At 53.1% G+C, this 140,956-nt stretch overlaps 4 protein-coding genes, 1 long non-coding RNA gene and 1 pseudogene across 14 annotated transcripts in view; 3 read left to right on the forward strand and 3 right to left on the reverse strand.

The window, feature by feature from the left end:
• Positions 1-52,198: 52,198 nt before the first annotated feature.
• Positions 52,199-72,519, forward strand: Rbfox3 (RNA binding fox-1 homolog 3). 4 transcript variants are annotated; one of them, XM_038326730.1, is made up of 11 exons: positions 52,199-52,420; positions 59,147-59,284; positions 61,140-61,193; positions 61,962-62,054; positions 63,322-63,382; positions 67,860-67,913; positions 68,021-68,153; positions 68,580-68,760; positions 69,832-69,896; positions 70,885-70,963; positions 72,475-72,519. In XM_038326730.1, the coding sequence occupies exons 1-11, from the start codon at positions 52,199-52,201 to the stop codon at positions 72,517-72,519; spliced, it is 1,125 nt and encodes a 374-aa protein (XP_038182658.1). The 4 variants fall into 4 exon arrangements, with proteins under 4 accessions (XP_038182658.1, XP_038182660.1, XP_038182659.1 ...); XM_038326732.1 differs by having other exon boundaries at positions 68,721-68,760; XM_038326731.1 differs by having other exon boundaries at positions 59,150-59,284.
• Positions 72,520-75,869: 3,350 nt separating this feature from the next.
• Engase (endo-beta-N-acetylglucosaminidase) lies at positions 75,870-87,528 on the reverse strand. The gene is given in 18 exon segments (XM_042055013.1): positions 75,870-77,879; positions 78,023-78,137; positions 78,421-78,529; positions 78,819-78,966; positions 79,362-79,553; positions 79,852-79,960; positions 80,266-80,369; positions 81,757-81,807; positions 81,809-81,835; positions 81,837-81,875; positions 81,877-81,925; positions 82,170-82,318; positions 82,851-83,008; positions 83,424-83,477; positions 83,480-83,572; positions 84,798-85,004; positions 85,128-85,198; positions 87,279-87,528. Coding segments are annotated over 18 exon segments (2,205 nt in total). The 5' UTR covers positions 87,401-87,528; the 3' UTR covers positions 75,870-77,471.
• Positions 87,529-89,209: 1,681 nt separating this feature from the next.
• On the forward strand, positions 89,210-92,011 carry LOC119811030 (annotated as a pseudogene).
• Positions 92,012-103,849: 11,838 nt separating this feature from the next.
• Positions 103,850-106,692, reverse strand: LOC119812554. The gene is made up of 2 exons (XR_005285095.2): positions 104,901-106,692; positions 103,850-104,400 (listed from the first exon to the last, which is right to left on the reverse strand). It is a non-coding gene; the product is annotated as an uncharacterized LOC119812554 (long non-coding RNA).
• Positions 106,693-107,122: 430 nt separating this feature from the next.
• Positions 107,123-115,573, reverse strand: C1qtnf1 (C1q and TNF related 1). The gene is given in 12 exon segments (XM_038326350.1): positions 107,123-110,397; positions 110,400-110,456; positions 110,458-110,490; positions 110,492-110,558; positions 110,560-110,599; positions 110,602-110,773; positions 111,928-111,969; positions 111,971-111,997; positions 111,999-112,031; positions 112,033-112,078; positions 115,418-115,530; positions 115,532-115,573. Coding segments are annotated over 12 exon segments (840 nt in total). The 3' UTR covers positions 107,123-110,229.
• A 19,427-nt stretch (positions 115,574-135,000) lies between these two features.
• The window catches only part of Cant1 (calcium activated nucleotidase 1), a 17,707-nt gene continuing 11,751 nt past the window's right edge, over positions 135,001-140,956 (forward strand). For 2 of the 7 annotated variants that reach the window (XM_038327212.1, XM_038327219.1), the window contains exon 1: positions 140,799-140,947. The gene's annotated coding sequence lies outside the window, so the exon portion shown is untranslated. Of the gene's footprint in view, positions 135,081-140,771; positions 140,948-140,956 lie in introns of those variants that run through there. The other 5 variants (XM_038327216.1, XM_038327214.1, XM_038327220.1 and 2 more) reach the window with 4 other exon arrangements.

Below are 140,956 nucleotides of genomic sequence, written 5' to 3' on the forward strand. Positions count from 1 at the left end.
GGGGGAGCATCTTGGATACACAGCGTCATTGCAGCAGGTGGATAATTGAGTCTTGTTCCGATATACACGTTTGTGTACTCTAATATTGCCTGTACCTTAAGCCAAGTCCTGTGCTAACAAGGGTGTGTGTGTGTATGTGTGTGTACATACGAGTGTGTGGTTATATATTATGCGTGTAGATGAGCCCTTCTGCGTTTCCTTTATGCTCTGGTGCAGATGAGCTTGTGGGACTTCTCAGCTGTCATCCTAAGGAACCCAAAAGGAAATAAGCAACAGAAACACAGACGTGAGGAGTAGGTGGTTGCTGCCAGTGACACTTTGGAGCTGAAGGCAACCGAGGTGCCATTGTGTGGCTTCCTTCATCTTAGTGGGGACACTGTGCATTAGCACATGGTGTGCACCAAGCTCTGTGCCCAGTGTTGGGAGGGGCTTCAAGGGCGGCCCTCAGAAACGGTCACCTAAAAAGGGCATGGTCGGGGGCTCATCCCATCTCCAGCAGGAAGATGAAGCATAGTGGGAAAGGCCCATATTACAGAACAGGAAAGGCAAACACGCCCTTTTCCTTGGGTGTCCCAGGCCTCCTCGACTTGTACCTAAATAAAATGTGTGGGTCAGTGCTGCCTACCTGGGTCCATCAGGTCAGTAGAGAGAGCCTAGCTCCTCCCCAGCTATGCTGTGTTGTTTCTGCCTAGCCACAGCGTGTGGAACGTGACTAAGAAGGCCAACCGGAAGTCTGGGGGGAGGTAACGGAGGTCTCAGTGTGAGGGTTGGGAAGATGGCTCCCTGGGTAAAAAGTGTTTGCCATACCTGCAAAGCCAGACAACTTGAGTTCAGATCCCGAATGGAAGCTCCTGGGACAGGCTACCCGGCTAACACAGGGGAGAAGAGGCACTCGCAAAGATAATAAAAAGGAAAAGACCAACACCTGATGGTTGTCTTCTGACCTCCACACACACGCCATGCCATATGCACACTCAAACAATGCACAGAAACATGCACACACACACACACACACACACACACGTATGCCAAAGGAAATAGGCCCTCCTACCTAGCCACACCTACTGTGGACAGTTTGCAGTGACACTCTGTGACCCGGTTTCCTGTGAAGAATGAGGAACCCAGCAGAGGCTGGCCCACAGAAAAATAGTGGCAAGCAATAGGGAAGTTCAAAATACCTAGCACTCAGGTGAAATGACCCCCAATGACATGTTTTATGTAACCCCGCATGCCCCAGCTTTTAGCCTCAGCAGGTACTAGCCCTTCCCGACTTGGCTTCCCACGATGGCTTCCACTCCTGTGTTTGCAGCCAGTCTTTGGACCCTGGTGTCAGTTTCACACAGAGAACATTTCCGTCCGAACGGGCTCTGTTTTGAGTTTGCAGTCATTACACGGATCTCATGGTTAACCCACTAGGCAAATCTAGAACCTTTTGGGTTGTAAAACTCTTTGAGCCGCAGTAGAGTGTGGTCTGCAGACCAGGAAGGTCTTTAAGGTCTCCAGACCTGTGATGGAGTCACCATCCAGTTGGGACCTGGTGAGCCATGACACTGAAGAGCCTCGGTGCTCTGAGATTCCCTCTGTGGCGGCTGATCTTAGACGGGTCTAGGCTAATTTTGTTGACAGCCCCCTGCGACAGCCTGTGGCTCTGTTTCCACTCTCCCCTATGGGAAAATAAGGACATAGGGGAAGTCCTTTTTTCCCCAAAAGGCATTGCATGGTGGTTTGTGAGGCAGTACCCATTTAATTAAGTGGCAGATAGTTGGTGTGCATTTCCCTAATGTCTGTATTTGGTAACCAAAAGGTTGGCTGCTCTGGTTGGCCTCTCATCCCACTCCTTTTAAAAAATACAATTTTGGGGCTGGCAAGATGGCTCAGCGGTTAAGAGCATTGCCTGCTCTTCCAAAGGTCCTGAGTTCAATTCCCAGCAACCACATGGTGGCTCACAACCATCTGTAATGGGATATGGTGCCCTCTTCTGGCCTGCAGGCATATATACAGGCAGAATATTGTATACTTAATAAATAAATAAAAAAGATCATCTTTCAAAAAAATACAATTTTGCTAGTTAATACACTTCAAGGTCTAACATGAGGTTCGAGGGTCAACTCCATCCCCACCTAAGATCTAGCTGGGAAACACCCTGTGTTGACTCACACGCTGTCTGCAGAGCCTCCTAGAGCTGTCCCAGAACCACAGCAAAGATCATGAGTAGCCAAGCCCTTCATGAAAAAATAAAAATTCCCGCTGGGCATAATGCCTCACACCTGCAGTCTCAGCACTTGAGAAGCTGAGGCAGGAGGATCACTATGAGTTTGAGACCAGCCCCTGACTACAGAGTAAAACCAAATAAATAAATAAATAAAAATAATAAAATAAAGAATAAAAAAGAGTCTGCCGATCATGATTTGGGCCAGCAGTGATGACAGGTTTCCTAGTAGCCACATCCACAAAAGCAGAGAGAGACCAGTGAGGGACATTCTAATGTTATATTTCCTCCAGGCGGGTCCTGTTGCTACAGCAGAGTCAATGTAAACACGGTTGAGATGTCTAGCGTCCATCCGCGCTCAGATTCTCAAATCCACTTCTTCACTCAGCGCGTCTCAAACCCCACCAACCACCACGCTGCCCAATGCTCAGCAGCCATGTGAGCCTGGTGGCCCCCACCAAGGATGGCTCAGACCAGCAGAATGAGGCTTACCAACAATCCAAGGAGAAGTCTGAGGCTATGCAGTACCAGGCTGGTGCAGGGGCCCAGCGTCTGTGGCTGCACTGTCCTAGATAAAGGAAGCAATTTCTATGGAAAAAACACTGAGTTCAGTGGGTGGATCCAGAGTGCTTGGCACCCTGGGGTGTGAGGAAGGAATAGCTGCTGACGAGGGTGTTTTGGGAGTCTAGACTGAGAAAGTTGGGCAGTAGGGAGGCACAGAAAGCCTTCGAGCAGGGATGTCCGGGTCAGAACTGCAGGTGGGGGAAATTATATTGGAGAAGGGCTGGAAAGCTGAACCAGGGATCAGCAGGACAAGGTCGTAAGGCTTGGCTCAGGAGACACCGGGCAGGAAGGGACAGAACGGGTTGTGCTTGCAATGTGTAGTGGGTGGCCTGTGTGGAGGAGAATGTCGAATGGGTGGTCCCATCATGATGGTGCTGGTACCTGCTGTGTAGATGCTCCAACATGGTGCCAGGCTGGGCTGTGCATCCCTAATGGGGCACTCGCAGGTCATGACCTTTTCTTCAGCCACTTCCTGTTTGGCCAGGACAGAGCAAGGACCTGGCCAGCTATTTACATGAGTGTGTTTTTCTGGGAGAAGCTTCAAGTCTCTCTCTACTATTCTCTATAGATATCAGTCCTGGACCTGTGTGACCCTCCTGGGCCACCGTCTTGGATCTCCATCCCAGCATACTCCGAAGCGCGTGTGTGAGAAAGCTAGGCAAAGAAAGTCAGTCCTTGGCTCCTTGGCTCTTGGGGAACCCATACCCAGTCCTGGTACTCCGGGTCACTCTCACTGGCTCCTGGCTGGGAGGTCCACGGGCAGGAGCTGGAGCCAGGTGACAGGCAGCCTCCCTGTAATGCCTCGTGGGTACAGAGAAGCCACAGGAAGAGCCGTGGAGACAGGGGACTGGTGAGGAATGCTGGTGTAGGGCTGGCTGGGGTAGAGCAGGAGGCATGACCTGCTGTGCCTGTCCCCCCACACTTGTTCAAGTCCTGCCAGGCTTTGCTCCATCACCTTGCTTAAGCTTCGTGGTTCATCATTGCATTGATGGATATCTAACATGGTACAGTTAACTTAGTTACTTGCCCAGCCCTCTGTTGAAAGGGAAGGACTTGTCTGTTTTGCTCACTGCCATTTTCCCAGGGCCTCAGATGGTGCATGGCTGTGGGGAAGCAGTGACTGTGTAGTCGGGTCCCATCTTCCAGCTATGTGTGTGTAGAGAGAGAGAGAGAGAGAGAGAGAGAGAGAGAGAGAGAGAGAGAGAGAGAGAGAGAGAGAGAGAGAGAGAGAGATATCTTTTCTAGTTCCCCTGGTGCGGCACCCCCTCCACATACACAGGAGAATCTGAGTTCTGAGTTCTTTTTACACACCCTGGAAGCAGGACAGAAATCTCAGAGCTGGGCAAGAATCTATGCAGCCATACTTGGGTGTCTGGCAGCTGTCGGGCGAGGTGTGTGGGGTGCACATGTGTGTGATGGCTGTGCACCTGGAGCCACAACTTCATGCTAAGGATGTGGGGAGCCCCTGAGTGGCAGAGGTGGAAAAGGTTGGGACAGGTTCTTTCACAGTCCCCCTGGGACTCCAGGCTCAATGGATGAAGTGCTCTATGGGGAAAACAGCAAGCTTATTTCTCTCCCTACCCTCCTGTCTTCCCCTCTGGATAATTTATATCTGTGGGGTTTTTATTGGGATATAACTCACATATTATAAAACGCACCCACATGAAGCATGCCATTCCGTAGCATTCATCTGTGCAGCCATCCCTACTGTCTGATTCCTGAACATCTTCAACACTGTGTTTGTCGGCGACATTGTCCCAACCCTGTATGCCCTACCCATCCCTTTGCCCCGTGGCTGTGCCTATTCTGCACGGTTCTAATAGGTGGAGTCATCTGTTGGGGCCTCCTTTCCTGTACCGGTTTGAAATGCTGCGGCGGGTAACCCCTCCCTCAGGGAGAGACTGCAGATAAGAGAGCAGGCAGGGCTTCTCTGTGGTGGCCTGGGTGTGCTGTCTTCACTTTGGTGGTCCTCAGGTGAGCCTTGAGGAGAGATTTACTGGCCTGTCTTGCACACAATGGCTGAGTGAGGCTGGAGAGGCCAAGAGCCCGGCCCCGTGAAGGATGGGCCTACCTGTGCCCAACCTGGGATCTTCATTGCTAGGCCTAGAGTGTGTGAAAGGAAAAGCCACGGTGGCAGACGGATTGTGGCTCACCACGAAGCATGCATCCTGGGTCCTAGCAGAAGAGGGTACTTACCCCTCACATCTGCAGCCCAGGCCAGTGACTGCTCCCTCTGCCCCTTGGCAGAGCCCAGTTGCTCCCCCACAGACCCAGACCTATAAACACAACTGTGCTCCAGGTGCAAGGCCGGGCCTGTGTGGCCTTTAGCACAGTGTCCTGGCCCTGTGGACTGATGTGTGTGTGTGTGTGTGTGTGTGTGTGTGTGTGTGTGTGTGTGTGTGTGTGTGGTAGCTGCATCTGAACCATTGCTGCAAGACTGTCTGGGATTAGAGTCCCAAGGCAAGCCTTGAGCTGCCCTGGTTGCCACCCAGAAGTGTGTGCTGACTCTGTCCGCAGAGCCCAGCTAGGCTCTGAGCCTCTGGACTTGAAAACCTCACAGGAGGACAGAGCAAGCTGGGAGGGAAACTGGCAAGTGGGATATACTCTACAGAAGTCAGTGGGTTGAGGAGATCATGGGCTTAGAGTCTGCCAGGCTACCTTTCTTGTCCCTGTCCTAGGGCCACAGGGCAGAGCCTCCCTACATAACGTGACCAGAGCCCTCCGTTGTCTGTAACAGGACCCTAGTGTCTGTCGTTACTGTGGCAGGAGGGCAGGTAGGAAGATCAAGGCACAGCACGAGGGTCCTGCAGGCCCTGTACCTGCTTAGCTCCCCGGCATCTTGGTTTCTTTCTGGTCACTGGGAACAAGGCCGCCTCCTTGTTGGTAGTATGGGGATAAAGGACAAAGCTGTGGTCCCCAAGCCAGAACAGGTCAAGCTGGACAGACCCTGGCCTCTCCTCGTCTTTGTTAAAAGAACAGAAATCTGGTCACAGGATGCGGAAATCGTCTTTGACTATTTCCATTTGGCAAATTAGCGACTTGAACGGATACTCAGGCAGAAGCAATGGAACGTTGCTGTTTCCAGGTTGGTGACGAGGATTTCCTTTGAGAGTAGACGTATGCCCTGGGAGCCCTGGCCAACATACCCACTCACTACCTTGGACAGCATCTCTCCCCCAGCCCACCCCCATATCCACAGGGGTCTACCCTCCCCATTTTTCCCCATGGGAACCAGACAGGTCCCCTCCTCTTGCAGGTGAAGTGGAAGGAAGAGCTTCAGCTTGGCAAGGGAGTCCCATCTCTTACGTCTGCCCCTGTGAAGGCCTTGGAGCTTTTGGTGAGGGATGGATGTCCTTTCAGAAGACCGTGACTGCCCTGAGCAGCTTCTCATGGTCCCTCAGCCATCTAGGTTTCCAGGATGGACCCTAAGTCCCCAGAGGGACTCCAGAGCTAATGAAGAGGGAGGGTTAGGCTTAGCAACCGAAAGAGAAGTTAGTGAAGCTATAGGATCCCCTCCCTCTCTAGCAGACCCTGATCTGGCTATGACCCGCGTGGGGGAAGCGGTAAAGATGAGGACGTCTTCCTTCCTTGTCCGTAAGTTGGGCTCACACTCTGTCCTCTGCACAAGCTGGCCACACAGAGTGCATGGCCCGCAGGCCTGAGGGATCAGAGAGCAGGACCACAGAGCTAGATGCAGACTCCCAAGAAAGGGGGCGACCTCTCTAAAGCCACCTCTCTAAGATTTTGTATCATGTTCTTCCCAATGCCCACCCCACTCGAATCTACCCTCTGCCACTACCCATTCTCATGTGGCCGGTTCCCAAGGACAGCTCGAAGCTTGAGGAGGACCTGGGCTCGACCTCTCCCCCTTTATGTTAGCGGCTGTGTTGAGATGTAATCCCCATGTCATAGAATTTACCCACTGCACGGGGTACAATTACCAACTTAAGAAGTTAGTCAAGTCGAACCTCTGATCCTGCAAACCTGTTTTTAGAACATTTTCCACCTCCAAAAGTTTTGGTTCTCTCAAGTACACTATAACATGTATTTACCAGCTTGGCGGGGGGGGGGCGTACTATGGGGGAGCCTAGGCTCCCCTTAAGCAGGCAGACTGTGAGGGATGAGCCCCTGCTTCCTGCCCCTTGCACACATGAATGTGGCATGCTTCTCCCGAAATCTGTGCTGAGGTGCTTAGCCTTGGGCCAAGCCTCTGCCCTCCCTGGGGACCCCTGACTCCCTCATTGTTCTTTTACCCAGCTGACTCCTCTGGGTGGCCGCCCTTCATCCCAGGCTCGGAGCTAAGCCTACTTAATTCTTTTGATCTTGGTTTAGAAGCCGGCCCTCCAGCCATTCCAATCGCTACTCTGCCTGTCTCTGCCTGCCTGACTCAGAACTCCGGACTGCTCTGGCAGCTGTGACAGGCTCCCTTGGCACATGCCCTGACCTTCTTTCCTGAGTGTTGACCCTTCTGTAGGCCTGACTGGGTACTCCCAGGAGAGGCCTGGCTGGGGCAAGAACCCCAAGAACTCGGAAGAGAGACCCTTCCTCAACATCTGCTTGGAGCTGTCTTCTGTGTCTTGCTCTGGGTCAAGGTTTGCTGTGCCCCTGCCTTATAAGAAGCTCAAAGCCCGGGAGAGGGCAAACCTTCAGTTTATACATCTGGCACACCTGGGTTAAGTTCACTCCATGTCCATGAGCCTCATTTTCCTTGTCCGCAATCCTCCACCGTGAGAGAACATCCGGCAGGGAGTCTAACCCGAGGTGGTCCTCTGCAGGCCTGACCCTCCCCACTGCCAGCCCTGCTGTAGGTGAGAGCCCACCTCTCCTGGGGCAGCAGCCCTTGGGGTGTCTGCCCTGTGAGGGCCTCCCCTGACCTCAGCCCAATCTTACATGGCAGGTTAGCTGATAACCGAGCTGCCCTGACAGAGCCCATTCCTCTGGCTTTGCCGGAGGGAAAGCAGAAGGAACCCATGGGGCCACCTGGGCCTCCAACAGTCAGGAATCTGGACACATGCACTCATTTATGCATGCATACACGCATGCACCAACATTATGTCCCATACAAGTTGCCCCCAATGCAGGCAGCTTCCCTGGAGGTATTCCAGATAAGTACTGAAACTCCAGAGTGGAACTTAGTCCCCAGTGACCTGCCCTCACCTAACTCTGGAAGCCTTCAGGACCTGGAGAACAGGACCCTGAACACGAACCTCCTGTCCCTTGAACGGAGTTCAGCAGCTTCCAACATCTGTGCCCCTGTGCCCAAGGAGCCATGACCCCACTCTGGAAGCCAGAACCCCTTTAGAGGGACAGTAGGCAGGAAGGCAGAAAGTGGGGGCAGTTTAAAAATGGATACGGAAGGGCTTCCTCGTGCATCCTGGCAAAGGGGCTTGGAGGACTCTGGAGCCTGCTCCGGTGGGGCCCCCGCCATCTCCCCCATGAGGGAGGACAACCCACTGCCCACCCACCTTCTCTGGCTCCTTCCCATCCTTTCCTGGATCTCCTAAATAACAAGAACCGAAGGAGACGGGAGACAGGCGGTTCGTTCCTGAGTTGCTTTGTGTGGGGGCTCTTAATTAGACCTAATTAGACTAATTAACTTTCAAATGAGAAACTCGGAGTTTTCCTCCTCTTCCCCTCTCTTTCCAGAGCTCTCACTCTGCTCCCCTTTGGAAACTGAAGCGGGGATAAATGTTTGAATGGCTCGCATGAGCCCGGGTGGTGGAACTGGTGGGAGAGAGCTGCCTGGTCCCCTCCGCTCTGGCCCTCCTCTCTCATCTGCTCCACCTCTGCTGGCTAGCTCTGGGCACTCCTCTCCTCTTGGCTCCAGAGTGAGGGTGTGGTCCTGTCTCCATTCTGCAGACGCTCTTCGGAGGTTCGTTTTGTTCCTGGCACTAAGGGTAGAGAGATGTTCGTGATGCCGAGTCCCTTGGGTGATTCTGATGCAGCAAGAAGTGGGCTAAGAGAAGTTCTGGGTGAACCTCCTCATTTCGCCTCCCCAGTCTCTGTGCCCTGGGCCTCTGAAGCTAGACCTTGGAGGCTCTCCTGCTAATCGTCCCAAGAACACTAACTAGAAAAACAGAAGAGATCTTATTGATAAGGCCCAGAGGAGGTCCTGCCAAGGATTAACTGAGGTTCTGCGCCTTCCCCTGTAATGCCTCATGTTACACACACACACACACACACACACACACACACCCCTTGCTCCTATGCCCGGCCTCCCACACAAAGGGCCTGTAGTTCTGTTTTGTTGACCGAGTTCGCCCTTCCCAGAGTCACTCGAGGCCCCCCATTCTGCAGCTGCTCCCACTAAGGCTGAGGAAATCGATGCTGTTGATGGAAGAGCCTCCCAGGGCCGGATGTACCGGCCCAACAGCCTCCATCTTGATCCTCAACAGCTGTCCAAGGGTGCTTGAACGCCAGATAGAAGGCCTCCCAAGGTTCAGCCGCGTCCCTTCTCACTCCCTGCTCTGAAGTTCTTAGAGCTTCCAGAATCGCCCTGGCCTGTTCTGCCCACTTCTCCATCCCGGTCTCAAGCCCCTGTCTCACTCTTTCCAGAACCTTGACACAGAACGAGTCCTGATGCCAACACCTGCAGCTTCCGTATTGATTTCCCCGCTGTCTCAGTTGGAACTGCCGAGTGGAGGCAGCCCTATAGCTGAGGGGAGCAGGAAGTTGCTTCTGCTGACTTTCTAGAATGCACCTTATGCTTAGGCCTCAGGACAGGGGGCCCCCGTGTGTTCGCCTTGAAGCCAGCCCTTTCTGTTTGCGTGGCTCAGCAGAAGGGCCAGGGAAGACCCAGCAGGGGTAGATTCCAGCAGGCTAGTCTGGACACCATCTGGCCAGAGATGCCCAGAGCTCCAGGCAGAGAAGGGCTCAGCAAGGGTCCTGTTCTGCATCTGGTCATCTTGACCGAGGCAGGTACTCTGTACTGGGCAGGGACCTGGCCGTCAGGGACCTAGACAGTGTGGACATTGAGTAGCTGGGCCTTGGTGGCTTCCTTTTTGTCTGTTCAAAGCCACACTCTGGAATTCAAACTCAAAATGGTGGCATTTCTGTAAGGCAAATGATCTGACTAGGGGTTAGAGAAGTTGGCAAGGGGCCCAGCAGCTCCATTCCCCACCCTGGGGTCCTCTTGGCCTAGAAAGCTTCCCTTGAGCGTTAACAATCTCCTAACTTGACCTCCCCCAGCCCCTCCACCCTGACACGGAGGCCAGAGTTATCCAGCCTCGATGGCTTCCCACTCTCTCAGAGCAAAAACCCAAAAAACACTGTCCTAGGAAAGGGCAGGGCAGGGTCTCCCAGTGGGATTCCAAGTTTAGCAGCTATCCCAGGTAAGGTGGGAAAGGGGCCATGCTGCCCACGCAGCCCAGGCAGGCCAGGAAAGACCTGCCTCGCTCTCCTTGCATTGAAGCCTCTGTTGTTTGGGAATCCCTGCAACTCAGGCAGTGTCAGGGAACTCTCAAGGTGATGTCCCTCTCAAGGTGGCACCCCAGGGATGCTGTGGAGAATGACTCCATTGGAAAGGAAAGTAGGCAACGGTTGGCTTTTTCCACACAGCCACCTGCCTTTTCCCAACTGGCCTGGGTTCTGCTTTCCTTCCAGGCCGCCAGCCTGTCCCCTCCTCCTCCACCTGCTGCCTGCAGGCCCCAGCCCCGCCCCCAGCCCTATTCGCCCTCCCACCCCCACCACCCTGCAACACCCGAGGGCTTTGTTAGCACAACTCGGTTCAAATGTCTGATTAGTCCTTAGGAGATCGCGGGGTCAATTTTCTACAGCTCCTTCCTCTCCATTTAACTAATTTAACTGCACGATTGTTACAAATTTCATTTTATTATAGCCCCGCTTCTCAGTCCAATTGAATTACTAAAATCTCATTTTCTCAGAAGTGCTGAATATGTAATTAGAGGAAAAATTATGCTCCTGCCTGCCTATTAGGCCGGTTCATGCATGTGTGCGCATGTGACACGTGAGAGTCTCTGTGAGGTGGGCTTGGCCAGAGGCGGGGCTGGAACCCAGCACTTCCCCATCAGGGACAGCCACGTGGAGGTCAGCGCCTTGCAGGGTGGGGTGCCCGGCTGTGTGGAAGGGATCATGCGTGCACAGGCAGCCCTGTGATTGCAGGAGGAGAAAACCCCATTAGCTCCGGATTACAAATTAAACAATATCTGTGGGCCATTGTAATTAAGGGGAAATTCAATTCCCTTCTAATGCCCCATTATGCCTGGCTCGGCAAGGTACACTGGGGCTGTGCAGCCCCTTCGGTGGGAGCAGAGGTCACAGGGAACTTTAGCCCCAGATCTGCTCACTGCATGGTTCCTGGGTCGCAGCGGGGCAGCAGGAGAGGAGGGCATACTGAGGCTCCCAGTGGCTCCTACCATTCTGATTCGCAGATTCTAAGGCTTCTTACCCACTTCCAGGAGGATCCTTCTGTGGACCCACAGACTCCTTCCATCCCTGCAGGGCTTGGTGCTGCAGGCAGCCCTGGATCTCCTCAGAGTGTTGGTGTGGCTTAGAGAGGGCTGGCCATGGTCAGCTGCAGGAAAGGGGCCTCCAGGCACCCCCGGGTGTACTGCATTGTGGAACACTGTGAGAGGTCACTTCAAGTGGTGGTGCAGTTCTCTGGGAGGTCCTGAGGGGCCATGTGTCATACTGAAGCCATGAGGTCTCTCCAGGCCTTGCTCAAGGTTCCATGAACAGGGTAGGGTACTCCCAGCAAAGTGTAGGCGATCCCCCTCTGTGACCCGCGTCTCACTCACCCTGTTCTGTGGGCTCTGGGAACATCTGGGTTTCTTGCCTCTCTGATCTGACTTTTTCTGGCCACTGTCCTCCTCATTCCTTGGACCTGGACACCCAGCAGGGTGACCTCATTATAGCTAGACTGTGTCCTCTGTCCCACCACAGAGGGACTCGCGCCTCTAACCTGTAGATTCCAGCAAGACAGACAGCTTACTGGCTTAGTGTGCCCTGTCCATGAGATACTGCAAAAAGGGTAGCAGGGTGGGGGTGGGGGGGCTGGAGAGATAGCTCAGAGGTTAAGAGCATTGCCTGGTCTTCCAAAGGTCCTGAGTTCAATTCCCAGCAACCACATGGTGGCTCACAACCATCTATAATGGGGTCTGGTGCCCTCTTCTGGCCTGCAGGCATACACACAGACAGAATATTGTATACATAATAAATAAATATTTAAAAAAAGGAAAAAAAAAGGGTAGCAGGGGTGACCTCTACCTGTTCTGGAATCTACTTTCTTCCAGAGAGTTTCTGACCCAAGCATCTGCTAGAGAAGAGGCAGGTGGACCGTATGAGATCAGGGTCCCTGGTTGCCCTAGCCTGGCTTTAGAGTCAGCGTGGGAGGTGGGTGCAAAACAGGCAGGACAGCTAGCTGCAGGCTCTCTGTCTGTCCTGCCCTTTACTCCTGACAGTTGGGAGAGCCCTCCCCCAAACCACAGCTGCTTCCTGGCTGTGGGTCTCAGGAGGATTCCTGGGGTTTTAAGCAAAGACAGTCATAACTCAAGTACAATGGCCTCTAGGGACACTGTCCCAGTCAGGGGTAGGGAATATGAGTAGGCAAAAGTCTGTTCTGTTTCACCTTCTCCATTTTCTCAGCCTCGCTGGTGGGGCTCCCCAGAATGCACACAGTAATGCACACACATTCTCTGCCATGCCTTTAGATGTAATAGCAGCTCCTCTTTAGGTGTGAGGGGATGTGGTCATGAGTATGAATGACAGAGAGCTCTGTGTCTAGTGAATGTGAATAGCCAATCCGATATAAGATACATGCGTGAACATGTGTGTGCCCTGTAATGGTACCTGGTGGTCTGGGCACAGCTCCCTGTCTCTGTGTGTGTGTGTGTGTGTGTGTGTGTGTGTGTGTGTGTGTGTGTGTGTGTGTGTAGAACCCCATCCAAGTTTCAAGTGTTTGGTGGCAGCAAGGGTCCCATCCTAGCCACTTCTTCACCTGTTTCCTTATTACATGTGATGTCTCAGTATGCCATGAACACATGAGCAGTCTCTTGGGACCATGTAGAAATGTCCTGAGATAGAGTTATGAACCCGTGGATAGGGTTGGGGGTCTGTGACAATGGCCAACCCCTGTGCAGACTGTCCCCATCTCTCCTCTGTCATTCCTGACCACCATGTCTGCCCTTTCCAATCATTCTGGGCAGTCAGGAGGAAGGCCTGCCTGATCCTGCTTCATCCTACCTGCCTCTTCTGCCCCTTGATCAGCAGAAATCCAGCCGTCTGGCTCAGCACACCCAGTCCTATGCTGTGTGTATCCTGTCAGGCTGTCAATCAAAGCCATCTGCTTCCTAATCCCCTAAATCCCACCCAGACTGCACCTCCAATAGAGATACCCTCTTGCTCCCACATGACCTCAGTGTGTCACCTTGCTGCGCCTTGAACTCCAAGTGGCCTCTAGCTCGGTCTCGAGTGTATAGTGAGTACCTTAACGCACGTGCATACACACACACACACACACACACACACACACACACACACACACATGAAGCCCTAACTGTGTACCGTACATCGCCCCTCCTTCCTTCTCCCATCCCCTAGAATCTCTCTTATCCTCTGGTCATAAATCAGCCTGGCACATAGTTGCCCACAGTCTCCTGGCCTCCTGGCCAGATGCCATTGCTCAGTGCCCTGGGGGAGGCCAGCCTTCCAGCATCCCAGAGGTAACAGGGAGCGGATGTATGAGCCTTTGGAAGCTGAACTTGTGGGATGGAATTGCTGTCAGCCTAAATGTTGCAGAAGTGAAGGCCCAGGGACTATGCCCGAGCCAGCTCAGCATGGGTTCCATTTGCCGGAAGCACGCTCACCCATGCCATGTGGAGATTGCCCCTACTCTCTGGGAAATGCTGGCTCTCCCATTGGTCTGCATCATCGTGTGGGACCCAGGACCCCTGGCTGCTGCTGGCCAAGGCCTTACCTCTCTTGCCTGTCTCCCAGCCAGGCTCCTACTGGGCTACTCCTTGCTTTCGTGAACTCAGGCCCACACTCTCCCTAAGTGCCTTCGCCCTGGGGTGTTATCTCTCTACAAAGGTTCCGTGTAAACTCAGCAGGCCCGGAAGCCCCACACAGCTTCTGTATGTTGGAAGATGGAGAGAGACCCTTCCGTTGTCAGAACTGTTTACACAGAGTGTTTGCCTCAGATGCCCCACTGCCCACCCCAGGGATCCAATGGGACTTGCAGTGGCTGCCTAGGTCCCCAGCAATTCTTAAGCAATTCCACGAACAGTACCTTCTGCCATTGACGTTTCTCCCCCTGCCCAGCCTAAGGGCTTTTTATTCATTTATAGCTATTTTTTCCTGCCAGAAAATAGTGGCCCTGAGCTTGGCTGCCAGCCTCTGCTGACCTCACAAAGACGTCCAAACCAGGTTTTCCTCTCATCTCCCCGTACTCTTTACTGGGGGCTCTGATTGGGTGTGCCTGTGTACACGTTAGTTAGGGCAGGGTCTCCAGGCTTCTGCAGTGTGAGGAAAGGTAAGGAGAGGAGGCCCAGCATGCCCACATTCTCCATGCTGTCTACTTCGCTGGTCCTCACTGCAGACTGAAAGTGGACACAGAGACATCCCCATTTCACAGTGGAGGGAACGGAGGTGCAGGATGCGGGTCTGCCTAGGTGAGGAAACAGAGGAGTGTGTTGCTGTCCTGGACAGCCACGGGCTGGAGCTTTAGACCTCAGCCCCGTGTCCTTGGTGTGGGAAGACACGTGATGGTGCAGGCAGCACACCTCCGGAGGCTTCTCCTCCCTGTGCCCTGGAAGGTTGTCCGTGGATGTAGGTTCCTTCTCCTGCTTTGTCCTGTATGTGATGCACGGTCAGCACACGTGTATACAGGTGCACACACCATGCACATGCATGTGGAAGCTGGAGGAAGGCTTTGGGTGTCCTCCCTGCTACTCTTTGCCTCGTCCCCATGGCACAGGGTGTCTCTCTGGACTGGAAGTTCACCATTTCAGCCAGCCTAGCTGGATCTGTCTGACTCCCTGCTGGGGTCACAAGCATGCACAAGGGCGCTAAGCTTCTTACACAGGTGCTAAGGATTCACACTCGGGTCATCTGCTTGCAGAACAAGCGCTATTGCCCACTGAGCTGTCTTCCCAGCCTCTTCCTTTCATCTTCTCATGGGACAGATGATTACTGGATGAGGGTTCCCATAGCAGCCTCAGTTTAACCTGGTAACCTATGAAAAGACTGTGTCTCCAAATGCCCTAATCCTGAGGTTTGGGGTTGGAGCCTCAGCTTGCAGCTTTGTGGGGCGCAGCTCAACCAACACGGCTCTCCCCACTTCCAACCCATCTGGACGAAACCACCCCCAGCTCCAGCATCTCCATTTCTCACAGACTAAATATCAAAACTGTCTGCGTGCTTCATGTCATCATACACCGTGCGTTGTGCCAAGCATGTCACGCCCATATGCCTCTGGCTTTCAGGGACAGTAGTGAACACACTATAAGCCTAGGAGGGTCCACATACATGGTTTCTGTTCCCTGGGTAGTGGTCTCATGTGCTGGGAGATGGGCCAGCTCAGGCTCAAAGGGCTCAACTCAAAGGTGCTTAGGAGTCCTGGCCCCATACAGCCTCACTCCAGGCCTTCCTATGCCAAGCCCCTGTGTGCTGCCAAGTCTCGCTGTCTGGGCCAGATTCTGAATCCTCTATCCACAGAGCACTGGGACATCCTACTTGGCCCCATGAGAGGACCATTACAGTTAGTGTTTGTGGAAAGGGGGAGTGGAGAGCAGTAAACACTGGTGGCCTCTCTGCCTAGGGACGTAGGGTTGGCAACCGGGGAGATGGACATCAGTTGGGCAAGCGTAAGCAGGAAGGCCATCAGCCAGGAGCTGCTTGGTGTTTGTGCTGCAGGGGACAGCTGCAGACTGGACAGTGCCCAGGTGCTGATGATGCTGGGCTCAAAGGCCAGGAAGGAACAAAGTATGGGGACAGACAGACTAAGCTGAGAGAGACAGCAAGAACAGAAAGCCAGGCTGGGGGTGAAGTGAAAGAGGACAGGCATTTGCCCAAGGCTTTTGAGGACCCTTCAAGATGCACCTGCCCTGCAGCCCCTGCTTTCCCCTCCCTGACCCACATGGGCAGAAGAGAAAGGGACCTCTACCCTTGCCAGAGAGACTGCACACCAGACAGTGTGGCTCTGTGGTATGCCAGGGGCGAAATTCAGTCTCACCCAGTGACCACAGTGGAACAGATGCAGCCAGCCAGGCATGGATTCCCTGCTCCCTCCAAAGTGTCCTGTATTCTCAGGACTCCACAGAAAGCCCATTCCATCTGCAGAAGCCACAAGAATCTCAGCAAGCCCTGTGAGCCCCTGGTGCCTAGCTCTGGGGTGGCAAGCCAGTTCCCACTGACTCCACAGTGCAGAATATAGCTTCAAGGCCACCATCGGCTCTCTGACCCGCCAGCTTGGCGAGGCTGCTGCTGCAGGATACTGTCTAGACCATACATGAGGATGTGCACTTAGCTCTGTTTCCATAAAACTTTATTTACCCGAATACCATCTGGCCTCAGCTGAGATGGCCGCTGCTGGTGGAGCTGACCATGGTGCTTAAGCCTGCCCAACTGTAGAGTGAAGGACCCTGGGTTGCCATGGGAACCTGGTCACCAGCCCAGCAGCCTAGGGGAAAGCTCTCCTGTTCTTGGTGGCTTGTGGTGCTGGCAGACTTCTAGGGACAATGCTTCTGGCGATAAGGAGACCCAGGCAGGATCTAGGGAGGTCACTGTGGAAAGGTGGGATCATCATCTTGGCAAATTAAGTGATTAATGGTTAGGGTAACTTCAGTGGAGTCCCCAAACTGGACTGAAACCTAGTGTCAATGGCTAAGACAAAATTTATTTCACCCATAACCTCTTTGTACCTCAGATGACTGTGCCCCAGACACCTGGGACATATCCCAGAGTCCAACAAAGCCTAATGTTCTCCCTCCTCTGAAACTTCCCCTTATCCCCCATATTCTCAGACATCAGGACAGAGGCTAAGGGACTCTGAGTCCTGAGTGGCAGACTCGCCGTCTGAGTGATCCAAGCCCAGGAAGTCCAGGGGGCTCTAGACAGCCCCTGCTGGAAATCCCCGAGGAGATGGGCTGCTCTGTGCCTGCAGCTGCTGAATCGGCACCAAAACCTTGGCCTGAAACCCGAGCACTGTGGCTGGCTATGAAGAGAAGGCAGGAGGCAGAAACAGCTCTGTCCCTCTACCATGGGGATGTGGGACATCCAGAGATCCTGTGTCCAGGAACAGAGGAGCGGGAAGTTGCCCAGCTCTGGAGCCTTCAGGGCTCCTATGGCCCACCTTCCACTTATGAGTCCCCTGAAGCTTGCCGTGTCTCCTCATGTTGTACCCGCGCTCTTCAGACTGTTGGTAGTTCCCTGTTCTTGCTCCTAAGGATCATGGTCCTTTCCACCTGCCTCATCTTCACCCTGAGTGTTCCCTGCCCTGAGCTCCGGCCCTCCCGGTCTCTCTGCTTCTGTGGTATGACATTATCATTCCATAATATTCTGAAATATACGTGGAGTTGGCTGAATGCAGACAAAATTGCACCATTTACTGCATGAATATTTCATGCTGGCTGCGCTCCGAGGTATCCGTCTGATGGAGTGGAGACTGCTGCCCTGGCCCTCCCTGCCCACTGGCTTCCTGCCCAACAGCCAGCAGTGCCTAGCCCTTTTGCTGGCTAAGGCTGTCCAAGGAGAGGGGGGAAGGAAACACGTGTTGAGAAGTTAAAGGGCCCTTTGAGGTTGGGGGCAGGTTGTGGTGGGCTCTGGGCTGCTCCCTAGCAACAGCAACCCCACTTGGCGGCTTGGGTAATCAGAAAATTGTCTCTCTAAGGCAGAGAACAGGAAAGGTAGGGACCACTAGCCCTAATCAGCTGCTTCCCATAAGTCCCAAGCAGGATCTGCTCCTGTGTAGAGAGTCTCCAAGCAGAGATACCCATGGCCACCTGCCTTGCAAGTCCCTCAGATGCCTGACCCAGCAGCAGCATCCTTCCCTAGACTCTAAGGCAGGTTTCTGCATCAGGACTTCCAAGAGTGGAGGAATCCCAGGGTCAGAAGGACACTGGGAGTCAATAGGAGACCTGGGAAAGATGTAGAGACAGTGGCCCGTCTGCACACATGTGCCTGTGTGTGTGCACCAGCATAGAGCTTATGCTGCTCAGGAGAAGATCTGGTACAACCCTGAGCCCTCTGAGAGATTCTTCCTTGTAGAACCCCTCTGACCACTGTCCAGGAGGCTGTAGCAGCAAGGACAGGTGGGTAGATCCGTGCCAGTGGCGGTGAGCACTGAGGACCCTGGTGTAGCCTGCCAATGCCACTGCAGTCTTCTAACCATGCGGGGACAGGCAAGGCGAGCTCACTCTGAGGGAGGCCCAGGATCAGTCCTGGCTGGACACCCACACGCTCAGAGTGCTGCAGCAAGCCAGCATCCTCTCACTGTGCCCGAGGCCAGCTCCTCAGCCGAGTCTTGAGCCCTCCAATACAGGTCTTTGGTTTTCCCTGCCCACCTGTCTCACTACCTTCCCATTTATTGAATATCTGCTACATCCCAGGCACCGTGATGTGGCAGGGAAGGAGAGAAACATGGTCCCCGCCCTCATGTCTGTCACCTCCTGGGACACGGGGATGAACAAACTAAGAAAATGTTTGCCGGTTAGCCTCAGTGATGAAGATACAGCGCTAAAGACAATGCTAGCTTCAGACATGGGTCTTGGAGAACAGCTCTGAGGTGACAGTGCACATGTGTGTGTTTCTGTGTATATGTGTGTGTGTTGTATGCACATGTGTGTATGCACACAGGTGTGTGCACATGTGTATATTGTAGGCATATAGGTGACGTGTGTGTGTTGTGTGCACATGGGTGTGTGGGGAGTTTATGTGCACAGGTATATGTGTGTGTATGTTGTAGACACACAGGTGCATGTGTGTGTGCATGTGGGGGGTATATGCACACAGGTCTGTGTGTGTGTGTTGTATGCACATGTGGGGGTGTGCATACAGGTATATGTGTATTGTGTGTGCCATGTGTATGTGTTGTGTGCATACAGGTGCCTATGTGTGTTGTGTGCACATGGGTGTGGGGTGTATGTACACAGGTGTGTGTGTGCATGTGTGTGTTGCATGCACACAGATGCATGTATGTGGGGTGTGTATGTATGTGTATGGTGGATGCACACAGGTGTGTGTATGTGTGCATGTTGGGGTGTGTGCACACAGTGCAGGGGTAGATGCCCACGGGTGTGTGCACCTCTGTATCGGTCCCTGTCACTCTCCATCTTATTCCCTCAGGTAGGTTTCTCACTGGACCTACAACTAAGCAAACAGCCAGCACACCCTGGCATTCTTGCGGCCTCTGCCCACCCCCACGCCCACCCAGCACCGGTATTACCGCCCTATGTAGCCTTTCATGTGATTTCCAGGTGATCACACTTGCTCAGTAGGCATTCTTACCAACTGGTCACAGGGAACTCTTGGGCAAGGCCGAGGAGACCAGCACAGTAGACACAGGGAAGAGCATATCCAGAGGGTTTGGGGCAGATGGAACTGAGGCCAGGTGAGTTCTGCAGTCTGCGGGCGTGATGGTGACTTTTCTTCAAAGTGAGGAAAATCATGAGCGGGTTAGTGAGAGGAGATCCCGTCTAGATATACTTCCCGTCTTCCTGGCTGCTGAGGAGCCTTGGCCAAACTGGACTTCCCAAGACAGCTGAGGTCAGCTGTTGTCACTAAAACAGGAAATGACTGTGTTGTGTGCAGACAAGCAGCCTGAGATCAGGCCTGGGCAAGGGTGCAGCTCAAGGGGCACGGGCAGCACTAACTGGTGACCCCTCTCCTCCACCCCAGACAGGTAGAAATTTCTGATTCAAGGTGCGAAGGTGGAGAGCCGGTGCTGAAGTCTTGGCTGTGGGGTCGCACTGGCTTCGTTTTCTTTTCTAGTCACTTCTGTGTGTGTACTGTCCGTGTGTGTGTGTGTGTGTGTGTGTGTGTGTGTGTATGCTGTCTGTGTAGTCAGTCAGGACTGAGAGGAAGGAGAAAGTAAGGAGCCAGAGCGCCAAGCCTGTCATCTTAGCTCCTAGGGAGACTGAGGCAGAAGGATCACAAATTCAAGGCCAGGATGGGCCTGCCTCAGAATAAAAAGTTAAAAGTGGCAGGGAGGAGCAGGTGTGGAGCTACAATTCAGCAGTACAGTGCTTGCAAGTACAAGGCTGTGAGTTCAATTCCCCAGACAGACAGTTGGCAGGAAAGAAGGCAGGAGTGTGGAAGGACAAGCGTTTGGGTGGAGAAGCACCAACATTGGGTAGAAATTGTGGGAGCCAGACATTCTGGCTGCTGGGTATCCTGGAGCAACTCTTGGCGTCTCTGGACTCTTATGCAAAGTCAGTTCTCAAGGACCTGTGTGCTTTAACCTCAGCCACTGTTCTGAAAACCCCAACCCCAATTTAAAGGCTCATCTCTCTGGCTCTACTTCCCCTATTCCCCCACAATCTAAGATTTAGATCTACAGGTCCGCATAATGGAAGAACTGTGAGACAGAGTCAGGCAAGGCCAAAGCTAGCCTTATAAAAGGCGAGGCAAGATGGCAGCAGTGGGAGAAGCTGCTCCCTGCTCTGCAGAAGGAAAGCCAGTGTGTAGAAGCCCAGACACCTGCAGGCCTTCCCTGTCCCAGCTCTGGGGAAACACTGCAGTAGAACCAGCCCACTTACAGTGAGGAAGGGAAGAGGGGACCCAGAGCTACCCCCTGCTACTTTTGCCAGCCAGCCTGCTTCTGCAGCTCTCACGGTCCTGTGTCTCCTCAGTAGCTGCCTGGTGCGGCAGGGTGATTTATCTGGAAGGCGGCGCCATGTTTGCTGAGCCGAATCAGTGGTTTCTCTCGGTGTCACACTGTAGCAAGCTGGACATGGCTGCCAGCCCTGCAGAGATGGTGGCCTCCAGAGTTCGCCCCACCCCCACCTCTGACCCTTCTACTCTGGACTCTTGCCCATCAGACTGTCTGAGCTGGCTGCTCTGAATTTGGGTCAGGGTCCTCTGGTCCCCACTGCTGTGTCACCTGACTCCCCATCTCTCTCTCTCTCCCTGTGAAATGGAGGGGAAGGCTATGAGAACCCACTGAACCCCTTCCTTTTCATCTCCCTTTCCAGGGCCCCTCCCAGCCCAGTGCCTGTGTGTCTTGGCCCAGCTTCTTCCCCAGAGCTTTGCTGGCCCCCGCCCTGGGGTGGCAGCTAGGACTGACTGCCTGAGGCTATAAGATTTGAGCAAGTCCTGGTTTCCCTGCCTCATAGGCAGAGGTATTAAGACTCTACTAGAAATGATTCATTCTTACGGGTACCCTCCGAGACCACTGGTGCCACCCTTTCTGGTGCCCTCGTCTTTCTCAGAGGTGCCAGGCCCTGCCTGCCTCCACTCTTAGAGTTTGATTGAGAGTGCAGGACAGGCGTGGATTGCCGGGTAGACGGGAATGGGGAAAGATGAGTCTGGCTACCTCGCGCCTCCAGAAATGACTAAGCCGTTGCCAACCCTCTTATTGCTCTTCCTGGTCGTCAGAGCTGGCCTGGCCACCCGAAAGGGGCAGTCACTTGACTACCTCTAGTCCTGAGAGTGGGAACACAGCTATCAGGGTGCTGTGGGAGCATGGATAGTCATTTGGGCTGGAGAAACCAGCCAGGAGAAGGAGTGCAGGCACACATCATCTGGGGCTTGGCTGCCCTGGGAGCCCAGGGCCACAGAGTGGAGTCATGCTTTTTTCAACCACCTGGGTCACGCCAGCTTCTCCCTTCCCCCACTCACCCACTCGAACCCTCTATCTGACCACCCTGGCCTGGGAGGAACTCAGCCATCGGCCTCCTTCTCTTGAATCTCCTTCCCAAGCTTCCTCACAACCTGCCCTAGGCCTTGCCCCAAGACTGGTACCTCAGGGACACAACCATCCCCTCTTCCCCTTGATAGAGGAAGCCCCACCCTGACAGACCCACCTCAGACACCAGCTAGAGCCTCATGCCCAGGGAGCAAGTGAGCTGTGGTGACTGCCTTCCACTGTGACCAATGACCAGCCACCACTATCAGACATCTGCCTCTGTTGGGACCAGAAGTTCCATCCTGGCTGTCCCTCTGCCAAGGACTCCTGTTCCAAGAGCCTCCTCCAGATTCCTCCAACTAAATCTACCCCACCTACCCTAGCATTTAACCTGTGCCCTAGGTAGGCACAGAAAGTCTGCCATACCTTTCCCCAGTCCACAGAGAGGAAGCTACGCCCACCTCTGTCCTCGTCCCCCTGATAATGCACCATATCTGAGGTGCAGCTACCACCCTGCCCCAATCTCCAGGGGCTATAGAACTCCTTTGTCCCGCTCCAGAGTCAGAGATCAGGGTCTGATGGGGGAGAAGGCTTGATGAAGATCAGATGACTACACAGGTCACCCCTAGTCTTCCGGAGCCACCGCTCCTCAGGCTGTCTGCTCTGAAGATGACCTGAGGGAGGAATTTTCCACAGATGCCCCAAGCCATGCTTCCCAGTGTCATGCCTCACTGCCCAAGGCGCTTCCATGTGGCTAGCCCAAGTCTCTCCTGCTGTAAACTAAGTTCCTGCCCTGGCCTCTAGCGTCCCTTCTTCCCTCAGGACAAGGAAACCACTATGAGCTGTCAGGCTGGAGCGGAGGGGGATGGGGGGGCTTCCTCTCCCGCCATCCTGCAGGGGCATGCTTCCCAGATCCCTGCAGCTGCATCGTGCCAGAGAAGGGTCATGAGACACTGCCTCCCATGCTCTACTAATCCCCAGATGAATGCCCAGCACCTTCCAGGGAGCTGGCTAATTTGGAAACACCGTCTCCAATGTAACCCGGCAATAAGGCAGCCCACACATTTTCCCCAGCAGCTGGCTGGTATGGCTTCCTGGGAGGTCCCCGCCATCTTGAGCTTCAGGGTGCCCTGTCATTGTTTGGTGACAGCCCCAGAGCCAGGGTTTGGAGTCCACCCAATTGAAACCCCACAGGGCAAGGTTTTGTTGTTAGGGGTTTCTGAATGGATTTCGTTTCCAGCCCTTTGAAGTTGCTATGGAAAGCCCCAGACTTTCCCCTGTTGCTCTCAGGAACCCACTGAGCCTAGAAGGCTGGTCTCAGCCTTTCCATCCTCAGGACTCAGCCTTCTTGGATCCCTGGAGGCTGCAGGAGCCTGGTGAAGAAAGCTGTCTCCACCTCTGCAATCCCTGAAGTCTGAACTGGGGACAGAGCCTTCTGACCAGGTCAGGAGGTGTAATGAACCCCTCCCCAAGATGGACCTGAAGTTGAGTCTCATTTTACGTCATACTCAGCCACATATGGAGAGGCTCCATTATCAGCCTTGGTTTAGGATCAGAAGGTTGAAGTCAGAGAGAGCCGTTGGCCTGTGGGCTCTTGGGGACTGTAGGGATGCCAGGGCAGATGCAGGATCTGAGCCCTGCTCTTGGCTGTGGGGTCAGTGGAGTTCACACGCACCCTCCCTTGCCTGTCACTTCTGCCATAGCGGCAGGAATCAGCATGAGCTCCTAGATGATCTGGATGTGGACCCGCCTGCGAACACGAAGAGCTGAGTCTCTGAGAGCCTGGAGTTGTAGGTAGATGGGGCTTGGCGAGAATCACTGGTAGCTCAGGACATGGCACTTCCAAGCATTTCATGGCAGGGTGTGTTAGCCAGCACCGTCTCAAGACCCTGGAGTCTCACCTAATGCATGAGACACCTGCTAGGCACCTGTCTCTTGGCTCTCCGGGGCTCCCATGGATGAGCAGGTAAGCCTGGGTACAGCCTGCAGGCGTGAGAACCAGTGGAACACAAACCAGACTGGCTCCCTGTGCTCTGGTTGGGCTCGCTGATCATTGTCATGTCTGGGTCACCCCAGAGCCCCGGCCGTCCAGGCCACACCTGCCCCACACCTGCTCTCCCACCGTGTCCGTGCTCCACCCCGACCTCAGACGGTGCTCGCGGGGCTGTACCACAGTAGCGGCTGCTTTGTATGGATGGTGCGGCATTTTGGGTAATGAAATATTCACAGGTCAGTGATTCCTTGAGAAATGATGGGGATCAGTCAATTCCTTTTCAGGGAGTAATTTTCTTCCCCTTCACAGCCTCTGTTTCATGTTGACAGCCATTAGCATTGAGAGAGAGGCTGGATCGAAGGCGCTTGTCAGAGTCGGGGACCAGCTGCCGTCATGTCGCAGCCAGTGGGGTTGGGGTGTGGGACACAGACACACATGTGTGAGGGTGGCAGGCTCAGTGCGGACAGCTGGTGCCCTCCTGGGCTTGCTCTGTTCTGGACGGTGCTGAGGGGCCCCACAAAGTTTTCACATGAAAAGTGGGGCTCTACCTCCTTAGGGACACTCTTCCATATGCCCCCACGATGACAGAGACCTACCCAGGCACCCCTGGTCTACAACCTAGAAGAGTCCCCAAAAGGTCAGAATGCCAGGTGAAGGGTTGACCAACCACTTGCAGGCTTTGAGGGTGACAGTTGTCTCTTCTGTGAGTCTCAGTTTCTCCTTCTGTAAATGGGATACTTTGGTCTGCTGTGAGTCATGAATTCACCCAAGACCCTGCAGAGGGAGACAAGTAATTTGCTTCCTTCCTGGAAGACCATATACCACCCTGTAGCCCAGAGCCAATATGTCCTCATTTCTTCTCAACCCATGGAACAAGACAGGCCATCTGGGGCCACGGGCTTAGACCATCTTGCTTCTGAGATGAATGAAGAAGACAGTAAATGAAATGAGCATCCTTGCGGTTGCACGGTGCCAGCATCAGTATCAGTGTCCCAGTGCCGTGCAGTGGGCCCTGAACCTAGGCTAGACTTGAGCCTAGCACAGCCAGAAGCCTGTCTTGTGTTAAACATCAGGAGTGAAGGATGCAGATTTGCAACGCCTGGGAGCCAGCAGGAGGCCCAGGCTGACTGTTTTATCAAAGCCAGAGGGGACACTATGCCCACTGCCAGGCGGCAGCCTCTCCTACTCTACTGTGGCATTTGCCCACCCACTCCCTTTCAGTGATTGAGCCTGAAGCTGAGGGCCACTGTCTTCCCGTCAAAACCTCTATGAATGGCAGGATCTCAGCTTGCAGCCAGATGAGATGCAAGCCACAGGGACAGGCCTGCTGTGGATGGGCTTTGGGTCTGCTACGGAGGCTACAGATCTGCTCAAGTGAGACCAAGACTTGAGGGTCACTGCAGCATGTGGCCTTGTCCTTGTGCCGCAGTACCCATCACTGTGTGGCCCACGTCTCACACAAATCAGCCCCTCAGCTGCCCTGCCGCTGGACATAAGGGACGTCAGATGCCCTAGGAAGCAAATGGCTTTTTCTTGGAAGCAGGGTGCCATACAAGGTCTAGGCCCATGCCGTTAACCATAAAAAGAGGATACAAATCTATCCCAGCCTGGATATCAAGCTTCCAACCACTTACCCTCTCTGAAAAGGGGGCTGGCCTTCACTGAGCTCACCTTGCTGTGGTTGGCAGGGGACCAACCCAGCATAGACCGGATGGCCAGGAACTAAGGAAATGAGTTCTCAGCCTCGCAGCAGGCAGTTTCCCCCAGAGGACGTTTGGAGATTTAAACACAGGATACCCCTGGTGTCTATCTCAGGGAGCTGGCATGCTACCCGTCTTCCTGCAGGAGCCCATGCTGGTACTACTGCAGGCATCAATCCACCTCCCCTGTCATTTGTTCACCGAGCAAAGTGTCAGCTGACCCGGGATGACTGCTCTTAGCTATAGGGCCCTAAACAGGCATCTGGTAGCCAGAACTAGCCCAAGCGACTGGTGAGGACACCAACAGACTACCCTGAGTCTAGGAGACCCTCCCCTGTTCTATGGCATCCAGGACCAATGTGAAGCAGGAATCAGGCTGGGGCTAGCAGCAGCAGGCTTTCCTCACCAGGAGCCCCCTGTCTCCGCTTTTAAGCAGCGTCTAAGAGTCCCTGTTCTGCTGGTGTGGTGGCACACACCCTTAATTCCAGCACTCAGGAGACAGAGGCAGGTGGATCTCTGTGAGTTTGAGGCCAGCCTGGTCTAAATGGTGAGTTCTAGGACAGCCAGGGCTACATAGTGAGACCCTGTATAAAAAGAAAAATGGGCAAGGGGGGGTTCTGAAGTTCTTCCACACAAAACCCTCTCTCACCAATGACAGCAGACCTTCTGAGATGAGAGTCAACATTGTTTTAATCTTCAGAGGTGATTTCAATATATGGCCACATTTGAGACCCTCCATAGATGAATAAGTATGAGGTCCCCAGCCCGTGTGAAGGGCAGATGGTTAGCTGGCCCCGTACCACTAAATCAGAACTCCCATTAGCCCTCAAGGGAGGTGTGGACACATGGGTGTGAGTCACATAGGCTTCTATACCATGGCCCTAGGGAGCTCAATGACTCCAGGACAGAATTTGCCCAGCAGATTCAGCCTTGGGCCTCCTTGAGCCCTGTTCTTGGCATCAGTTGATTCTGTGACTCAGGACATGTGGCACTGAGGCCCAGCTGTCGCTCAGTGATGGTCCCTACCAAGAACACCTCCTCTCCAGAGCATCATTGGGGAGTCTTATCACCTAGCTCAGACGGGAGCCAACTGTATGTCTGCAAGTTCAGGTAGACATGTCTCCTTAGACTCGGGGCCTGGTGACAGAGGACAGTGGCTTGTCTTCTGAGTCAGCCCTTGGGACCGGGGCTTTTCCTTCTACCTCCCAAGGGAAAGATATTTGGGGGCTTGCTGGACTTTGCGATGGGTACCTCACTCACTCTCACCTCCAGGGCTTCCCTGCAGTAGCTACCATTTTTAATGAGATGGTTGGGACAGGTCGGTCTGGTCTTCAGATGTTCCTGGACTTCACTGACAGCAGGTCCCTCTGCCCATTGATCTCTGAGTGACTGAGAGAGCCAGACTGAAGATGGAAGAGGCCAGGCTACGGGCTGCCACAGCCTATCCCTCACTGATACATAAGGGCTGCCTCCAGGGAGACCCCTGGGTCTCTTGTGTCCAGTACCTAATCTGCTCTTAAATCACTCACCCCTACAGGGACACCATGGGCAGAGCTGGCCATGGGGCACCTACTGATCTCCCAGGCATCCCCTCATGGGCCATCTTCAAGTGGAAGAATGTAGTGTGAAGCGGCGGGGCTGCTTTCCGCCACCCGGCCGCCGGCTAGCTTTACACCCGAAATAATTACACGGAAACTGTATTCTTTTAAATACTGCCTGACCCATAGTTTCAGCCTCTTATTGGCTAATTCTCACAACTTCCTTTAACCCATATTTAGTAATCTGGGTAGCACCACGAGGTGTGGCTTACCAGGAGAGATCTTAACCTGCGTCCATCTCGGAGAGGAGCAGCATGGAGACTCCTATCGCGACTGCCTGAAGCATCTCCCCCACTCTACTTCCTTGTTCCCACAATTCTGTTCTGTCTACTCCACCTACCTAATTTTCTGTGTCTTAAAGGGCCAAGGCAGTTTTCTTTATTAATTAACCAATGAAAGAAACATAGACAGATAACTCTCCTCCATCAGAAGAATAGGAGTCTACGCAGATGTCATGCAGTTAATAGGATCGGGGTGCTCAGGAGGAGCTCACCCTTCATAGGGTGTCCTAGCACGAGCAAGGCAATAATGTTGGGGTCCACAAAGGCTGAAATGAGAACTGGCATTTGGTGAGCGAGTGCCTTTTGCCAGAGGAATCTGTGAGTGCCACCCTCCTTTCCACAGGAGTCTGCTTGGCCCTCAGGTGCAGAGCAGTGTCCTGGCAGGCTTGGGTGGGACAAGGACATCCCCTAAGTCCACACCTCCGAGGAGGCTCTCTGCATGGTGTCACATCAGTTTAGAATCAAGTGGCTCATTGTGGCCATAGCAGAGGTACCCCTACTTGGAGGGAGCCCCATCTCTGGTGTCTGAAATCCAACCGGCATCAGGCACTGAAGTTGACATTGCATCTGTAGAGACCTTGTGCTATAGGTAAGCCCACCCAGGAGCTGGAAGCAGGGTGGGTAGAACTCAAAGAATCCAGGGTATGTGTCTGAGGGAAATAAAAGACCCTCCTGAGACTAAAGACCAAAGTTCGACCTGTGCAGCCTCCCCCAAGCCAGCAAGCTGATGTTACCCAACAGGCTGGATCATGACCGACTCAGGATGGGGTTCTTTGTGCAGGCAGCAGACGCTGGTGGTAAGGACCATGGGGGGGCTGCCCGTCCCCAATGGTAAAACTGTCTCCAGTGTAGGCGTACCCACATTCTGATGGGGCACTACACTTTTCTTGACAACTGTTCCCATTAGAAGGCAAGGAGTTGGTCTTAGTAGTAGAGTGTTTGCCTACATGGGCGTTCCTGGGTTCAAGTCCGTGTACCATAAAAATGAGAGTCGGAGATCAAGAATCTTGTTCCTCCTTTGTGGATCCAGTCCTGGGAAGTGAGCATAGGTGTAGGCGTAGGCGGAGCAGAAAGGTCATGCCAGCTGTTCGTCCTCCAGTGTCCCCACACTGCCTGAGGCACCCCTCATTAGTGGTCTGTCCAAAATCCAGACAGTTTGGGACAGAGGAGGGAACATGTGCAGAGGTGTGGGAACTGGGCTGGCAGAGTGGAGGGACCCCCAATCCCCCTCTAAGTCAAGCCATCCACTGGCCAGTCCTTCACACACACACACACACACACACACACACACACACACACACACACACCCCGAGGCTGGTCTCCAGCGGCACCATTGCTTGCGGTTTCAGTACGGCCCAAGAGGTGGCACTCTACTGGTTGAGCCAGTCCTGCTGGGGTCAGCAGGAGGGGGAGGGGTTGGTCATGCAAGGCAGGGCAGCTCAGAGTAGAAACTTCCATTAGTGTGCAGCGATGGGCAGCGGGGCCTGTTCAAAGAATACATTCAATTAAAAATTGATTTTTTTTTTCAGCTTGATCTCAATCATAATGAGCCACATTCAAGTCCCTTCCGCCCCTCTGGACTGAGCTGCCCTCCCCATACAGCTGGCCCCTGTGCACTCCTGGGCCGACTGCCCACCTGGGGCTGGATGATATAGTGAGGGTCCTGAAGCTGGCTGAGGCAGGGAGGGGTGTAATTACAAATGAGGCACACGGGGGGAGGGAGTTAAATGAAAGTGTCAAGGCAGAGAATCGTATTTTTATTTACGGCGAAAGGTGTGTTTTTAGCATGGCCCTGGTTAAAAATGGCAGTGTTTAATTTCCCTTGATATAGACTGTATTTCAAAAAGCATTGTAGGGTGAGATCAGCTCAACGTTCCTTCCTTAACCTATAAACTCAAAGGCACTGCAAATGCCCTAGGTGGTCCGCAGCCTCAATTCTCCCTCAAACTCTCCACTCCTCCTTCTCTGTTGAGATCTGGGAGCTCCCCGGAGCGTCCAGATACAGAACAGTTATCAAAACATCCTTTCCAGGTATCTGCCATCCGGTCATCTACAGCAACACACCCAGTCTGCATACTGCTGTGTGTGTGTGTGTGTTGGGGGTTGGTATAATGCCTGCTTTACCTGTTCAGAAACTGCCTCAGAGGAAACTGTCTGGCCAGGGAATTCCCAGCACTGAGGACTCAGACCCGCCTGACTCTGGCTGTGACTTCTGGACACCTGCATGACCATCCCTGTCCCAGACACCTGCCTCTCACCGGATGATTTGCTACTTGATCTCAAGCCCCCTGCTCACCTTTACCTCGCCAATGGAAAGACAAATTGGGCCCTTGTTTCTTGTGATGAAGTTAGTCTCTGAGTTAGTTACCTAGGAGAGACCCCTGAATACCCCCAGGCAGGTTCTCTGCCTCAGACCCTTCTGTGGCCACTTCTCCAGGTAACTCCCGGAATTGACGAAGCTCCCCATCTGGTTGCCAGCTGAGTTCCCTTCACTTCAGCTTCCAGGCCCAGTTACTAAAGGAATAAAATGGCCCATTCTCCTGCCATATTCTAGTAAGACCGAGTCTTGTCCCATTATCCCTAGAACGCCCCACTTTGGGACACTCAGGTGCACCTCCATCACCACCTTCCGGAAGTCATGACCTCACTTTAGCCTGCAGCTGAGAGCCACAGTGTATCCCTCATCACCTGCCTGCATCTATGGCTGCTGAGAGCCACAGTGTGTCCCTCATGGCCCTGGGCCCCTCTCTAGTATGAAGCTTTGTCCACTTTGGTCTTCAGGAAATGGCCATTGCATTTGGCCAGAATGTCCCCAGAAGATGGCCACACAATCCAGAGTTTCTTGGTGCCTCTGTCCCTAGCTGTGTCCTGTGGCCCTCAATTCTTGGTAGGAATCACTGCCAGGCAGGGTCTGGGTCTTTTTTGTCACCCACCAAGGGCCTTCAGCATAATCTGATAGGGACCATTTGTCAGCCACAGCCAGGTGCCCTTTAAGGGACACGCATGGCATCCAGCTCCCTTGCCTCAAGGTGGTGCCTGTTGTGCCTTTGGCAAAAGGAAAAGTAATGCTGGGTAATGGAGAGAGAGCATCATGGTGACGGTGGATCTGCACTGCCAAACACTTCTTTACAGATGACATCTTAGGACATTTACAGGGACATCACAGTGCAATTCCATAAGAATTTTGACTGTTAACGTGTGTGTGTGTGGTGTGTGTGTGTGTGCGTGCGTGCACGCATGCGTGTGTGACTGTGTGTATGCGCAGGCATGTGCGTGAACGTGTGTGTGACTCTGTGTATGTGTGAATGTGACCGTGTACGTGTGTGTTCTGCATTGCATGCATGCGTGCATCTGCATGCAGATGTGCTCACTCATGCAGGCACATGTGTGTGCCAGCTGTCGCTACTCTGTCACTAAATCTGAAGCTCCTTTTTTGGCTAGAGAGGTGAGGTAGCAAGACCCCAGCATCCTCCTGTGTGCCCTGCTCTTCACGGCTGCAGTTACAGGCAGGTACTGTTGTGTCCAGCTTTTATGTGGGTTTGGGGATCAAAACCCAAGTTCTTGTGCTGCTGCCGTCTGCACCATCTTCCCAGCCAGGCCATGGATACTTTTCTAGAATTTCCCAGAAACCTGGAGTTCTGTATTACAAGCTTTTAAGAAGTGCTTGCCCAGAGGGAAAGGGCTGTAGAATAAAGTTTGTCATGCATCCTGCGGGCTGTGGGAACTTAGTACTGCCCGTATCTTTGAGCCTCAGTTTCCCTGTCTGCAGAAGCAAAGACTACAGTGTCACCTGAACTACTGTGTACTCTGCAACCAATATTGACGAAAGGGCCACATGCCGTAGGTGCTCACCTTATGCGCTAGGTACTCCGCTCCCACTGTGTCTGGTCCCCAGGCAGCATCTGGAGACGTAACTGGGTGGCTGGCCCCTTTAGGTGATGTATTTTGAATGCTCCCTGAGGGGACACCATGTGTCTTCTCTGGGTTCTCCAAAGCTCGGTCTTGTCTTCTGCTGACCCTGGGCCCCCATGGGGGGAATAGAGGAAGGGAGTGGCCATAGACACAGAGATGAGCTCCTGACTGCCCTGTGTGAGAGGCATGGCTGTGGCTGAGTCCCATGACCCTCACGGACTGGGTTTCTGTGCCTGTGACGTGAGGGCAGCAGCCACATGTTCCTCTCAGGAGTGGAGAGCAGTCTGGGGTGTGCTAGGCAGGGAGATTCTGGTAAGAGGGTATATTGACACTCACAGCTGGCAGCTACCAGGATCCTCGGGTAAGACTCCTATTAGGGTCCATCCAAAATGGGTATGGATTGAGGGGTGGGGCCTGGGAAGCAGACCAAGCGGAGCTCAAAGCCACCCCACCACTTGGTTGAGGGGGAAGACTTTGAGACCTGGCTGTCTGTTCTTGGTCTCAGTGCCCCAGTGGCCTTGGGGACACTGAGACCTATCTTGCATGGTTGAAGTCAGTGATATTTGTGTGGCCACGAGCTGGCTGCCCCTCTCATGTCACTACTGCAGAGAGGCCCTGTGACTGCTTCGTCTTCTCACGGTTGACTTCGGTGTTGGCTCCTGTTTCAGCCTTGTTTGAGGAAGCTGATTCCCATTGTTTCTATTGAACCCATTCCCGTCCTAAAGAGTTAGCCTCTCTGGTTCGTAGCCCAGTCTTGCTGTGTGCCTGCTTGCAAGAGAGCTGGGCAGGAGCTTGCCCTCCTCCCTGGCCTTACAGCTGTGACTCCTAATGCCCACCTGGTCACCAGGAGATGCATGCTTTCAACTGAGAGCTCTTTGTCACTAGCCAAAGAGACTCCATCATCCTTCCAGGTCCTGGAGCTCAGAGTGGGCTCCTAGTCACAGCAGGGTGGCACCCCACTGGGGCTAAAGAGCCACCAAGCAGGGCCATTTGGGTCTCAATCACCTAAGTGTTGGAGTTTTACAGCAGGCTTTGTTCCCGCTGGGATGATGTTACCTGCTAATGTCACTAACTTGTGGTTCCCTGGCTTGAGGCAACGCTGTGTATCTGGGTCAGGGACATGGCAGAGTGTGAGCACCCCAGAGTGTGAGCACCCCAACTGCCCCGGGAATTGAATATGGACCTGAGTGTGGGTGCTGGTTGGAGCACACCTATATAAGACTGTTAATGTTTATTGTTGGGGGGAGTGGGTGTGAGCTGTCTGTGGGGCCTCAGGGGTGGGCACACACGCTGTATACATGTGTGGCTTCAATGGGGCATACAAGTTGGGGTGAGAAGATGAGGATGTACATGAGTTCAAGAATAAGGCTGACCAGTAAGAGAGTACACATTGCGTGTGCACGTGTGTGCCATAGTGCACAGACACCTGTGCTCAGGAGTCAGTATACATGTGTGTAGTTGCATACACCCTGTGAGAGTGAACCATTACCACGGTGTGTAAACATCGTGCTAACACTTGTTGTTACTGCAGAGGGGCCTGTGCATGCCCCGAAGCACACAGAGGGGCCTGTGCACTGTGTGTGCCCTGCTCACTGTGAGAAGAGGCTCTCAGCACGGGCCTCTCATGCCACAGCTAAACAGACCTTCCCTTGGGCACGAGCACGCGTGTGCCTGGCATGTGACTGAGGCAGGGCATGTGGGAGGGTGTCTAGGATGTGCCCCGTTGGTGTGCTCCAGCATGCATGTGCGCATGGCTTCTGGAGAGAAAATGTTTAAAAATGGAGTTGTCAGCCCCGAGTTGACAGGCGCAGTCAGCAAAGTGCAGCGTCGGCAGGAACGGCCGCCGCTCCCTCAATTACCCGGGAGGAAATGGCCACGCTTTGTGCTGAGGAGGCAGTGTGGCTGGGATAAAGCAAGTGGAGCAGGCCCCAAAACTTCATTAATTAAAGAAACTCATTAATGAGGGACATTTAATCAGCTGCAGATTAGATTCACACTCGCCTCTTCATGAGCCAGGAGCCTACGGGAAAAGAACCGTTACCTTCTTCCGTGCCTCTTACGCCGGGGGCCCAGGCACCTGTCTGTGAAGAAAAAAGGTGCCTGGGCCTCCTGTGACCTAGAAGTAGCTGGGGTAGTGGGCAGGTAAAGGGCAGGTACGCTTGGTGGGAAGGGGGATGTGTGGCACAAGGACTGTGTTCGGGAACACTGAAGTGTGTTCAGACAAGGAGGCGAGAATGCGTCCAAATGATGCAATTGTATGTGTGTGAATGTGTGTACGTACATGCACATGTGCATGCATGTGTGTATACGTGCATGTGTGAAGGGTAACACAAGGACTACCAGGGTCAGCAGTTCTGAGGGGTTTGTCTTAACCTCCACCTACCGACTTCAGGGACATTCAGGGAATGTTCATTGTGAGCCCATGTGTGCGTCTAACACGGAGCCTCGTGTGGGCCCTCACTGGGGTTCCGAGCAGAGCACAGCTACCACTGGTGAACAGAGTGAGGCGCTGGGCCCCTGTTACACCAGGGAAGTCTGAAGGTGCAGAGCTTGGAAGTGCACGGCTGAAGGGCCGACCCGAGTCTCCGGGGAAGGATCTTGTTTGTCAGTGTGTGTGTTGGCCCGCCTTCTGTCACTGTGACAGGAATGCCCAAGACAAACAGCTTCAGTGGATAAATTTGTTTCGGCTCATGGCTTCTGAGGTAGTTTTGGAGCCTAGAATGAGGCAGACAGCATGATGGGAAGCGGGTGTCTGGTGAAGCTGCTCACCCTGTGGCATCTGGGGAGAAAGGAGAGAGGGAAGAAGCCCCCTGCTGCCCCCTGCCCCGAGCCTTGCCCCCAGTGCCCTAACTTCCTTTCACTAGGCCCCACCTTCCACCACCTTAGCTCCCACCTTAGCTTGGGTGTTGAGCTGACACCCAAGCCCTCAACACATGGACGCAAAGCAACATTGCAGACTCGGACTGCGTCCATGTAGAGGCTCATCCACTTGGCTCCAGACGGTGACGGCACAGGCCTTCCCTATGGCAGCTGTCTCCTGCCTCCTGGGAATCACTGTTCACAGGGACAGAGCTGCTCTGGAGGAGAGCAGATATAGCTGATCCCAGCCCCCCAGGGTCTCTGCCCTGCCTGCCTGCCTGCCTGGGGACTCTTTGAGGTTGCAGACATGGGATGCTACCCTCGCATCTTCTGTGGATTATAGCAGTTTCCCCCCGCCCCGGGAGGCGTGACAGGGTCCCAATGCTTTTCTGGTTTCTTCTCATCCCCTTTTACCTGGCGAGGCTGCCCATGTGAGCAGAGCTTATATAAGATGGGCTGGGTCTTGAGGACCCGGGACGTTCAATTCGTAGAATAGCACCATGTCCTCAGCTCAGGTGGTCCCACCCCGACCTAGTGGGGACTGTGCCTTCTCAGCTTCTCCCTGACTTCACCAGACCCTGTCCTCTGCCCACTCCTGTACCAGCCACTGCTCGTGCTAACCCAAGTTGTCATGACTGGTTTCCAATCTCATCCCACCATCGAGGTTCCTGTCAGCTCGCAGCCTGGGATGGGCTGACCCCTGTGAGGCTCCAACTGTCCCTAGATGGCTCTCAGTGGCAGAAGTCCACATGGAGCCAGCGGAGGGTGGCGGTTCTCACTGTCCATATGCCGCAGGGACCACCAGGCCCACGCGGAGGAGAGCAAGATAAGCTCAGACTCAATCTTGGTTGTAGGGCAACAGAAACCCACAGCAGGAGGATCCCGGGAAGCAGGCTGCTTATTGTAATCCATCTGGGTTTGCAGGGGGCAGACGGAGCCTCCACCTCGGCTGGTAGCCATTCATAGCAGGGGCAATGGGACCCAAACTGCAGAGGGACTGTGTTTGATACCAGGAACAGAAGCCTGTCCCTGTCCCAAAGCTACCAGCTCTGAGCAGGTTATGACACCACCTGCCTTGAGGTGGGGGGCAGATGGCTCCAACCCTGCACGCCTCCAGCCCCAGTATCTTCAACTGTATATCCTGGGCTTCTGCCACGGTCATGGGAGAGGAGCAGGGCTGCTGGGTACGAGAGAGGTATGCAGAGGTAGGTGTGGGAGGGTAACTTCCCAAATGCTAAGGAAATTAGCAGGAAGGAGCCCTGCAGGGCACATAACATGGAGTTGGGAAGGGGCTATGACCCTAGCATTCCCTTCAGTTCTTAGCGCATTGGAGATACCTAGAGAAAGCCTTTGCCCAGACACCTACTGGAATCTCCTCAAGCCCACTAGGTCCCCTGACTCCGAAAGTGAACCCTGGGCCTCAGGAGCCAGCTCAAAGGAGGACATCCCCACTCAAGACAGGCAGCAGCTGGGGAGCACCTAGAATGCCCTGGCTTCCTCTCTCCAGGCCACACCCCCACCCTTAGCTCACTCCGCCCCAAGATGAACACTGCTGTGACCACATGCTGCCTCAGTCTCCCCAGATGTGAGCTGAACGTGAGCTGTGTGTGGTACAGACTGGCGGGGAGGAGTCAGTTCTGCTCCAGGAATCCAAGTGCTGGACAAGGCCACTCACCTGTGACTCATTTTCCCATCCAAACCCTCATTGTCCGCAGGATTAGTCAGGCTCAACTTCCTGTCAGGCAGCCACAAGCCCTGCCTGATTGTGGGGGTGCCTGGAACTGCCCAGTGGACTCCAAAGCAGGCCCTGCATTTCTCTGAGCCTCGGTGGAAGCTACCCCCTGTTCTGGAAACGGCCACTCTGGTCTGTGCAGAAGTGCTCCCTCAGGCTGAGGCCAGAATGCCTCCCTTGCCCATTTCAGCCCCTCGTGGAAGTTCCTCCCTGCCACACGGCTGTCATCTCAGCACCAGGGGGGCCTCAGCTGGGTCAGGGACCCTGAGTCCTGTCCCTACCTCGGGCACGTGTGGCTTGTGAGCCGAGTAGTAGGTCTGCAGTCGCGGGTCAGTCCCAGTGGGTAGGTCAGGCTCAGCACATCTGCATTTCTGGGAGCCCTTGTCAAGGGGGTGCCACTGATCTTCAGGCTACATTTTAGGGAGCAGGATCTGAACTGGTCATATAAGGGGGAACTTTCTCTGCCCCAGCCGTGTCCCGGTTGGGTTAAAAGGCATAGACATATCTAAGTGCATGAGTACCCTCTCCCCCTCCCAGACACTACCCCAATCTCCAACTCCTGCACATCCCAGGAAAAAAAAAAGAGCCCAACAGGGGAGTTATCAGATAGACCCTAACTTCTCAAACCAAAATGCAGCGGGTGGGTGTTTGGCTGTGGGATGTGTTACATAATTTTCGTTGCTAGGAAATTTCTCTCCCTAATTACATTTCGCAAATTGTTGTTTCGGTATCAGGCAGGGCTCACTGTAGCTAGCAGGGAGATGCTGGAGCCCAGGGGTGTTGTGGGAGGGACCTGGGGTTTCTATACAGACTGTGGGCTACTTCCTAGGTAGGTCCTGCTTGCCCAGCCTCCCGCCATTACCCCATACACACACACACACACACACACACACACACACTGCCTCCACCCCCACTGGCCAGCGTCACGTCCTGGGCACCATGCTTAATATCCTGTTCCATTTGCTAAATGAAGACCATGGGTAATTAATAATGCTAATATTCCCTAATGGGTGTGCAGGCAACAACTGTAAGCTGCCTCTGTGCTCGGAAGAGGGCTCATCCGGGGGTGTAGCGCACGCTGCCAGGGGACCTCGGGAGAACATCATCCAGGGACTGGGTGGCTCTCTGTGCCCTTCCCCCCCCAGCCCTCCCCACTCTGTCCTCTAATTTGCCTCTCCAGGGAGGGAGCTTTGGCTCTTGTCACCAGCAACCTGAGTTAAGCTTGGCCTTCCCTGGTCAGTCTGCCAGCCAGCTCGCTCGTTTGCACCTTCCGAGGGAAACAAGCAGAGTGGAGATGACGGGCGGTGGGGGGAGAGCTTAGAGGGCTTCCTGGAGGAGGTGCTGGGCGCCCTCCGGAATGCTGAGTGGGATCGGAGGAGTCCTGGGGTTTCAGCAGAGACTCTCTGTGCAGGCTGTCTAGGACAGGACCCTGGGCGGCTCTCTTCACTGTGACCGGGGTGGACACGATCCTGGAAGGGAAGGCACTCCTTGCTGCCATGGGGTGGGCGTCAGCAAACCATTCGTGGTTGAGTGAGCTGCAGTTGGGGAAACAGGATAAACTGTGGGTATTGCCGCGACGCATACAGGGAACTGCTGGTCCAGGCCGGGTCCTCCTTGAGGATTCTCCGTTCTGATTTCTCATCTTTCCACCTCGAACATGTCTGCTCTTTCCTGTGGCTCCCTTCACCAGCCCCAGGCCGTGACAATCCACAGGCATCTCCGAACCTTGACTCTCCTCCGCTCTTGGAATGTGCAGGGAGGGACTAGGCTTCCCTAGGCTTCTGTCATGCCCTAACCCATGGGTAGGTCAGCCAGCCTCTCTGTGGGTATGGCACAGCCTTTGAGTCCCTGGCACTAGCCATGCCCACTTCACCATGTGGCCATGTGAATCAGGCCAGGTGTGGGAACTGCTCCCCCCTGAACCTCTTTGTGAATGGGGCAAAGCCCCATCTTGAGGGGTGTTGGGGAAGTTAGTGGGATCAGGGCACAGAGCCTCTGTGGGACCGGCACCCTGGCACACCATGGTGAAGAGGGCCCAAACCTGGGAAAGGAGTCTTCTCTCCAGGACCTCCCTTACCTCTTGGAGTCAGAAGCGCTCTGTGACCAACGCTATGACCTTCCTTGTATGCCTCGTACCTCCTGTGCCACCCCTCTTGAGAGTCTTTTAACTACCAGAGGGAAAGCCTGTGGGCTGTGATGAAATCTGGTACCTCCTGGAGATGAGTGGGCAGCCACCCGCTCCCAGTGTTGTCTCGGGGGACAGGAAGAGAGGCCTTAGACCTAATCCCCATTCTTGATTCTGTGTCCAGCACTCTGGCATTGCTGGCAGTGTTGTCCAACCACAGACACCGTTACCTGCCGACCATGGCCTCGCCTGTCCCCGGGGAGAAGCTGCCCACTGTGTGGCACCCAGTTCTTGCAGCAGTACCTTAGGCATGCACACAGAGAGCGCTGTAGGTCAGACGGTAGTACGGCTGAGACTCGCAGGAAAGGGGGATGGGAATCTACCTTGCAGGGTAGGGACTGGCCCAGTTCGCTGGTTTCCCTTGCTGACCCCAAGCATGGGACTCACTCACCCAGCATCTGCCTCACTGAGATCCCACCCAGGCTCAATGCTCAACCCAGCCCAGCGTCCTCACACTCTACAGGGCGACAGAGGAAGGGCACAGACCATCCCCATCGACTTGGCAGTCAAGGGTAAAGCCTGTCTTTATGTGCCCTAGCCACTGCCTTCCCAGAGCCATCAGCGAGATGACTCTGGCTCCTGGCTCATTTCCCCAGGCAAGACAGTGAGGCTGGGGTGGGGGGAGATTTATGGCGCTTCGTTCCATGTGATTGGTATGCCATGGGTTTGGAAGGAATTACCGCCTAATCGTGCGAAAATCCTTCCCTTGGCCTGGGGCTTTTCAGCTGAGATCTCTGCCAGCCCTAAGCAGAAAGGGGCTGGGCTGAGAGGCTGTTGGTATTGCGGTAGGATTCTCCTGGGGCTAGCCTCCACCCTGGGCATCTGTCAGTAGCTGGGCAAAGGGCTCTGACAGATCCAGGAGTTCCTACTGTGTCTTGTTCCTGGAACTCCCTTGGCACCTGATAAGGCACACCAACCCTCACTGAAAGCAGCCTTAAATCACAGACTAAAATCCATGAGATTACGAAGAGAAACAATTAGATTGAAATACAGTAGAAGAGAGTAAGCAGGACTGTGGTGTGCCAGGCTGGTCGGGAGTACTCTGGATTTATAGCCCAGTGAATGGTGACTGTGAAGGACAGTAGGTGCTGGTGACATGGTGCGGAGGCCCCGAGGTCCCTGCTAAAGATGAGTCTCAGGTCACACTCCCCCTCCAGTGCCTGCGGTCATACACATGAGTGGAGATGCAGCCGGTAACAATGGAAACAGGGCATTTCCCAGAGTGCAGGCCTCCCGAGTTCTGTGCTGGAGAGTACACAGCTCTCATGGAACATGCAGGGTACATGCAGCCCACGAGACAGGCAGTACATACTTAGCCCAGGAAGCACACAGGACACATTTATCCCAAAGAAAATGAGGTATACCTAAAACCAGTACACACTGAGCCTATGGAACATATTAAGTTTGAAGAACACCTCGCCTCAGAACATGCAGTGCACACACAGCCCATGGGACTCATAGCCACGTGGAGCCCACACACCATACAGTGCACCTAGGCCCATGGAGCATACACACGGGACACACTGTGTACACAGGACCATGAAGCAGGTGGCACACATAGCATATGCTGCCTCTCAGGTGCTCTGCTCATTCGGATACATCCTACCCTGATGGGACATGTCTGTGTCACAGTGAAGACAAGGAAACTAGCCAAGGCACAGTTGCTCACAACGGGTCCCACCGCAGCAAGGAGGCCAGAGCTAGAGGGGCCATCCAAGCCATGCCAAGCCTGGGCTGAGGCAGGGTGCTCAGCATGCTGCAGGGCACTGTGTCAGGAGACAAGTGTGAGCAGGCCCTGTGGGAAGCCAGACATCCTGGGACCTGTTGAACAGGCTCCACACGCAGCCTTGGGTTTGCAGAAGAACCACCGCCCACCCAGGGAGGAACTCAGCCCATCATCTACCCAATGAGGAACTCAGCCCATCGTCCACCCAGGGAGGAACTCGGCCATAATCCACCCAGGGAGGAACTCGGCCATCGTCCACCCAGTGGGGAATTCAGCCATCGCCCACCCAGTGGGGAACTCAGCCCATCGTCCACCCAGGGAGGAACTCGGCCATCGTCCACCCAGTGAGGAACTCAGCCATCGTCCACCCAGGGAGGAACTCAGCCCATCATCTACCCAGGGAGGAACTCAGCCCATCATCCACCCAGGGAGGAACTCAGCCCATCGTCCACCCAGTGGGGAACTCAGCCATCGTCCACCCAGTGAGGAACTCAGCCCATCATCTACCCAGTGAGAAACTCAGCCATCGTCCACCCAGTGGCCTCCACAACACTGTGAGAGCCCTGCGGCCTCCTACAAAAATCACAAGTTGTGAAGCAGAAAGAAAGGACAAGAGTCAGAATTAGAGTCTAACAGAGTGAAGGCAGCAGGGACCCCCAGTTCTCCTTGCTGACAGCAAGTGGGAAGCTAATCTGCTGAGTGACTCTAGGCTTTGGTGCCTGGCCACTGCCTGAGACCCTGCCTAGGTCAGCCCCAAAGTCCCTCTAGGCTCCAGGGAGAAAGAAAGGAAGATCTTCATTGTACTGGGGTACAATGAATCCTCTGGGAATCAGGTCAGCGTGGACTCTGAAGCCTTCATGGAGAAGATGAGACATGAGCAAGAAGGCCTCATGGGGCCTTGATGGAGTAATATGTGGTGTGGCAGTGAATCCAACATCCCTAATTAATGACACTAGGTGGGCTGTTGAGACAGGGTAGGCTGGAGATGGAGGGAGAGAAAGTGCCTTGGGAAGACCCCTACCCCAGCCTTGGAGCCTTCCCTGCACCGAGCCCTCCACATGACTGTACCTAGGCCTCCTATCATGTTACCCCCTTGATCCCTGGCTTTCCGGCACTCCTGCTAAGCAAAGAGACGCACCAAAGCCCAAGGCCGGCCCTCCTCGACTCCTAGGGTGCTGGAGTCCCAGAACGAGCTCCTATTGGGCATCTGACCCCAGCTACATCTTGAGTGACTTCAGACTGACTACATGAAGTAGACTTACCAAAGCATTTACACCAAGGAAATGGGCAGACACTATGGCAGAGCTATGTCCCCCGAGCTCATATTAAATATTCCCCAGGACACCACTGCCTTCCTGGTATAACCCTAGGGATTCTGGGTCAGGACATTCACACAGCAGAAACCCTGAGGACACAGAAGCAGTGGGTAATACACCCCTTATTCTCATCTGAACAGTAAGTAGTCCATACCTACCAAGTAGAGTCAGGTGGCAGAATCAAGCAGGCCTGTTTAAAATCCTAGGTTGACCATGGTTTGGCTGTGTCACCTGCCTACTCTGAGTTTTTTCAATAATATGGAAAATGCCAGTTGAAGGAACTATTCTGTGACCAAAGGATCATGTGGTTATAGACTGACTCAGTGCTGAGGCCCCCTGAGTTCTCATACCACCAGTGGCTGCCACCAGTCAGCTGTCACCTTCCTGAGCACCTGCTATGTGTTGTGTCTGAGTGGGTGGAGGCGCCAGCCCTTGAGCTCAGAGTCTCATGGTCCAGAGATCCATCCTTTTTTTTACTTTATTGATTTTTGTTTAGCTCTACATTTTCCTCTGCTCTCCTCCCTGCCTCTCCCCTCCCCTCTTCAATCCTCCCCCAAGGTCACCATGCTCCTAATTTACCCAGGAGATCTTGTCTTTTTCTACTTACCATGTAGATTAGATCTATGTAAGTCTCTCTTAGTGTCCTCATTGTTGTCTATGTTCTCTGAGATTGTGATTTTTAGGCTGGCTTTCTTTGCTTTATGTTTAAAAACCACCTGTGTGTGAGTGCATGTGTTAATTGTCTTTCTGTGTCTGGGTTACCTCACTCAAAATGATGTTTTCTAGTTCCATCCATTTGCCTGCAAAATTCAAGATGTCATTTTTTTCTGCTGTGTAGTACTCCATTGTGTAAATGTACCACATTTTCCTTATCCATTCTTCGGTAGAGGGGCATCTAAGTTTTTTCCAGGTTCTGGCTATGACAAACAAAGCTGCTATGAACATAGTTGAGCACATGTCCTTGTGGCACGATTGAGCATCACCCAGAAGTGGTATTGCTGGGTCTTGAGGAAGGTTGTTTCCTCATTTTCTGAGAAATCGTCACACTGACATCCAAAGGGGTTGTACCAGCTTGCACTCCCACCAGCAATGCAGAAGTATTTCCTTTTCCCCACAACCTCTCCAGCATAAGTTGTCATCAGTGTTTTTGATCTTGGCCATTCTTACAGGTGTAAGATGGAATCTCAGAGTTGTTTTGATTTGCATTTCTCTGTTAACTAAGGATGTTGAACATTTCCTTAAGTGTCTTTCAGCCATTTTAGATTCCTCTGTTGGAAGTTCTCTGTTTAGATCTGTACTCCATTTTTTTATTGGATTATTTGTTCTTTTGATGACCAGTTTCTTGAGTTCTTTGTATATTTTGGAGATCAGACCTCTGTCTGATGTGGGGTTAATGAAGATCTTTTCCCATTCTGTAGGCTGTCGTTTTGTCTTGTTGACTGGGTCCTTTGCTTTACAGAAGCTTTTCGGTTTCAGGAGGTTCCATTTGTTAATTGTTTCTCTCAGTGTCTGTGCTGCTGAGGTTATATTTAGGAAGTGGTTCCCTGTGCCAATGCATTCAAGTGTACTTCCCACTTTCTCTTCTATAAGGTTCAGTGTGGCTGGCTTTATGTTGAGATCTTTGATCCATTTGGACTTGAGTTTTGTGCATGGTGATAGATATGGGTCTATTTTCATTCTTCTACATGTTGACATCCAGTTATGCCCACACTACTTGTTAAATATGCTTTCTTTTTTCCATTTGATATTTTTTGCTTCTTTGTCAAAAATCAGGTGTTCAAAGATGTGTGGGTTAACATCCAGGTCTTCGAATCGGTTCCATTGGTCCTCCTGTCTGTTTTTATCAGAGCTCCATCCTCAGCAGCTGAGGTTCTAGAACACTCTAGCAGCTCAGGCTGGAAAAAGAGCCCTTGCCAGCCGGGCGGTGGTGGCGCACGCCTTTAATCCCAGCACTCGGGAGGCAGAGGCAGGCGGATCTCTGGAAGTTCGAGACCAGCCTGGTCTACAAGAGCTAGCTCCAGGACAGGCTCTAAAGCTGCAGAGAAACCCTGTCTCGAAAAAACAAAAAAAAAAAAAAAAAAAAAAAAAAAGAGCCCTTGCCCCTTGAGGCCCTTGCGTGAGGCTTGTTGTCCTCTGAAACTTTAGTCCCAGTACCTTGGACCTAAGTGGGATTGCTGCTTATGTTTTTCCCCTTGGCCTGGTGGCCTACAGGACAGCTGCACACCCAGCTCCCTGGGGTGTTGCCTGCAGACAAGAAAAAGAGCCCGTGGAGGTCCTGATGGTTTGTTTTCCCTAGAAAGGAGCTTCTGAGGAGAGCTGAATAGTAGGGAGGGGCAGGTGCTGTGCTCTGTTCCCATGCCCCAGGACTCCCTGATCTACCTACCTCCGCTGCCTCTAGGATCTCTCAGCTATGCAGGCTGGCCTTCTCTCCTATTTGGTGGGAATCTCCTCCATCTAGTGCCATCTGAACCTTGGCACATGGAGTCAAGACCCATGTTCTCATTTGCTTCGGCATACAGGTTATGGTCCATCAGAGGAGGAAGAGACAAGGCAGGAGCTTAAACAGGAACCTGGAAGCAGGAACTGAAGCAGAGACTGAGGAGGAGCACACTGCCTCCTCAGTCTGCTTGCTTGTATGATCCAGGACCACCTACCCGGGGGTGATACCACCCATGGTAGTTTGGGCTTTCCTGCATCAATTAGCAATTAAGAAAGGAGGAGGAGAATGAGACACCTCACAAGCATGCCCACAGATTGGTCTGATGGAGACAATCCCTCTGTTGAGATTCCCTCTCCTCAGGTGACTCTAGTTAGGGTCAAGTTGATGGAAACATCACAGACTGAGAGCTGGGGAGGTAGCCCGCTTGGGTGCTAAGGGAGCAACTGAGGCAGAAGGCAAGAACCCGGGAGAGAAAGCGGGCTGAGCCCTGGGTCCACAGGGCCGCTGGCACCCACCGTAGGCCCCTCTTCCATTCCTCCAGCATTCTCTTGAGGTTCATTTCCACACCCACAGGAAAACAGCACCACCTCATCTGTTCCACAGGAAACCTTTGTATGAATCACCAAAGGGATACTTGGTGCTGATGCAGGAGCATCCAGCTGTCATGGGGCCACACAGGAAGTCCCGGTGTTAAGGGAAGCCACCACCACCTCCACCTTCTGCCCCAAAAGAGGGGTGATTGGTCAGCCCAGATGGGGTGGTACAGCTCCAGTTACTTCATGTCTGTCGAGCGTATGTCTGGCTGACTGTCGCCTGAGGACAAACCTCAGCTTACTGCTGTCCTTCGGGCCCCAGGGACCTGGCACCAAGCGAGGAACGCATTTGGTGAACAGTGCCACAGCACCACTCGCTGGCTGGTTGGTACGACCCAGAGGATACCAGTCCTGCAGCCCTCACGAGGAAATGTGGACTCATGAACTCAGCCCCCTTTTCACTCAAAGCTCCTGGGATTTGGGGACACAAGACCCTGGCAGCAGGCTCGCTCTACCCTCCCTGTGTGTATTCAGACCCATCTTGACTATCCTTCCTGGGGTACTTTGTTCACAACAGGACGCCTTCTCCAGAGCCATGGCAACCCAGCAGTGTGGCAGCAGGAACACAGGCAGATCTCTGACATGGGCTCACCAAGGTGATGCCCAGTGGCTGCCAGGTGTCTTCCCTGGACACCAGCATGTCCATTCCTCTTAGATAACCTTTTCTTTGTCCTTAAAACTATATTGTCCTTTAAGGTGCACTTTTGAAAAAGAAAAGAAAATAAGAGTGTCACCCCTGAGATTTTCTGGCCCCTGATTGACTGCCTCTTTCTGCTCCCTGGCCTCTCTAGGCATCTGTTTTCTTCTTGTCCCTTGTCACATTACCGAAGGGCCACATCTGCTCTTAACCAGGACCGCTGAGCACACATGGACTGTACCTCTGAGCTTCCCCTTCTACAGGTGGGCATTAAGAAGAGATACAACTCTCAGCCCCAGTGTAGGCATTACCACCACATTCTAGAGATACTAGGGGTGGGGTCAGTATCTGGTTCAGATACCTGTCTGTCAGATTCCATTTAGCTGCAATTCTTCACCTGGCAGATAGGGGGCGATATTCAACTCCTGGGTCTGTGCAAGGAACAGCTAAACTGGGTGATGCTGCGCTGGATGATTCTGCTCATGTGAGAATCAGCCTGCAGAGGATGAATCCGTAACCTCTGTGTAGACCCAGGTGTCTGGCAGAAGTTTCTACAGAGAAGATGCCATCTCTATGAATGGCATGGCAAAAGGAAACTTCTCACTGGTAGTGACAGGCTGGGCTGGGTCTCTTGTCACCTTCTATCTAAAGGCCTGGAAACTGAAGGAGTATTTCATTTGTTCAACAACAGCCAGAGGCAATGGTGCGGACATGCCTGGTGTCCAGAAGGATGGGCCCAGTTCCACATGAGTGCCTCCTTTAGGTGAGGCTGGGGACAGGATCATCCTTGCTTCCATGCTGGGGAGGTCGCTGGTATCAGTTAATTTCCCTGTTCCTATGACAAAATACCTAGCAAAAGAAATCAGCCTTAGGGTGGAAAGGTTTATTCTGGACACACTTTGGGGGCATAGTTCATCACAAGAAGGCATGGCAGCAAAAGCATCAGGCATTTGGTGACGAGAACATTGGTGCTCAGCCCGCTTTCTCCTTTTTATTCCGTTCAGGACGTCAGCCTACGGAATGGTGTTGCCCACGCTCAGCATGGGTCTTCCTCCCTCAGTTAAATATCCCTGGAAACACCCTCACAGACATGCCCAGGAATGTGTGTCCTAGGTCATTCCAAACCAGCCACACTGACGGTGACAGATAACCATCCTAACACCCGAATGTGTCACAGGAGCTGGGGACTAGAACCCAGACCACTGCTGGCTGGAGGGTAGCCCCAAGGGCAGCTAGTCTGCCTCACAGAACCTGAATCCCTCAAAGGTTTGGGTAGGCCGGGGAAGTTCAGAGCAGGTAGCTCTACTTCTGCCCTTTTGAGTCTTGTCATCGTGCAGTGGCAGCCCCTGCCCTAGGTGGGTCTCTCTGCCCCAGCCTCTTTCTGGGGTTTGGAAAGCTGACATGTAACCGTCCTGTGCTAGTTCCTCTTGTGGGTCCCAGAACCCAGCCCCAGGCCCCTCTTCCCATCACCCATCCAGATATTCATGACCCCATTCCCAGAACCAATGTGGCAGGGTGGGGGAACTGGGAATGGGGGCTCTCTCGCTCCCTCACCACATAGCCTCTGGCCCCAGCATCCATACCTTCAAGCCACCGTGAGGATTAAATGAGTAGTGGGTGGCTGTGAGGGTCCGTGCTTATGCAGTTAGAGACATGCAATGAGGGTCCATCTCAGGGGACGTAGGTGACACAGGACAGTGACCCTCGTAGCAGCGTGGTGATGAGGCTGGGGCTCCCCTGTCCTGCCTTCCTCACTATTGCCTGGAGCAGGCTTTGCCCAGGAGTGGGAAGAAATGGCCCAGTGCCCATTTCCCCCACCCAACAGCATGGCCAGTGGACCTCGGGCAGGCAGCACCCTCTCTCCAGGGGTGAGGAGTCCGAGAGCAATTATCTTAATTGTCCTGGAGGGCTTGAGAGCAGAGAGAGCCAGCAAGACTGCAGAGGGCAAGTGGCCAGCTGTCCAGGGAGCGGCTCCAGCTGCTGTCAGGCCTCCAACTTTCTGTCTTCTCCATCAGCACACACCCTGAGCACCTTCCCTTGCCTGGCACCCTACGTGCAGACTACAGGACACAGACTGGGGAAGCTGGGCCAGAGATGCAAACAGAGACCACAGGCCTCCTTAGCCACAAACCCTGCAGAAGAAGGGGCCTTATGAGGGACAAGTCATTGTCTCATTCTATATCTAGGGACCAAAAAAGATTAAGGCCACATCCAGACCCATCCAGTTATGGAGGTAATGGGCCAGTGCCTAGGGTCTAGATTCAAAGGCATAGGCATCCAAATGCAAGTGCCCAGGCCACGCTGCTGGGTTTGTCAGGTAGCCACAAGGTCTTCCCATCCCAGAGCGAAGAGAACCCATTCATTCCATTGTTTCACTCGGACCCAAGAGGTTCAGGTAGCCCACACACTCCTGTTGAATATAGGGGACAAGTAGCATGACCACCAAGGACGGCAAGAGGAAGAAGCCGTGAAGGAGGGAGACTCAGAGAGGGGCTTCCATGGGAGGAAGCCAGGGGAGAAAGTGTCCCACCCAGACTGACTGCCTCCCCACCCCAACCACCTGGAAGCCAGAGGACAAGGTGTCCCAGCTCTCAGAGCTCAAGGCAGGAAATGATGGACAGGATCTAACGAGGCAGATACAAGGAGCAGCAAGCTTGTAGCCCCACCCTCTGCTTTCTTACCATGCCCAAGCCAGTTCCAGCTCTCTGTGTATTACTCTGAGTCCTTCAGGGATGGATCCAGGCTCCCTGGAGACCCCCACCGTCTAGCTGTCTGGTCCATGGACCAGAGACCCCTCAATGGCACAGACTCATCAGACCCTGTAATAGGGGCTTCAAGGATTCCCACATATACTGCTGAAATCACACCATTTCAAAACATTGGGGGTGGACAAGGCTCAGAGAGTAAAGGCCCTCATCACAGAAGCCTGATGACCTGAGTTCCATCCTGGAATCCACATAAAGTTGGAAGGAGAGAATTGGTGCCCTCCACACACATGCTGTGACATGCATGCCCCCATACACTTCATGCACACACACAATAATAAATTTTTAAAACTGAAAATTGCAGCATCAAGTCCAGATGTTGTGGACACCATAGTTGGCTCAATATCAAGCCCAGGTCAGCACTGGGGTGCGCCTATGGTATGAAGTGAGGGAGCCACTCCAGATGTGCTGATGAATGCCTGACCTGGGACGCCCTCTCTCCTGGGCCAGCCCCAGCCCTGGGGAGTCCCGTGACGTGGCCCTTTTCCAGCCAGCGAGGTGAGCTTACTCACCTGGAGCCATTTGAGATGTTCCCGGCTTGCTGGAATGAGTTGGGTCCATCTAGCTCCAACTTACCTCCGTAGGCTGCTCCCAGCCTCCCACCTAGTCTTCAGAAGCCACGTGGGTGACAGATCCCTGACACCTCCCCACTCTGCGCCTCACCCACTCTGTCCCTCCACATGCACTTAGATCCCTCGGTAAAAAATCCCTAATAGCTGTGGTACCTGTCCTAGGAGAGACAGAATATCCTGGGCTGGTGTTCCAGAGTGTGAGTGGGGCTTCTAATGAAGCCCCCCAAAACCTGAGACCCAAAGGTGCTGGGTAAGCTTTACGGTCCTAAACTAGAGCCTGTTAGAGGCAGGTGACCCCTCAGGCCACCTTCTGGGTAAGAATTCTGAGCATTTCACAGAGCTAAGCCAATGAGCGACTGTGTCTACACAGACATGCCTTTTCATACACCTAAATCTGTTCTTTCCTCATGGGCACCTCTTTGTCACCATTTCCCTGCATGACACGTGGAACTCTGACCCTAGAGAGTCAGTGCAGCAAGGCCTGCGCCTGTTCCCCTGAGGCCATGTCCCATCCTGCAGGGTAGGAGATAGACAGTGGCCTGAGATGATAAACATCTGGATTCAGGCTCCCAGACTGAGAAGAATATGAGTCAAGGGATGGTGAGTGCTGATCCGGGGACCCTGATTTACAAAGGCTCCCTGAGAATACAGTATTGAGAACATGAGAGCACCCCAAGGATCTGATGGAAGAACATCCCCACAAGAGGAAGAGCCAGGGGGAGTGACCTGAGCCAGGAGCTAGATGGGCATGGAGCAACAGGGACATTTGTGTCTGCACAAAACAGGCTATGTGGGCAGGAATTTGGGGTGCTGTGAGGACTTGGGGTTTCACTCCACAGGGAACAGACTGTAGACAGACTGTAGGGGCTGGAACAGAAGCCGGAAGTCTGGAGGGACAAGGCAGAGTGGAAGCCCTGACTTGGTCTACGTGGTTGGATTCTGAGTTCATGAAGGCAGAGTTAGAGTTGCTGAGGGGCTGTGGATTGTAATAGAACTGCCACTGTGACCTGAATCCTGAATGCTGAGCTCTCGAGCTAGGGGAGAGGGATGTGTGTCCCAGAATGGGAAGACTTGGAGCAGCAGGTCCAATGTGGCGTCACAAGGAAACCAAATTGTAAGCCGTGTGAGGCGCTGACATTCTGGTAAGACCATGGACGTATGCGTGTGGTCTCGTCTAATCCACACACATGGTAGACACTGAGCAGATGGAGGTAGAGACAACAGGCCACTGCCTTCCATGGAGGACTGCACCCTGTCCCAGGAGGACCCTGGAGGAGAGGGCAATGACAGAGTTCATATCCTAGGAGAAGTAGCTCAAATGTAGCACGAATTCTAATAATAAAAACCCAGAGTCAGATATTAGGGGGTGAAAGCCGAGAGATCAGAGAAGCAGAGCAGCCAGCCCCTAGAGAATTCTTACCTCTACCAGTGCTCAGACCAAGGGAGCTAGCCTGTCTCTACAAATCCTCAGACCACTGCTGTCTCTACCAAACCTCAGACTGCATCTGAGCTCTTGTCTCTTCCCGCCTTATATTCCTTTCTCTTTACCCAGTCATAGCACTCCTGTCTCCACCTCCCTAGTGCTGGGATTAAAGTCATGTGACCCAAGTGCGAGGATCACCTTTGTGTGAGCTCTGTTTCTCTTTTAGACAGATTCGATCTCGTGCAGCCCAGGGTGGCCTTGAACCCACAGAGATCTGTCTGCCTCTGTCTCTGTCTGAGTGCTGGGTGTGAGCCACCACTGCCTAGCCTTTATGGCTAACTAGTGGCTTAGCTCTGCACTCTGATCTTCAGACAAGCTTTATTTGTTAGATTACAAACAAAAATACCACTCCATACAGTGATAACTGCTTGAACTCCTAAGCCACCAGGTGGCTCAGGTCACCATCTGCAGGTGGTCACCGTGGTACCCTGGACCAGGGGGTGCAGAATAAATGGGTGTAAATGGGTGATATCTCCCCATTGCATGTTTCTCCCTCCTCGTGCTGAGGATGGCTGTGGTCCCAAGTGACCCTCAGACCCGGCTACAGACTCATCACTCAAGGGCTTTAAGACGATGCCAGGGCACCACCCCGGGCAACTGAAGTGAAAGGCACCCAGGAGGAGTGGTGAAGCCATATCAGTTAGTGAAGGTTCTCATCAAATATTTACAGGGGAATTGATTTCCCTGGCGTCTGCCAGGCCGCTGACAGGCCCCTCTCTTCCTCCCCCTCACCTTCCACACCCAGTGGCCTCCTATCCTATCCCGCCATGCCCCATTGGCCATCCCGGGTGCTAGATGCTATCCACCCCTGCATGGCATTCCCGTCTCTGCCCTGCCCTCCAACACCCCCTTCCACAAGCCACTTTACCCATTTTGAACGCCAGCATGTCTGGTAACAGTGGGAAATATGACTTCTAGACCTAGCTCTATGGAGCAGGGAGTTGGGAATCTCAGGCAAAGGGGTTTGCTGTGCCCAGGTGTGAGAAGGAAAGTGGGGGTGGGGAGAGGCAATGCGAGGCATACCCCTCTCTTCAGAGTTTACACGCTGTCCCAGTTTTGAGCTTCTGCATAGACAAGGAAGAGACCAAACAGCTTCACTAGGGGGGAGAGAGGTGGGGGAAAGGACAGAGTAGAGGAGGAGGGAAGAAAGAGGACTTGGGTACCAGAGACTATCAACTCAGTGAATCGGAGGGTCACTGGCTCTGGGTGCTTTAGGGAGCAGGGCAAGGCTAGCACTCATGGTTAGTGACCAGACAGACAGGGTTGGTGCCAGGCCAGGCAGACCCTTCACACTTGCTGTGGCCTTGTGGTGGCCAGGACCCTTGAGCACCATCGCAATGGATCCAGCCTCTGGACAGCTGTGGCCTTCAGCAAACCTGGTGAAACAGGCCTATTCTTGCTTCCCAAGGTAACGAACGCCAGGCGCACTCCAGATGCAAAGAAAGCAGCTACCGGAAGAGTAAGCGGAAGCCTGGTGATGTGTATGGGCAAGGCCAAGGCCGAGTGTAGACTCTGATGGGAGAGGCTCTCGTCAGTGAGCATGGGGCATTAAAGCACATGAGATCAGCTATGAGGAACAGAGGGTACTGGAGAGAGTCCCACAGGCTGACTCTTTACCTGCTACCCCAAGTCTGAGGCAGACACAGCCAGAATGAGAGGCCAGTCGGGTTGGGCAGACACAAAGGGAAATAAATGGGAAAGAGACAACCCCCCCGCCACCTCGTGCCCACACTTAAGTAGGTTCTCACTAAATGAAGTATCTCGTACTTTGAGCCACACATGTTGGGCGGGCATGTGTGGAAGGAGGCGCCCCTGTCTGTCTCCCTTCCTCAGCTTATCGGAGACACTCAGCAAGGATATGATTTCTCGCTGATGTCCCTTGGGGGTCTGCTCCTATGGGAGACATTGCCTGCCCAGAGGGGACGATGCAGCGACTATGTCTCACAGCAGTGAACCATTCTCTTCCTTCTCCGGCCTCTCCTGCACCTGGCTCTGCAGGGTAGAAGCCTCGGCTGCAGGAAGGGCCCCTCGCTGAGCTGCTTGTCTGCCTATAATGACTTTTCTTCACCAGTGCCTAAGAGGCATGGGGTGGAGCCCAGACCTGCATCCTCAGCCACCAGGCTCCCTGGTGATGCTGACACTGGGGACCCAGGCACCAGCTTTGAGAGTCACTGTGGAGGCACTGCTGGGGGTTGGGGGTCAGCATCGAGGGGGTGCTCATCACTTCTCTGGGCTACAGACTTTCCAGGGGGCGGGAAAGAATCTTGACAAGATCTCGGAGACCTAGCTATCACGGTCACCCTGTGGCCATGTGTTCTGCTCCTGTTCAATCAAGGTGAACTATGCAGCCACCCCTTCTAGTGGGAAACCAAAGAGGGAAGAGGCTTGGTAGCAAGAGAATGGGGTGCTGCTTGAATACCCGTATCCAGGGAATGATGGTTTTCAGTGGCCACTATTATTAGGGGATGCCAGGTGGAGGGCGTGAAGATCAATCCATGGTGACTCCTGTAGCGACACGTGAGTCTGCAATGGTCTTGATAGAAGACGATTGGCTTTGAAATCTAGGTGACAGAACAGAATTCTGAAGCTGCGTGGTCACATCCAACAAGTATAAGCCAGGAGTGCCTTCTGCCGGTACCTCTATCCTGACACCTCCCGCAGCTCTGCTAGGGGAGCCCCGTCCTGAGGACCTGGGAGACGGCATGGGAAGTAGCATTGTGGAAATCACAGAGCCTGAATTGAAAGTCAACATCATGGCTTCCAAAGTTCCTAACCACAGCTTTGCTCTTCTCTACCTACAGGGCAATCAGGACGCCACGGCTCCGCCTGAAGCGATGGCCCAGCCCTACCCCCCTGCCCAGTACCCCCCTCCGCCTCAGAATGGAATCCCAGCTGAATACGCCCCGCCTCCACCACACCCCACACAGGACTACTCCGGCCAGACCCCAGTCCCCCCAGAGCACGGCATGACCCTCTACACACCAGCACAGACGCACCCTGAGCAGCCGGGCACCGAGGCCAGTACACAGCCCATTGCTGGGACCCAGACAGTGCCGGTAAGAGACCCTTCCCACAATGGTCAGCCCAGGACTGTGGGGGCAGAGTGTCCCCAGTACATGCTGGCTAGGCAGAACTTTCTAGAAAGGACCTCTAGATACATAAGGAGGGCCAGACTTTGATGTTGGGCATCTGCCCCAGAGATCCTCACCCCAGAGAACCTGCTTCCAGTCCCAGACTTCAGGTACTCCATATTTAACACCAGGGTTCCCTGCAGTGAGCAAGTGCCACTAAGGGGCCATAGAATGGGGTGGTGACCTCACTCACCCCAAGCTGTCTCGGGCTTCAGGCAAACTCTCACCTCATCTGGGAGGTGGGGAGGGTGACGGAGGCTACAGATGTCCTCTTAAGGGGAAGTTAGAGCCAGAGGCTTGGGCTGCCTAGGGTCTCTGGAGAAAGTCAGGGTGGGCAGTGAACGGTGGGCGGCTGCGGAGCTGTCTCCGGTTGCAGGCCCCCCTGTCTTTTCTAATCACTTGTAATCTACCTGCTTGGCTGCCCTCCAATCAGATAGCTTCAATTACGTGGTTGTAATGCAGCTCGGAGGCGAAAGTGCTGAGCGCGGCACTTCTCAGATTTCCTCATGGAGAAAGGAGTGGGAAAATAGAGCCGCCTGGGTGGGCGCTGTGTCCCACAGCCCCCACCCAGGCTCTGTCCTGGAGCCCCCTCCCAGGCCGTGGCCGCTGCTACAGCTGCTCAGGCCTCTCTGGCTCTTCCCGTTACGTTCGCCGTGGGCCTTCCCCTCCTTGTTCTGGGGCTTTGGGTTTATCCACCCATCCCTGCTGGCTCCATCCCAGCAGCTGACTGCTGGCTGGCAGGGCCTGGGCAGGAGGCCAGCTCGCTCTGCTCTCCCCAGGCAGAGTGGCACCACCCTGGCGTCTCCCCAGGGGTCCTCCAGCTGTGCTCCCTTAACCTTACCCCCACATCCAGCCTGCCTCCACAGATGTGGTACAGACCCAAATATTGACCTCTGTGCATGAACAGAGGCCTCCTCCACCACACCCCCCGCCACTCCCAACCCTCTGCGGAGAGTCTGCCCATTGTAGCTGGGCTACCCCTGACCTTATTCCATGCCCAGCCAATGGTCTCCCTTCCTACGCCAGCACTACCTGCCTGAGTCTGCTCTGAATCTGGCAGAAGCCCCATTCCGGTGCATCTGATCCCCCCTCCCTAGCCACCAGGATTCTTCCAGCTGTGGGCCACAGACTGAAAAAGCCAAACCCCTGGGTTACAAAGTTGGAGGTGTGGCTCCAAGTTGTCAAGACCACACATATCCCCCCTCATGCTCAGGATAGACAGGTCACCCCAAAGTTAAAGCGGCTCACCATGGATGAACACAGCCATGTGGTCCAGGTCTTCTCTGCTAGACTTTAGCAGACAATCCCCTCTGACCAAACCACTTATAAATAAATGGAGGAGGGTCCTCTCGTGAGCCTTCAGCTGGTCAGAAGCAGGTCATTGTCGCGCATGACATAAGGAGGGCACAGATAACTTCATAATGCAACAGCAGAAACCAGCATTGAGGCCTCTGGACACCTTGTGGCTACCAGACAGACACAACTACCAGGATCTGAGTCAACTTCTCTGCCCTGCATAACACAGGCCGAGTGCCAGGCTTAGAGGCAGTTCTGCGGTGCAGAGAGGGTGTGACCAGCCCTGTCCTTTGGGTTCCTCTAGTCAAAGGCAGAGATGTCAGGACGCTGGGAGCTGGGGCAAGGACTGGCTGCCAGGGAGCACCGGGAGCAAGCTGAGTTTTGAGGCTTGGCACGCAAGGGACGTGCCTGTACCAGAGAATATCAGAGCTCCGTGGAACATGCCCTCTGGACCATCCTGAATTCGGTCTCAGCGTTCAGGTCTTATAAGGGTGTCAGGGTCAGGTATCAGATCCTCTAAATATGTCTGTCTCACCATGAGGTCGATCTGACCTGGGAAGGTAGAAGGTGCTAGACTAGCAAGAGGACGTTGAGGACACTGAGGGAGGCCCCTCTCTCCAAAAAGAACCACATGTGCCTGGGGGCCTTGCTTTCTGACCGAGGAGCACCTGCCCACCTTATGAGGGAACGTGGAGGACAGGTGTGCTTTGTTCTAAGAATCCAGAAGCTGCTCACCCCCTCCCTCAGAGGAGCTGCCTGACCAGTGGCGAAGCCAGCATCTGCTGGCTAGGTCCGGTGTCACCAACCTATCACGTGGACATTCGGAAAACTCTGTCCACCCACTCCAGCCTTTCTCTCAGCAGCCCAAAACTGGGGTCGAGGGTTCTCAGGATGGCAGGCAAGTTGCCCCTCAGAGCTTGAGTCTAGATGCTTCTCCCACCTGGCTCAGGACCTCCCTTGAGTTCCCAGAACATGAGCACCAAGTGCCCTAGTACCTCCCCTACCCCAGCTCTCAGGATGTGCATATATACCATCATCCTATGCACCTCATGGACACAAACACACCAACACACACCAAAGGGGCTCCTCTCCCCTCCCCAAGAGATTTCCTTCTGCTGATGAGGAGCATTGGTCCACATTCTCGCCTCACTTAGTGACCACTAAATCAGCTCTTAAAGACTGATCCTGCCCCACGCTAAAGGTGAACCAGGAGGGAGCAGGTGGTCCAGCAGCTGGTACAGCTGTGTGGCCTGAACATGATATATCCAGCAGGCTTAGGAGCATTCCCAGCTCAGAATTGGGGACTCCTGTTCCTGCCAGCTCAGGACTCTTCCTGACAACCCACTGCCCAGACAAGATGCTCAAAGACCCTGAGTAGCAAAGGGATAGCTGACCCTGAGGGACCCAGCCCATCAGCTATCCGTTATTCTTAACAGCCTTGGCCACCAGAGTCCTCAGAAATCTTTAGGCCCATTTCAACAGTTTTCTCTTTAACCCCAGTGACATTTACCCATGTTCATTCCTGAGACAGCTGCTCGTTGCCACACAGGAGACCTCTATGTGGGTCCCATCATCTGGAGATCCCTTCTGATAGAGCCATCTCCACCTGTGATCCCGACAAGAAGGCTAGAGAGCCCGAAGCTCCTATAGGTGGATCAGAGTCCCACATCTCTTACCATCCAGGGCCACCTGCTGAAGGCAACACAATGTGTTCTGTGTTCCGGTGAGCTCTACAGCATACAAAAGGTTCAGCTCACAGGAAGAGGAAACCCCTCCTCAAGCCCTCATTCATTCACTCGAGGTCACGTGAGTGCCAGGGCTGGGAGGGCTCACACCCAGTCCTTACACTCAACGGAAGCTCTTGGAAAGACTGGTGGACACCTGGAAAATACCAGAATAGGGCCAGCAGTAGGTGTTGCTGGCTGTGGGGGCATAATGGGGCTTCTTCCATCAGGAGGTGAAGCCTTGGGTCCCTGGCTCCTAGGCTGCCCAACGGCAGAGCAAAGTGGGCACATGGGATGAAGAGGAAGGAAAGAAGGTTGAGAGGTACGAACCCCTGAACCAGGCCCAGTGGCACAGCTCAGCAGCCTAACTGGGGACCAGTCACTGCGGTTAGTCAGCTGCTGATGCTGCATGCAGATGTGCAGCCGGCCAGCAGAGGCGTGGTGTGTCACTCAACATCCAAGCCCAAGCACAGAGTCTGGGGTTCTGAAGAGCACTCAGGAAAGAGTCCTCCTGGCCACATGCGGAGAACCCCTCCTCCAGAGCCCATTGACTGTCCACTGGAGTGGCTGGGTCATCATTCGGATCCTCCGAGGGAACAGGAGGGACGGAGAGCGGCTACGGAGTGGAATTCCAACAGCTAGTTTAGTTTATGCCACATCAGCCAAGCTTGGCTCCGGACCAGTGATGGGGTGGCCAGGTCCTTCGGTTGCCCAAGGTCCTCGTAGTCCCCTCCACTCATCCTTCCCAGGTGGCTTCTCACTGCTCTGTGCACAGGCTGACAGACCCAAGCGACGGGAGTCAGCCTTCTTGACTTTGCCTCAGCCCCAGGAGCTGGCACCCAGCCTTGAATGGGTAGAGAAAGGAAAGCAGAGGGTCTGTGATGACCGGACCATGATACAGTACGGGAAAATCACGAAAGCAAAGCCACCAGCATCCTGGGAGAGGTCGGGGCCTGTGGTGGCTGCTTCTTCTCTGCATCTGAAGACTGCAAGCAAAGGCTGGATGGGAGGGAAGGAGGAGGAGGGAGGGAGGGAGGACAGGCAGACTCATTACTCAGAAGGAAGGGTCAGCCAGGCTACCCTCACCACCGTGGTAAATGGTAGGAAGGCCTTGCTCCTTGCAATCACAATAACAGGTTTCTCAACGCACCTAACAATTTTATAGGCGCCGAGCCCATGTACTTGCCTCTGTACACTGCTGAGTAGGATGGGAAAAACAAAGAAGCCCGGACACCCCAGCTTCAGTAGTGCAGTCTTGTGGTACCCCCCTCTCTGGCCAGCTTGCTTAGGCAGGGATTCCTGAGCTATAGTGGCCACCTGGTGGCGTTCATTGCTGCCCTCTGCTGGTCAGAAGCCAGCATTGCAGACGCCCTAACAAGGCTGGATTCCTCCAACCCAAGATGATGACTTAATTAGTAGGGACACCTGCAGCTGCCTGCTTCGTGGCTTCCGCGGGGAAAAGGAGAACCGCACCTGCCATGAACAGAGTGTGGAGTTCATACCTCAAAAGATCACAGCGCACCCCTGGAGAGTCCCTCAGCTCCTGGAGAGACAGCCTACTGCCCTGTGTTCCCCCACAGAGGTGGATCTGGTGCCTAACAGACCAGACATGCACCCTCCTGCCCACTGTGGCTGTTCCCACTACCTGTGTCTTCCGCCAAAACCCATCCCTTCATCAGGCTTCTGGGTAGTTAGCAAGCCCCAAACAATAGCTTTCCAGCTTGCCAAGGCCTTCTGACCACCCGCTGCCTCTCAGAGGTACTGGGGCTGGGATGGGGAGTGCCATGCCTACAGCTCTGACATGGGGCTCAGAAGACACACATTTACACATTAATAGTTCAGACACAGGCTACTGGTTTGCTGAGCGATACATGGGGCTGTCCACATGAGTAGGAGAGAGGGAAGGGGGACTCCCACGCCCATAGCTGTGCCATGTCCTGACCTCCCAGTGTTCCAAGGCAGAGGTGCATCTGCAGGACATTTGGATGTGAACTCTGCAGCCCCACAGGCCTTCCAGTGCCACCCCAGCTGCTACCTGGCCTCGGGGAGCCGTCACCTGGGCCTTCAGCTCCGGTCATCTAGGGCACTGGCTCCCTGGAGCCTACTTAGAGCCTCTTGACTAGACACAGGACCATGAGGAAATGGTCTGCCTCCTCATAAAGAGGACTGGAAGGCCAGGGAGCCGCTCACACTGGAGCCCAGAGGCCCACCCCTTACCATTGAGATATGGCGTGTCTGGAGGACACTGCCCATTTGGGCTCCATCTTTTTCAGCTACGGCACAGACCCGGGCACAGTAGCCTTGGGCACAGCCTTCCTGACTATCTTGCTTCCAGGAGACCCATACCCTCAGCATCCCTAGAGTAGAGCCTACCCTGAAACAGCCTGAGAATACCAGCACTTCCTGGAAGCCCGTGGGAAAGGAACACTGTGTCTCTCCCATCAACCGCCCAGCAGCTGCCTCTGCTCCTTAAGCCACAATGGGAACCACAGCGACCAACGCTTACCTCTGTACCATTCCGTATCTCCACCTATGCCCCAGAAAGACTCAGAGTTCAATGAATATATCTGGGAGGCCATCCCTCAAAACCATAGGGGCCAGAGGGCACGGGATTGGAAGAAGGCCATTAGAAGGTGTGTTCTTAGCCTAGTGTTGCCTCATACTTGAGCTCAGGCCCACTGGGCAAGAGCAAAAAAGAAGCCCAGGGTGGGAACTGAGGCACCCGCCCCCTGTGTGTGCTACCTCAGAGCTCCTGTCCTGCACACTAAGACTTTGAGGATGGGTGGAACTAACTGACTAGGTAGACTGACGAGCGTGTGACCTGGCTGTGACATGAGCCCTCAGGCCTGGCATTCCAGGAGATGAGCTCCTCCGTCTTTGTCCAGACACCCACTCACCAGCCAGTGCTGAGGAAGCGCTGGCCAGTCTGTCTTCCCTGCTGCAGAGGAAGCTGAGGGTGCGTCAGGCTGAAGGCCAGCCTCACTGAAGATTTCTGCACAGGCTGGGCCTCAGGCATGCTGCCCCTGGGCTCCCAGCCCTCCTGCATGAGCTATAGTGTGGTGGGCTTGAAACCTGAGTCCTTTCAAGTTCCCTGCCAGGCAGTGTTTAGTCTGAATGAGGACAGACTATGCACGACTGACCCTAACAACTAGAGCAGCCCCCGGGGGGGGGGGGGTGAAGCAACATGGCTGGGTCAGAGGAGCCTTGGGAGTCACGGTGTGGCATAGGACGCCTGGCAGATATCTTTACCCTGGAAGCTGCTCCTAAAACCAATCCAATCTGACACCAGAAGGGCCCCCACTCCCAGAACCTCTTTGAGAGCAACAGAAGTGTTGGGCTCAGAGACCACTGAGGGTTGAACTCAGTAGAGAGGGCCGTGCTGAGGGAGCTCATAGAAGACCTGGCCAAGGAGCCTGAGCCTGCTCTGGCAGGAGAGATATGGTCTCACAGGCTCACAAGGACAGTAAAGGCCAGGCCTCGGGTTGCCATCTGAACCTTGGGAATTGCCTACTGTAGTTCTCTTGAGGATCGCTGGCCTAGGGGTAGGAAAGGTTGGGATAGAGAGAGAGACAGATGGGTGGGCCCATGCAGTCTCCAGGGTCACCTTACAACCTCGCCTTCTCTCCCGCAGCAGGCAGATGAGGCAGCCCAGACGGACAGCCAGCAGCTCCACCCTTCTGACCCTACGGAGAAGCAGCAGCCCAAACGACTACATGTCTCCAACATCCCCTTCCGGTTCAGGGACCCTGACCTGCGGCAAATGTTCGGGGTGAGTGTGCGCACCCCTGCTTCTCTGTCCCCACCCCATCACTGCAGAGAGTCTGTGCCAGGAGATAGAGTCCTTGAATTCCTCTCATCCGAGTCCAGCCAGCTCTCCCCTGGGGGGTGGGTACCCAAGCTTGGGTAGAGATTTGGTGAGGGCTTAAGCATATGATAGACTGGTTCTCACTCCTCCCATGTCACCTGTTTCCCAAGGCCATAGAGTCCCCTGGGCCCCGGCAGCCTGCCTAAAGGCAGATTCTGCTCCCCAGAAGAAGGTGCCTGGAGGTAGATCCTGGCCCCCTGGCCTTACACAGCTGCAGCCTCTCCTGTGTGTCTGGGGCTGACATGGTTCCCCTTTTCCAGGCTGTGTCCTGACTCCCCAAAGGAGGGGCAGCTTGCAGATACAACTGACTGGAGTCAAGCAGGCAGCAGTGCCTTTTCCAGGTCCTATGGGTGTGGTTGTAGATTGTGCCCTGCTGGGTTCCAGAGAGGGCAGTACCCTTGCAACCCCATGCCAGGCTGACCCGGAGGCTTGCCTTAGATCTGGACTCCAAGCCTAGTGATGGTGTCTGTGGGTGGTGTGGCCACCATGAAGCGGAAGGCTGGGAAATGAGACAGTTTCCTGAACTTCTGGGCCTGCTCTGGCTGCAAAGGACCATGTAGCGTGCCTCTCTGTTCCTTCTCTCTGTCTCTGCCCTTGCCTCAACTCCCCTCTCTCTGTCCAGCACTTGCTCCCTTTCTACCACACAACTAGCAAGTCGGGCCCTGAGACTCAACCCCTGCTCAGCCTGGGATATGCAGGGCAGCTCAGAGTACATCTGAGAGGCCCTAGTGTGACCCTAGAATTGCACTCCCAATCTTGAGGTGGGTCTCGCTGGATCGGTGGGTGCGGCGGGCGTGATTCAGAACACTGGATGATGATGTTAACAAGCCCTCTTGATCTGAGGTTTTGGGGGACCCTGACGTTAAGCAGGTGTCACTATAAACAATCTCTGACCGGGGCCCTCACCCTGCACCTACTCACAGGGGTGCTGACAGACAAATGTCACGTTTCTGGGCTCATAGAGAATGAGGTAAAGGGTTCCCCTCCTCTCAGAGCCTGCAGACAGGGCCCTATAGCTTGTCCCCTGGCCCCATGTAAGGAATGTGGTAGGTGAGAGTAGTCCCCATCAGTTGCTGTCCTCGCTGGTGCTGTGGAGATGTGGGTCTCAGGTTCATGGTCTCCTACACCACTGAGGCAGACAAGGCTGACAGTCTAGACTCCAGGCCCGCTGCGGGGCTGGAAGGGATCAGCGGGAGCCAGAGCAATGTATCCTGCTGGGCAGGGCAATCCTGTACCAGCAGGAGGCCTGGGTCCTAACACACAAGCCTTTTCCACAGCCCTAGGGCAAACAGTACCGAATCCCAGGAGTCACCGGTATAAGGATCTGAGCCCCCGCCCCCCATCCAGTCCTATCCCTGGTCCCTGGTCCTTCACGCTAACATCTTCCCCTTGCCAGCTCCCACCCTCTTCCCCACCTAGGTGGGGCCTGAAGCTTCCTTATCTCAACCAAGGGTCCTGATCTATCAACTCCACTGCCATTTTCTGGCCCCAACACATGACCCTCCCCTCCTCCACAAGCCCATTCAGGCAAAGGCCTCTCAGCGGATTAAGGATGGCACTAATACCTTGGGCATTCCATCCCTGCTGTGGCCACCGCCCAAGGGGACCCTGGTGCTATGACGCATGCTCCAGAGAAAGAAGGGGAGGGGCGTCCCTGGGGTCCTCTTTCCCAGAGCACCTTGGGAGTGGAATGGTTAAGGCTGCTGCTGTCATAACCCCTTTCTCCTGTCTTCCACCCCTCCTCTCTCTGTCTCTGCAGCAATTCGGGAAAATTTTAGACGTGGAGATCATTTTTAACGAGCGGGGCTCCAAGGTGGGTGCCGCACAGAGGCCGCCACCATTACAGCGCGCCGGCTGTAGGTCCCGCCAGGCTAACGTGTGAAATGTGCGTTTCCTTCCTGGAGAGCTTCGCGCCCGCTCGCTCGCTCGCCCGCCCGCCCGCCCGCCCGCCCGAGGACCCCTGAGCCACACGGGTGCTTGTACTCCCTGCTCTTCTGCCCCCGCCCCCAGCTGTCTGTTGTTGCTGCCAGGCTGCTTCTCCTCTTTCGGGCTGCCAGGACCTCCTGCTTGCACCCCAGAACCCCACTGCCCCCCAGCCCTGGGCTTGGGTCCCCAAGCCCACCCAACCACTCACAACCCTGGAGGCTTGTGGGAGAGGCTGAAGAGTCTGTAGATCGGGAGGGCACCCAGCAAAGAAAAGCTCTGCTCCTCTCTCCAGGAAGACCCTGGACACACACCCTGGGCTCCCAGAGCAAAAGTGGGGTGCTGTTCCCCATGGAGCCCAGACTCAGCCCCTCACCCCGAGGTGGGGTTACAGTGACAGGCATGGCCCCTGGCCAGGTTAGCGTCTCTTTGGCCTGTCCCGGGAGATGTCAGACATGGTGGGCTCAGGCTGGGCTCAGGCCCTGCCCTTGCCTGGGGCGATCTCCTAGCGCTGGCACCAAGACAGACTTCCGACACTGGGGGCTCTCCTTCACTCACCTGACTTGCCCCCTCTCTCTCCCTCCCTCTCCCCTTCCCCCCTCCTCTCCCTCCCTTTTCTCATCCTGTCTTCTCCTGTCTGTCCCTCCTCTGCTCACAGGGTTTTGGGTTTGTAACTTTTGAAACTAGCTCAGATGCTGACCGAGCCCGGGAGAAGCTGAATGGGACGATCGTAGAGGGACGGAAAATTGAGGTGCTCAGATAAGTGTGCGGGGGCAGCAGGGCAGGGCAGGGAGGTCCCGGGCAGCATGCCCCACCCCTGGGCCCCCCACCAGCCTGGTGGCTGCTGCCCGTCCTACAAAGAGCCCAACAGGGGCCTCTGGCTGGGAGAGGAGCTGCCCTGAGCCTGACCTCCCAATCATCAGCTTTACGGCTGAGCCTAGCACCGGTCAGTCTGGCCACTGGAGGCTTGAGGCTCCCTCTGAGGTCTCCACCTCCTGACTTCCTTCTGTTTTTCCTCCTGGAAGAGCCCTATCCCCATCCACACACAGGAGGCTCCAGAAAACATGAGGCCAAGGGGTCTCAAGGGCTATGAGCAGCCCTGCCTGTCCCTGACAAAGAGGGTCCATCCGTCGGGCAGCCTCAGCTGCCACCCTCATTGAGTAGAGGCAGAAGTGGCAGCAGCTGGCCAAAGGCTAGCAGTGAACAGACACCCCATTTCTGCCCCTTTCCTCCTTGTTGCCTTTTCAATGTGGCTTCAGGGTCCAGAGCTGGGCTCCCCCAGCAGGCCTGAAGCAAAAGGGACAATGATTAAAGAGGGGCCTAGAACTGTAGACGCTGAAGGAATTCTGACACGCCTGACCCATCCCAGTGCCCAGTGCCTCTGAGACCTCTGCCCAGGCCTCTAGGCTCATGCACAGAAGCTCAGAGGATGCGTGTGACCCAAATCTCTTCCTCGGGCACTGCCTGATTCGTTTCTGCCTCCCTTACTTCTATTTGGGCCACCTCTGTTCTCTGTGTCATGGCCCCTCCCCCAGACAGTCTGGCTAGGCCTTACATGTCTGGAAAACAAGACCCGACCCCTGGGTTCTGTCTTTCTAATGCTTCCCTGACCCACCTTGCACCCCCCCCCATCAAAAAGTTCCATGCTGCAGAGAGAGGTCAAAGACCCTGATCCCAGGAAAAGAGTTGCTTGCCCATGGTGGTAGGAGTAGCCATCCTGCACCCACACCTAGGAGGGCCTTGGCAGCTGCCTGGAAGAGAATAGTGTAGAGCCTGGGCCACTGGTAGGCCTAGGACCATCTCCAAGGGCCCCCATTACCAGAAGTGTTGGGCTCTGTTTACTGGAACTGCTTCATGAATCACCATTGTGGGTCAAGGGTCCTGGACCCAGCTAGATAGCAGCTTAGGCGCCTCAATGGCCTTCCTCCCCAGAGGCCACACCCCAAGGGTAAAACCAGGGTGGCTGCGGGCCTGCAATGAAGCTGACACATTCATTCACTCTCTCTATCTCTGGACAGGTTAATAATGCCACAGCCCGGGTCATGACCAATAAGAAGCCTGGAAACCCATATGCTAACGGTGAGAACCCAACATGCTTCAGGGACTGGAAGCAGACGCCTGGGGAAGCTGAGGCAGCCAAAGGCCAGCCTTCCCGGCTCTAAACCACCACCCCCACTGGTGTCCCAGCTTTCCCGCTTCTGTCCTGTCAGAGAGGAGTGGTCGTCACCCTCCCCACCCACATAGCTGGTGTCTCCAGTCAGAGCTCCTGAGTGTCCACACCGTCCAGTGTCCACAGCTCCCAGAGGCCGTATAGAAAGGCAGTGGGGGCAGACAAACCGTGGTAACTTCCTGGAAGAGTAGAGTCTAGAAGGCTCTGTGGTCTAGTACACTGTCCTCATTCACAGGGCAGGGAAGAAGGGATCAGGGACTTTAGTCAAGCTTCTAGACATCTCTGGGCCCCAATCTTTTCATCTGAGAGACGGGAATGTGGGGGGGGGGGTGCTGGGGATGTGTCCCCATTGCAGAGTATTTGCATGGCATGCACAGAGCCCTGAGCTGCATCCCTCTGCAACACATGAACCCATGGGGGTGCTACACGTCTGTAATCCTAGCACTTGCAAAGTAGAGGCAAAAGGATCAGAAGTTAAAGGCCTGCTTGGGCCACATGAGACCCTACACTATCTAGAGCTGGGGAATGACACATAGCATCTCTAAGGAACACGCAGGGCTAGGGACACAGGTGTTAAGTAGTGAGATGCTGACGATGAAAGCAGCCTGTCCCTTGGACTTCAGCATCCGCTCCAGCTCCCAGCTGGCCTGCACTGTGAGCTAACAATATGGTTGTGTGTACACACACCTGCTAAGCCGCTCACACCCTTTCCTCCATTCTGCCTGCGCTGATAGCTGGCTCCACCGAGACTTTTAGGAGATTGCCAGCAAGAGCTCTGCCCTGAGGGTAGCTGGCCGTGTAGCAGAACCTTTTCTAGCTCTGGAGGATTGCTGGGGAGCAGCATCTGTAGCTGGAGTTGGGGTATTCATTCATAGACAACACAATGTGACCCGCCTCTGCGTGGAGGTAGGGTGGACCACATCTTAGCTGCCCTTGTCTTCAGCGATGGGCCGTATGCAGAGCTGAGGGGGGGCATTGTTGCAGAAAGCCTGCCTGCAGCAGAGCCATGGGTAGAGCTGGCACGTGGTCAGACAGCGTTCAGGGGTCAGAGCTTGGGTGAGAAGGTGTCCTAGTTAGGATGAACACCAGGACCAAAAGTAGCTTCAGGAAGAATTTATTTGCCTTATGCATCCTGATCACGATCCGTTGCTGAGGGAACCTGGAGGCAGGAACTGAGGCAGCAATCATGGAGAAAAACTGCTTTTTTGCTTGCTCACCCCGGCTTTCTCATACACCTGCCTGGGGTGGCACACTTCTCACGGTGTACTGGGCCCTTCCATCAATCACTAATCAAGAAAATGCCCCACCGGCTTGCCTACAGGCTAATGTGATGGGGTCATTATTAATTATTAAATTAAGGCTCCCTCTTCCCAGATGACTCCAGCTTATGTCAAATTGGGGAGGGAAAAAAAACTTTAACCAGCACAGATGGGGACTCTGGCCAGTTCCAGCTTAGGACTGGGTATCCGAGACTTCTTCCTGCTTTTGCAAGGATTTGGTTCTCAAAATTCTGAGAACTTGAAGGTGTCCTGGATTGGCCCGAGTCCCTCGTGAAGCCTGGCCAACTTGTGCTGGCTGGTGCTTAGCACAGGTGGTAAAAGGGTAGGCTTTTTTCAGGCGAACAAGCTGTGGGGTTTGTGGGTGCAGTGGTTTAAGCAGTGGTCGTCATGGGGAAAGAGCCCTCCTTGGTGGGGGGGGGGGCTTATCCTGAAGTTGCGACTCAGACACACTGACCCTACAGCATCCCAGTCAGCCACCACATCTTCATCAATTAAATTGATAAAGCCTTCTTTAATATCTGGACATTCTAAGGGCTCAAGAACTTGAGCTTGATCCTACACAGGGTCTCGGTCATAATCTCCTGATTCTGCAGTTTGGGGTAAATGCACGCAATGGTCCAACCATTGTGATCGCCTGCCACCGTGTGAGCCATGGGCACCTCAAATGACTCTCTGGACCCTGGATTGGGCTATAGGAGCAGAGTCACGACATGCACTAGAAAGTCTGTCTCCAAGATCAGCAGCCACCCACGCTGAGTGGCTGCTCTGTCTGCAGCCACTGCACACGAGCCCTGGCAGGCAAGGGACCTGCTGGCTTCTGTGGCTCCACAGGGCTTGGGCGGTCCACAGTAGATGTGACACAGCTGAGCCCCTTCCCACACTTTGCTCAAGACCCTTGATTCCCACCACTGTCTGGGTAGAGCGGGAGAGTTGAGGAGTATGCTATGCAGAATAAATCCAACCCCAGCCGGCTCCTCGGGGTACTGATGCTGGCTGGTGTCAGGAAGTGAGAGAGGCAGGAAGCCCTGCTCGTCGTGCTGTGGGAGAGCTGTGCCAGCTCTGTGTGCCAGGCAAGCATCCCAGGACTTCAGAGAGACAGCCCCCCATGGGATCACTGCAGCATGGCCAGGAGAGGCATTGGCTCGTGAGAGCTTTAACGCTGAGCACTCTGAAGTTCATCATTGGGGGTGTTGAGGTCCCTGCTGCAGGAAACAAGCCCACCACGTGGTACCAGATGCCCTACTTACAGTGGACACAGACAGTTGTCCGGATGGGTCCTCGGGCTCTCTATGAACCTGTGGGGTTCAGAGCCAGCAGGCAAGTAGACATTCTCAGGTCAGAGTGCCTGGGGTCCCTGAGACAGAATGCAGCCCCTGACTCTCCTCTTCCGGAATGGACCCAGGGGAACCTGGAAAGACGCCTAAGGAGGGTAGGACCCAGAGCAGCTCCAGGGTTCTGCTTCATCACGATGAGATCCTGGGGTATATTTCCCCAGGTTTCTTCCCTGTTAACCTGAGCTGTCTGGAAGATTCCAGAATCCTGGCCTGTCTAGACACAGGTGGGATTCTAGTGCCCTGAGGGTGGAAAACGCTTAATCTCGCACAGGCGGGTAGAGTGCATGTTCCACTCAGGTGCCTCTTGTCCACCTACCCTCCTGTGGGGCTGTAAGAATTGGGATTAGGGACTTCCATGTGTGGTCTGCTATGGTCCATCACCACCAGCTGACCGGTAGCTCAGGTCCTCTCTGTGCCTCCTCACCAGGACCTGAGTAGACAAGGAGATCAGCCAATCCTTCCTCATCTACCGTCTGACCCATAGCCCACTGGAATCCAGCCAGCCCCTGCCTCTGGGGACTACAGGGGAACAGGGCTTTGCTCCTCCCAGTGGGAAAAGAGGACTGTCCACCTGGAAGAAGGGAGAGGTGGGGGTGCAGAGTCCAGCTGTAGTCCCAGGGAGAAGCCAGTAAACTCATCTGGCTTGAAACCCGCTCTTACACACACACACACACACACACACACACACACACACACACATTACCAATCAGTGTCTGAGTGTAAAATGGGGAGCTCGTGACACCTGCCCCGTGTATGATGAGAACCTCAGGAGTTAACAACAGTGTTTTTTGCACACTCCAAGTACACAGGACCTATCAACCATCATTATTTTTTCTTTTTTTTAAATATTTATTTATTATGTATACAATATTCTGTCTGTGTGTATGCCTGCACGCCAGAAGAGGGCACCAGACCCCATTACAGATGGTTGTGAGCCACCATGTGGTTGCTGGGAATTGAACTCAGGACCTTTGGAAGAGCAGGCATTGCTCTTAACCTCTGAGCCATCGCTCCAGCCCCCATCATCATTATTATTTTTTAACATTTTAGTGTGTGTGTGTGTGTGTGTACAAGCATGTTGTAGCACCTACAGAAATCAGATAACAACTTCCAAGACTTGGTTCTCTCCTTCCACCATGTCCACCATGTAGGTCCAGGGACTTGAACTCTGGTTACCAGGTTTAGCAGCAAGCACCTTTACCCACTGAGCCATTTTGCTGACCCTGTCACTATTCTCTTGGATCTAATGACCTTCCTCCCCGTCTTTCCCAGTAACTCTACAGAAGGACTTGAGACAAGAGAACAGAGGGTGGGGGAGCCATCACTCAGGGAAGGGAGCCCCAGGAACCTCAGAGCAGCAGGGAGACTTTCAGGCAGGATGGGAAGAAAGACCCCCAACAGTGAATCAGATACAGTTTTCAAATTGTGTCTCCCCTTCCCTTGTACCCCAAACTTCTGATGTCCCAGGGCAAGTGTGCTCAGGAGCAAGCTGGGGGAGGCCACACTGTAGGGGAACCCCAAGAACCCAGGTGATGGGCTAAAGTGGGGGTGCCTGCTATTCTTCCAGTAGCAGGTGGTTGTGGTGTGGGGAGAGGGATCGGGTTGATGACCCACGTCCTCTGCCCATTCCTGGACAGGGTCCTGCCCCTCACAGAGGCCCAATGTTAATTAATCCCCATAGGCTTGGCTGTTTACTGCCTTTGGAGGTCCCAGGCATAAGGAGAGGTGGCAGTAGGTTTGGGAAGTCAGTGACTATGTTCTTTCTGTTCTAGGCTGGAAGCTAAACCCTGTAGTAGGGGCAGTCTATGGGCCTGAATTCTATGCAGGTAAAGGCAGGGACAGGGACAAGTGGGGTGGGCTGAGGCAGGGCAAGTGAGGCTGCAAGCCTTGGCCTCTCCTCACTGTCCTCCTCTCTCCTATTCCTTTCCTGCAGTGACCAGTTTCCCCTACCCCACCACGGGCACCGCCGTCGCCTACCGGGGTGCACACCTGCGGGGCCGGGGCCGTGCTGTGTATAATACATTTCGAGCTGCACCACCTCCGCCCCCCATTCCGACTTATGGAGCGTGAGTACCTGAAAGGGGGAAGCTGAAGGAAAGCCAGGGGGCGTGGGAGGTAGCCTTGAGCAGCTAAGGGGACTCAGCTGCCCCTCCAGAACCGTGGGGCTGGACAGAATGGTGGGGACCCCAGAGCCCAGCACTGGAACTGCCTGCACCATCAGTATCCCCACCACAAGGGATGTCTCCAGGGCTCACTGGCCTCTGGAGGATCATTTAGCACCATGTGTCATCTGAATGCTAATAAGAGCATGTGTCAGCCCTTGGGTCCAGCAAGGGCCTTCTGGGAGCCCTCTGGACCCTTCCATGGGGTCCTGCCCTCCACTGCTGAAGGGGGAGAGAGGGGAGGCTAGCAGGAGAGGGCTGATGGGCCCCTGGGTTTTGGGAAAAAGGAGCTGACCAGCAAGGGTGTTACTCTATTGTTATACCAAACAGGGCACTGGAGCAAACGCTTGTTAAAATGCCAGTCCCGTGGGCGGGGCTGGCACCGTGCCCCCTCCCTCCTCAGCAGACACCGGAGCCGGCCTACCCCGCCTCTCCAGCGTTCCCACCACTCTCTTGTCCGTTTGCTTCCAGGGTCGTGTATCAGGATGGATTTTATGGTGCTGAGATTTATGTAAGTGTAGCCCTGGGGAGGGAAGGGTGCAAGCCCAACGTTCCATGTGTGCCCGTGAGAAGTCCGTCTATCCTCATGGCTTCACTCAGACTCAGTGCTTGAGCCTCAGTGCGCAGAGACCATGGCCATGTCTAATGGCTGTCCCAGTAGTGCTATAAACCTAAGGCATCCTGTCACATGTGGCAGGGGATTATGAAGGGCACTGAGTGGCCCTCTCCTGTTCCTAACCATGCTAAGGGTGGCAACCACACCCTTTGCTGGTGTGGAGGTCCTGAAGGATACCAGAGGTAGACCCCGAGTGTCCATTCTCTCTGGGTAAAGTGTCCCTCGCTTTCCCTTTGAGACTGTGCTCATCACGTTCTGTGGCTGAGACCCTCAGTGAGCATCCCCCACAATAAACCTGGCTGTGCCTTGCCTCTGGGCAGCTACCATAGTTAACTACCCACTTGTCTAAGGTATACCTGAACCAATCCCTTCCAGGCCCCCTTCATTCTTCCTGGTGTCCAGGACTGTGTCTAGAGTTGCCAGTGGGTTTCTTATAACTGAGTGTTCAGGCTGGCCTGTTGGTGGGTCTGTGGGCTCTTACTGTTTGCCAGGACCAGCATGCAGCATACAATTGGTGCAAAATAGTGTGCGCTGAAATTACAAATGATTGTGAAAACAGATAAGGAAGACAGGGAGGAAGATGGGGAGAGGGAGAGAGGGAGGGAGCAAGGGAGGGAGCGAAGGAGGAAGGAAGGAAGGAAGGAAGGAAGGAAGGAAGGAAGGAAGGAAGGAAGGAAGGAAGGAAGGAAGGACAAATGAACAGGCAACCCTGCTTCATCTTGAACAGTGCAGTCCTCAGACCTCTGTCAGTCCACAGACCAGGTTCCCAGGCCAGGACCACCTAAGCCATGCCAGGCCAAGGTGGGAATGGCAAGTCAGGCACAGGAGGCCTGAGAATGTCTGCAGTCCCTCCCGAGGGCCTGGCTCTGCTGGCTCTGTGCCTACCTCAGTTTCTCTGGCTCTGCCACAACCTGAGTGAGCCCCACTGAGTCCACCTGCCATCTCTCCTTCCTCCCTCCCCTGCAGGGAGGCTATGCAGCTTACAGATATGCTCAGCCCGCAGCCGCAGCCGCCGCAGCCTACAGTGACAGGTGAGACCAGGGGCCACTCAGGGGTGCTGGGGGGCTCTTAGGAGGATGGGTACAGACAGACAGGAAGCCCCATCCGCCACTCAGGACCTGTCCGTGCCTGTGTCTGGTGAATGCAGGGCTGGAAGGATTCAGACTGAGATCAGAGCCATGAACCAGGGAATCCCTGACGGTTACCTCATTCTATCTCATGGAGCAGACATAACACCCAGGTCTCAACCCAGGGGTCTTACAGACCTCTATGAGGAGGGTGACTGGGGAACCCTATTTGACCTCTGAAAACAACTCTGGTCCAGTTTGTGTCTGGGAGCAGCCAGCCCTCCTCTGCCCAGCTGTGATTGCTCAGGGCAAGTCCTCATTGAAGGCTGAGTCTAATGCTTTTTCCTTCGGACTCTTGGCCCGGTAGCTTCAGAGCTCCTGTCTGGGCCATAGAGTGGATCTGCCTACAGAAAGCTGGCATGCTTGTCCATATGCCCCCTGTGGCCTGGAGGCTGCCTGCCACCGCCACCGCCCTCCCACCGTAACGGGCAGGGCCCTCCAATCCTTGCTCTCCTTACAGTCTATTGCCCTGCCTTACCAAATGTGACCCAGTCTTGTCCCCTAAGAATCCATCACCTCACAAACTAGGTGAGCAGAAGGTCATCTGGGACAGAGTGCCACCTCTTGGGCCGTGATGCCCCTGGTCCCCATCCCCCATCTCTCTCTTCTCTCAAACTCTGTGCCCTAGTTCTTGCTTGAGTCGGACTCACACGAACAACACCATCCCCTCCCCGCGTCACCAAGCAGAACACATTGGCCACCTAATGAAGGGGGTATACCACTAAGTTCCAGAAACTTTCCTCCAAACAGAAAGCAAGGACAGGCAGCTGAGAGGGTCCATGGGGGACGGAGGGTCATCGGGGGAAGGGTGCTGGTCTGGGAAGCCTGGTCAGCTGTCGCCGCCCGCTTCAGCTGTCCCTCTCCGTCACCCTCCCCCTCCCTGCTCTTCTAGTTATGGCCGAGTCTATGCAGCCACCGATCCCTACCACCACACCATCGGCCCCACAGCAACCTACAGCATCGGAACCATGGTAAGAACAACTGCCCTTAGCGACGAAGAGATCCATCCTGTACTGGGATGGGTGGGACCAGGCTGCAGGACAAGGCCGAGACCTGCAGCCAGTGCCTAGTTCTGGAGAGTTGGGGAGGAACTTGCCCCAGAGGCAGGTCCAACCCTCCACGATGACCTGACCTCTGGGTAGCATCCTAGTGTTCCCGAGCCCCGGTGACCACAGTCCTGCCAAGGTCCCTCCATCCCCAGTACCATGGCCTTTCCTCCCTGCAGTGGCTGCAGGGGCCTGGCAGTTTGGGCAGATGTAACCCATTCTTCCCCAGGAAGTGTCTGAGGTTAACCTCCCCCCACCCTCACCTTCCCATTCTCACTTGGCAGAGGAACTAAAGGACAGCAACCCTCTTCCCAGACTACCCCGGGGCGCCAGGGATACGGTCTCCAGCAGCCTCATCCACCGTGTTCAGAGTGGAGAAGACTCTAGCAGGGTGGGAGAGTGGGTGGGCTGGTGTGTCTGTGTGCGTGTGTATGTGTGTATGTGTGTGTGTGTGCCCATACCCTCTGTACCCCAGTCTGTGTCCAGTGCACACGTACTTCCTGTGCCTTAGATGCCCTCCACCCCAGGGATGTTGATGTATGTTTTTAGCTTGGCATCCAGCATCAAAGATGAAAACATTTGGGGGGCAGTAAAGAGAGAGAAAGCTGAGGGGCAACATGGATTTTTTTCTACCTCCCTTGGTTTTGATTATTCCCTTGGGGATTTTTGTCTTCGTTGATTTTTACAAGCCCCAGACATCCTGAACAGGCCTGTGAGGGCTCTAGCTAAGAGGGTGCCGCAGCCATACAGGAAGAGACCCAGACCCAGGACTGCAACCTGAAGGCTCAGGCTACCCACTCAGCTCAGCCTCAAAGCTAGCTGAGAGCTGTGGTGGACTCACGGGCCCCTCTTAGTTATGGCTTTTTTTTTTTTTTTCTGGCTTTTTCCTCCTGTGTTTGCTACTTTCTTCCCATTCCCTGCCAAACTTGGGGGGGGGGGGGGTGAGAACTAGATTCCACAGAAACCTCTCTGGCAAGACAAAGAGCCGAGCTCAGCAGGCCCTAGGAGACCCAGAGGCAGGTCAGGAACTGTGACCAGCAGGTGTGACCCTCAGACATCAGTGGCTCTGGAGGCCTGTCGGAGCATCCTCACTAGCCCCGTACGCACGAGGAGGCATCTCCACCAGAGCGCACAGTGGGCCCAGCTGAAGCCCCAAGAAGTGAGCCCAAAGACAGTATAGTATAGAAGTCTGCAAGGGGGGAAATCAGCCCTCCCAGCCCCAAGACCACCACCTAGGAACCAGCCCCCCCCCCATTGCCATGGTAACCAGAAACCCATTCTTCCCAACGAAATACTATTGGGGGAAGGAAAGTGGGATTAGCTATTTCTTTCTTTTTCTTTTTCAGTTTTCCTTAATTTTTTTTTCTTTTTGATTTTTTTCCTCCCGATACCGAAAGATGGTACTGATTGGCTGTTTTTCATCTTTGATGTTGCAGGCTAGCCTCTGCCGAGGAGGGTACAGCCGCTTCACCCCCTACTAGCAAGAGACCCCCCCCTCACAGCATTCATGCCACTGCTTATTCCAAACCAAACCCTCCACTCCCAACACCAGACACAGCCACCAGGAGGACAGTGCGCCCCTCCCGGTCAGCGACACGCGCCGCTGACCCCTCTGCGACCCTAAAGTCCGTAGATTTTTACCTCCAGCCAGCTGGTCTCCCCACCCCACCCATGCCGGTGTGTGTGTCTCTGACCCTGGTTTTCCTGTATGTCTGAACCTTGATTTCCTATCTTGACGTTGTTGGTGTTGTACAAGCCACTTCAGGTACAGTATGCGTACAGCGGGAGCCAGGCCGGGGGGGACGGCAGGTCACTCTACCAGGGCCGTGCCTGTGTGTCACAGGGCAACGCGGGCCCTCGGACCTCCAGAGGTGCCACCAAACCTCCCTCAGAGTCACCTCAGTCAACCCCTGCAGGCCTGGCCACCCCCATGCTTGGTGACTGATAGAGGCCAGTGGGCTTCCCGGTGGGAGGGGCCTCCATCCACCTTTTACCGGGAATGTCAGGATTAGCTGCCCCCTCTGGACTTCCTCTCAGCTGAAGTTAATGTTTCTATTAAAGTTTACTAATTATCCTCCTGTCCAGGGAGCCACAAGCACACTGTTCTGTGTGTGTACGGCTGTGGTCACCCCAGCTCTGGGATTCCTTACAGAAATGTCCCTGCCCCAGGGTCACCCTGCATTGGTGGCCCTGGAGACTGTCCCTGAGCCTGACCACCTCCTCAGGCACCTGAAGCTGATGGCTCCGGGTGTTTGTTCTCGACCTACAGAGCCCACCCACCCACCCATCCCGGGACTCAACATACCCATTGTCTAGGTCCATCCCAGGAGAGGAAAGGGCTCCAGTCATCAGGCCAGGGACATGTGTCTGCTTCCTTCCTCCAGCCTCCGTTAGCATGTCTGTGCCTCTGTGGCCTGTGGGGACCCACCTAGCTCTACAGCCCAGAGTCCCAGAGAGTATGTCTATTGGCACCTGAGGTCAGGCCGAGAGCTCTGGAGAACTAGCCGGTGCTGGCCCCTCCACTCTGGGCGTTCAGAACCACAAGGCAACCAAAGTTGTTAGCCCTGTTGTAGACAGACCCCTGCTCCCTCTCCTTCCATGATCTCTACCATATCCTACCTGGTCTGCTCATCCCTACAAGACAGTCTACTTCACGTCTAGCCTGTGGTGGGGCTCCAGAAGCTGTGGGGGGAAAGGTTTAGGGGCACTGTGGCTTCAGGTCAGACCCAAGCCCACAGGCACAGTGGCCCCATGTGCTGCAGCCACTCCCTCAGAAACTGCAAGCCCTTCCCTTTCTGTTTCTGTTGTAGTGAAACCTTCCACCGTCTCCTTCTCGGACCATGAAGGGCAAAAACAAAAAAACAAAAAAAATCACAAAACAAAAAACAAAACAAAAAAAGATGTTAAGATCCAAGCAGCAACAACAACAACAAAAAATTCCAACCAAACCAAGAGGCATCCAACCAAGTCCAAGTCCAAGTCCAAGTCCACGTCTGGCGTACGCCCGCACCGAGGGAGCTCGTCCCCCAGGGGGCGCCGGAGAGTGGCCTTGCCTGGCTGGCGGTGCAGTAGGGATGCGGCCAGGCGCTGGGGAAGACCTGGAGGGGAAATGTGACCCGTGGGTGTGGGGCAGGGTGGGGGGCTCCGGTATCTTACCCAGTCTTCCTTTCCCACCCTGCTCCCCAGGCAGGAGGTTCCTAGGGTGGAGCAGGCCCCTGAGAAGGAGCAGCCAGCTGACTTGGGCTATTGCCTGCTGAGCCCTGGAGGGGCTGGAGGCAGTTAGGGGCCAAGGGCAGCTTGTCACTCATCCCAGGTCTCCAGCCTGGCCTCACTGAATGTGCTGCCAGTGCATCAGCTGTCCAACCAGCCGCCCTGGGGTCCAACTCCCAATGCAAAGGGCTGACATGGCTCCAGAACTCTGGAGCACCCCATGCTCCCGCTCCCCTATGTGAGAAAGCTTCCAGCTACAGAGAACGAAGGAGGCCCAGCCAGCAGGGACCCAGTCCTCATGCTGTAAGCGTGCACAGGTGGGCCCTGGAGCACTGAGTTTGTTTGTAGTGGCAGCCTTCCTGAAGAAGGACCCAGCCCTCCTTCCTGCTCCCTCCTGTGGGCTCAGTTCTGCTAGGGAGCGGGCGATGACAGATGGGCCAGCCCTGGGCTGCACCTCGAGGCCGGGAGCCAAGGTGCTAGGGTCTGGAGGGCCACGGTCAGAGCAGGACCCATGGGGAAGGCAAGGAATGGGGACGGTCTGGGCTGGCCCCGCCACAGGGAAGGCCAGCGGGGCTGCAGCCCCTTCGCTCCCCGGGCAAGAATAGTGGGTGTCACAGGAAAGCAGCAGGCCCAGTGGGTGGCACAAGGGACAGGTAGCAAGAGGCCCCTGGCAAGGCCGGGATAGGTGGAGTAGGATTAACAGCAAAAAAAGAATATATATATATATAACAGAAACCATGGCTCCCGACGCGGCACCACTGTCTCATGACACCTCAAAATAAATCACCTCACTTTCTATCCAGCATCAGCCACCGAAGCTATGGAAACGGAACCCTCCTTTTCTATTCCTGTTGTACATAGCCCCGCGCCTGCCTCCGGCTCTGTCCTCTGTACAGAGCCCCTCGCCTTCTGCTGTTTCGGACCCTTTTCCCACAGCAGCTCGGAACCCTCATCCCAGACCCTCTCCCAGGACTGCAGCCGAGCCCCAGGCTTCCTTTCTTACCATTCTGTATGCTTCCACGGTGTGATCATTCAAAGTAACAGTATTACTATTAAGATTAATAAAGATTTCTTTCTTCAAACCAGGATGGCTTTTTCTGATTTAGCAGTTCCCTGCACAGGGGGTGTTGTGGGGGGAGCACTCAAGGTCTGGGGTTTGGGGCCCAGCCCTAGGATAGGCAGGTGATAGTGGGGAGGCTGGGGACCCTCTGGGCAAACACCTGAGTCGTTCCAGCCCCCTTCTAGAGACTGGCCTCTGTGCCTGCCCTCAGACAGACTTGTGGAGCAGAGCAGCCCGCAAGGCTTCTACCAGTTGCAGCTAAGGAAGCAGGGGCATAGTGGGCATTCCCCATCTGTGGTGTTGACTAAATGTGAGAGGTCACAGAGCCAGGGATAGGGTATGAAGCCATCATGGTGTGGATGCTCTCAACGGCGGCCCCACATTCATTCCAAGGTGAATGTGCAGCCCGGCCTTGAGCTCTGACTTCGGAAAGAGGTGGCAGAAGAACAGTAGGTGGGGGCAGCTAAGGCAGGGGCTGAGATCTGCCACGAGAGACGCAGAATCCAAACCAAAAGCTTCGGGGCTGGGGCCGAGAGCCAGATCACACCAAGACTTGCCTTCTCATTTTTCACATTGGATAATTTATTTCCAAGCGATTATATCCACCAGAGGGGCCCGGGCTTAAATGCCGGCAGATTAATTTTCCTGCGCAGGAGTCAGTGTTGCTGGGACTGGGGACCGTGCTCCTGGGAAGTGGGGTTGTGAGGCTTTGCCTTACGCCACGCTCTGCTAAGCCCCCTTACTTCTAATTGCTTGCTCACCAGACTGTAAGAAAATAATTGCCACTATAAATTTTCCCTCCTTCTCTGCATAAAATATTTGAAGGAACCAGCACTTTTAAAAAGTGTCCTCGGTACCATGAGGGAAGCAGGGCATTCGGGAATGCTGCACTGCCCCAGAACCCACCACCTGCCCTGCCTGCCGCCTGTGGACTCTCCGCTCCAGGCATAGTACCCTGGCCGGGACTGGGGAAGCCAGGGTCCTGGGAGCAGGTTCCCGCAACAGACCAGAGAAAGCAAGGTGCTCCTCTCCCACTTGCAAGGCTGGTGGCCACATGCCAGGGTACAGGAGTAGCCTGGACTTGACCAGAGGCCCTGTCCTGCCCCTGTCCCTGTGAGAGCCAGTAGACTCACAGGAGAAACAGGGCAGAATGGTTCTAGGTCCTTATAGGTGCCACTCACGAGAGACAGAGTGCCCACAAAATCAGGGAGGATGGGCGGAAGCATCAACCCATACAGGCAGGAGCCACCCTTGCCCTCCTTGCCTGGCACTCAGGACTCTGAGGAAGCACCACCCATCCAACCTCTGGGGGATGGCGACAGGCTGCCCTGGCATCCACAGGTCAGACCCCAGAGCTGTGTCAAAGAGGGTCCCATTTATGAACACAGAAGGAATGAGAGAGATCGTGGCCTTAGCATGAAGCACAAGACCCAGATACACAGTGGGTGGTTTCCATGCAGCCCAGTGTCAACAGGGCTCTGTACAGCTAAGGATGTAGCCACACCTGGAGGGAAGCAAAGCTCACCCATCTCTAGGAGACACGGGGGAAGAAGCCTAGTGGCACCTGATGCCTCTGCACCTTCACCATGGCAGACAGCCTGTGCACAGGCAAGGGAGTTGGGGTTCACGGGGACAGTCAGCTGCCAAAGCCACCATCCACACAGGTAGTCTGATGTATGACTGGCCCACCTTGTAGGGGGGTGGGTGCCAATGCCCACCAGACGGAGCTCCTAGTCCTAGGGGGCACCATCCCAGCTACTGTGTGAGCACCCGACTCCCACGCCAACCCTGAGGGGTGTTACATCGGTCTTCTGGGAGCATCACAAATCCTGGCCTCTCAGGGTCCTTACTGTCACCAGTGAGGTTTGTCTCTGATTGTCAAAGCTGCAGGGATAAATGGCCGCCATTCTCAACAGAAGCATCTTTTCAGACTGTGCGTGATAGCCTTTACTGAACCTTCTGAAAGAAACTTCAAATGCTCTTCTTCTCCCTTGAGTCCTGTATCCCATGGAGGGCATTCCACAGAAGGATGTGGGTGCTAGGTAACTCACCTGTGAGGCCTGGGAACCCAGCTATACTCCGTGGTCCACTCAGCCCTGGGTGGTTGGCCACGAGGAAACCTCGAGTCTTGAGGCAAGAAGGGTACCGTGCTTTGGGGTGGGCTCACTGAGGGGCCGAGTAGACCAGGGCCGCCCTGCCCCACTCGGCCTGAGGCACCTGGAAGCCCTCCTTGGGGACAGGCTCTACCAGGAACTCCACACGACCATCCTGCCCAAATCTAGCGGCCCCCACTACCAAGTCCACCACACGGTACTGGTTGGCAAAAGCCAGGCCCAGGAACATGGGCTTCTCAGTCCCGTCCGTTGTGGAGCTGCTTCCTGTCTGTTCCCGGCAGTGAATCCGGAAGCACCTGGCTTGGAGCAGGTGGAAGGACCACTGAAGAGTACAGCTGAGAAGGAGCTGGGCAGGGCGGCCCTCGGATCCAGAGATCAGCGGAAGCCAGCGGAGCTGCGAGATGGTGACCTTCTGCACCCGGGGCAGAGGGGCCAGCAGGCTGTTGGCATCAACCACCTGATAGGAGAGAGGTTTGGCTGGCGAGATGCCCAGGGAGGCACTCCTTAGAGCCTCCATCCACCCACTCTTCCTCTCCCGGGGCCCAGACACGCCCCCCCATCTACCCCTTCTCCCCACAGGCCCAGCTCCCATATACACACCTGGATCTCTCCAAGGCGGCAAATGAAGCCCTTCTCCTCCCGGCTGCCAGGTGGCCGTGAAAAGCTCACCAAGAGGTCCTGAAGCAGGCACCCATGCAGGCTCACCTCATAGCAGCTGAAAGAACACACAGGCTACTCAAGCCAGCTATGGGGAGGGCCCTAGCCACAGCATGAAGCAGGAAGCATCCCAGGGGTACCCCAGGTCATGGGCCCAGGACTACAGCAGGTTCCTGTGAGGAATATTCTAATGTGTCCCACCGCTGCCAAAACTCGAGGGTCAAACCAAGGTCTCTCCTTCCCTCTTGTTCTGGGGGGTTTCTCAGTGGGGAACTCTTGTTCCTTAAATCCCTCCATGTGTGCCCATAGCCTTAAGGGGACCTGACAGGAGAGGGACTCACCATTGAATCCAGCCTCCACTGAGCTGTTGGCCACAACGGCCGCCCCACCTGGCCAGTTTGGTGGGGGGCACCCGGAGGGGCCGGGGGCTGTGCCTTGAGCCAGAATCTGCTAGAAGACATGGGCTTCAGAAAGGAGAATCCCACAGGAAAACCCAAGAGGGGCAGGATGTCTACTTGGTAGGGCAGTTGGGGAAGGGAGGTCTAGGAGACCCCTGGTGGGGCAGTGGGAGGAGAGGGGTCTAGGAGACCCCTTTCTTACATCTCTGTGACCACAAACCACAGATTTCACCCTAGGTGGGAACTACCCATCCCTGCCCACAGCAGCTCCACCCACACCAGTTCCACCCCGAGCCAGGGCCTTCACCATCTCCTTTCCATGAAGTCACCCAGCCTCTCACCATTCAGCACCGATATGCCACCCACGTGGCAGCTGCTGGCATCCCCTGTTGTAAGCTCCAAAGCCACCTGAACATCTGTCGAGCCTTCAAACTTGTACACCATTGACAGGAAGAGCTTGGGTGGCAGTGGAACCTGCAGGGAGAACAAACCTGGAGGAAAGAACCTCGTGAGAAGTGGGAGGGGGACCGCAGACCCTCTACCAGCCTCCCTGCCGTGGCTAGGGCCTGGCCTTTCCTGTAGCCAGACTCTGATGCAGACTGGAAGGCCCTGGTTCTAATTTCCTCCCATGCACCATGCCACGTGTTGGGAAGTGCCACTCAGTGGGCTGTTTCAAACTCCTGCATGGCACTGCACCCAACCGACACAGCCATGCAACACTGAAGCAGGGCTGCAGAGGCGTCGTGCAAGGTGTTTACGCACAGCGTAAAAGATCTGAGGTCTAACCCCTCCTTACTTGGCTTCGGCAGACCCTCTGCCTAATTTAGCCTCAGACACAGAGGGCAGATGGCGGAGACCCACACGCCTCAGCCATCACTCACCCACCTCACGGCTACGTTGTCAACCTCAGGCGGGATCAGGCCCCGGAGCAGCAGAGAGCTGCCCCCATGCCAGGCGTCAGCCAGGCAGCAGTGTGTCTTCACCCAGCCCCCACTGTCTCCAGCCAGTTTATGTTCGCCAAAGAGGGGCTGGGTCTCCTGGGCACTAGGGTGGTACCAGGGCCCCACTGCCTGCTCCTGAAGAAAGAGGAAAAGTGAGAAAAGGGCCAGGTGGTGGTGGCGCACGCCTTTAATCCCAGCACTTGGGAGGCAGAGACGGGCAGATCTCTATGAGTTCGAGGCCAGCCTGGTCTACAGATGGAGTGAGAAATGGGGCAGGGGCAGGGGCAGGGGCAGGAGCCTCCTCTGCAGAGGCAAACAACACATGGAGGTAGGGACAGGCTCACACCCGCTGGCTCTCTCCTGCCCATCCCCCAGCCAGAGCCAGACACAGAGAAGCCTATTTTCCCACCCTGTCCTCAGCACCGGACCGCACCTTGCCATAGCAGACTCTTCGAGGCCCCAGCCCCAGACAGAAAGAGGTGACAAAGGGCAGGGAGCAGATACTGTGTGTGGGCAGGAAGCGCTCCAGCAGTCTCCAGAACCTGACAGGGACACAGGGAGTCGGGGTGAGGGGGTGCTCCACCTCCCTGCAGCCCTCTGTGGAGCTGGGGAGTCGGGCAGGCCAGATGACACCGGCAGGAAGTGGTTCTCACCTTCCTTTCCCTCCTGCCCAGATGGTCTCTACCATCCCCTCAGGGGGCTGCCAGGGTGTCCACTTAGTTCTGACCCTCCAGTCCCACCCCATTGGAGGGATTATTATACAGCTAGACCTGAGCCACCACAGGTACCCACAGCAGCAGAGATGCCCTCTCTCCTGACGACCCATGCAAAGTTCTTGGGGACTCACTTGTCCTGGTTCTGAAGGAATTCACTCTTCTCCAGACACTCATACACCCAGCCAGGAGCAAACAGCGCCGCCGAGAAGCCGTGCTTACGGATCAGCTCCAGTGACTGGGGAGACAGAAACGAGGGAGATGTCACACACTGGGACCAGAGTCCGGGCAGAACTGGAGGCCAGCTAGGGAAAGTTCTCTCTCAGAACTCCAAGCAGAGGGTCTTGGGCTTCATCCCTGTTGTCCCACAAGCCAGCTAAAGGAGAAGCAACTGAAAACATGGCAGACTCAGTCATGGTGCTGTCGTGGAGGGCAGAGCAGTGAGCTCACTGGGACTCTCCCCTCCCCTCTCTTTTCTCTTCTGAGAATCACAGCAGGTAGAGAATCAGCAGTCACTGGGCTGGGCCACTGTGTGCTCCTTAGTATTAACTGTCACCTTGCACAACTAGAATAACCTGGGAAGAGTCTCAGAGAAGGGTGGTGTCTGCTCTGGGTTAGCCTGTGGGCGTGTCTGAGTGTGTGCGGTCCTGTCGATCGACTAGGGAAGACCTAGCCCATAGGAGGCAGTGCTAAACAATATAAAAGAGGAGAATCCTGGGCAGGGTGACCTCTAATCCCAGGAGGCAGAGACGGGGAAGGCAAGGAGAGTGTGATCTACACAGCAGGTTCCAGGACATCCAGGGCTACACAGAAAGACCCTTCCCCCAAAATAATGAGAGGTAGGGGAGAAGAGAGGCAGCTGAGAATAAGCCAGCACTGACTTCTTTTCCCTCTGATCTGGATGGTGCTGTGCCAGCCACCCAGACTTCCCTACACTGATGGGCTGTAGCCTGGAACTCTAACCTGAGATTCAGCCCCTGCGGCTCCTGCTGCACCTAGTCGGAGCATTTTATCACAAGAGAAGTAAAACCAGGCCCTGGGGTCAAAATGATTCATCTAAGAGCTTCCCTCTGGACCGACAGACAGGAACTGGGGCCTGCGGCTCACCTCTCCTGTTGAGCTGACTTGGCCAGAAAACCTCACCGGTCCCCAACACAATAGCTTCACCTCTGTCACTACAGCCCCTGCACACGCCCTCTGTCTAAGTGCCGTGAGAAGTCACTCAACGCTCTCCAAAGCACGTAGCCCAGGAGGGGAGGGAAATGGGTGTCTGGGGGATGATTCAAGAGTGGAAGCAAATGGAGTCGGGCAGAGGTGGCGCAGGCTTTTAATCCCAGCACTCGGGAGGCAGAGGCAGGCGGATCTCTGTGAGTTCGAGGTCAGCCTGGTCTACAAAGCAAGCCAGGACAGCCTGGTCTATAGAGCAAGTTCCAGGACAGTCGGAGCTAGACAGGGAAACCATGTCTCAAAAAAAAAAAAAAAAAAGAAAGAAAGAAAGAAAGAAAGAAAGAAAGAAAGAAAGAAAGAAAAAAAGAAAGCAAAAAGGAAAGAAGAGTGGGAACAGGTCCTTCAACCCATCTGACCTGAGACACAGTAGCCCTGTGCGGTAAAAGGCCACCACCTACCTTGTCAGTATCGAAACGGCCTCCGACCACATTGCTCCGAGCAAACACATCCAACGCCCACATACACATCAACAAGGCGCTTCCCCGGCCTGAGCCACCATCCTCTGGAGGTGGTCCTCCCCGCCAGTTATAGTTGGTGAAGAAGCCATCGCAGGAGTCAAAGAAGACCCTGGGAGGTGGCAAGGACCAGCTGAGGCCATGCACAGCTGGACAGGACACCCATCCGCTGTCAGCCTCCCTGATGCTCAGGGCCACACAGAACCCATGGACTGGGGCTGCCCATGACTAGACTCTGCAGCGTCCAGCCCTGTGGATACTGACCACACCTGCTCCCTCCGACCCAAAGCTGCCCACACAGGATGTCCTGTAACCTGTCCAGCTCCTCTTCCTACATGGCCACCCCTGGCGCTCACCTGTTCTGTTCATTGAGTTCATCCTGCCACTTGAGCTGCCCGCTCTGTACCACGCTGTCATACCACAGCACCAGACCTCCGGGAACCAGCTGATGGAGCTGCGTGGTCAGATACTGGAGAAACAGGGGTGTGTTCCCCACAGCAGCCGGCTGCAAGGGAGGAAGGGAGATCAGACCCTCGGAAAACTGGGCATGTCTGTCATGAGAAATAACACAGTATAATAGAGAAGAGAGGCCATAAGAGCCAGCCCTGCCAGAAATGCCCCTTGTCCCACAGGCACAGAGGAGGAAGGACAGAAAAGAAAATAGCCTGGAACTCAGGAAAAGATAAAAGCAAGAGCAGGGGTCAGGACCACAGAAAAGCCACACACACAAGCCCAAAGCAGGGATGGGGAGAAAGCGTGTGGCAGCACCGAGGAGGGAGGCAAGTAGACCACAGTCAACGGAGCTCATGACTAGCAGTCAGAGATGGCACTGGTGGCCCTAGCTGGGATGCGAGAAGTGGGTCTTGCTGCCATGGGCTGGGGCCTGGGTCCAGAGCAAGAAGGGTCATGCAAAGGGGTGAGGGTAGAGCAAAGGAATCGGGGCAGGGGAAGCAAGCAAGAAGGGTCTGCAAAGCAAGGGGTGGAGGGGCAGGCGCCAGAACACAGCTGCAGTGCCAGAACATGGCTGCGGCTCTTACACTCAGGGAGTTCTCGATATTGATGAGCCAACCATCGAAACGAAAAAACTGAGCGATCTGGACCAGCCGATCGGCCACTGCCTGGTAGGAGCGCTCATCCCCAGCCAGGAAGGATTCGCAGAGCTTGCCACCCTCCTTCCACTCTGTGATAAAGGTCCCTGTGAGACAAGAGACAGAAACAGCTGCAGGGATGGCTCTCCTCTGACCTAACGCTTGCCCGGGTGTGCTTCCTAGACATCAGGACTATAGGAGGATGTAGACATTCTACCAGTGGTCCTCTGGGATGTGGTCACAGGGGATGCAGGACGAAGCTGGAGAGGCACCGGTCTGAACCAGTGGATGGCAAACCATGACCTCGGGCCAGACGCAGCCACTACTCATGTATGTAAGCAGGGCTTTTCTGGAACACAGCAATGGCCCCTCTGCTCACTGCCACAATGACCGACAGGCCACAGCTAAAAATAGATGCCATCTGGTCCTCCCTGGGAAAATGTACAGACACCCGTCCTGACCCATGGACACAGCTATGTCACAGGATTACCCCAACAGGCACACCAGCCGCTTGGCTCTTACCCAGCACGCAGACCCCGTGCCGGTGGGCAGCATTGGTCCAGCACACAGGGGGATGGTGACCGTGTGATGGCTGAAGTACACAAAGATGTCAATGTACTGCCAGTGGTAGAATGAGTAGGGGTTCTGGACCTTCGAACCCTGAATGAACCCTGGAAGACATGGGACAGAGTCAGGTCCCAGGGGACAGAATTAGGACACAGTGATGGCGGGGTAGGAGACAGCAGCCTTGGGCAAGGTGTCGTGCTCCAGTTCTGCTCATTGGCTCTGACTGAAGCCTGCTGGGTGAGACCCTGTGTGGGAGGAGCGAGAGCGGGAACTACCCGAGGCTCTTCTGTCTAGAGCAGCCAGGAGCAGGAGCTGGGGTGACAGCCAGTCAGCAAAGGGCCTGCCTTGCAGGGAGTTTCCATCCAGGTAGGGTAGAGTGTGCGTGTACTCTCAGGGATGGAAGGCAGAGAGTGCCAGATGGGCCAACCTTGTCTACTTGATGAGTTCCAGGCCAGTGAGGACGTGTGTCTCAAAAACAAGGTGGTGGACAGCGTCTGAGGAACAATAGCTGAGGTTGTACCCCAGCCTCCACATACAGACACACAAAGAACCCTGAGGAGGGGGCTAGGCATGGAGGCACCTGAGGCAGAGGGACTGGAGGTGGAAGCCAGCTGGGCTACATTATGAGTTCTCTACCAGACTAAACTACAGAGCAAGACCCAATCTCAATCCTCGTGTGTTTGGGGAGGGCTCACTCACTGGGCAGGGAGCTGGCATGGGCCGCTGGATCAGCACAGACAGCACTTTGGCCTCTGTGAGCAGATGAAAGAGAAGGAAGCAGAAAGGCTGGGCACGGGCCCTGTCTCTGGCTTCCGCCCCAGGCACAGGGTCAGCAGTGCCTGCGTCTCCATGTGTCTGTAGGCTGGCCATGCCCCAGAGTGGGCCGTTGGCTCTGACTCAGCTTCCTATCACCCTGTCTGAGACTGTCCTCTAGACGTTTAAAGGGTCACCCTAGTTAACCTGTGCATAGCTGAGAGAGAGAAAGCCCAGGAAGCCAGAGGCAAGATATCTGAACGAGGACAGAGCTTAGGGGAAGGGCAACGGACACACACACCAAATGAGGACATGGCTGATGGGCCCGGAGGCCTGGAGATATGGGTGGCGATCCTCTTCAGGGGCAGCCTGAGGAGCTAGCCGTTTATGTAGCTAAGACAGACACGCGCTCACCCAACTCCAACTTGCTTCTGCCACGTGAAGTTTAACCTCTAGGACTGAGTTTCTCTCCCTGAGGTACAGAGGGCCCATCTACAACCTCCTTTCCCAACTCCAACTGCCGCCATCTTCCCATGCTAGGACGGCCAGCTATGAGACCAGTGCTATGTCAGGTACCTCACCTGTCCTCCAGGTACCCGCCCATCATGTCGTGGCACAGCAGGGTCCGGGGCCTGGGGCTGCTCAGTGGGGGCTGACGACGCTCTAGAGGCTCCAGGGCGACGTTGAATCCATCCTCCATGGCAGGGGTCCAGGCCAGGAGGTCCTCCAGGGATGAGAAGTAAAAGCTGGTAGGTCTGGTGGTGTCTTTGTCATAATATCTAGCTGGTCCACGGAGGGAAACAGTAAGGAATGGTGGCAATCAGAGAATTCATGCAGATGCTTTGACCAGACCGGGTGGTGGGGAGGGGCGCGCGATGACCACAGTGGGAGCCTCGGTCACCTCACCTGGTAAAGGGTCCGGGCTGAAACTGACCACATCTCTAAAAATCGTTTCCTCTTCTTGGTCCTCTTTGATCCTAGGCAAAGGGTGGGTTTTTAAAAGATTAACTTGTTTTTGTTTTTGATACAAAGGCTTGTGTCGTCCAGGCCAGTCTGGAACTGACTGCATAGTTAAGGACAACACAGAATTTCTAATCTTTCTCCTTCCACCTCTCAAGCATTGGGATCTTAGGGGTGCTCCACTATGCCCCGTTTATGCTGTGTTGGTGACGGAACTACGTTTTAAGCACATTAAGTGAGCTATCAACTGAGCTGTATTCTCAGCCCCCCTAAAGGGTAAATAACAGTTAGAAGCAAATGGTTAGATATCTCTGGACATGGTTTATAAAACCTACACCAGAGGCATGCATGGAGCCAGAGACTGGATAGCTAGGGCTCGTCTTATTAGCTACCAGCACCTGCTTCTGCTTGGACAGGTACCAATGTCAGTCCACACCTGAGGAAACACCTTCCCCGCCCAACAGGCAAATCAAATCACACACTGAGAACCCCAAGTAGGTACTTCTTAGGGCCACAGGCCTTCTGTCGCCCAGGGGTACATAGGGTTTTCAAGTACTAACAAAACTGAAGGCCTTGAGAGGCTGGAAGCAGGCTTTGTCTTCTGTCCACACCCAGGGGCATGGAACACTCACGGGGCTCCCGCTGTCCACCAATGAAGATAATGACAAAGAAGAAGAGTACCTTGGCTTCAGGAAGTAGCGATTGTCACTCGTTTGTTATAATGTTTTTAAAAGTATCATCTTAAGAATAGTGATAAGAGGGCTGGAGAGATGGCTCAGAGGTTAAGAGCGCTGGCTGCTCTTCCAGAGGTCCTGAGTTCAATTCCCAGCAACCACATGGTGGCTCACAACCATTTGTAATGAGATCTGGTGCCTCTTCTGGTGTATATATGTTAACAGAACATTGTATGCATAATAAATAAATAAATCTTAAAAAAAAGAATAGTGAGAAGATACATAGTAACCTTTTGGGGGGGGCATCTAAACCTCCCAGGGCCTGAGACCTTCAGCAGTGACTTGAGCTCCCTCCACAGGATCAGTCACCAATCACGGACCCAGGGTCTCTTTCGGCAATTAAACTGAGGAGCCCTTGGATCTACAGAGACAGCCAGACAGCAGCAGGTGTCTGGAGATAGAATGGAGATAACTTCTTTTTTCTGTGGTGCCAGGGCTCAAACTCAGGACTTCCCACATCCTAGGCAAGTGCTCTACCATGAATCCATCTCAAGACCTTCCATTCTTATTTGAAGACACAGCCTGGCTAAACCAGGTTGGCCTCAAACTTGTGAGCCTCCTGCCTCGCCCTCTCAAGTAGTTGGATAACACAGGCCTGTGTCATTGAGCCATGTTAACCACCTCCTTTCAAATCTCATTTACCGACTCTTTTCTTCCAGATGCCGCTCCCTGGCTGATTTCTTTACCCTTCAGCTGCGCCCAAAGGAACTCAGAGCAATCCTGCCTGCCCCTGTTCACCTTTGTCACCTTAGAATTCCTCCAGAAAGAGGGAAAGGACTGGATTGGGAGGCCTTCTACCCAGCACCCACACTATCGTCTGAATGGCCAAGCTGTCTCACAGCTGTGGGTCTAAAAACAGAACGAGACAAGTCAAGTCTGCGCTGATACCCTCCCCAGTATCCTACTTACCAGGATGTTACTAACCCCAAAGGAACAAATCCCCAGTCCAGAGGGGCATGTCTGTCCACTCCTAACCTTGTGCCTTTGCTCATTGTGATCCTCCCACGTGGATAGCCACCAACCGCGGCCCTCCTCTTCCCTAAAGTCTCAGTTCAAATATCAGCCTAACAGAAAGCCATCCATGTATGGCAACGCCTGGTGTACAGGGCCAAAGAAAGGTACGGTAGTCACGGCGCCAGGCTTCCGGGACGGGATCCGGTGGGCTGGGACAGGGTCTGTCAAGGGTCAGGACAAGGACGCTGCTAGCTTGCTCGGGTGGCCAGTCTGCGGCCGTGGATGGAAGGACAGAGGGACGCAGGGATGAAGGGAGCCCACCGCGGGAAGTGGACAGTGTCGCACTGTGCAGGGACAAGCAGCATGGCCACCCCGCCCCAGACCCGGAGCTCAGCCCAGCCGTGCGCACCTCCGCCCCGGCCTTCGCCGCCCCGGCCTCCGTCCCGACTGGTCCTGCGCCTGCTTCTCCGGGGTCTTGGGGCCCCTCCTCTGCAAAGCCCCCCGGGTCAGCACAGACGGGGCTTCTTCCATGGCGTTTAGCGCCCGCCGGCCGCCGGGGCCTCGGGACAACCTTGCTCCAACAGCCAATCGCAGGCCTGGGCCTGCCCCCGCCGCCACTCTCAGCCAATGGAGAGTGCGAAACGCCGTGGACGGCTCCTTCCGGCCAGACCGCGCTCTGCAAAGCGGGCGCGTGGAACCGGAGTTAAATACCCGGAGGGGCGGGCCCTGGTGGGCGGGGTCTGGGAGAAAGGCGAAGACGCCTGGATTCTGAGCCCACGGTTTTTGGAGAGCCCCAAAACTCCTATCTGTGTGATCTAGACTTTGCCGCAAAGCTCTCTTCTCAGTAAACTGAGGTGCAGCCCGGACAGATGAAGCAATCTACCAGACACCACCCAGTCAGTACACGGTAGCGAAGAGCCCTGGAACTTGGCCACACAGTCCAGGGTAGCGGGCCCTGGAGGTCCCTGGATCCGCAGTCTCCAACTAGCACCTCCAAATGCTAGGTTTACAGGTATATGCACCATACTCAACTCTTTTATTTTTTAATTAAAATATAATTACATCATTTTTCCCTTCCTTTCCTCCCTCCCACCCTCACTTGATCTCTCTCAAATTCATGATTTTTATTTCTTTAATTGTTGTTCCATACGCATGTATATATTCCTAACTATATAAACACAGCCTGTTCAGTCCCTCCAAATGTTACTTGTGCGTATGTGTTTTCAGGACTGGCTATTTGGTATTGAATAACCAACCAGGAGGGATTCTTCCTGGGGGAGACTGTTTTCCCCATTCTCAGCATTCTGTAGTTGCCTGTAGTTACTTGTCTAGGATTGGGGCCATATTAGTCTATGGGTGTCATGATTGTTCAGGTCTTATTTAAGCAATAAATTGTTGTGTTGAGGCAACCTCATGGATGTAGTTTCTCTGCCTTTTCTAGGAGACACAAGTCTGTTCAGCAAAAGGGGAATCATGTCTGGTACTAAAAAAAACCTAGCCAACTGTGTGACCTAGCGGCATCACAGATCATGGAGAAGATCGGACAAGTGACATGTCACTAAGGTAGCACAGTGCTGGCTTTTAACCCAGGACCTGGGCGTTCAAATTCTGGTCCTCGGGCTTGCAAAGCTCACAGGCAAGTCAACTGAGCCAACTCTAGCTCCATTGATGAGGTTAGAATTCTGCTCACCACACTGAGAAGTAATGGGGCTGGAGAGATGGCTCAGAGAGCACTGGCTGCTCTTCCAGAGGTCCTGAGTTCAATTCCCAGCAACTACCTGGTGGCTCACAACCATCTGTAATGCGGTCTGATGCCCTCTTCTGGCCTGCAGGCATACATGCAGGCAGAACACTATATATAAATATATATATATATATATATATATATATATATATAAAATTAATCCATTAAAAAAGTAATATTCAGGACAGCATAAAAGATAAACTGTGGTCTCCATTTGTGTATTGACAAGGGTTGACGACTATCTTTTCTTGTTAATCAACAAAAGAAAAGAGGTGTTATCGAGGCCAGCCTGGTCTACAAGAGCTAGTTCTAGGACAGGCACCAAAGCTACAGAGAAACCCTGTCTCAAAAAACAAAAACAAAGCCGGGCGGTGGTGGCGCACGCCTTTAATCCCAGCACTCGGGAGGCAGAGGCAGGCGGATCTCTGTGAGTTCGAGACCAGCCTGGTCTACAAGAGCTAGTTCCAGGACAGGCTCCAAAGCCACAGAGAAACCCTGTCTCGAAAAACCAAAAAAAAAAAAAAACAAAAAAAACAAAAACAAAACAAAACAAAAAGTGGGCCTTGGAAAAGTCTCAGCTACAATGGGAGATCAGGATGGAAAAGGCAGGTGGGAGGGCATGGGGGATGGAGGACAGGGAGGCTCTCCTGGAGGGACTGTACGCATCTATCCATCCTGTACGACTTAGAAACAGCTGGAATGGATCCCGTAAATTGATGAGCAGGGATAGTTTCCTCCTGAACACATTTTCCCACTCTCAAGCTTGTGTTCTACAGAAATATACCCAGTAGAGTATGCAGGGCCCAGGAAGTGGCATCTCTCAGAGGGGAGGTTCACAGTGAACTTGATGCTCCATGTTCTGAGTGATGAGAGACACCAGATGAAGAGATGGCTTCTCCTGCCAGAACCCAGCATCCCTCTGAAGCTTGCCCAAGCCAAGCTAACTGGGCCTCTTTACTACCGTTTGCAACCTTTGAGCTTTATGAGGCCCAAAGCATCCATAAACGCCAAGGGTAGGGACAGTGACTAAGGTGGTTAAATATGGGCCATGGTTCTATTACTGGCTAGCCAGTCGGACAGGGAAGAGGCACCAGGGAGCAGTATTATAGTGATCTATGAGACAGAGTTGGCGGGACGCCTCTTCCCACTGACCCAGGGAGAGGAGCAGAGCTCTGTGTGGGGATGAGGCAGAGAAGGTAGCAGGTCACCCAAACTGGGGCCACTGTCTCCAACCCCAAACACAGTCATCTAACATGAAGCCTTGAGGAAGGAAAAGAGCTGTCGTGAAAGCTGTATAGATGGGAGTGCCCCCCCCCCCACTCAGCCAACTTTCCACCTCTACTCCAGCCCCCCACCACCCGAGACCTGTGCATCTGGAATAGAGTTACAGGTGGAAGAATAGAAGCGGTTGGACTCTGAGGTTAGGGTCTTCCACTTCTCTTCCCCTACTTCTTGCTGGCTGCAGGGTGAGTATCTGGTGAGTACCCAGTCTACGAGAGGGTACAGAACAGTAAGACAGAAGCAGCCTGGATCTTTGATAGGATAGACACAGTATCAACCAGGACCACAGCATGCAGGGTCTCCCAGGAGACCTGTTTGCTGAAAGCCAGTGCTTCCTCTGTCTACAATAATAGCTGACTCTAAGGTGATGTGTGAGCAACAGTTCTCGAGGAGAAACTGCATTTTATAAGATGACCTGATGATTAAAACTTTCTTGATTGAAAGGGCGTTGGTGGCGCGCACCTTTAATTCCAGTACTCAGGAGGCAGAGGAGGGCGGATCTCTATGAGTTTGAGGCCAGCCTGGCCTATAGAGGGAGTTCCAGGACAGGCTCCAAAGCTACACAGAGAAACATTGTCTCCATAAAATGAAAGAAAGAAAGAAAGAAAGAAAGAAAGAAAGAAAGAAAGAAAGAAAGAAAGAAAGAAAGAAAGAAAGGAAGGAAGGAAGGAAGGAAGGAAGGAAGGAAGGAAGGAAGGAAGGAAGGAAGGAAGGAAAGAAAAAAGAAAGAAAAAACTTCCTTTATTATTGAAAGTTACAATGTTGCAGGCCCAGGGTCTAATCACAAATCACCTGGGCTATCTTCCCTGGAATAGCAGCACCTGAGCCTGCAGCAGAGGCCCCTGCTGTGCTGTAACCAGCCACCTGATGTTTCCAACAATATGTCTGAGAAGTCTCTTGCTCTTTGAATTTCTTTGTTCTGTGACTACAAAAACTCCATGAAACTACTACTGAGACATGAAATTTGGGGTGACCTGAATTTGTTCTCAGTCTGTGATCACTCATATTAGACTCCAGAAATAAACTCTTTCATGCCCCCTGCCCTCTGCATTGAGGTGAGGCTGTTGTTCACGTCAAGGGCTGACTGTAGTTGCTGTTCCTTGACTCATCCCTATCAGCACACAGACAATTGAAAATATTCTATGTCGGGAATACGTTCAGGGGACTGAGGGGGAATCGGTGGGTAAAGTGCTTGCTGGGAAAGCTGGAAAGTCTGAGTTTGGGTCCTCAGCACCCATGTGAAGGGTAATCGTCGCTGTAATCACAGTGCGGGAGGCAGAGGCAGGAGGATTCCTGGGGCTCACTAGCCAGCTGGTCTAGACAGCCACGATCAGTGGAAACCTTGTCTCAGAACAGAAGTGGAGGGGCTGGAGGGATGGCTCAGCAGTTTAAGAGTTCTAGAGGACCTGAGTTTGATTCCCAGCACCCACGTTAGGACAGCCCAAAATTGCCTTTAATTCAATGTCCTCTTCTGGTCTCCAGGGGCATCTGCACACATGTAGCACACATTAAAATACATATACTTTCTGGACCTGGCTGAGCAGAAAGCACCATCATCGGTGTTGAAATCCACCACAGAAAGGACCAAAAGGTTTGGCACAGGAGCCCAAGAGCCAGGACATCCGCCTGCGGCTGCTGGTCAAGCTATATAGGGTTCAGGCCAGGTGAACCAACTCTACTTTCAATCAGGTTATGCTAAAAGCATAATTTATAAGTTGCACTAACCAGCCAGTTCGTGAGCTGCACTACCTTTGTCCCTGTCCTGGATGATCCAAAAATGACGCATCCTGACTGAGAAAAGGAAGCAGCAGTGGTTGTGGGGACAGTCACAGATAACATGCAAATTCTGGAAGTGCCCAGGGATATGCTCTGTGATGAGCAGCTAGGCCTAAAGCCCCACCCTCAGGGCTAAGGATAAGATCCTCACCTTCCAGCTGGCCCAGGAGTCCCCCAGGGGCTGTGGCACCATGCTCCTATCTGGTCCTCAGAAGGGCCGGGAGGGATTAGGACATTTTGGCAAGGCCCCAGGAACCCCACACAGCCACAGCAAGTCCTGTGTCCACTCTAAGTTCCAGTGTGCCAGAGGTCAAAGGGCTGGTCACGGCCACAAACACTAACCTTGGATTTCTTACTACTGTTATTTTAAATAGTTTTGGATGCTGGATGGAAAGATAAAATAGAGTGCAGCATGATAGAAGACATCTAATGTCAACTTCTAGCCTTCACACCGCGCGTGCACGCGCACACACGCACACACCACTCCCCCCTCACGCACACACATTCACCCGCTCCCCCTCTCTCTTCATTACCCCCCCCACACACACACTCCCTCCTCTCATATGCACCCACCTCTTTCATAACTGCCTTTGCTGCTGTTCAGCCAAGCACCACAACACAGCCCACAGACCTACCTGCTCTGTCCCCACATCGAGGCTGCCAGTTCTAGCACAAAGCCTACTTGATCATAAAGAGCCGAGTATCTCCTGAAGCTTGTGGACCAGCAAATGAGAGTGAAAAGTGGGAAGGTCCTAAGATCAGAAAGTCACTCGGTTGATTAGATAGGGACTTCTATATGGAGACGTGAGAAACTGGAATGTCAGCCTTGCAAGGCTGTGTTTTCCCTGCTTTGAACTGGGCGGTGGGGGTGTTTTTGTTTTGTAAAATGTATTATCTCATTTTTTTCTCATTGTATCCCTTCCGGAATAGATCCCATTGTCCCTCCATTCAGGGGTCTGCCCCAGAGCAGCTAAGGCACAAGGAAAATCTTTCCAGTTGCTGCTTCCTCCTGCAGTTTTCCCAGGCTCTCAGTACATCCTTGTCCTCCTGAACAAGAGAAGCTGGGGCTGACCTCGGGCTCCTGCTGCCTGGGCCAGCGTCCTGCCCACTGGAGGCTGTGTCTAGGCACCTGCTCAGCAGCTTGCCCAGTCAGGGGTTGATGGCTCCTGGCACACTCCAGCCTACATGCCTTCACCGAAGCCACCTGCTCCGTCTTCCGCAGTGAAAGGACACCACCTGGGATGTCTGTCTTTGCATCCCCTGCCCCTTATTCTATTGTGATTACACAGTGGTGAGATGAGCGTCCTGGGACTCCTGCCCACGGCAGAATGGAGCCATGTCATCCCCCGCAGCTTTAAAGAAAACAGCTATGTCGCGAAGAGGCAGAGTTCCACAAATCTGACGACAGTCCACCCGTGCCAATGGAACAAGGAAGTCCCTCTGTCTTAACCCTCACAGAAAATGCATCCGCCTCCTGGCGTTCGCATCAGCCTATTCCCCACTCATCTGTCACCTAGTTCTCCACCTTTCAGGCCGCTGTCTGCCAGCGTCCTACAGAGCTCTCATCCATGGTATAGAGTAGAGGACGGTTCATTCATGATTACGAAGGAGTCAACCCAGAGGCATGACCTTGGAATTACCCGCAGTGTCACAAAAGGACCGTGTCACCTTGGCAGATCCATTTTTGTTGGACTCTGCTCCTATATCCTGGTGTGCCTGCAACGAGATCAAAGTTCCCACCCCCACCTGGTTGGGTCTCCTCACTCACCCCTCTTCTCTAGAGACCCCTTGACACTCCACCCATACCAACAGACTAACCTGCATCCTGCAGACATCTTAGAATACACTTCCAGACAGTCATACATATTTAAAACATGTGTATGTACTTGTAAGATATTGTGTTTTATAAAAATGGTGCCATAAAGGGCTGGAGAGATGGCTCAGTGGTTAAGAGCATTGCCTGCTCTTCCAAAGGTTCTGAGTTCAATTCCCAGCAACCACATGGTGGCTCACAACCATCTGTAATGAGGTCTGGTGCCCTCTTCTGGCCTGCAGACATACACACAGAATATTGTATACATAATAAGTAAATAAATAAATATTTTAAAAAAATGGTGCCATATAGTAAAAATTATCCAGTGTTTTGAGGTTTTTTTTTTTTAATCAGCAGTACATTTATTTTTAAATTGAGCTTTGTGGGGACTAGAGAGATGGTTCAGCACTTATGAGTATTTGCTGCTTTTGTAGAGGTCTTGGGTTTGTTTCCCAACGCCTACATAATGGCTGACAACGATCTGTAACTCCACTTCTGTCCTCCAGGGGCATCAGGCATGCCCACAGTGCACATACTTACATACAGGCAAAACAAGCGCACACATCAAATAAGAAAGCTAAATCGAGTCCATTGATTTATGTAGCTCTAATTTATCCCTTTAGGGGTGATTTTTTTGTTTTTTGAGACAGGGTCTCTCTATGTAGACCTGGTCTGTCATGAGCTCACAGAGATCCACCTGCCTCAGTATCACAAGTGCTGGGATTAAAGGCGTGGGCAACCACCGCCCGGCTTTGTCACTTTTAAAATGTTAAAATGAAGATCGTCATAAACAGCTTCCTGGGCACACATACTTTTCCTTCTATGGTGAAAACATAGAAGAGTTGCTGATGTTTTAAAACACCCACGCACACGTGCATGCCACAGCACACTGTAGAGATGCAGAGACGTTTTTTTGGCCCCAGTTCTTTCCTTCCACCTTGTTGAGATAGTATTGTTTTCCGCTGCTGCCCTGTGTGCTCTTAGCTAGCTGACCCCCTGAGCTTCCAGCCTATTCTGTCTCCATCTCCCATCCTCACTGTAGGAGTCCTGGTATGATAGACAGGTGACCCAGCACCTGGCTTTTAAGTGGGCTCTAGAGATCTAAACTAAGGCTGTCAAGCTTGTGTGGGGCAATGATCTGTTTCAATTGCCAACTCGATACAATGTAGCATCACCTGGAAGACATTCTTATTGAGGGACTGTCTACACTGGGTCCATGGGTGGGCTTGTCTGCAGGGGAGGGACCTAAGTTAATCGACAGGGAAGACCCAGTCCACTGTGGGCAGCCCCATCCTCCAGGCAGGGGTCCTGAACTGTAGAGAAATGGAACTGAGCACAGGCAAGTGACCATCTGTGAGTTTCTTCTCTGCTCTTCACGATGTGACAAGACCCTGCCTCAACTTCCCCACATGACAGATACTATCCTGGACCTATAGGCCCTTTCTCCCCAAGTTGCATTTTGTCAGGGTGTTTTATCCTAGCATCAGGAATGAAACCAGGACACTCAACAGCATTTTTCCCCACTGAGCCATCTTCCTAGCCCCACATTTTCATTTTGCTGTGGGTTTTTTTTTTTTTTCAGTGTCTCACATAGATCTAGCTGTCCTGAAACTTGCTAGGTCAACCAGGCTACCGTCAAACTCACAAAGCTCTATCTGCCTCAGCCACTGAGTGCAGGTATCAAGGATATGCATCAACACACCCAGCCCACATTTTCCATTTTAATATTCACTACCAAAGAGGCTCGGCCACGGACTCCCCCCTAAGCTTGGGATCCGTATGAATTCAATTCCCCCACAGCCTCTTAAACATTGGTACTGGACTTGCTTCCCACTCCCCTGATAGGTGGACACCAGGTACAGTTGTTGCTTTGACGCCACATTGCATAATCTTTAGGATTGCCCAGGCACCTAGACCCCGCAGCTCCTCCTCCGTGGCAATTCCAGGAAGTTCTCTCCCCTCTGGTGGGAGGCACCTGCTGCACAATGTGGATTTTTCCTCCTGCATACATGAAGGGAGCACATGCATGTATGGCTCACCTTAGCCCTTCATGTGGCTCACAGAGCAGGGTTTGATATTTCCACACGTCCAGGCTGTCTCCAGCTCAGCACAGCTGTCCCTATTTCAGGGTCATCCCTGGCAGACTCCGCCCCTGCAGATGCCCTGGGGGGTGGGTTGGTCATCCCCCTCCAGGCTCTACCTCCTCAGATGCCCCCTGGGGAGGTGCGTTCTTTTTTTTTTCCCCTTTGGTTAGGACTTGGGATCTCACTCTTTCTTGCTGAGCCTTTTTTTTTTTTAACTACATGTTTTCCTTGACAAATGTCCATTTCATCAAGGTTTTCCAATGTAGGGTTTTAAATTACTCTTGCTCATACTGTTAAATCCTTTGATTTTAAAAGAAGAAGAAAAGCACCCTGGTCCCTGTGTGCACTCTCTGTGCACAGACCTGTGTCTGTCTCTCTTTTTTCCCTTTCTTTTTGATTCTTTTTGTTGGCAGATCCTCCTCTTTTTGTTTGTTTTCTGTTTCTCTAATTTCTGCCTTTATGGTCTTGCCTGCCGTTTCCTTTGGATCTGTTTTCTTGATTTCTTCCATATTTTGAAAGTGGGAAGTTTGTTTGTCTGGCCTGCGTAGTAAATGGCTCTGACTTCGAGGCGAACGTTGAAGAGAATGGCTTAGTTTGGTTTGGTTTGCTTTCTTGTTGAGTTGTTATGTTTTTTTTGTTTTTTTTTTTTTTTTGGCTTATTTTGTTTGTTTTGTTTTTAAGAGAAAGAGATCCTCTGTAGCCCAAACTGACCTGGAACTCAAATTGTAGTACAAGCTGGCCGTGAACTGGGAGCAAACCCTCCTGTCTCAGAATCCTCATAGCTAGCACTGCAGGCCATCAGCCCCGACCCCACTAGCCACAGGCGCTCAGGAGGAAGATGCTGTTTCTGTTGGGAGCAGTGAGACCCCAGATCCTGAATTTCTTGTAATCCCTGATCTGAGTGCCTACAGCTGCTCCGAGCACGAGACCTTTCGGAGTTCCTGATGGCAGGAGTGTGGTTTCTGGTGGGTTTGGCTGGGGCGTGGCTATCTCTATATAATCTGCCCCTGAACACAATAAAGGGGGCATTCTTGGGGAATTCAAGGATGGCCCGTGTCGCTGTCTCTCTGTCTGTGTGTGTCTGTGTATTTTAACCTCCAGCCCCTTGCCTGAATCTTGGTAACTGGGTAATAGTGCACAGAGCGCAGACACGGTGGGGGGGGGGGGCGCAGTGCGCGGCAATTGGATGTTCCCACCAAGATATCGGCAATTGGAGGTCCCAGCTGAGATTCGGGAACTAGGGAACGCTGAGAGGTCACCCTCAGAAGGTGAGGGTGGATTGGGGTATATGTGTTAATCCTGATGTCCTTCGCTAGGTTTGGCAGCAAGTGGAAGTCAACCGAGAAAGAGGGGTAAATGAACAGGGTTGTCCCCAGCCAGAGGTGACATATATATTGGGAAAAGATAGAATGTATATAGCTTAAAAAAAGAATGCCTCTTGTGTGGTGAAACAACTCAATGGTTACTTGAATAGCACTTGAAATGTTACAATTAGCACACCAGATTGTAACTGTTTAGCTAAAGGGATGGTTGAATACCATAGCTCAAATGGGAGGCTGGGTCCAGTGGTGACTGGGGACCCTACTGCTGGCGATCTTAACGACTGTTGCCATGGGCATTCATCTTTAAATCCTGTGTAAGATCAGACAACCCATGAGAATGCAGCATGTGGTCACTTAGCAGAAGCAGGATCAGCTGGGCTGCTAGGGAAGCCAAAGAGGTGCACGAGCGAGAAGGTGTCTTCATGCACTCAGCTGACAAGAATGAATGTGCCACGGGGGTATGGCAGCTGGGGTATGTTATTTAGGGGACTGCTGAAGGAGCAGCGGTTTCTGACTGCTCCTGGGGTCATGGCAAAGCCACTCCTAAAAGTCCCGAGTCTGATATGGTCACACACCTCTGTTCACTTGAGGGGAAGAGGGTGTGTGGGAAATAGTATGAGGAACCAACAGTCTCTGGGATACTTGAATCTACCTGTCTTACAAGCTTAAGTTGCTCTCTTGTGTTTCCTAAAAGCCAGTATTCTCCTGAGGAGATGCTGTCACTCTCTCCTGAGTACAGGTTCAATCAAAGTGACCAAAAGGCTGTGTGGTCAGTAGGGTCTTCTGTTTTATAAAAAATTTAGCGGCGCCGGGCGGCGGTGGCGCACACCTTTAATCCCAGCACTCGGGAGGCAGAGGCAGGCGGATCTCTGTGAGTTAGAGACCAGCCTGGTCTACAAGAGCTAGTTCCAGGCCGGGCGGTGGTGGCGCACGCCTTTAATCCCAGCACTCGGGAGGCAGAGGCAGGCGGATCTGAGTTCGAGGCCAGCCTGGTCTACAAGAGCTAGCTCCAGGACAGGCTCTAGAAACTACAGGGAAACCCTGCCTCAAAAACCAAAAAAAAAAAAAAAAAAAGAAAGAAAAAGAAAAAAAAAAAAAAAAAGAGCTAGTTCCAGGACAGGCTCCAAAGCTACAGAGAAACCCTGTCTCGAAAAACCAAAAAAAAAAAAATTAGCGGGGAGATGTTGGGAGCGGTGAGACCCTAGATCCTGAATTTCTTGTAATCCCCTGATCTAAGTGCCTACAGCTGCTCTGAGCAAGAGACCTTCAGGAGTTCCTGATGGCAGGAGAGTGGTTTCTGGTGGGTTTGCCAGGGGCGTGGCTATCACTATATAATCTGCCCCTAAACACAATAAAGGGGACATTCTTGGGGAATTCAAGGATGACCTGTGTCGCTGTCTCTCTGTCTGTGTGTGTCTGTGTATTTTAACCTCCAGCCCCTTGCCCAAATCTTGCGAACTGGGTGCCAGCGCACCGAATGCAGACACGGGGGTGCGGGGCACGGCAGTTTCATTCTCAGGAAATTCTAAACGCTGTGTTAAAAGTTCTACTCTTAGTTCCTAGCTAACCTGTCACAAAGGTATTGACCGGTGGGGCTGGAGAGATGGCTCAGCAGGTAGGAGCACTAACTATTCTTCCAGAGGACACTGGCTCTGTTCCCAGCATCTACACAGTGGCTCACAACCATCTTTAACTCTTAAGTGATCCCATATCTCTTCTGAATTCCATTGACTGTTTCAGAGGATTCAACCCCTCTCACAAGCTCCTGAGGTTTATTACTACTTTTATTTGTGTGTGTGTGTGTTTGTGTATTGTGCATGCACACAAATGTATTCAAGTACGCATGTCAAGGTGTGCATGTGTGTAGATCAGAGGACAACTTGCAGAACTCAGTTTTCTTCTTGCACTATGTGAATTTTGGTGAATCATTCAATTCAGGTCTCTCTTTTTAGATTTATTTATTATATATACGGTATTCTGCCTGCATGTCCGCCTGTAGGCAGAAGAGGGCATCAGATCTCATTCTAGATGGTTGTGAGCCATCATGTGGTTGCTGGGAATTGAACACAGGACCTCTGGAAGAGCAGCCAGTGTCTTCTACAATCATTCTCAGTTTGGCTCTCCCAATTAACCTTATCCTGTTCAGCTATTGGCCAGTCAGCTTCTTTATTAAACCAATCACAGTAACATATATTCACACAGTGTAAAGGAATATTCCACATTTGACTGCCTGGACAGTCAACTACAATTTTACTATGTTAAAATTAAAACCTTTCTTTTTAATTAGACAAAAAGGTGAAAATGCTGTGGAACAATCCTTTTGTTCACTATGAGTATATATTACTTTTGTTGGTTAATAATAAGCTGATTGGCTGATGGGTAGACAGGATTTTCTGGGCAAAGAGAATGCTGGGAAGAAGGAGGGTAGAGTCTGAGGAGTCTAGAGGAGTTGCCAGCAGACATGGAGAGAAACCAGATAAACTTGCCACACCGAGAAAAGGTACCGAGCCACATGGCAAAGCATAGATAAGAAATGTGTTAATTTAAATGTAAGAGTTAGCTAGTAGTAACTCTGAGCTATTGGCCGAGCATTTATAATTAGTATTAAGCCTCTGTGTGTTTATTTGGAAGCTGCTGGTGTGGAAGGAATACTCCAGATACACCAACTCTGGTGCAGTGACTTTCATTCCTGGCATTCATTATTTACCAGTTCTGATACTTCACCTATCAATTGCATGTCTCCCTGTGGATAGCAACCTATAAACGGCAGCTTCATCTTTTTCTCTCCAATCTTGGCCTTATCATTGACTCTTCTTGCCTTAGTGATCTGTGTCCACCCTCTAGACCAACCTTAAATGTAAGGGTGCTGGTATGGCTGGGAGTGGAGCTCAGTGGTAGAGCTGTCTGTAGCTGTCAGTCACAGGCAGTTAGGTCAGACGCAGAGAGAGGTAAGGAATGCTGGTAAGATAAATAGCCATTAGGTTCTGGACCTGCAACATTCCAACACGAGTGCAGTCGCTGAAGTTCTAGTCAGTGTTGTCAGAAGGTGTGGGTCTTTCCAGCAGCCTGCCTTCATGAAATAAACCCAGTTTACTCAAGGTGTGTGCTTTTCCTCTGTGAGACTGTACTGCTCAGGAGTGTTCTGCATCCACTCAAAGATTCCCCTTTCTTGAAATTTTCTCATTGGGCTTTGTAATCAGGCTATTTGAGGAATGCTTCATTAAAATGGGGAAGATCTCCTTTTCCCTTTTCTGGAATAGTTTGCTCAAGATTAACATAATTGTTCTGTAACTTAGTTTATTCATATAACAACTGGGTCCAGAGAGGTGGCTCAGTGGTTAAAAGCACTTGCTGCTCTTGACGAGGGCTAGGTTTGGTTTCTAACACACACCTGGCCGCTCACAGCTACCGTAGCTCTAGTTCCAGGGAACCTGGCACCCTCTTCTGGCCTCCACAGGTACTACATGCACATGGTGCACATACTTCAGGCAAAACACACACACCTAAGATAAATGTTTTCAAATGATAGTCTGTGCTGAGGAGTTTCTTTTGTGGAAGCTTTAAAATTACTGCTTGCACTAGATATTTCTAAAACTATCCAGATGTTGCTGTGCTACACTAATCTCAGGAGTTGTGGGTTTCTCAAGGGTGTCTGTTTTTCAAGCTCACTGGCTGGCATGAAGGAATGCTATTATTCATTTATATTCCATATTGGTAGACTGCAATGATAGGTTTTTTGTTTGTTTGTTTTTTTGTTTTGGTTGGTTTTCCAAGACAGGGTTTCTCGGTGTAACAATCCTGGCTGTCCTGGAACTTGCTTTTTAGACCAGGCTGGCCTGGAACTCACTGAGATCTGCCTGTCTCTGCCTCCTGAGTGCTGGGATTAAAGGTGTGTGCCACCACTGCCCAGCTATGATACTTTTTTGAAATGAGTTTCCTGTTCCATTATTTTATGAGTCCATGATCCTATCTCTGTGTCCCTTCCATGCTCCAAACCCACAAAATCTGCGTGCTCAATAAAATAATTGTTGTTTTATAGATTATATGATTAATTCCATATCTGATTCATTCCCACCAAGATGGCCACTCTTGCAGGCATCCCTGACTGGGTAGACAGTGACTCAGCTGTGTGGTCAGGTGAGATCCAGAGACGATACAATAAGCATGAACTAACAGGCCCATGCGTCACTTCTGGGTCCCTGAGAGAAGGATGCAGACAAGTCTGGATGGAGACCACTGCCACTGCCACTCCAGGAGCAGATGAGGGGGTGGGAGCAGGGAGAGAAGGGAAGGAAGAGAATGATAGAGAGGAAACAGGAAGACAGTGTAGGCAGAGACAAAGTTAGGAAGGAGAGGAGAGATGAGAGGGGAAAGGAGGGAAAGAGCCTGCAGTCACTGGGTCCCTACGGTGTCCTCATGCCTTCCCTGGAGCTGTGTGGTGCAGGCTCAGAGCAAACACACAGCGAGAGAACTTGGTGATGGCCCCTGATGCCGCCCTGGGGTTTCCAGTGGTCAGCAGCTGCAGAGCTCACAGTGAGAAAGATATGAAAGAACAGACCTCATCACAATTAACCACTCAGGAAGGGAAGTCTCAACTAGGCCAGAGGTGACGGGGTGTGACTGGGCTGCAAATAGCTTAGGTCTGAACCCCAGATGGCTGTGGAGGCCAGTCTCTGCATGAAACACATCCGGATGGTGGCAGCCCTCACCACTCTTGCCCTCTGTGTGACCCAAACCCCACACACTGAGCAGTACCTTCTCCTGCATGACTGTTCTGCCGTGCGTCTTTATAATTTCCCTTTTCATGATGAGTGTGTGGTGGGTGAATGTGTGTGGAGTATGCATATGTTTGTATGGGGGTCGGTGCTCAGGTGGACGTCAGAGGACAACCTGCGGGAGTCGATTCTCCTGGCTTCAGGAATCAAACTCAAATGGTCAGACTTGGCATCAGCAAGCTCTGAGCCATCTTGCCAGTCCTAATATCCTTTAAAAAGAAAAAAATAAAACTCTGTGTGTGTGTGTGTGTGTGTGTGTGTGTGTGTGTGTGTGTGTGTGTGTGAAATGCAAGTCTGCAAATGTGTCTATCATCTAGAGGGAGGGGAAGACAGTGGGAATCCTCCATTTATGAAGTTTCTGCGTTACTCAGACAGGTCTCTCACGGAAACTGGAGTTCTCTGTACTTCAACCAGGCTGGCAGCCAGTGAGCCTTAGGGATGGCTTCCTTTCTTTAAAAAAAATTAGATAGATAGATAGATAGATAGGCAGGCAGGCAGGCAGGCAGGCAGGCAGGCAGGCAGTGTGTGTGGTGTTTGGGAGGGAGTGCCACAGCAAACATGCAGAGGTCAGAAGGCAGTCTGCACGAGTCAGGTCTCTCCTTCCATTGGATCTCAGGGACTGCACTTATTCTGCTGGGCTTGGCTGCAGATGTCCATAGCCGGCGAGCCATCTTGCTGATCCCCCATCAATCTCTGTCTCACCTACTCTACCTCCCAGACCAGGGTTGTGGGAATGCCTGGCACCACCCAGCTGTATGCATAGGTACTGGGAATCCAAACTCTCGTGGGCATTTGCAGTCAGCAAGCATGCTCATCCACTGAGCCACCTCCACTCAGCTGTACTGCCTCACACTGGGAGGTTACAGCCTCTCCCACAGCTGGCTTCAGTAAGCCACATCTTCCCTCTTGTTCCTTAGACCATCTTGTCGGGTGTTTGTTCTGCTGACGCTCTCTGTATTTCCTATGGCCTGCTTGTCTGTCTCTACCGTCTTTATAAGGAGGTTTCACAGCTGACCAGCAAGTCCCAGGGCGCCTCCTGTTGGCCCCCTGGCACTGGGATCACAGAGACATACCATGGTGCCAGTTTCTGTATGTGGATTCTGGGGATTGAATTCGGGTCCTCATGCTTGCTCAATGGGCACGTTACAGACTCGTCTGTCTGTCCAGCCCCAAAGGCCTCATTTTGACATCGTCAAGATATATAATATTAATATGTCCATTTAAGATGCACAGTCCAGCAGGGCATGGTGGCACATGCCTGAAATACCAGCCCCTGAGAGGCAGAAACAGGAGGATCAGTAATTCAAGGTCAGCCTTGGCTACATTGCAAGTTCAAGGCCAGTTCATCTTACGTGAGACTGTCTCAAATAAACCAAAAATGTACTCAATTCAGCGGCATTTAGTATATTGACAGAGTGTGCAGCTATGACCATTATTCAATTTTAGAATAGTTAATCACTCCAGATGAAAGTCCCGTTAGTGACCATTCTCTTACTATTCTCCACCGTTCACAGTCCCAATAGCCCATGATCTTCCTCCGTGCACTCCCTCTTCTGGACACTCCTCACATGTGAAGCAGCGCCCTGTTGTGACCCTCCGCCATGGCTTCATCCGCTCAGCCTATTTGAGGCCCATCGCTTGCTGTGACACACAGTAGCAGCTCACCCCCTCTACTGCTAAGCAATGGGCCTCTTGCACGGTTACCTCACAGGCGTGTACGGCTTCTGTTTGACTCCAGTGTTGTGCTGCCCTGAGCCTGGATGCACGATGTGGGAGCCTGTTTTTGTTTCTCTTCGGCATGTGCTTACCAGTAGCATTTCTGAATCACAGCAACTCTATATTTAACATTTTGAGGAACTTCCAAGCTGTTTTCCAAGGTTGTTATTATTTTTTTTTTTGGCAAGTGCTGTTCACTTAGAATCAGCAGCAAGCATAACCACTCTGGCATGCCCCACTCACTGGCTCCTGCATTTCCAGCTTGTCTTTCCTTCGTCACCATGCCGACTCCAGAATACTTGCTGCAAGTTCTGTGCATTTGCCAAGGTCCTCTCTCCTTCTCGCTCTTTCTCCCTCCCTCCCATCCCATTCCCTGTTTGGGCTCCCACAAATGTGTGTGTGTGTGGTGTGTCCCCGTGCGTGCGCGCATCTGTGCTCATGCTTGTGGGGAACAGAGGATCTTTTGAAGTTGCTTTCCGCTTTTTTTTTAATTGTTATTTGACAATTTCATAGATGTATATAAAGCATTCTGGTTACTCTCTCCACCCTCTTTTATCCAACTTCCACCGCCATCAAACCCCACCCCAACACACACACACATGCACGCATGCATGCACGTCCCTCTCCCAGATTCTGTGACTCTTGGTTTTGTTTTGTAACCCTTTTAGTTTAGCCAGGACCATAATATTTGCTCAGCTTGACATGACTCCACCTGGCTTCGTCAGGACCTGCTGTTTTGTTGTCCGGGTTCCCTGGAGCCACCTCTACCCTGTAAGACACACTAAATCCTGAGATAGTCAGCTGAGGATAGTTAGTGTGCCAGCCAGTGGTGCCCAGTCTGTCGTTTGACCGTTGCTGAACAGGTTAACAGTTTCGAGAAAGGCCAGTGTATTCTGGTCACACCTCACCTCTGTCTAGCTTAACACCCGTGTTAGACAGTTGCCGTGACAGCCCGCTGGAAGATGTAAATGAAGGAAAATTTATCTGGGTTCCTGGGTTCAAAGAAGGACCGTTCCCATCCTGGAGGATAAGATACAGATAAGCAGCAACAGAGAGGAACCATGACAAGATAAACCCCAAAGGACACAAGTCCTGTGACCTACTTCCATCTGACACCTGCCAAAAGTCCGTCTGAATTATGAACCCATCAACAGATTGCACTGATTGTCAGAGCCCTGATGAGCGACAGTCCCCCCCCCCCCCAAACATACCAAGATTGCTTGGCCATCTCCTGAGAATATTTTCTTTCAATCAAGCTGGAACAGTCAAAATCAGCCAGGCAAGATGCGAGGTCCACCTCTGGCTTCACAGAACTACTGACCACCTGTCTTTCTGCCCCACAAGACATACTTCTGTTAATACCTGCTTCGTGGTCCTGAGACTCTGTCTCTAAGTTGACGACACCTTTTCCCTCTAACACCTGTCCTCGTGCACCCGGCTTGGTTTCCCTGAGGTCTCCTGCCTCCCCTCTGCCTTCGCCTTTTCCGAGCTTGCTCCTGAGCACTTTCTTCTGGACTCACCTTCTCATTTGCTGACTTTTTCTTCACCTTTGTATATTTATTGTATTCTGTGTGTAATTAAATGCGTCATGGAGTTCTCGGTTTCATTCCTTTAGTTTTCCACTTCTAGTGTTTTCCGTTCTCGGCTGTCTTGCCTTCTTCCATCTCTCCCGCCGCAGCAAGTGTCATTGTTTTAAATGTTGGTGACAGCTCTGTGTCCTCCCCCCTGCCTGGGTGAGCCTGCATGCATTTCGTGTGCCTGTCCTTAGCGAGCAGGCCTTCCAGCCGCGTGGACGTTAGCGGCACCTCCGTGGAGCAGTCAGAAGGGCATTTCCTCTGGCGAGGCAGGAAACATTCCAGACTCCTAGAGCACACGGGTTTCGAGTCCCGTTTGTAGGATTCTCTGAAGTGTGGCCTCTTTGCCTGCTCCAGCCATCTGTTTCCAAGAGAAATGGGCCGGACTCCATCCTGTGCTGGGAGGGGGTTGGACATTAGGGCACTCGAGGTCACCCTGCCTTTCTGATCCCTACCCAGCAAGGCAGGGATTTGAGAGAGAAAAGCACGGTCTCCGTTACTTGTTCCTCTGGAATGTTCCCCTGGCCCCTGTGACAGCCTCTCAAACTTGAGTGATCTCACATACTAGATGTTGAAAACCACTTGATCAGTAGTGTTCTCGGAGGGGGCTACCCCTTATGCTCCTGTTCCACCTTACTGGCTGCTGACTCTGCCTCCACCTCAGCCAAGTCATGATGGGTGGATGCTGAGGATCACATATCAGAAGGAGCAGGATTCTCCAGCCCTCAACCGAGAGGCGCGGAGAACCCGATAGTGTGTGTGAAAGTGTGTGTGTGGTATGCGTGACAGAACGTTAATGTGTATGAGTATTTGGGTGCATGTGTGAATATAAATGTGTTTATACGCTCGTGTGTATGTGACCATTCTGTTATACACCCAACAGTGCAAAGTGTGCATGCAATTCCAGGGTCCCTATTAGTCCTAGTGTTGTGTAATCATGATTGGCAATCTAGAATGTTGTCATCAAACAACAGACCAACCAACAAGCAACAAAAACCAACACAGACCAGGTAGTGGCACAAAGCCTTTAACCCAACACTCCGGAGGCAGAGCAGGTGGATCTCTGTGAGTTCAAGGCCAGCCTGGTCTACAAAGTAAAGTTCCAGGACAGCAACACATTGGCTGTGCTCTCATTCTCCCTGCCCAGCCCTGGAGATGCTGGATCAACTTTATAAGATTTTATTGCTCTTGCAGAGGACCTGGGTTCAGTTCTCAGAGCCCACAGCTCACAACCATTCGTCCAGTTCCAGGGCCTCTGACACCCTCTGCTGGCCTTTGAAGATACTCACACATGTGGTGTGTATAGATGCATATAGGCAAGACACTCATACAGATTAAAATCAGTCTTAAGAGGGGCATCAGGGCACCAGGGCACATGCCTGTAATCTCAGCAACTTGGAGGCTGAAGTCAGAGGACTGACTGCCACAAGTCTGAGGTTTGAGACCAGCCTGCGTTACACTATAAAATACAGTCTATAAATAAATAAACGGCAAAGCAGAAAACACTGACTTCTGGGGCATGGTGTTGCTGTTGCACTCTTGAAGACACGCAGTTGTGATTTCTTACACATGACTGGGCCTGCAGTACTCAGTCATGGGACAGGGAAGCTCCTGGCCACACCCCTCTCTTGAGGATTTACACACTAGGATATGTTCTTCACTGGTAGGATGTCCATGTTCCTATAAACAACCCTACTGAGACTCATTTGGAGACACACACACACACATACACACACACATGCGCACACACACATATACACATACACAATACATACATAAACACATACACACACATAAACACATATACACACATACACACATACACACATGTATATACACACATACATATACATGCACATACATACATGCACACACTCATTCACACATATACACACATGCACACATACACGCACACATATATACACACATATATACATATACACACGCACACATGCACATATATACACATATACACACCTACATACATATGCACATATGCATGCACACACATACACACATATACAACACATATACATGCACATACATGCACACACACATACATGCATAGAGTACGAAGACTAGATAGGAAGAAGATGGAATTAGTCCAAGCAAAGAGGAGCAGGAGAGGACTCTGGGGACTGGATATGATAAAATACACTGCACATGTATGCAGTTGTCATAAGGAAACTCTTTATTATATATAATTAACATATGCTAACACTTTGAAAGGTCAGGAGTGTTGGGGCACACCTGTAATCCTGGCATCCAGGAAGTGGAGTCAGGAGGATCAGGATTTCAAGGTCAGGCTTATTCATACATAGTGAGTTCAAGATCAGCCTGGCCCAATGAGACCCTTCTTGGAAAAGGAAAATGGGGGTAGGGGAAGAATAGGGAGAGCATCAGATGGGCCCAGAGCAAATTCTGCCTTCTTCCCCACGGTAGCCAGGACAACTGTGGATTGTGTACTCAGGCCACAGGACGGGGGAGCAGGCAGCCAGTGGCCCTTGAATGGAGCCAAGACATTCCTTCTACCCCCCTTTGGGAAAAGCACCGGGCCCCACTTCCAGACACCTGCAGGGTCTGTCTCTGTCCAGCAGCCTCCACACTGTGGAGAAGGGACCTCGCTTTTGATCAGGGCCCTTGTCCACCTGCTCCTTTTTGGCTCCATCCCAAGATTGGGCATGGCCACATGGGCTCCCGGCACCAGCGTGGCCACATGGGCTCCCAGCACCAGGCAAAGCCAGAAGACCAGCTGTTTGCCAAGCTGCTGATTCTAGCTTCCAAGCCAGCTGCCGGTAGGTAGAAAGAAAGGCTGCCTGCCAACCTCATTGGCCAGCAGAGAGAAGAAGTGCCTACCCTCCACTGTGGGGCCAGAGAGGGGCTGTTATAGTGTCCAAGCCCGTGGGCAGTCACAAGCTTCACACTGTGATCCCCAAGACACCACACAACCCTGACCTCTGGCGCCTGTCAGTGTGTCTGTTCACAAATTCCCTTTAGCAGGTGTGTTTAAGTTAAATCTGGAGCGTGAGTCCTGGATTTAGGGGAGACCCTAAATGCAGCCCCTAAGTGTTCTTGAAAGGCAGACAAGCTATGGGAAGCAGGTCACTTGGAGTCCGGGCAGGAAGACTGATATGGTCCCTCCCTCCAGGCAAGGAATGCCTGCTGTCACGGGTTGTCCGGAAGTGCCCTCCCCCACCCTTGCTAGGAGCACTACGTTGCTGCTGGCTTGCACCTGGATTTTGAATTCTGACCTCCAGAGATTTGTCTGTTTGAAGGCACCTGGTTGGTTTCTGGATTTTCGCGCCACAGCCCCAGGGCGGCTCATACAGATGTCCGGGGCTACAGTGCACGCCAGGGGGCTATGCGCTCTGCTAGTCCCAGGGCCCCGCACTCCAGCACAGAAGAACAAACTATGTCTTGTCACTATCCATTGAGTCCCCCAGACCCTGTCCACACACCAAACAGCTACTGAACCATACTCAGGAAATCCACGCCTCCCTGGTAGGAACTGGCGATTTGGGCCCTGAGTACAAAGCCAAGGACGCAATTGGCCCTTTAAAAGGCAGAAAATGGCTACTAGATAGGGTGAGGGAAGCAGGAAGACTATCCAGTGAGCAAAGAGGCCAGCTTGCTGTAGGTTGCCACGGCAAGTTTAATGTTTTTCTGGACAGAGCAGGGCAAAGCCCAGGTGGCCTAGTGGGCGTCTGCTGCAGGCCACACCCAGGGGAACTGGCTTGCAGAAGCCCCTTCAGAGGTGGTCTCTGCAAACACTGAGGCCCGAACAGTCAGACGCCCAGGGGCCAGCAGGCAGCAGCAAACAAGGGTTGGTTGGCACAAAACTGCCAGTACCCAGGCCCTGGTCATCAACACGGGCTGAGATGGGCAAAGGACACGGGTTCTCTGAGATCTGAGAATCAGCCCTGAAGCTGTCCCTGAGTCTGGTGGCAGGATATGAATTTCATGTTTCCTCTTCTAACACATCAGAAGTGACCTAGACATAGGTAGGATGTACTCTCTAGCTTTAATTGGCTCTCCCCCAGCTCCAGGACCACGTTTGCCATAGGTGTTGGCTAGAGCTGCGTCAGGCTAGGTGTACCATCAGACTCATCAGCTCCTGCAGGCTAACGTATCAAGCACCCAGACAGGACACCTGACCAGCGAGAAGACGGGACACAGGCTGCTGAGGGTCAGCTTGATGGACCCCAAATCAAAGGCCTGCTGCCTTCCATGGCTGATCCATCTGGAAGGAGAAACGGGGAACTGGTCTCACAACAGGCAGGGGGGCGAACCCACTGGGGTTCCAGAGCAGCTCAGGGAAGTGGAGGAGAAAGCGAGAGAGGTGCTGGGGTACGCTAGGAGCTTTCTTTCTTATAGAGAAATCTGCAGGTACAGGAATCCCTGAGGTCCCCAGCCGCTGGCCAGGAGCCTGCGAGTTGGAGCGAGCCGGATACTGTCCCCAGCCCGGAGTCAAGCACAGTGGGCCTGCTGCCCCTCTTGAGAGCTGACATTTGTTGCCCTGCCCTCACCCTTTCACTATTGTGGCTCAGAAAGACTGACAGGACCCTGGGCAAGGCTGCGGCAAGTCCACAGAGTTTAGAGGTCAGTCCTACTGTCCCCAAGAAAACTCACGCATGGCCTAATAGAGTGAAGTCAGCTATGGTTTCCAAACCCACTAACTGGTGGCTCCTCCATTGTCATCCCATGGATCCATCCAATGGATCCTTTAGATCCTCTGTCTCTCTCTCTCTCTCTCTCTCTCTCTCTCTCTCTCTCTCTCTCTCTCTCTTTCTCTCTCTAAGAGCCAGCTGGCTGAAAGGCCAAAACTAACATTGCTTTCCTGTCTCTTTTCTGTTTTACTTTGTTGCTTTAAACCCATGGCATTTACTTAATTACGTCCAGGGAATGGGAACACACAGGGGCTGTGCTTTGGAGCACCCATGTGGCCGCAAGACAGCACACCACAGGGTTGTCTAAGGCTTTGTACACAGGAGCTGGAGGTCCCCAACAGCCTCACAGGCACCCCGCCCAATGATTTCATCTATGGAGAGCAGCAGCCAGACCTGGGAGCACATGGCCCTTTGGGCTTCCCAGCGGCCATGGGCATCTTGTCAAAAAAAACAAAACTGAGAAAACCGAGGCCAAAGAGGCCAGGACTGAGAGGAGAGGCGAGATGGTCAGCCTGGGGCAGGACTCCAGTGTCCACAGAATGCAGGGATGGGCAGGGGTGACAGGCAAGGAGGTCATCAGTCTGGGACAGTCCTGCGGAGGGTGGCGGCTAGGGCTCGAAGGCTGGCTTGACCAGGTAGCCACTGAAGGTGATGTAGGTGTCAAACTCATCGCTGAAGATGGCGTTCTCGCGCTCGCCCTTGAAGAGCCGCACCCACACCTCATCCTGCTCCCGCAGCTCCAGCATCAGGCTCTGACTTTGCATGATGCTCCGGTCGCATCACACTGCGCATACAGGATCACCACCTCCTCCTCGTTCTTCATGACGTGCAGGTTACGTCTCCTTCTGGTTCCAAGTGTGCACGTTGAGGCGTGAAGAAGTAGATGCCTGGCACGTAGCAGTAGAACTTGCCCGTGAACATATTGAAGTGTCGTAGAGGTCACAAACTGTGTGTCAAAGACCACAGGCTGGAAGTATCGTTACTGTGCAGGGGCTTCTTCCGGCCCACAGAGAAGGATGCGTAATGGCTCTTGCAGCGGTCTCCAGGGGCCCCCATGGATCCCTTCTGCCCTTTGGGGCCAATATGGCCCCTGGCACCCGTAGAACCTGTTTTACCGTATTTCCCCTGGAGGCCTCGATCCCCGCGGTTCACCTTTCTCACCTAAGGCGAGAACAAGAAGAGATGAAGCCCAAAAGAGGTCAGTCATGTGACTCCAATCCCAGCCCTGACCTGGGCATCCTGCTAATGCCCCTTAGCAGGAGGCTACTGGGCAAGGGAACATTTTGGTTCTCCTATCCTTAGAGCTTAATGTTTCTCACTGTGAAGGGTTGCTCTATTTTCACCCAGGAGGCAAAGCCTTTTCATTTTCTTTCTGCAAAGTCCTGGCAAAGAACAAAGGAACATATGGGTTTGTCCACCAGCAACAGGCTCCGCGGCCCAGGCCTGGCTCACTCTGAGAAAATGGACTGAGATGTCAGAAGTCAGAGCAGGGTCCAGGCTGCAAGCGTCCCCCTGGGGTTGTATGACGTGTCTAGGAGGGAGGGCACAAGCACCGCAGAGAACGAGCTTTGTCAATACAACGAGCCAACCCCTGCCACCCGGGGTGGAGGCGGAATCTCCAGGCCCCTCCTTATGTATGTGCATTGTGTGGCGTTTGTGTCCACATGTGACATGTATGTGTACACACCCCTACAGGCAGTGTGAGAAGATGCTGGGTGTCCTCTTTTCTCTTTTCCACCTCACCTTTTTTTCATCTTAATTTATTCATTTTTTATTTTATGTACATTGGTTGTTTTGTTTCCCATGGATGTCGGATTCCCTGGAAACTGGAGTGCAGGCAGTTGTAAGCTGCCATGGGGGCGGCTGGCGGAACTGAACCTGGTCCTCTGAAAAGCAATCGGTGCTCTTAACCATGAGCCACCCACCTTACCTTTTGATGTCAGGTTCCTCATTGAATCCCACTGCTTCAGGAAAGCCTGGATTCTAAGAATCTGCCTGACTCTGCATGACTCTGCCCCTCCCCATGCTGGTTACAGGCACTTGTAGCTATGCCTGGTTTTTACGTGGGTGCTAGGGATTTGAACTTGGGTCTTCTTGCTTTCTCAGCAAGTGCTCTTACCCAACTGAGCCATCTCTGTGGGCATCCTCTGAGGTCCTCTTCTGCTCATAGAAAATGCTCAGATGACAGCCCTCTAGATGACAGCCCTCCTGCGCTCTGCGACCCTGGTCCTGCCCAGCCCCCACTCAGCAGGATCTCCCTCTCCGTCTGATATAGAGCAGCCCCCCCCCCCAGAAGTGCTACCAGCCATCTCACCTTTCAGGATGGTGATGTTGATTTGGGGGGTGGTGGATTGTCTGGTAGACAGGCGTGCCGGGGGTCACAGCATCGGTAGCACCTGGACGTGGGGAGGTTCTTTGCCCTGGCTGGGGGTATGCTTCTCATGTGTTTCTTCATCCCTGAGGGAATAAACCCCACAAAATGATAAACTCTTTGAGTTAGGAGCTCTTTTCTGTTGGACCAGGGCTTGGCTCCTCTTGGCTCGCCTTCCCTGGATATGCAATGCTCTGATTAGCATAGGCATGGGAGAGAATCCTGAGATTCTGACTGCAGATAACACACACACATACACACACACACATACACATGCATACACACACACGCAGACATACACATGCAACACACATTGCACATACATGCACACACTCACATACACGTGCACACACACATAATATACACCACAGGCAAACATAATGCACACACACACACACACACACACACACACCACCCATCATAGTAGTAATATATCCAAAGCAAAGACAAACAAAGGACAATGACCTCAGGACTTTGGTGGGAGAGATCTTGCCTGCAGGGATCAGGGTCTTTCCATGGTCACGAGCTGGGCTGTGAAGCTAGAGCACAACCTACCAACAACTTTCATTTGTAAACAATTACACTTCATCTCTGGTGCCCCTGGGCTACAGCAGCCGGGGACAGCAAAGGCCTGTACACCACCATCATCATGGTCACGTGCAACACTGCACCTGAGAGGTGTCCTAAGTAAGCTGACCCTCCCTCTCCCATCCTGATACACGGTTCCCCCCAGGACCATCTGGAGCATGGATCACCACGCATCCTGAGTCAGCCACATGAAAACCCAGTTCCTGGAGAAAGATTCACCCACACGTCTTTCCCTAAGCTTCAGACTCCTGCAGGAAGCCTCCATTCCACCCAGTTCAGCAGGGCCCCACAGACGACATCACATGTCCAGGAATTGAAGGCGGCCTCATAATGACTCTTTGCCTATGACATCTGCTTTTTTCTAACATATTCTAGTGGCCCATAATGGAGCCTTCTGCATCCCTGAACTTCCCTTCATATCCAGCACGTCCTGGGGAGTTGACTTCTACCCCAGGCACCCCCAGGCATCCCAGGCTCTGATTATGTCTAAGGCACCATGTGGACTGGACAGGAAGTCCTGGAATTGTCTTCCCAGTAGTGAGGCACTCTCTGATGCTTATAGCGTTCCTTCTAGAATACCCTCTGAAACAAACCTCTCCTGCAGACTACCTGGTCCCTCCAGGATCCTGGCACCACACTCCGCTCAGCCACCTCAGCTTCACACTTCACAACCCTCCCGCTCCCAGACTCCAGCTCCCCCCACCCCCAACCACCCTCCCCTTCTGCACTACCCATCCCCCTCTGCCTTTTCCTCCCTCACGCAGGAAGGCTCTGGTACCAGCACTGCGCAGGAGGGCTCTGGTACCAGCACTGAGGGTGCAGCCCTGCTTCGGAGGTCTGGATTGTGGTGTTGTCTGTCTCCCTGTGGCCCTTAGGGTTTCTAGAAGCCAGAGTCTGTCCTCCAAGTGCCAAGTGCTTCCTCCAGGACCCTAGGATGATGCATGACATGACAGATGACAGCTGCTAATTAATCAATTGTCGGCTGCTGAATGAAAACAGGGGAGAGGAAGAAGAAACAAAGGAATGGGTTTCTCGGCCCCAAATCCTGCCTGGAACCTTGAATATTAAATTAACCCAATGTTCAGGAGAATGAAGAAATCCAAAGCCAATGTGGAGCCTTGTGCAGACTTTTTACTATCAAGGCACACCTTGGCCCTGCCCCCTGGGAACCTGGCACAGTGCCCTGAATCACGCTTGTGTGCATGGCAGAAATAGCCTGTCCTTTCCAAGAAGGACAAGCTCTGACTACTCAAGTTCTCTCTCTGAAGAGGCAGGCAGATCTTTGCCTCTCTCTCTCTCTCTCCTCTCATCTCTCTATCTCTCTCTCTCTCTCCTCCTCTCTCTGTCTCCTCCCCCCATTCTCTTGTCCCCTTCCCATCCCTCTTTAGCTCAATAAACCCCACACTCAAGCTTTGTCTGCATGGCGGTGTATTCTCTCACCTGCTGCTAAGGTCCCCACACAGACCTCTAGAATCTAATATTGATGTCCCTACAAAGTATCTCCCATAGCCTTGGGTCTGTATATCACTGAGGGTCACAGACATGAAGGCAAGTGACACCCTGACATCCTTTATAATCTTTTGGGGGAAAGCTGAGACCTGGCCTGCCTGGTCACTCTCACCAGCACATTCTGACCTGGGAGGCAGATAGGCTCCCTGGGGGTAGACAGACAGAATCCCTGGTGAGTAGAGAGATAGAATCCCTGGTGGGTAGACAGAGAATCCCTGGTGGGTAGCAGACAGGGAAAGAAGCCATGGGTAAGTACCTAAAGATGGCGAATTTCCATGGCTGGGCTTCTTCCTCATCCTCTTGACCTGAGACCAAAGCCTGACAGTTTCAGAAAAACCATTATAAGCTTTGGTCCCCCACCAGCAGGACCCCCTGCTGACAGACTGGATCAACAGGTTCAAGGCCAGCTCAGGATGTGGTCACAAACAAGTCGTGGGCCAATCAACCATCCTTTCTTCAAACTAAACCAACCCCTGAAACTGAGGAGAGAAAACTCCAGGAGACTTTCAAACACCAGCCCTGGAGAAGAGACAGGATTGTTTCGGCTTTCCGAGATCTCCCTCTTGCAAAACAAAGGTGTTTTGAACCTCTGTGTGTATGTGTGCTTCCCTGCGTGTCTGTATCTCCTCACCCCCAGTAAAGCCATCCTTCAACTGCTGCTGCTGTCTGACGGTGTCTGAGATTCTCTGCCGCAACCTGTGTGCTTGAGATTTTCCCTGGTTTTTGTCCGTTGTTTTAAGTCTTTAACTAGCAGAGAAACACAATTCTGATTAAGACCCCTAGACAGTCTTGCCATTTATAAGTGAATACGTTGTTGAGGCCACTGTCCCTGTCTCCTGCTTGCCCGTGTACCCAGTAGCCCTGGTACATTTTCCCAGGAGACCAAGCTAGAAGGCAAAGGCAACTGGAAAGGCAGACCAGGTGCCTTTTCATTATAGAGATGTAAAGTTCGTTGCAGACTCGGCTACCCCTGGTGTTAGAGTGAGGCTGGATCACCATCCTCAGAGACAGACAAGATGCCCAAAGTCACCCAGAAGGAGAAACTGTTGGAGGAAGTCGCTTGTTGGTTCCCGGCTGCTCAGCCCCAAAATAATCACACAGAAAACTGTATTAATTAAACCACTGCTGGCCCATTAGCTCTGGCTTCTTATTAGCTAACTCTTTCACTGCCTTTCTGGCCTCCAGGGACCAACCTCCCTAAGGACCACATCTCAGCTTCCGCTTTTGCCCCCTGGCAGCTCTAGGCACCAGCCCTGGAGTTCCCAAACCTCACACGCTGACACTGTCACCTCAAGAACCCCTGCCAGCGTGGTGTCACAGCCCCTCACCTCTTCTCATGGTCCAAAGGACGGTGCAGCTCCTCTTTCTCTTCCCACTCCAGCTGTTCATGCTGACCACGGGGCACAAGGCTCAGGGCTGGGCCCCAGGCAACAGCCAGCAGGCAGGCAGCATCCCAGCGTGACTCCCCGTCCATAGGAGCCCATCTTTCTGCTAAAATACAAGGAGAGGGTGTCGGTTAGGAAGGAACTCTACAAAGAAACAACCGATGGTGAGAACTGCTTGCCTTTGTGTGGCACTGCGCGCGCGCACGCGCACACACACACACACACCACCACACACACACACACACACACTGGAGTCCACAGGAACTACAGACACATAAGCACAGTTTCACCTGTGCCAGTCTCTCAGGAAGGTGGCCTTATCACCTGGGCCCCTTACAATAGGCAGAATAATACCAAGTGAGTCCAGGGCAGCTGCTAGTCCCTCCCCCCAGAGGGGTTTGTGGGCAAAAACTGGCTACCACTGTTTTCTGCCAGCAGGGGGCGCTGGGGCGAGTGTTCATTTACAAGTGATGCAGTGAATGTCTACCCAGCCAACCTTCTCCTGTCTTACAGCCCCCCCCACCTGCCAAGCAAAGCTTGGGGAGGACCCTCATCTTCCGATATGGAGCTCATCCTTCAAGCCATTCCTCAATCCTAGATGCTTCCCCACCACTGGCTAACGAAAGTGGGCGGCGGAGGGGGGTGTTCCGAAGTACATATTTAAATTTCTTTATCTTCCTAAGTGCACGGCCTGGGGAAGCAGAACCAGGGCCCTCTTCCCCTTTGGCTGCACAGCACAGTCTATGGTCCAGTCCTTGGTTTCTCAACCTAGGGATTCCTCTTAAACTTCAGCTTCTGGTTGAGCTGACCAGGGCAAGGCCTCGGGGGTCTCTGTTTTCAGGATATCCTGGTACTGCCGAGGGTCTGGCAACAGACACTTTGCATGCCACATTCTAGTCACCCTCCCCCGGCCGCTGGCACCTGTCAGCAGGCCTGCATGCCGGCTCCTTAGCCTGGAGCACCTTTGTCCTGCTTGGATTGATAAGCAGCAAAGGGCCTGGCAGTGGCACCAGGCACCCGGTGCCTCCTTGCAATTAATTCTTTCGGGCCCATGAGGTAAGGGTAGGTCTGAGAACATGTCCTCATTCAGTCACTTCTATCCTACCCAGGCCTCCTGTGATCCCGTTGGCTAATCTTTCCAGGAGACGATTATCATTCATTAGTATGCCTGTGAATAATAAGAAGAGAGGGGGCTGGAATGATCTTTCGGTGGGCAAAGCGCTTGCCTTTCAGCACAAGGAACTGAGTCCCTTCCCTAGAATCCACATTACAAATCAAAGTAAATAAAAGCTGAGTATGGTAGCCGGTACTTACAGCCTCAGATCATGAAGTCAGAGACAGGCAGATGCCTGGAGCTCACCGGCCAGCCTTACCTATTTGATGAGTCCCACGCCTACGGAAGACCCTGTCCCAAAAGACAAGGCAGCCAGCGGTGGTGGCAGTGGTGGCACACGCCTTTAATCCCAGCACTCAGGAGGCAGAGGCAAACGATCTCTGTGGGTTTGAGGCCAGCCTGGTCTGGTCTACAGAGTGAGTTTTAGGACCAGCCAGGGTCATACAGAGAAACCCTGTCTTGGAGGGAAAAAGGTAGATAGTATCTGAGGAAGAAACAACTGAGTGTATCCTTTAGCCTTCATTACATGTTCACATGCACACAGGAGACCTGTTCCTCCACATACCTGGACATCCACAGCACACGAATGCACACGTCCAGGACATACAGGAGGGACAGAGGAACAGAACTGCTAGCCTAGAGCCCTACCCCCTAGGCGCCTGGCTACCCTGGAGCACAGACAAGCAAACTTGGGTGACACCAGCCCAGCGGCCCTGTAAGACCCACTTCATACTAAATGCTGCCTCTTGTTCATGCCCTCCCAGCCCTGACCTGGAAACCTCCCTGTTCCGTAGTTTCTATATCAGGCAGTCTCAGCCAATGGAGACTTTTGCTTGGCCCTGCAACTCTCCGTCACAATGGATGTCCTGGCCCAGCCAAGTGTCCTGCGCATCCTGGACTCCGCGAAGTACTCAACAAATATTTATCGAGCTAAGTTCTCTTGAATCTGTTTATTTCTCTATTTCTGTATTTCCTGTTTCCCCCTGGTATCTTCTTAATTATGCTCCCCGCCCCTGGAAGGTCAAGCTTGCATCTGGCAAAAGGAAGTTTTTCTTTCTTTAAGCTTGGATCTGTTTGGGTTTTTGTTGGTTTTTTTCTTTATTTCTTTTTCTCACTGTGTAGCCCGGGTTGGCTTCAAATTCTCAATTCTCCTGTCTCAGGTTCCTAAGTGCTGGCAGTGTAGTTATGCACCTCCACACTAAGTTTAAATTTGATTTTCTATAAATCTAAATATATATATATATTTATACATATATGTAATGAAATCATACAAATATGCACATACATGCATGCATACATATATATTGATAAAATCCATGTATGTTTGGGGACATATGAATGGAAGTAGACAAAAGCTACCTTTGGCTGTCCTAGCCCAAGGGTTCTAGCTGACATTTGAAGCTGAACAGTCCCCCCTTATATTGGACCCTGTCCTGTATATTTCAGGGTGCTTTGTGGGATCCCAGCCTCTACTCCAAAATGCTGTTTAGCACCCTGTCGGTTTGTAACAACCAAGGACTCCAAGGACACTGCCCTCTGTCTTTCCCCTAAGGGCAAAATTACTCCCATCCGGGGAACCCAGTGCTGTGGCCCCATGCAATGCTGGTGTGCCTCTTTCCCGTCAAGAAGGGAATTATAAACCATATTTGTCAGAAAAGAGGTGCCCAGAGCTGGGCTAGAAATGAGACATGGGCTGGAGAGTCAGGTAACAGCCCCCATGGTATTCAGAGGCTCCACTGATGGCAGTGAGGTGGGCAGAGTGGTACCCCTAACATGCGCTGTGCCCATGCACAGGCAAACACACACACACGTGTACATGTACACGCACACATGCACACACACACATACCGTACGCACACACACTGAACCTCCTTTGCAAGTTCAAAATCAACCCAAGGCTGATGAACTTTCTCCTCCTCCACACCCTCTTAACAACCATTTAGCCAAAATCCTAAAGCAAAGTCGACTACCTGGTCAGATTAGGATCATTTTAGTTCACGTTTGAGCAAAACAAGTATTGCCCCAGCACCTAACCAAAATTTGCCCACAGATCCCCTGTCTCCATTGGCAGCACAGAGTCGGTCTCCCCACAAGGGGTGCCGCTTCCCTGCGTGAGGCCATTGTGGGATACGCTCCCACACAGAGAGGTAGGTTCAAAGAAGGCCAGGACACCCTGACCATGGGCGTTCATGCCCCCAGCCAGGACTCATACAGACTGTCTCTAGGTTGTGCTGTAGTAAGAGTTCCCTCAAGGCAACCCCAGCATGACCCTCCAGGTCTTTCGCAGCCCCTCCCGTCCTTGTTCCCTGTCAAGGAGAGCTGAGTTCCACGGGAAACTCCGTTATCATATTCCCTCCCTCTAAGTTCCACAGAAGCTGCAGAGCAGAGCCCAGCACCCCTTCCTCAGCCCACCCCAACACTTCACCCCCAGCAAGGGGAGTCTCCCTTTGCAGAAGAAGTTACAGCTACTTCAGGAAGGGGGCGGGGCACGGGCATGTGAGGGCATGGGAGAAAAATCCTTGCTGGGATGTCTTATCCCTTCCCATGACTCTTGTGGTAGGTCCTTTACGGAAAACAGTTTTCATCCGCCAGCTCAGTTCCTATGTCCCCATTGTGCCTGTGTGTGTGGATGGTCTCCTGGAGTGTGAAGCTGCCCTGTGTGGGTTGGCCCCTGGTATCCTCCCCCCACAACACCTCCCCACCTCAGCTCAGTGCCATTGACAAAAGCATTTTGTAAACACTGTTTTCTTCCTTAATCCTCATCGGGTAAGCAGCCAGCGGTTCAGAGAGGCGGAGAAGCCTGTAATCTCCTCCAACAGCCAGGAGCCCTGGGAAGGAGTCAGAGCCGCCCTCTCAGCTGGCAATTTAACACAGGCATGGCTTACGGCCATGTCATTGTGGCAAGAGTTGGGGTAAGGGTGGAGGAGGTGATTCAGCCATAAATTAAAGTTATTCCCGATCTCAATGTCTAGCAGTCCAGGGAGAGAGAAACAGACAAACGCTCAAGACTGGATGACGAGGGATGAGCAGGGAACTTCTAGAACCTTGCTCTCAGAACCAATTAAAGTAAAACTCCAGTTAAGCACTAAGCTATGGGGGGTACATACCTATAATCCCAGGATGTATCAGGAAGAGGCAGAAAGAGCTCAGGACAGTCTCCGCCTCCCCATCACCGGGATTTACTCTGCAGTCACCGGCACTGGCATTTTTTACACAGATTTGAGGCTCAAAGTCTTTGTGCTTTTAATGCAAGCGCTTTGCCAACTGGACTATCGCACCTGCCCAGAAGATCTCAAGTCTGAAAGCTAGTCTGGGCTACTTAATGAGACTATCTCAAAGGGGCTGGGGTTTAGGTCGTTGCAGAGCACCTGACTAACATGGACAAGGTACTGGATTCTATCGATAGAAATAATAATTAAACTGAAATTCAAAGTTCTGCTCCCCAGGCAGGCCAGTCACGTCCCAAGCTCTGGGCAATTGCGTGCATGGCGGTTATTGCTGCCATATTGGCACAGTACAGTGAAGAACATATTGGGCATGGCTGTCAGGTCCAAGGGGGACTCTGTTCTAGATTAAGATGAGGCCGGCGTGGGAGGAGGCAGGAGTTATGAACGGAAATCTGGGAATCATTTAGACTTCTTCCTCCCTTGTATCGGCCCACATCTAATCCACCACCCAGCTTCCTTTCACAGCCTCGAAGGTCGTCTGTCCTACTGTCACTGACCCTGCCAGATGATTTCCAGGGGCTCTGGCTGCCTCCCAGACAAGCATCTTTGTCCAGCTTTGCCGGGGCCTGGACAGCGCCCTAACGTTTCATACTCATTTCCCAGGAAGCCTGGCAAAGATAGGACTGGAACACCCCCCCCCCACCCGTGCATCCACAATGGCTTCAAGCTGCTCCTTGTTTGAGCATGGCACTGCCACCCCCTCCACACTGCCGCCTTTTCTCATGCATGCACTAGGAAGCCAGGGCCTTCCCACATCTGCCTTGGCCCTGGGTAGAACTGACTTCAACCACTGGGGAGTGTAAATCACCCGTGTGAGGCCCGGATTCAGCCAAGGAAGAGGAAAAGCCACACTGAGGTGGCATTCAGGTTTCCTAACATGACATCAGTGCTTAGGCATCTCCTTTATCATGAGATCATTTATTCCTCAAATGCCCAAACGGGAAGAGCTAGAGCGTGGTGGAGTGACTTCCAGTCCGTGGTGAGCCCTGAACGTGCTTTGTTCTGGAAGCCTCCTTCAATATGTGATTCCGCTGCTTGGACTCAGCAGCCCACGCTGGCTGGTTGGAGGTTCTGCCTCTTCCCCCAGCTGCTTAATGATGGCAGATGGCCTCATGTGTGTTTCAGGCCTACCACCTCCCGAAATCAACGCCCTTCCCTTTTATATCTTTTCCTGTTCCCTGTCTTGGAGAAGGGGGGCTTACTTTTTTAAGGTTTGGGGGTTTCCTCCAAGCCAAAGCCCAGGGAGGGAGAAGGGGGAAATCCTTCAGGACAGCCAGCTTTTGAGCTCAGAACTCTTTGTCCCTGGATGCGAGTGAGGTTTTGTCTGGGGCAAAACCGAGAAAGGAAAGATCAGGATTTCTCTGTCCAAAGCAGCTCCCTCCTCTACACCCTGTCAAGAAGACTCACCAGGAGCAGCCTGCCCAGGCCCTGCCATGTGGCTGTCAGGCCTCCAGCCCCAGTGGCACCTGACCAGCCCAGCCTGCAGGGCTCCATGCTTCCTCAAGAAAACAAAGATCTCCTTGAGGAGCACAGCTGGCCTTAGGTCACCTCCCAGATGGGCTCCCTCCGCTGGGAGCTCACCCTTCTGTGAGAACTGTCTGAGAGCAAAGAAGCCCCAGGAGCTTGTGCCAGGGCCCCCACTCTGCAGGTGGCCTGGCTCACGGCCCATTTCTTTGGCACCAGCAATGATGCTGCCCTGGGGGTTGACCACTCCCAAGACCCAGGGAAAAAAGAACCTGGGGATTCTGCTGCCCTGGCTCTAGCATGCCCGGCCCTCTGCAAGCAGCACAGACTGGCCTTTGTCTGGGTCCCCCAAGCCTGGACATCCCCCAGCACTTCACAGGAACCGCCTGAGGATGCTCTCCAAGAGGAAAGGCTGCCCTCTACCTAGAGGCTCCTGGGTAAGCATGGAGTTTCTCTGTGTAGCCCTGGTTATCCTGGAACTCACTCTGTAGGACCAGACAGGCCTGGAACTCATAGAGATCCACCTGCCTCTGCCTCCCAAGGACTGGGATATAAGACTTGAGCCGGCTCCACCTGGCCCAGCATCTGTCAATCTTGCTACTACCTATTCAGCCCAGACTGTTCACACCACACTCACCACCTGGTGGTACCAAGTTCTCTGCAATGCCTGAGTGCTTTAATTATTTATTTTGTTGTTGTTACGTCTTGAGAAAGGGTTTCTGCTCTGTAGCCCACTTACTATGTAGACTCTATTCTCATGGCAATCCCCCTGTCTCAGCCTCCTGAGTGCTGGGATTTCAGGTGTAAGAGACCACGCCCAATGTAAATGCTTTGAAATATCTACCAGTTGGGCCTGGAGCGATTAAGAGGACTTCCTGCTCCCAGCAAAACCCCTGTAACTTCTGTTCCACAGGACCTCTGTCTTCTGGCCTCCAGCGGCACCCCACACACGTGTAGAATGCACTCACATAGAAACATGTACATACGCATACGTAAAGACAAAAATAAGGGCTGAAGAGATGGCTCAGAGGTTAAGAGCATTGAGTGTTCTTCCAGAGGTCCTGAGTTGAATTCCCAGCAGCCACATGGTGGATCACAACCATCTGTAATGAGATCTGGCTCCCTCTTCTGCTGTGGTGCGCAGGCCACATTCAGGCAGAATACATAAATAATAAACCTTAAAAAATTAAAAAAAAATCTTTGAAACACCTCCAGTTTGGGCACCCCCTTCATTTATACAGGTTCTGACCTACCCTGTCTATTGAATTTACCTTTTCTTAGAGAAGGAAGGAAGGAAGGAAGGAAGAAGGAAGGGGGACGGAGGGGAAAGAGGGAGGAAGGAAGGAAGGAAGGAAGGAAGGAAGGAAAGAAAGAAAGAAAGAAGAAATAAGAAGAAAGAAAGAAAGGAAAGAAAGAAAGAAAGGGAAAGAAGAAGCCTTGAACTTATTGGCCCAGGCTGGCCTTGAGCTCCCCACCACCCTGTTCTCAGGCCTCCCTGGTGCTGAGCATCCACGGATCTCCCTTCTTGGTCTCCCCACAAGACAATTGCTTTCCAAGGTGTTTCCTCAGCTCTCAGCTCCTCTTCTCCAGATCCTTCTGCCTGTCATGCCTTTAACGGACAACCAACCCAACCCATCCTCTCCCGGTAGTGCTGAGCCTCCCACGTCTGTGATTTTCAACACACCAGCCCACAGGGCTGTTTTAATTAGTTGAGACTAAACACCATAAACACTTCACGCTGTGGCAGATGCTTTTCAAGCTTCCCACCAGACTAGTGGCCACCAGACTGGGCAGCCCGGCTAGTTGGACTTCTTCTGACTATGGCTTTGATCAGGGAGGCTCTTTATCTGTGTTCCCAAATGCCTGCTTGGTGACCCTAGTATGCCCTACCATGGGATTAACTCCAATTAACACACGCTGTCTCCCTGTTCCCACAAACCTGACTTCTCCCTGCTTGGGCTAGCAGTTGGGTGAGAGACGGCACTGTTCCTTGGGCCGAAAGTGTGGAAGCTGCTAAGACCCATACTTTTCATGCACCTTCCACACCTAAGCCATTGCCAAGCTCCCAAAGGTCTCTGCCCCTTGCATCCCGCCTACACCAGGTCTTCCTCAGATGGTCCAGGGTCTCCCAGCCTCCCAGAGGCAGCTTTAAGATGCAAATTGGAGCATCCTTCTGGACTTCAAGGGTGTCGGGTGACAAGAAAGGAAATGTGTAAATCCTGAGCATCAACATTGACCTCTTCCTTCCCCATCACTCAGCTACCTACGAGGGGTCTTTAGATGGATGCCCCTGATACCCTCTCCCCAGCCATGTCTTCAGAAACCGGCCCTCCCTCAGCAGCCTTCCTGACTGCTCCACTGTTGCTGACCCTTCCTCAGCATCTAGTACAGAGCTGCTCTGTGATTACTGGTGTCCTGATTGAGTTCCCAGGAATTATGAACTCCTGGAAGATGGGACTGTATCATTCCTACACCCTTTGGCATCTGGTGTCACTTTAAAAATATTTATTTTTAGTGTGTGTGTGTGTGTGTGTGTGTGTGTGTGTGTGTGTGTACTGCATGTGTAGGGATGTTCAGGGAAGCCTGAAGATGGTGCTGGACCCCTTGGGTTAGAGTGACAGGTGATTGTGAGCCACCCAATCTGAGACTTGTATCCTCCACAAACCAGCAGCCACTTAGCCACTGAGCCATCCCTCCACGTCCACTTTGTGTGATTTTTACTGCCGTCAATCCCAAGTGCAAAAACACCACGTATCTTTAAATGTTCAGATGAGGCAAGGTCCATGAGAGAGAGAGAGCCACGCACTATTAAGTGTGACCTGAGTTCTCAAGCTAGCTAACCTTTCCCAAATGTCTCCCTTCTCTGTACTCAAAAAGCTGCCTGCTTCTAAGACACCCCAACTCTGCACCTCCTTAGCCAAGGTTACAACCCAGAGGCCACCAGGAAGACAGAGCCATTAGATGACAGTAGCCAGTTGCGTGAGAACCCGAGACCAAGGCTGCTGGTTAGAGGTACACTCACCCACAAGGAAGTATAGGGGTTGTACTAGCCGGAAACCCCTGGTTCTGGCTAAAGGAGGAGGAAGGAGAGACAAGGGAGGACAGGAGAGGAGGGGACGGGCAAATCCACCCGCAGCAGCAATCAGTGCAAACATCTATTGACACAGATGTCTCTAGACCCATGAGGTAGGAAAGCGCAGGTTAAAAGTTGTGGTGTCCCCAGACTCACGCACCTAGAAACCCTGAAGCCCACCCATCCAGCTCCTCCCCACAGTCGCCATGGGGACTGGAAACAGCACCGCTGACACTTTCTTATTTGGGCTTCTCTAGGCTTTCCTTCCCCCGTAACAATCCCATCATTTTCTTCACAGTAAGTACACATTATTTTCCACTTAGAAAACGACAAATAAGCCCCACCCTGGGGACCAAGAGAGCATTCTGTTTATTCCAGGGAAGCTGACTCCACATAGGAAAGTAGATGGCGGGTAGGGGTGGGACGGGGGGGGGGCTGTGATGCATGTATGGCTGACGTGGAGTCGCTGGGCTCCACAACAGCCCAGGGCTGGGCTTCACATCCTTTTATTCCTTTAGTGGGTGTTTATGAACATCAGCAACATGCCAGGCAATGGGCTGATGTTAGAAACATCTGGAGCAAGAAGATGCTGACCTTTCCTTGGGCATCGGCTATTCCCGCACACTGGGCTTGGGTTTGGGGTGCCCACCTGATTAGCTTGCTTAGTGACAGCTGGAACAGTAGCAACCACCCATGGGGTGACAGAAATTCCCATCATTTTCTTAGCTGAGCACCTACAACATACCAGGCAGAGTACGGGCACCAGAACCCATCACTGGCCTCTTTGGTTCAATGGTCAGAAATCTCTGTGGTGCCAGCAGGCTGACACCAAACACCTGACGTTAGAGTCCAACGCCTGTGGACACAGAGTGACCAAGAATGGCCCCCTCGCCCATTCAAATGGGAGGAATCTCATCAGCTCGAACCACTTTTAGGATCTTGCTTTTAACAGAGTGGAGAGAAAACAGTACGTTAGTAAGCTCAGAAGGAGAGGCCTGTGGGCAGGGATATGGGGTTCCTCTGCCTGTCAGTGCCCTGCAGAGGAGCCAGCCTGAGTCAACAGGCATGACTAAGGCCAGGAGGATTGTGCGGTGTTTAAGGCTGCCCTGAGGGTACATACTGAACTCCAGCCCCACAAACATAGGGAGACTCTGTCAACAACAACAAACACAACAACAACAACAACAGCAAATGAGGTGCACTCTGCATCGGGAGGTCCCTGAGGCCACATCCCAATGGTCAGGCAGAAGAAACTGTGTGAAGAATCATGATACTGAGGGGAGGACCGAAGCTCTCTTCCCTTCACTTGGGGTGTCAGGAGTCAGTTGTAAACGGACACCACCAGAGGATCCGCTAGCTGGAGGCATGAGGACTGAAAAAGGAGACCACAGGGGTGGGGGTGGTCGGGCTCTAACCTAGTCAGTCTGCCACAGACCCCAGGGCTCTAGCCTCGTCCCCTCTCCCGCAGCCTCCACCTCCCCAGCAGCTGCGGCTGGTCAAGTACCATGTAGGAATTATAGACCGTACATCTCCTTCTCATAGATAGGTCTTCATGGGGCTCCAGGCCCAGGGAGGGAGGGACTCTGTGGGCCACAAGACTCAGGAGCCCCATGGCACCCCAAACCTTCCCCCCATCTCACACTAGAGCTATCAGAACCCAGCTCAGCATCCTGGCAAAAGTGAAGGTATTCTAAAGAGATACTTGTGCCCCTCCCTTTGGCTACCCTGTGTGACAGTGGACCCAAAAATACTGGGGTTTCCCCAAATTGCTCGGAGAAGGAAAGGCTGGAATCCTGGTGCCAACAAGAAGGGGATCTTGTCCCCTAGGAAGAGGTTTCAGACCATCTGAGAATTTGCCAGACCATCTAACAGGGCCAAGACAGCGAGAGGAGACAGTGGTGAGCAGGGCCACACCTGGGCTGTCATGCTCTGACCGGGGCAGCTTGGCTCTGCACACCTCTCAGAGGTCACTGGACCCCTTGATTGTTCTTCCTAATGAATAAGACTGTCACTTTCCACCATTTGTTCCCTTAATTGGCCTGTTGAGGACAGAGGCTGAACCTAGCTGGTTACGGCTTCCAGGGGCCCAGATTCTGACCCTGACAACTTCAGCAACAACCCTATCTATAAAGAGCCAGCCCCAGAGATGTAAGAGAGAGGGCTGCAGGCCCAGTCTAGCTTCTAGCCTGCGTCTTCCCTAAGCCCACCCACGGCTGGCAGCTCCCCCAGGGAGGTCTTTTCCTTCCCTGGTACTTAGGGCAGCAGGCAGCTGGCAACCAGATGCCCGGAGTGTGGAGGAGCTGCAGCCCACAGGGTGTGAGGCTCCCCCTACCACATATGGCCACAGCAGCCATGAGCATGTCTGACACAGTCCTGGGCACTACGAACTTGGCTTCTCTTGCATCATCCTCTTTGCCTGGCTCTGCTCCCATCATTGCTTCCTGGGCTTCAGCTCCCTGCCTGCTTCTCTGCCTCCTGCTCAACTGTCTCATTTCAAGGGAAATTCCTACAGGGGCCAGGAAGACGGTGGGACACAGAACCCAGCCAGTGCATGGGGTCCCAGGAGTCTGGGAAGATGCCCAAGGAGAGGACTGTAAGTCTGCAAAGGCCTCAGACGCAGGCCTCAGTGAGCTGTGGTGGTGGGGTACCAAAACCTCATGTGCCCAATGAAGGCAGGAAGGGTGACTTGCGATGGGTACCCGCTGGCACATGAAGAGCTACTGCTGGCAGGGCACCAGCATAACCCACCGTGTCTTACCAGGGCTCTGAGACACAGCACCCTTCCAGGCTCTGAGGCCTCACCCTGCACATAGGCCTGTTCTTCCCCAAGCCAAACAGGCCTGCAGGGACTCGGCATGTCCCTTCCTGCTTGGGGAGGAGGGAAAGAGGAGTCACTTCTGAAGGCCTCCGAGACTGCAGCCTCCCAACAGAGGTCCTGCCAGGGCAAGGACCCAGGACAGGGCCCTGAGAGGCAGAGCCAGAGCCGCAGCAGACACGTGTGGAGTTCTCCGGCTTTCAGGAAACTGCTCTCTGGAGAAGCCAGAATGTCTCTTGCACCTCATGAATGAGTCAGGGAGGTGACAGGGTCCTGTCCAAACAGCCACCGCGGGCCTCTTGGCAGTAGTGGAAGGCGGATTTCCAAGGACCAGAACCAGAAAAGAGCAGTTCTCTGGAGCCTACCCCCGCCACCCATGCTCCAGTCTCTCTGGGTCCTTCAAGGCCAGTGCCCAGGCTGCTCCCAAACAGTCCCCTTCCCTCCAGAGAGGGTGGTGGCCTGTCAGAAGCAGCAGCCTGCAGGGGACATCTGCCTGCCCTTCAGCCTCACGCCATCACCTCACCCCTTTCTTCAACCGAGAGCCTCGGCCACTCCCACACCTAGGAACTGTGACCCACAAACAACCTGACCCCTGGGGCTAAGAAACAAATGGGCAAGGGCGCCCTGAGGCAGGAACCGTAGTTTCTACGAAATTCTTTTCATCTTTGTTTTGATGGGTGCCGGTTCAATGCCAGAATATTTGGTTTATGAGTCATGCTAATTACCGGGGGGGGGGGGGGTGGAGAGGGAGGCAGGCACTAGGAAGAATAACAGAAAGGAGGGTGTTCAGAAAAATAATGCTGTGCTGGTTGTTCTGAAGAGGGAGGTTACAGACCCGACGAGCAGTGAGCCGCCCTCACGCTCCGGGACAGGTCTGCCGGCGGGGGCCCACCCCAGGTCTCCTGGGCTAGCCTGCTCTCCATGGACATCACAGAGGATGAGAGATGGAGGGGGTGGCGTACGTGCGGTGCGCGTTTTTAGGAGGTTCAGCATCTCCTGCTGGGGCGTCTTGGGGAGTGAAGACACCATTTAGCTAGGATGCTTCCTGCGCTGGCTGCAGGGCCTCGGAGAGGGTTGCCAGGTACACACAGGAGCAGTGGGCCCCCTCGTTCTTGCCCTCTGCTTCCCTCTGCAGGTTCCCTCCTCTCTAGTGAGCACCGATGCAGGCCTGGTAGGGACTGTACATTCTTCTGCCTCACTGCCCCAGTCACACTATGAGAAACAGAGCCCGGCGTCACTCACTCCCTGGGGGAACCCAGTGACGTTTCTCAGTTTTCTTTTTTTACTCTGAGGCACTAACATTATATCCTGGGCTGGCGGAGAGAACTCATCAGCTGGTTATCTGGCTCAGCCGGCCTCAGGACTCACGGCAGCGTTCCCGCCTCACGGTTCTTGAGCCAACATGCTCAGTGAAAATCAAATTTGGTATTTGGTTGTTATTGTTTCCATTACCAGAGACGTAACCTGAGCCTTCCACGGCACTACACCACGCTACTGACGATGCATCCCAAATCCAAAGCCGGAGAAGCATGTCCATGGTCTCCGTTCCACAGGGGCAAACCAGGACAGAAAGAAATCAGAGAGGTGCCCACCCCAACTTCTGATAGACAAGTGCAGGCCAGGGGAGTAGTAACAAAAATGGAAGGGAAGAGGTTCTCCAAAGAAGTCCAGGGCAGAGAGCAGCCTGGGTGGGCCCAGAGATAGACAGGGTGGGGCTCAGGTTAACCAGCAAGGATGCCATCTACACCTGGAGGGATGCCCAGGCATCTGAGCAGTAGGTAGGCAAGGGCTGTGCAAAGGTCCCGGGCATCTTAGAGACTGTAGCCCACTGTTAGCACCATAGCTTTACTTCGCAGGAAGGTCTGAGGAGAAGGGATATTTGTTTTTTCCTGCCCAGGCTGGATGCCATCCAGGAACAGCAAGCTTGTTAGAAAAGGGGGCCAAAGTCCACGCTTCCTGTCAGTGTCGGGGCTCCAGCTTACCACTGTCAAATGGGCTAGACCTGGACCTCAGACGGCCCAGGTGATATGGCAGGGACAGTGTGGCTCCAGGTGGAACAGAAATACGCTTTCTCCTTCCATGCCCTCTAAAAATCACTCAAAAAGAAAGAGACACCCCCACAGAACAGCGAGGAGAAGGTGCAGTTGGTCCTGTCAGCATCCTATCGCCAAGGAGCCTGCCTCCCGCAAGCTCCAGGGAGCTCCAGCATCTGCCTCAGAAGAGTCAATCTGTGCAGGGGGAGTTAGCAAGAACGGCACAATGTTGTCCCTAAAACTTCTGCTCTGTTCGCCCCTTTGCCATAAGCGCTACCTCACACCTCACCGCAGGGAAGGTGTCTGTTCAGCCCTGCTCTGGCGCCCGGATGAAGCCACGAAGACGGAGCTCAGAGGCACTGAGTCCTTCCTGGTCTGTCAGATGGCCAAGCCACCCTACCTCCGTCCAGCTGAGCCGGCTGTGCCGACCGAATCCTCCCGCCTCTCAGGGCTCTCAGCGCTGACTTTTTAGAGCCTCTCTCAGGGGCTGCGTCTTTTCTAGGCCAGGTCAGAGGGAAGCGCCAGACACGTCAAAGCAGAGCGAGAGAGAGAGAGAGAGGAGAGAAAGATGAGATGAGACGAGAGAGAGAGGGAGATGAGAGATGAGGAGGGGGAGAGGAGAGAGGAGTACGAGACGACGAGCGAGCGCCCGAGGAGAAAAAGTCTCACGAGGAGGGGGGAATCTAAGGGTGAGAAGAGGGGGCTGGTTTTCTGCAACGTCACAGCGTCCTAACACCTTATCTCTCAGCAGCCTCCCAGGTCTCTTTGGCAGAAGCGGAAATGTGGTTTCTCTCAAAAGTAAAGGAAGAGAGGAAGAGAAAGCAGGAGAAATACAAAGAGCAAACCCCAGCCAGATGTGAGCTGCCGAGGAGCCTAGAACGCTCCTAGCGCTTTTTATCCAAACAGCAGCCAGCAGCCGTAGAGGATTAACTGTGTGTGTGCCCTGCTGGCTGGCTGGCTGGCTGGCTGGCTGGCTGGCTGGCTGGCGCTCCCTCCTTCTGGACACCCTGGGAGCTAGCACAGGCTTGGAGGGGATGGGGATGGACACTGCTTATCCAGAGGTCTTTCCAGATGTGGAGGTGGCTGGGAGCCCAGGACAAGGGTGCTCTACTCAGGATAGAGAGCTGCAGGAAAGCTAAGAACCTTAAGTTAACCGATGGTTAGGGAGCTGACTTATGCATGTGGGCAAGCCTGAGACAAACAGTGGCCCATCTGTGGCAAACTCCCCAGCAGGACGTCTACTTGCCAACTGGGGACCAATGGGTAGCTTTGAGGACATCCATAGTCCCTTTGTAAAAGAATGGCAGGCTTTGTGTTCATGCAAGTATGAATCGAAAGGGGATGGCTCGATCGTTCAGCTCATAATCTAGAGAACTCTGTGAGGCAAAGGTGAGCGAGCAGCCTTCAGAAGGTTCAAGTCCTCAGTGAAGCCCCGAACTGAGTTCTGGGCCAGCCTGCTTGCTCAGCCTCTGCTAAGCAGCTCCACTCTGGACTTTCTTAATTACCCCACATGCCCTCGTGAGTCTCCTCCTCCCGTGGGGATCCTGCCCTAGGCTTCTCCAGAGAAGTCCCTCCTATTTTCCATCCGCAAACACTGAGTCAGATGACTTGCTCCACAATCTTATCACAACCCCATAAGAGAGAGGGTCTGGATGGAGAAACTGCCCTGATGACATTCAGGCTCTCTCTCTCTCTCCTCCTCCCTCCCTCCCTCCCTCCCTCTCTCTCTCTCTCTCTCTCTCTCTCTCTCCTCTATCCTCCTCCTCCTCCTCCTCTCCTCCTCCTCTCCTCCTCCTCTTCCTCCTCCTCCTCCTCTTCCTCCTCTCCTTCTCTTCCCCCATCCCTCCCTTCCTCCTCCTCTCTATGAACAGGAGATATAAAATTAGAGATGCCAGGATATCCCAGGCAAAATAAACAGACTACACTTTCCTATTCTTTGTTGTGCCGGCATGAAGTAGGGCCCACAGAATCCAAGCGGGGAGGGAGGAGAGTAAGAACCCAGTACCACCCCCATCATCTCACCCAAGGCGGGATATAGATCAGTAGAGGGCAGATCCCAGAATGGGCAGGGACGGATGGAAGGACAAGAGGGCGGATTCTGGTGGCAAGGAGCAGCCTGTGAATTCCCACAGGCTTCTCCAGAAATTCCAAACCCAAATGCCAACCCCATGAGAAGGATAGATGTCGCTGAGCCCTCTGGTACCCACAGGGGAGGGAGGGGGAAGGGCACTTAAGGGTGCTTGTCGAGAATAAGTAGATGTGTTCCCATCAGAGATGTGACCTGCCCTGACAGAGCAAGACAGTTCCTGTTGCTTAGCACGTATCTTAGCTGAAGGAAAGCACTGGGATAAGACTCATTCCTGGGAGTGACATGAAGCTCTCCCACCGAGCACATTACAGTCTCTGTCACTCTGTCCCCTACATCCTTTGCGGTAGAGCTGCCTGGGTTAGCAGCCAACAGAAGCAGAAAGACCACTTAACCCTTGCTAGGCTGCTGCGGGGACAACAGAGAGCCTTGAGAGTCTTGTGAAGGTTGGATGTCACAATACAGCTCCCAAGGTCCTACCCCCAAGGCTCAACTCAAGGAAGCCCTGGTCACAGCAGGGCTTCTAAAGTGGGGCACGTGGCTCAGGAGAGGGGAAGATGTGGAGGCAGAGGAGTTGCCCTCACCACACACATCTAAGATAGCAACACTGTAATGAACTTCTGAGATAGCCAAAAACCGTAGAAAGTTCTAGAAACACACCAGAAGACAGGCATTACCAAGTTTCTGTCAAACTTAGGGGAGACCATGGTTTTGGATATTTTTCTGTATTTGGGAGATTCAGGGTGGGAGTTGTTTGGTTTGTTTTTGTTTTGTTTTGTTTAAATTATATGTATTGGCCAAGTATGGTAGCACATATCTTTAATTCCAGCCCTTCAGAGGCAGAGGCAAGCAGAACCCCATGCATTTGAGGCCAGCCTGGTCTACACAGCAGGTTTCATGCCAGCCAGAGAGATGTGGTGAGAAACCATCTCAATAAATAAGTAAACAAACAAGCAGAATTACGTGTGTGTGTGTGTGCACGTGCATGCATATAAATACCACAGTGTACATGTAGAGGTCAGAGTGTCTTCTTGTAGGAATTGTTTCTCTTTTTCCACCATGTGGGCCCCAGGGACCATATTCAAGTCATCAGGCTTGGTAGCAAGTGCCTGTATTCACCCACTGAGCCAACTCAGCTGCCCCGTGTTTTGTTCTTCTGTATGTCTGTTGCTATGTAGTCTATGCTGACCTGTAACTAATGTATTTACTCTTTCTCTCTAAGTTTGTGTCTGTGTGTGTGTGTGTGTGTGTGTATGTGTGCGCGTGCGCGCGCGTGCGTGTACATGTGTGTAAGCATGGGTGTGGAGGTCACAGGAAGACCTTGAATCTTGGTTTACAGTCTCACTATTTTGGAACCCATCAAGTAGGCAAACCTGAATGGCCAGCAAGTCCTAATTCTGCCTGTCTCCGCCTCCCTAGCACCGGGATTATAAACCCCTTTGCCACAGGCTTTTTTGTTTGTTTTGTTTTTCTAACATGGATTCTCAGCTGGAACTCGGGTCTCTGGACTTGCAAAGAAGCGCTTAGCAGCCAAGTCCCCCTTCCTTTGGCGACAGAACCTCACTCAGTAAACCAGGATGGCTTCCAACTAACAGCCCTCCCTCTGCCTCAGCCTCCCAGTTTCTGGGACTACGTGTGCCCCACGGTGCCTGCAGTATCTGGGGAAATTCGGATAAGCATCCCTACACCTGAAGGGTCTCACACAGTTAGTAAAAAGGTTGGTGAAGTGGATGGGAAGCGCTAGAATACCCAGGATAGCTACTAGTATTGCGTAACCTCTCGCCTTCCAGACTGTTAGGTTGAGCCCCACGTCTCCCAAGACGCGTAGAAGCGGCTTGTTCATTTTCTTTGAGGTAGAAGCTGGGAGAGGAGGAGCATTGTACCAAACACAGCAAAGGGAACCTGTGGCTTCCCATGAGGCCTGAAAGCCAGAAGGCTCAGGGGAATTCCAAGTGATGGGAACAGAGATGGAGTTGTGTCTGAAGACTGTCACAACTGGCAACCCAACCCAATAAGCCAACAGACAAAAGGGACTCACAAGGCTCCGTCCCAAAGGCCAACGCACGCCACTGCAATAGAAGAAACAAAATGTGTTACTGAGCTGGACAGCTTGCTAGGCTCCTAAAGCCGCTTGTCATCAACCTCATTTCTGCTTTGAAGCTGTAAGAAAGACAGGAAGTTTGGCAAGACAGGGAACGCTTTGCAGATTTCCTGGTCTCCCTCCATCCCTGCCACAAACACTCCAAGCAACCAGAACCTGAATGTTTTCCACACAGCCAAAGCCGTCCCTCCAGGGCTAAGGCACGGGTCATGGTGAACCACACCAACAACCTAATAAATGAAGCCCAAGTCAGCAGCAGGGCTGTCAGAGGTCATCAGCCCTGAGTAGATGGGACAGACATCAGACCAAGCACTCCTCCAGAATCTCCCTGCCAAGTTCCCAAATGAGCTGTATGCTGCTTCCGCCCTGAATTCCATGGGGGCTGCACCTACCCAAGGATGTCTGGGATAAACCTTCAAAGGCTTCCTCCATATTCTCAAGTGGCTCTCTCTTAGATCAGGGCAGCTCTTGCGAGAAGGACTTGAGGGTCACTGCAGCCCACTGTGGAGGACACACTCTGAGCCGTGACATACTGTAGTGCTATGTATGTGTGTGTGTGTGTATACACAAGTGACATATATATGCGAGTGTATATGTGGTGCATCTGGTGTTTTTTTGGTCTGTGTCTATGAGTGTGTGTACACACACACACACACACACACACACACGTGTGTGTGTGTTCAGATGGGCAGAGGCTGAAAGGGGGTGTTGGTCACTTTCCACCTGATTTCCTTTGAAAACTCAGTTCCCATGCTTGTCCAGCAGGTGTTGTGGTCCTCCCCCGCCCCCACCTGCTCATACTTTGAGCCATTCCCCAGCCCCCTTTTGGCTATTCTTTTCTCCTCCCTGGCCATGCCATCCCTGTCGCTGTTTTCTGATTGCTGGGAAGGGCTGTGAGGCCTGGGTTGCAGTAGGGACAGCACTGGGTTCCCGATATAAGCGCAGCATGTCATCAGCAGCTCCATGGCGTCTCCCACTGGGGCCCTAACATCCTGCCAACCCAGCTATTCTGGGCCCATTGGCCCGGCTATCCCACAGGCTCAGGCTGGTTTTGCAGACTTTTGAATTCCATTCCAAAGGGTAGTGCGACAGGCAGGCTCCCATTGGTGGTGTCCCACTGCCAAGAGGCGGGCAGGGGAGCCTCTCAGAGATCCGCAGAAGTTGCTGAGATGGGAAAGGAAACCTGGCACCCGGGCCCGCTCCTGGACACTGGCCCGAGCTCGTGGCTCCCGCCTAGCTCTGGACTGTACTCTGGGAGGCTTGGGCAGGTGGAACTCAAGATTAGCAGCTGCCTGGACAGGCCGGACACGTGGCTTGTACAGGACTCACAGCTGGAAGAAATCAAATGTAAGGGTTGTCCCTCTCCAAGGTCAGCACACGCCTCCTGGGGCCATTCACGTGCTTCTCGACTTTTGTTCAGACATTTAACTTCTCCATGCCTCAGTTTCTCCCTCTCTACAGGCTTCCTCTGTTTTTGGTAATACACGTTTTCAATTAACGCAGAGGCAAAGAGTGAACCTGAGGCAATATTTTACGGGATAAATAAAGTGAGAGCGCCCCCTGGTGGAAGACACAATACCAAGCACTTAACTAAGAGGAGCCGTGAGAGAGAGGGATGAGTCGCCTTTTATGCTGAGCAACAGAGACCAAAGCACTCTGGAAGGAGGTGTGCAGGGAGCAGAGAAAGCCCTGGGTGAGTGACGGCCTGAGGGGACAGACGTGCCTTGCTCACATGGGCATGGCCACGTCGAGAACCCTAAGGCCTCGGGCCCAGGGAGTGTGGCGCAGAGGGAGCTCAGCGCTTTCCTTGGGGTCAAGCACAAGCAATTGACCAGTGCGTACGGAAATGAGCAACGTTCAGCCTGGACTGCTAGCCTGCAGACCCCTCCTAGGAGACCAGCTAACTCGGGTCCCTGGGCTGCACGCGCCAGTCTGGGGCTGTTGCAGAAGCTGGTTCCTCAACAGAGAGTGCACGGCCCAGGTGACGTCAGCTTTTCTGTACGTGTGTCTATGTGTCTGTCCTTTCTTCATTCCCTTACTACACCCGTCCAGGCCCAAGCTGTTCAGAATGTGGAGATGGCACTCAGAACAGGACACCCAAGACACGGTGTACAGTCCTTAGAACTGCCCCGGGAAGCAACACCTTTCTCCACCGTCTTCAGCTCTCTGGTCTCTACTCCTTTTTCCCCACAGAAATCCAGCCATGAACTCACTTGAGAAACAGCGCATGAGCTTCCCCACCCCTGTGTGGAAGCTTACCAGCAAGAGGGCGGGAGGAGGGAGGAGTGTGTGAAGGAGGAGGGAGGAGTGTGTGAAGGAGGAAGAGTGTGTGAAGGAGGAGGGAGGAGTGTGTGAAGGAGGAAGAGTGTGTAAAGGAGGAGGGAGGAGTGCGTGAAGGAGGAGGGAGGGAAAAATGTGTGAGGGAGGAGTGTGTGAAGGAGGAGGGAGGAGTGTGTGAAGGAGGAGAGAGGAGTGTGTGAAGGAGGAAGAGTGTGTAAAGGAGGAGGGAGGAGTGTGTGAAGGAGGAGGGAGGGAGGAGTGTGTGAAGGAGGAGGGAGGAGTGTGTGAAGGAGGAGGGAGGAGTGTGTGAAGGAGGAGAGAGGAGTGTGTGAAGGAGGAAGAGTGTGTAAAGGAGGAGGGAGGAGTGCGTGAAGGAGGAGGGAGGGAAAAATATGTGAGGGAGGAGTGTGTGAAGGAGGAGGGAGGGAGGAGTGCGTGAAGGAGGAGGGAGGGAAAAATATGTGAGGGAGGAGTGTGTGAAGGAGGAGGGAGGGAGGAGTGTGTGAAGGAGGAGGGGAGGATTTCTGTGAAATGCTGTCTCTGGACGTGCCACAGCTGTTGCCCTATGAGCTCACCACAGTTATGGTTTCCCACAGGATGGAGCTAACAAGATCAGCTCCCCTGCAGATAGCACTAAGTATGGGCTGGAACTGAGCAAGATACATTGTATATATGTAGGAAATTGTTACACAATTTTTTTTTCAAGATGGGGTTTCTCTGTAGCTTTGGTGCCTGTCCTAGAACTAGCTCTTGTAGACCAGGCTGGCCCCGAATTCTCAGAGATCCACCTGCCTCTGCCTCCTGAGTGCTGGGATTTAAAGGCGTGCACCACCACCGCCCAGCTACATAAAGCATACTTTTTATTTTATTTTATTTTATTTTTGGTTTTTCGAGACAGGGTTTCTCTGAAGCTTTTTTAGAGCCTGTCCTGGAACTAGCTCTTGTAGACCAGGCTGGCCCCGAACTCTCAGAGATCCACCTGCCTCTGCCTCCTGAGTGCTGGGATTTAAAGGCGTGCACCACCACCGCCCAGCTACATAAAGCATACTTTTTTAAAAAAGTTTTTCTCTAGGACTGGAGAGACGACTCGGGTTAAGAGCACTTGTTGATCTTGCAGGAGACTGTGGTTTGAGTCCCGCATATAGATCACAACTATCTGTAACTCAGTTCCATGGGATCCTATTCCCTCTTCCAGCCCCCATGAGCACCACGCAAAGCACATGGTGCATGTGTATTTCGCTAAAACAATTAGACACAAAACAAAATGAATCTTTTTAAATTTTAATTTATTTATTTATTTATTTATTTATTGGGTATGAGTGTTGCACCTGAATGCCAGAAGAGAGCATCAGATCCCACTGTAGGTGGTTGTGAGCCACCATGTGGTTGCTGGGAATTGAACTCAGAACCTCTAGAAGAGCAGTCAGTGCTCTTAACCAGTGAGCCAGCTCTCCAGCCCGGAATATTTCTTTTTTTTTATTATTTATTTATTATGTATACAATGTTGTCTGTGTGTATGCCTGGAGGCCAGAAGAGGCCACCAGACCTCATTACAGATAGTTGTGAGCCACCATGTGGTTGTGGGAATTGAACTCAGGACCTTTGGAAGAGCAGGCAATGCTCTTAACCACTGAGCCATCTCTCCAGCCCCCAGAATACATCTTTTTTTTTTTTTTTTAAAGAGAAAGCTTATATGTTTTTTAAAGGTACCTTGTTTGGTGATAGGTCACATGACTTCATCCAGAAGGAGTCTTGTCTCATACCTGACAGGAAGGTATTGCTACAGTGAGGGACAGAGGAGACACTGAGCACACATTCTGGCCAGGCCCTCCCGCTCTGCCTAGCCCCATTAGATCAGATCCCTTTGGTCCAGTCACTTTAGATACAAAGTTCCTTCTCCATCAGATCCAAGCGTTAAAATAACATTCCCAGGCTGGAGCTGGAGCTCAGATGGCAGGGAGCTTGCTGAACATGCCCAAAGCCCTGGGTTCCATGCCCAGCACCACATGGACCAGGTGTGTTGGTGCACGCCTGTAATCCCAGAGACTTAGGAGGTAGAGGTTGGAGTATCAGACGTTCAGAGTCACCCTCATATATATATACAGCCAGTTTGAGGACAACCTGGGCTACATGTTTTTTAAAAAATACAGTCTTTCCTGGGCTCCCTGGATTTTAGATCTTCATCTCCGAAGGTTCTCGTGTCTTAAGCAGAGATTCAATGAATTTGCCATGCTATGGGAGTACAGGCTAGCCCTGGGTGGGGTGAGGAAAGTCAGCATGCCTTTTCTGATCCTATGGCGGCCATGATGAAGTCTCCCATGATGCAAAGAAGACTGAAAATCAAACCACACCTGTTTGTGCTCGAGCATGGAGCCGCTGCTGACCCTGAGGAGGGTCGTTCCGTGTGCCAACTGCTCTGGGGGACACATGCTCACTCCTCTGTGAAGACATCCTTTGCACCAGTCATTCTTCCTCTGGGAATTTAACCTAGATCCATTTTATAGTTGTGATCTGATAACACAAGGCTACCCCCCGATGAAATATGAGATTACAGATACCCCAAAGGGATATTTTAAGGTGGAATAAAATAACTTCCTTATCATATTAGGTAGAAGACTATCATAAAAACCTCGGTAGTCTCCTAATTCTACAGGTTCAAAGCAATCTGTTCAAAGGTTGTGTCAAACAGCTTAGGAAGGCTTACAAAGAGATGGTGAGAAGAACTGTTGAAGCAAACTTTAAAAAAAGGTCTACCAGAGCAATCTAATAGCCTCTGGAGAGAGCTGTGTGTCCATGGAGACGTCATTCTGATCACGTCAGTATTATGCGATAGCAACAGGGAAGAATGGATTCCTTCTTAAAGCGATGTTATTGTAGTTCAAAGATATGACAAGGCTGAGAGGATAAACCAGCTGGAAAAATGCTAGCCTTGTAAGCACAGAGACGTAAATTTGACTCCCAAAACTCATGTTACAAAAGAGATGGGTGTAGTGATGATGCATGCTTGGCAATAGTGATGCATGCTTGGCAATAGTGATGCACGCTTGCATTCCCAGTGCAAGGGAGGCAGAAGCATGTGAAGCCTGGGGCTCCCTGGCTCACCTTCTCCGTCTGTTCACAGGCCATCTGGAAACAAGAGGGGTGACACCTGAGGAACAACAGCCTAGTGTTATGCCCAGATCACGGAGTCCCCCAAAACTTGGAGACCAAGCCCTGTATGTAAAACCAAAGGGCCTTTATTCTTACACAAGTTTGCAAACTCGATCTCTCCATGTGTTCAGCGTATTGGAGTGATTGGAGAGTCCCAAGTTCAGTTGGGGTTGGGTTTTTGTAGTAGCAAAGGTGGGGTGAGGAATTTCTAAAGTTCAGAACCCCTGATTGGCTGACATTTGTCTAGGGGTGTCTGGTGAAAAGCAATGGATGTGTGCTGGCAGGTGATCCTATCTGCAATGGTTGGAATGTAGGAATTTTCTTTGGATGGGATGTTCCTGGGTGGTGCCTGGGTAGTCTCAGTTTGTGGTCTTTCTTGGAATCAGAGTAAACTACTGAGACTCAGGCTTCTATTGAGCTTATTGTGACTCAGTGCTACACCATGGTTGTCTTCTGGCCTCTAGGGGAATGCACACACGTGTGCACCTGTGAACACATAAACCCACACAAAGGCAGTGTGTGTGTGTGTGTGTGTGTGTGTGTGTATAAGTGTAAGCACCAGACCTGGTGGAACACATCTGTGATCTCACTCAGGAGGCTGAGCAAGAAGGATCATTGCAGATTTGCAACCAGCATGAACACAGTAAGTTCCCTGTCTCAATAAAAACAAATCATGTATTAATGTGTTTATGTATGATGTCTGTGCGTGTGCACGCGCGCGCACACACACACACACACTTGTGCACATGACTCTGCAATCCAGCAAGGAGAGGACATTTGGTGCCACCAAACTGGCAAAATTAAACTGCCTGAGGAACACTGGGACTGCTATCTACCTTAAAGTTTTATTTTATTTTATAAAAGTTAAACCAGGCAGAATTAAGTAATGTATTATTTAGAGCCACACAGCTATGTGGTAAGAATGCAGAAGAGAATGATGAACACAATCTTCTGGGCTGTGTTGACCTTTGAGGGTGTAAGAAGGAGCGTGGAATGGAAGGAATACCCACGGTGCTTTAAAAATACTGAGAACAATCTGCTATTCCCTAAGTGGACAAGCTTTAACAAATAAAGGGTGCATAATTCAGAATAATTATAGGAAGAACAACTTATGCTTGGAGCTCAGTTTGGTCTGACAGGGAACAGTGAGTTCAAGAAAGTTCTGTCTCCCACCTCAAGCAGAGGAGGGGACCCAGCACATTTCCAGTTTTATGTGTAATTTAGTCTATGTTCTGCCGTTAGCGTGTGTCCTATAGGACATCTTTCACAGGGATCACAAGAATCTAGCAGTAGCCACGGCTTCTGAACAGGAAGGGTGGAAAAAAGGGCTGGGTTGTTTTTTTTTTTTTCCCACTGTGTGCGGTTTGCATATTTCGAATTTCGACCGCCCCTGTGCACCGGTTACTTCCCAGAAGGCTTTCGGGAGACCCGGAGATGAGGCTGATGCTCCCTGGCTGATGAGGGCCTGTCCCAAGAGTCCTGCGGTGCTACCACTGTCTGGGACTGTCTGGGATGCCTGTTCACACAGCACAAGAACTCAGGGCTAGGCAGGAGACCGGGAAAGGAGGAATGGGGGCTGGGGCACCGTTGTTAAAGGTGGACTGCAGTCGGGTATGAGGACACACTGCCATCCTCATCCAGTGCAGGAATCTGGTGCTGGCTGTGAAAACTAGACACCGGATTGAAAGAGAACTAGGGCGGCGGAGCGGGGTCTGAACTTCACAGCTTCCTGAGACGAAGACGGGGAGGACCAGGCAAAGAACCTTGGAGCTGGGGAATGACAGCCACCTCCAGCTGCTATTTCCACTTCAACGTTGGGCCCAAGCCCAAACGAAAAACTACAACTCCCAGCAGCCCCACACGCAGTGCGCAGGCGCAGAGCGGAGCTCTTGGGTGGGGGAAACTCACGCAGAGCAAAGGTTGTCGGGAAGACGTGGCTCTAGGCCGCGCGGAGCGAAATGGGACGCAGGTGCAGAGCAGAGGCTGCCGGGAGCGCGCGGCCGGAGTGGGGCGCAGGCGCAGAGCAGAGGCTGCCGGAAGCGCGCGGCGGGGCGGAAGTGGCCGCCCGCCCCGTCCGGCCCTACGCAGGTAGGCGGCAGCCCGCGGGCCCCGGAGCCAGGCTCTCAGTGGGTGAGTGAC

The sequence above is a fragment of the Arvicola amphibius genome, chromosome 4 (genome assembly GCF_903992535.2).
Source record: "Arvicola amphibius chromosome 4, mArvAmp1.2, whole genome shotgun sequence".
In the NCBI taxonomy this organism is placed as follows: Eukaryota; Metazoa; Chordata; class Mammalia; order Rodentia; family Cricetidae; genus Arvicola; species Arvicola amphibius.

What these genes read in the sequence shown, in the direction of transcription:
- Rbfox3 (XM_038326730.1), top strand. Translation starts at nt 52,199, where the DNA reads ATGGCCCAGCCCTACCCCCCTGCCCAGTACCCCCCTCCGCCTCAGAAT. An exon ending in TTTATGGTGCTGAGATTTAT is followed by an intron (nt 68,761 to 69,831) that starts GTAAGTGTAGCC and finishes CCTCCCCTGCAG; the next exon opens with GGAGGCTATGCAGCTTACAG. An exon ending in GCCGCAGCCTACAGTGACAG is followed by an intron (nt 69,897 to 70,884) that starts GTGAGACCAGGG and finishes CTGCTCTTCTAG; the next exon opens with TTATGGCCGAGTCTATGCAG.